We start from the raw sequence: 144,179 nt of genomic DNA, 5'->3' as shown, positions 1-144,179 counted from the left end.
TCTCCATAAGATATCCCTTGTACTACTCCATCTAAATCTTCCCAAAATTGATGCTTAATGGAATCATCTAAACCTATTTGAGGTGCATAAACACTAATAATATTAATAATATCCGTACCTAATACTAATTTAATAAGTAAAATTCTATCACCCTTCCTACGGACCTCAACTACATTATCTATAAACTGACGACTCATAACAATCCCTACGCCATTCCTATTCCTATTTATTCCTGTATACCAAATCTTATATCCCCAAGGTTCTATCGCTTTAGCTTTCTAACCTACCCATTTGGTCTCTTGAAGACATAAAATATCAATCTTTCTCCTACACATAACATCTACTAACTCTACCAACTTACCAGTTAAAGACCCTATGTTCCAAGTGGCTAACCTAATTTTATGGTCTTGGACTAACTTCTTTACCCCCACCCGTCCAACAAAGTGAGGGAACCCTTGCCTATTTGACACCACACCCGGGTGCCGGTGTGACGCGTCGCTTCTGTGCGACGACCTAGCAACCCTTGCCCATTTATCACTGCCTCCGGGCCTAGAGAGTACATCGCGTCGCTCAGTAGGGAACACCCCAACGAAATTCTCATATTGGTTCATTTTCATAGGATATGACAAAGTTTTTTATGCTGGCTGTCACAGGCCTTCCGCAACCCTCCTCCTTTATCCGGGCTTGGGACCGGCAATGTATAACTAAACAGTTATACACAGGCGGATATATATATATATATATAAAGAGAGAGAGAGTAATGAGTAGGTGCTAAATGAGTTTTTCAAGACTTTTTTGTTTTATTTTTAAATTCTGATCATACAGATATGATCTACGTACTTGATTTTATAGGGATCAACTCTTGAAGTTTTGGATTGCCGTATTTGTTTTTATAGGGATCAACTCTTGAAGTGTTCCATTCCAACACATAGGTGGGTTTTTATAAGGTTCAAAAAATCAACCGGCCAAAATCTTTGTAAAATTTTGAGGCTCCAAATATCGTTTTTCATCGAAAATACATGATCGAGGTGTGGATTCCTTGTAAATCGACCATGCCCAACACAGTTATGGGGTCAGAACTGCATAAAAAAAACACGAAAAGTGAAAAACTCATTTAGCAGGTATCAATTTCACACCTACCCATATCTCTCTCTCTCTCTCTCTCTCTCTCTCTATATATATATATATATATATATATATATCAATTGCGAACCTTAGCACATGAGATGATCCCATTGGTCATGTTGGAAACTTTTTTTGGTTCTTTCTTCTATTGTTGATATTTAATGTCTTATGACTATAATGTCAAAGTTTACTAGTTAAGCAGAGGGCTATAATGTCATCACAAAGGGAAGGAGAAGATAGGGTTGCAAAGGGGTCGGATCTGGGTTGACCAAAACTACGTCGGACTCATATCAGTGGGTTTGATTCCAGATCTGGATCCAACTTAGAACATATGGCAGGATTCTGGATCCAGACATCAACTGACCCCCTTTTTACAGTGGTTTCACAGAAAATGAGTCGAGTATATTGGGATTTCTTTGAAGTATGTAAAACGAGTTGGTTCTGACATGCTTTTGAACCTAGTTATTTAATTGATTCTGATCTGGATCTGACTAAACTTTATTGTTCTAGATCCAACCCATTTTATAAAATGTAACTTACTTTTATGAACAGTATCCACCTGAATTACATCGTCTCACTTTTACCCGGTAGGAGAAGAAATCATAATCAATGGTAGGTGTATGCTTCTTGTAAAGTTCAAGCATCAGGATTTGATGTAAAAGAAAATGTCTAGGTTTAAGATAAATTCATGTTAAGGATGTAAACATGACGGACTTGGATTCAGATTCAAAGTTAGATGAGATCAGATAATATTGCGGCCTTCGGACGGCGTACGTATCTATCGCACAAACATCTCGGTTGTGCGAAGGGAAAAAATATCCTACAAAAGTTGGGAATCAGAAATTTTGGACATGAGGAGAATTTCGACAAATTGTGAGGCATTTTCAAAATCGAAATCGAACTATTTTACAAGGTCAGTTCGATAATTTTTTGTTAGATAAAACCTAGCTTAAAATCCGACAGTTACAAATACTCAAATTTAGATTTAGTTGGATTCATTGAAAAACTCAATACCGAGCCCCAATCTAATTGTTAATCAGATCTGACCAGGGCTACCAAATCCTACTAAATGGATTTAGATTTGGGTTTGATGTCATATAAGGGAAACTGAAATATATTTATCAACCAAATATGTTTGCTAGTATGAATAGAGATTTTCATAGTTTTTTTTGTAAATCTAATCCTGCATACGCATTCGGCGTGGTCCATTTGCTAGGAATCGACTGCTGGATCATCGTAAGCAAGCGATCAAGAAATGCAATTTTTTATGCTTGAATATTTATGAAAATTTTAAACCGTTGATTTTTAACCCTTAAAAGATCCTCACCATAATTGGATAATAAATGAGTCTATTTCTATAAAACCAAGTGTCTAGATCACATCACATTCGTTGAAATATTCCAAAAAAAAAGTAAAAAAAACTAAGAAAATCTTGGTTCATACCCTTAGACATATTTGGTTGGTAAACATATTTTAGTTGCCCTGTCATATAATATCCAACCTTATGACATCCGACCTCATGTCTACATGTGGCTGTGTGAGGGAGATGTGGGCCCAGCACAGTGTGAATAACCCCTTCACAGATGGGGCCCGCCAAACTTGCTTGAGAATTGCACTCCAGAGCGGATCAAGCAAAATTGTCAACCTAAAACACCGATACAAAACGTGAAACTTGTCTTCATTGGTATTTCAGTTCAAAGTAATTGTGGTTTGCAAATCATAGGACATGTATTGCTTCCATGGTTACCAGGATACAAAATAGGAAATAGATACAGGTAGGGGTGTAACCGGGTCGGGTTGAGTTCGGATATTACCAGACCTGATTCTGAACAGGGTCTAAAAGTAAGACTCAAGCCTGACCCAATCTAATCACGGTTAGGGTAAAGCTGGAAATTGTGACCCATATGGGTTACCGTGTTTGGGTTAGGGGTGGCAAAACCTGACACGATCCGCCAACCCGCCTCTTAGGCGGGTTCGGGTTTGGCAAAAATGAACCCGTTTAATAAATGGATCGACCCGCCTAACCCGTTTATTAAACAGATCGGGTTCGTGTTAGGGGTATGCCAACCCGCCAACCCATCTGACCCGTTTAATAAACGGGTTAGGCGGGTGGGTCAACCCGCCAAACCGCCAACCTGACCCGCAAACCTGAGAACCCGTTTACCCGACCTAACCCATTTATTAAATGGGTTGGTGGGTCGTGTCGGGTTACCCGTTTATTAAACAGGCCGGGTTCGTGTTTGCCACAGCCGATCCGTTTAATAAATGGGTTGGTTCGGGTTGAGGTATGCTGACCCGCCAACCCGACACGATTGCCAGCCCTAGTTTGGGTACATACCAGGTCAGGTATAAATGGGTTGGGTCTTTAATAGACCCATTTTGACTTGTGTCGGGTTCAGGTCTGGGTATGGCTGAAAAACATATATAGACCCATACGGGGTTTCAGCTCTGGTCTTCATATGATTGGTATTTTAGACCTAATTACCAGTAAGACAAAAAAGCATGTAAATTAATTGATCAACTATTCATTTGGAAGATTATATGCAAACAAATGAGAAGCTTATTAACTATTCTAAATAATACCAAAATTTAAATATAAGGAAAATGTTTTCATACCGACCAATCATTTCAATTTGAAATAAAAAGACATTAATGATATATCATATTCAAAATATATCAAATTCAATAAGTTCTTGAGTATTATTCTTTAGAATTGGGCTTCACTTCAACCCGACAATTTCCAGCAATATGAAGTATCTACAGAAAAAATGAATTAAAGTTTTGATCACTAAAAGAAAATACATATTAATTCTAAGTTTATCAATATCTTTAAATATTTAATTGATTATATAACATAATATTTACCAATTATTCAAGTTATTTTCTCATACTATCAAATATAAAACGGGTTTGGGTACATAATTTGTTTGGGTTCCAGTACCAAGGGGGTTAGTGTTTGGGCCGGTTCAAGAATAAAACTTGTTCAGTTACATAATCGAGTAGGGTTGGGTTTTACAATATGGGAAACCATTTGGTTCGGGTATAAAAAGTGGGTTGGGTCCAAACGAGTTCAGGTCTTCATTGGCAATACTGAAGACCTGACCCGCTTTCATTATGAGTCTAGCTTGGATCCGACTCGAACCCATGAGTCTACTAAAATCAGGTCAGGTTGGGTATAATTGGTTCAGGATGTTGGGCCGGGTCCCCTATACCCGACCCAGTTATACCCCTAGATGCAGGAAACACCATGAAAACAAGGAGGAACTGGCGTAAAATTAAAACAACGGGTTGGAATTCGTTAAAACAGTTATATGCAGCTCATTCTAGGTCACACATAATGCAAGAAGACCTGGTCACACTGGCTCAGCCTGCCATACCTACAGTCGTCATGCTGATAGCGTAAAACTCCGAGGCTAGGATCTCTGCCCCTGGGGCCTATGCTACGGGTTGGCTTGTGCAGAAGGGCGACACCCATGGGAATCGAACCATGACTGCCCGTCTAGCAGCCAAGGCCCCACCCCACTACACCAACCCTGCTTGGGGCAGATGACGAGGATTTGATTTTGTAAATCCTATGGGGCTGCCAAGTGAATACTCTAGGGTCTCTATTGAGACCAGATCTGATCCCACCAGCTACACAATCGGTTGTTGGTTCAAGAAACGCATATGCATGACTTAGAATTGGTGTCACTTGATCAAGTGAACCCGTCGACCAGCCATGTACTTCATGAGTTTGCAGGTGGCCAATTCTGTGATCGTGGAAGAAATCAACATGGAGGCTATACAAATAATCAAGGAGGTGGCTGGTTCAATTCCAATAATCAGCATAATCAGCAGTATAGTCAAAACAAGAATAAAAAACCCAAGGTCGTTTGCCAAATATGTAAAAAGATAGGTCACTCTTCAAGTCTTGCTATCAATGCACCAATCTCCTTCAAGCCAAGGGTTCGACTCCTCGAGCATATCATGTTGCCCCTCAAAGTGCACCCTTTGTCGTCGTCTACTGTCGTCGGAGCACCCGTTGTCGTCGTCTCGAATCCAGGTTCCCGCCTTGGTTTTTAGCTTGTGTTACAACACATTGCCGCCTTCTCGTTTGTGCCTTGTGTTACAAAACATTTTCGGGTTCGTTTCTACCTCATGAAGATAACTATAAATCTATCGACTGGTTCAATCATTGGTGGGCAGCATAGGGGCATTTGTCGGCCATCTCTTTTTACAGTCTTCTCTTCTTCTTCGTTTTTGTTAGGTAGTATGGAAAAAAGCAATGACGCACAAACATTCCAACAAGTGCTATTAATGAGTCGTGAGTACCTTTCCATGTCATCATGCTATTGTTGAAGAACGTTTGTCATCGTGAGTATCATTAAGGCATTGTTTTGTCATTGCAAGTGGATGTTGTCTTTTCAATGGATGGAAAATTAAAGATATTTGTAAGACGCTGGGACCTGTTGACAAGAATGCTTATTTATATATGCGAGGAAGGGCCTCTACCCTATCCGGTACCGTCTATTCACTCAGTATATAGAGTGTAACGCAAATCATGGTTGTAGTAATATACTACCAATTTGTGAGATATTGTTTTGTTTGTTAATATTGATTTGTAAGTTATTATGCTGAATTTTTGTATCGATTTATAATATATTATGTGATATATATCGATTTGTAAGATATTATGTGTTTTGTAGTGTCGATTTGTAAGCTATTATGCTAAATTGTAGTATGATTTTAAAACGTGTGCATGCAAAAATACATTGTTGCATGCTTACGGTGGTGATTTGCGTATTCAAATCGCTGCTCATTTAGCGATTTCTATTGAAATCGCTTCACAATGTCGTAGATATAATTAAATCGCTGTCACTTGAATCGCTATCATCAACACAAATATACGATAACTCATTTTTTTTATTGGCATGGTAAATAACAACTCGATGCATAGTATAAGCAAATAACAAATCACAGTTTCTTTTATACTATGATTCATTCAATCATTTCTTTGACTTGCTTAACTAATCAGTATCCGTTGTTATATGCATCTTGAATAAATCATAGTAAACATATGCGCTGACTAACACAAATTGATATCTTGCTTATGACAGTGGTGAGCATATCATCTAGTTGCAAAGAAGATGATGTATCTTAATCATTGGAAAGTTATGGAGAAGTAAACATCTGTACTAATGGCGCATCTAAAGAAGTGAACATGTGCACTAATGATGCACATGATAAGAAGAGTGGAGGCATTGGATTCACTCTTGAGTTGAATGTTTCAGCAAAAGAAATGCAATTCAATAATGAGGTAGACGATCATGACAATACACTTGATAAAGGTGCAGACACTGAGAATGTATATGATAGTACACTTGACTCTGTTCCCGTAGAAGGAATGCACTTTAATAATGAGGAAGCTGTATATAAATTTTATAATGATTATGCCTTAAAACTTGGATTCAGTGTTAGAAGGTATTCTTGGTCAAAAATGCACAGGGTATTGTGGTGAGAAAGACATATGTTTGTTCTAAGGAAGGTTGGAAGAAGTCAAGTACAAATCCAACAAGGAGCAAGCCACATTTAAGATGTGGTTATCCAGCGAGAATGGTGTTAAGAAGACTTCTGAATGAGAAATATATAGTTTGTACTTTAATCAGTGATCATAACGATGAATTAACAACTTTATTTATGACTCCTATGTTAAGGTTACATCGTAAAGTAACTGAAGCATATGATGCAATTGCTAAAATAGTGCCGACATTACACCAAAAAAGATATACAATTTATGCGTGCACATAGATGGTGGTCGCAAAAATGTGTCATTCAAACCTATGGATCTAAAAAACCACTTGAGAAGGAAGAAGACATATAATATGAAGAATGGAGGAATATGTTATTTGGTTGATTACTTATAGAAGAAATCAAGCAATGACCCTGGTTTCTTTAGTGCAATGCAACTGAATGAAGATGAATATGCTGTGAATATGTTTTGGGCAGACTCAAAGTCAAGAGTAGATTATGAATGCTTCAATGATGTGCTTATTTTTTATATGATAATGAAGATTAATACTGAACAGTGGCCATTTGCGTAGTTTGTCGGAGTGAACCATCACTCACAGAGTTGCATATTAGGCGATATTATTTTGTATGACTAGACCAAGGAAACCTTTGAGTGGTTGTTCAGAGTATTTACATAGGCAATGAATGCGAAGCACCCTGAAGCTAAAACTTACAGATGATGATCACACAATTGCAGCTGCAGTGTCTCATGTATGGTCAGATGCACATCATCGTCTATGTTTGTGGCATATCTTTCAAAATATAGCAAAGAACATAAGACACATATTTAATCAAAATACAGGGTTTAATAAAAAGTTTACAAGGTGTGTACTTGAGAGCGTAGACGAGGTCACCTTTATGTCTGATTGAGAGGAAATGATTCAGATGTACGACCTTAAGGACGGCGTGTGGTTAGAAAATTTATATGCAGACAAAGAGAAGTGAGCATTGACATATAAAAGATGATCATGCATTCATTTTAGCATTTAATTCATATTAATTCATGCATGATCCAATAAAGAATCGCATTAACATCCCACATTTATCGTTAGTTTCGAGAAAATGCACAAAAGGGTAAAATTTGAAAAAAACATGAATTGCAAGTTTATTATTGCGATTTATTAATTTTTAGAAATTAGTCACTTGTTTTCTTTTTAGTAGATAGATTCTAAGTAGATTAGGTTCAAAAAATAATAAAGAGGCAAATTGGTTAGAGAGTTTAGTAAATAGTATAGAAATAATTTTTTATATAGAAGAAGTAGGGTTAGTAAGCCCTTTTCAAAATTTTAGAAAAATACGTGGGGCATTTTTGAAAATGTGTCTTCTTTAAAACCCCACGTATGGGTTTGAGAGGGTGGTCCTCCATTGCCAAGCCTCCTTCCCTCTTTTTCCCAACCCCTCTCTACCGGTTCTTCTTGCCCTCTCTTTCCCCCTCCTCTTTCTCTCAACCTCTCTTTCACCGGTGGCTCCTCTCAACGAAAGCGGCGACGGCAAAGGAGAGGTCATTCTCTCCTCAACCCAATCCAAGATTTGTGGTAAGTTCCTTCTTCTTTCTTCACTTCTTCCCTCTTCTCTTCTTTTTCTATCCTTCTTTCTCCCTTTTTATTTCATGTAGTGTAGTAGTCCTTTAATTCTACATTTAGATTGTTCTTTTAGCATTGCATCCATCGCATGTTGCATTGCATTTGTTGATTTCAATTTTTATTGCATCATTTTTCACGGCATCATCTTTATCATAGGCATTCTCCATTGCACGACATCCTGCATTTTGCATTCCATTACATTTGAAGCTGCATTACATCTTATCTGCATAAGCATCGGCATTTTTTTGTTCATTTATGCATCACATATAATCTACGCATCTTGCATCAGTTGTGAAAGATGAAATCACCTTTGCACTTGCCAGATTCCCTCTCGTAATTCAGATCATCGTCTGCTGATCTGAATTCATGATCTCAATTCAGCATATTTGCTGGTCATCCTTTTTATCTGCCGAAATCCAAATCTGTCGGAATACCCCATCGCATCTGCCAGAGTTTCCTGTTCTGCCAGAATCCCTTTTGTTTTTGCCGTGAACTCCCTTGCATTGACTGGAAGTCCTCTACAATGGCTGAAACTCTCTTGCATCTGCCGTAAAGACAGATCAGATTCACCGTGAAGGAATCCTCTGCATCGATTTTCCAGCACCTAATTTTGTTCTTCACGACAGCTTGTTCCACTGCACTTCACCGGCATAATCCTTGTTCTGGCAGCCCTTCATCACTGACTGTTGTGAATTTTATGGCACTCTATGTTGATTTTCACGGCTGAACTCTTTTTGCAATCTCACAACCATTCATGACTACAATTTTTGTGGCTGAGCCTTTTTCACAGCCTTTGATTTTCATGCCATTCCATTTCACAACATCACATTTTAGGAAATTTCATTTAGATTTTTACGTTATTTGCATTTTAGGCATTTTTAGGCATTTTGATTTTCATGTGTTGCATATTTTTCATTTTTGCATAGTTTTCATTTTTTGCATATTTGTCATTTTTAGTATAGTACTAGTTGTTTCATCTTTCTGCCTTGTGTGTTCGTGTTTTGCAAGATAGTGCAGAGTGAAGGCAAGCGAGCGAGACACGTGGTGGTGCACATCCAACATGCGACACAAGGCACGAGCATTAAAGACATGTTAGTTTTTTTTAGATTAGGAATTTGATTTAATTTTTGGGTTTGTAATAAAATCATTTTAAACCCTCTGCGTAGGGTGATATTTGATGTAATAGTTAAGTAGTTTATTTTCTTGTACTTTTATAATTTTGGCAATGAAACATAGTTAGTTGAGTGTTGAATACAAAGTATTACCCATTCCCGGAGTTCGATCCGGTCTCCACCACTCGTGCGAGCTGGTTTTATATTTGGTGTCTGGCTTCCATGCTATTTTTACATAAAAATATCATTTCTAAAATCAATTCATAAAATTGGCATCAAAATTTGGCGTCATTGTCAGGGAACGGCGAAATCTGAGTATTCACTTTATTGCCTTTGTTTGTTCTCGTATTTTAAGCTGCTAGTTTAATTCAGTTCATTAATTAGGATTGTTTAGTTTACATTCCTTTTGATTAATTAGGATTGCTTAGCTTGCTTTTCGTAATTACAGTTAGAACCATGTGTTTGCACACCGTAGAATCAGTTTACTTTTTCTGCACAACCCACCTATTAGGATACCCTTAGAGGTGACTGCGCACGATTGGTACTGTGCTCTTAGTTTGCTTTTCAGAAATTCTTTGTTGAATGCAAGTGTATGGTGTTTTATTTATTTCTGGCTTTTCATTATTGCCTTTTGTTCTACTCGCTTTGTAGTTTGTGTGGTTTGGCCGCTTAGCACGTTAGTTAAGCAGAAAACCCAAGTTTGATATATTTTTCTGTTCCCAAAACCGGATGTGTTTATCTCAACTCGTTACGTATAAGCCAGAATCAAGCGTATATTGCTGGAACGATATCTTCCTAACTGGAGATGATTTTTTTGATCTGTAAAAAGGAAAAATTTTGTTTATTTGTCTAGTATCTCTTTGTAAAAGTTTACAAATTTATATGTTGTTTTGATATCCGATTCAGGTCTAACACTGTGATATGTAGGTACCTGCGAGCAAAATTGTGTATTTCATATTTTTATTTAATTTTTATATCAAAATAATGTCAAAATTTCTATTTTTCAATTTTATTTTAATTTTAGGGTTATTAGAAGTATCCATGTCAATTTTGTTAATTTTTAAATTCATTTGAGGCTTTATTTGATTAAATCATGAAAACAGGATGTCCACGAAGTTTCGATTCAACTGAAACACGGACAAAAATTGCCAATGAGCATGATTTGTTTATACTCTGCTCATTTACCTAAACAATCTAGCTTGTAGCTCTACTTGCCGAGCTAAATTTTCCAGCTCAGCTAAGCTTCTCTGATGCAGGACCCAAGTCCATCAAGGATCCAGTTGGATCCATTTTTTATTTTTGGATTTCTTTAATCTGAATCTGATTGTTAATAGGATCTCATTTTGGCCACTAAATCTGACTAAACAGATTTGGATTTTATTGGATATCCAGCCTGAATCCTAACAGTTTAAATCCCTAGTTGCATCTTGCATATCGCCACGTAGGGCTAGTAAACGAGCCAAACTCGGGTTGTTCGGGCTTGGCTTATTTTCTAAACTAATGTTTTACAAGTGTTTTATAAAGCTTGATAATATATATAATATATATAAAATATAAGTATATTACATATAATATCTTTATAATACATATATAATATGCATATTATATATGTAATGTAACACTTGAGATTTTTCCAGGATATTAAATAAATAAATGTATATTTTTATGTCCAATATTTGTGTAAATTTTAAATTAAAATTTAATATGAATCTGAGATAATATAATAAATGAATTTTATATATTCTAAAGATAGATCCAAATTCTAATGTTTGGATCCAATGTGGGTTTAAATTAATATATTGAATTTGGACTTTTAAAATTAAGAGTTTGAGTTGACATTAGTTAATTATTAATTGGATCTAATCCAATTAGATTGAACATTAAGGTGGGACGCCCCCTAGGTGGGCCCCTCTTAGCTTGTGGGAGTTCATAAGGAATGAACTTTACACATTTAAAGACCCCAAGGGGGGTGGGATGCCCCCACCTCTCTCTTTGATTTTAGTAATTAATAAAAAAAATGTGTAAAAGTTGGTCTCCATGATATAATAGGCAACCAATGTACATGGACTCTACTAAATGAATAAGGACCCCCTTGAAAAGAGATACTCATTTGGGACTTAAATGAAAGTCCTTAAGGATTTTTGGACTCTCTCCCTCTATTCACACGATTTTGAGAGAGAGAGAGAGAGATCTCCTACTTGGTTTGGGGAAGAGGGTCCATATAAGGACCCTCTCACACACCCCTCTCATCTCTCTCTTTTCTCACTTTCGCTTCTAATTTTTTTAGAGTTTTTGTTATTTCTTTTATTCTCCTTCTTCCTTTCCATCCATATCCCCTAGGAGAAACCTTATTCACGTGTGGGAGTTCCTGCCATTGGAGCTGATGCTTGAAGAAGGTGGTGGTGAAGTCAAACAACATCGAACGATTTTTCCTATTCTAGCTGATTTTTGAGGTAGGTGCACATTGGCTTTGCATGTGTGCATAGTGCCAAGATGCATGTGCTTGCTAAATAAAATTTCATGTATTTTAATATAATATCAGCCTTAGCTTCATGCTTGGACTGATATCTTATAATTTTGAAGGTTTACGAAACTCTGAAAAGATTCATGGGAAAAACGATTTCTGTTAAATACCATAAATCATGTTGGTTTCTTGTACAAATCAAGTTTGATATTTTTAAATTGATGATGGTTGTTTATTTGATATGATCAATATATATAAATCTTGTTAAAATCATTATTTATGGTGTATAATCAATTTAATATATATAAAAAAAAATAAAACCCTGAATATTGGAAATTGGTTTTGGGGACTCAAGTTCTTTTTTTGATGGTTTTTAGGAGTTTATAATGTAATGTTTTGTGTTAAGATTTATGTATTGTATGATCTGAATATTATTCATGTTAGATGTAAAATTGTTTTGCATGGTTGAATTTAATTACATAAATAAATTCATATATGTCATACTGATTATGGTTATGGGAGCTCTTTTTGAGAAAAATGATTTATATGGTTTTATTTATGGTTTGTGTTAGATTAATTTATGATCAGTTATGTTTATTTATATTAATGTTAGATTTGATATACATTTGCCTCATTGATATTTTATTCGTAAATAAATCCTAACTTGTGGTACACAGTTCGGTGTACGAGTGTTTGTTTTGGAGAAAACAGTTCCTATGTAATTCATGATTTATTTCATATTTTAGATTGAGTTATATATAACATAAATTGATTATGTTTTATATCTAAATTGATATTGATTGAGTTATGTTAAATCAAACCGAGTAAAAATATATTTATATTATTTGTTTTATGAAGAACATAAATTAAATAAGGTATTTGTGTGAAAAGCATGTTGTCATGTTATTTCGGTCTTGACCATTTTTCAAGGACTTTATTGTATGCCCAAACAGTGAGTCTAAAATTTTTTAAACTTTAGAAGGATGTTTCAGACACATAGACGAAGTCTAAAAAAATTAGCTTTGTTTGAGGTTCAAATTGAGAAATATGACCTCAGTAAGTCAGAGCATAACTTTTGTCTTGATAGAAATTCTGTAAATGACTGATCAGTCATGTAAATTTTATTTCTCTTAATTTGTCTCATGGTTATGAGAAAAAAAATTATATGTGTTAGATTACATATTGAAGAATTTTTAATAAAAATTTGATGCACAAATTCATTATGAATTGCGAATTAAAAATCACGAAAGATGGTTTCGAAGCCTAAAAATTTTTGGAATATAGTTTGTCCAAGAACTTGACCAGGCTATGGTATATGAATTTTAATTCACAGTTGGGATAGAGTTTGGACATTATCTCTGTGGGATATTTTTTCAGACATATGACATATCGATCTAGTTATATTAAAACTTACAAAAAACTTCTCCTTCTATAAATTTGTTGGTTGATGCTTCTTTAGAGGGACTGAACCAGACAATTCTGCTTGGGGAATAGAAATCTATTTTGATAAATTATTTATTTCTTCATAGTCCAAAATCCGATTAAGGTAAGGTTTATAGTTATAGTTAGCTAATGCATTTGACATATACTGTAAAAAATTTAAATTTGTACTCACTGTACTCTGACCGTGATAGAATTTACATAGGCTGATAAATTTTATATATGCATATTCAAATTTGAACTCTTGTGATTTTTGTGTCCTAGTTTCAAAAGAAGACCCGTTGGACATGTCTTGATTCTAGATATGACCCTGATGGACACACTACTTGTGGAAGTTCAATATGTGTTTCTAATAATGTTTATAATATGCAATGTGATAATGTTATATACAACATGTGTTTATGATATGTATATGGGGTTGTATATGTATACAAGGTTATAAATATATCTAGTATTGTGTTATGCAACATGTGACTATAATATAATCATGTTATAATACTTGCATTTCAATGTCAATATATTATGTCATGTATGTGTTTGTGTATGAGACTGTGAAAACCATAAGTGTGCACATGGTTGCTCATAATTACATGTTGAGTTATTGTTTTAAATAAGAACTAGGATGCACTTGATATAATGACCTATTTCTGTGATAGTTGCATTGACCCATGGCCTAATAAAAATAACCCTATTTCTAGATTTTGAGTATGCCTTGCAAGGTTTTATTGAACCGAAAGACCCAGGTCTACTTTGTAGAGGTTAGGTGATACAAACTCTCTGGACCCATAAATTGTAAATAATGCTTTGAGTGATAATGACTTGGTTGGTTTTCAGGTCTAGGAGAGTTAGGGGGCCAAACTACCAATATTAGTCATAGGCAGTATGTCTATGTCTTATGCAGAAATTAGGATCAATCTTGTTTGACTGTAGCCACTAGGAGAGCTTCTCTCGGTCTAGGACTTCTCCTAGTGGGTTCAACTTAGTCAGTCACTCAGAAAAAATTAAAACACAACCATAATAAACACCCAAGTGATCTTGTCTATTTTGTGTGACACCCTTTGTGTACCCGATAGAGTTGATAAACAAGAGAAATAATACAATAGATGATTAAAAATATTTTTTAATTATGTAATTATATTCATAACATTTTTGTTATTGAAAGCATTCATTGGATATGGTTAATGCTTAATTGATGATATGCATGATAAAGTATTGCTTAAAATTTTAACTGTTATGATTATCATGATCTTCTTTTGAATTAATGTTATTTACATGCATACTTGGTATTGTAATGTGTTGCTTACTGAGACTTGTGAAGTCTGACCCCCTGCTTTAATATAAATACATGTAATGAATGAGCAATTGTGGAATGATTGGAGGATGGTGTGAGAGTGCCATGTGAACCAATCATTTAGATTTCGAGGATATTCTTTTGATTATTTTAATTATTTAAATTTAAAATTAGATGTATAAACCTTTGATTTTTTTATTATGAACCATTTAAATTACTTTATGGTTAAATACGATATGTTTAAGTACCTGTAACCTACTTAGAATGTTTAATCGATTTTAAATTAATGATTTTCGCTATGATTTCAAATTTATTTAAATAAAGAGTTTTATCAATTGGTTGTCTTTTCTCGAACTTTGTTCTAAAGAACTATTAAACACTAGTGCTTATGAAGGCTAACTCTTTAGAGCTTAATTCGGTTAAGGCAATGTCATTGATGATATATTGCATTTAATTACGCATATAAAAAAAGTCTTTATTTTTTGGGTTAAAATTTTGGAGTGTTACATGTAATATATATAACATATATATAATACATAATTATATAACATGCAAAATGAGCCTATACGAGTCGAGCATGATATGTTCATACTTGGCTCATTTACCTAAACAATCTGGCTTGTAGCTCGGCTTACTGAGCTTAGTTTTTGAACTTAGTTGATCTTCTCACAAGCTGAATCACATGAAACGGCGAGCTGCTGGTCTTGTTTCCTAGACCTAGCAGCATGGTTGTGCGTCAACTTATAATTTGCAAAAAATTGCCTAACTTATCGACAATTTTAAAAAACCACCTAATTTTTCAGTTGTTACATTTAGCCACCTGCTTTTTATAATTATATTTCAATGGCGTGCTTGGTCTTAGAATTAATCACCTTTTTTTATATTTACACATAGAAACTGCCCTAGGATCAAAGACCTAGCTGTCTTGGCTTTCCTGTCATACTTAAGGTCACTGTCTTGGCAGCGTAAAACTCCGTGGGCTTACTCCTTTCCCTCAAAAAGTCACCATGCTTCGGCTTGCACAAGGGGTGACACCCATGAGATTTGAACCTAAATTGCCTGCCTAGTGGCCTAGGCCCCATCCCACTGCGTCAAACCCCTTGGGGCTTAGTCACTTGACCTTTGTTTGGCAAAAAAGAAAACAGAAATGCCTCAATTATTGATTCTTTTAACAAATTGCCTTAAGGCGAGTTGTTTAATAAAAAACATGACAAAGTATAAAAATCTCGTTTTATATGTCAAGCAGATTTTGAAATAAATTCAGATAAAATAGGCAGTCAAATTTAATAAGTCAAATGTTGGCATTTTTTTGTAAATAACAGATAAGTTAGTCTGGTTTTTGTAAAACTTTCCTCTTTTTGGGTCTTGCTGAGCGTAGATAAAAGGGCGTGAATGCAAAAGAAAGGATGCGTTTGGGCTCCACCTGAAATCATGACCAAGTTCACTAACTTCGAAGTTCAAACTTCTCTCCTAGTGGTAACAAAGTTGAGGGTTCCTTATGTAGAACCTTTTTTTAGCCAATCTTTAGGAAAAATATGGTCATTAATGGCAGATTTTAAGAATTTCAGTGTCCGAGTCCTTGTCATGCTAACCAAAGATCATCTGTTTGGGGTCCATTTTTTAATTTCCATGGAAAGGAAGGCCCCTTTATTAGGGATGCGAACATTTTGGATTTGGATAGCAGCTAAATACATTGGGGAGTCAGATCTAGAACAGCCAAAATTCGCAAAACTTTCATCCTGTTTCGGACCCATTTGTGTCCCTACTTTTGATGGGAAAATGCGAAATTTTCAAAAATCTCCTGTCAACTCAGCTTTCCCATGATTTTCCTTTCACATGGTGGAAGGTGTGAAGGGATTTTCACATGAAACAAGTAATCAGGTGGTGGTAGGACATGGAGCCCCCACACATAACATGTGGTCACATTGGTGACCTAAGGTATGGTAGTTATAAGTCTTATGACCAAACGTTAACGTAAGCCTTTGACATCTGAATTGTAAAAGGGGTACCGATAAATAATATAAAAAAAGTGTTGAGTTGAAGACCAATCAAACGCCGCTAGCACATGGGTGTGTCCTGTGTCCGTAGCGTTCAGAGGTGGGCCAAGTATTAGCAGGGTGGTTGTGGGGCCCCACCAGAGGTTTTTTCTGGCTTTGTCAAGGGTTCTTCGTTATAAAAAAATATAATATAAAAAAAATTAAATTATGTAAATTCAAGTGAAGATAAAAGAAAAAACAAAAGCTAACTCTGGCGTATCACATTAAGCTAAAGCTTTGAATATGAACATGGTTGACCATAGGAAAGATTTGACTTAATTTTTGTTTCAGTGTTGGTTTATTAACTTAATTTTTTTTTTTATGAAAGGGTAGCTATCAACAATGGAAAAAGAAAATTAAGTTCACTAAATTCACATGCAGATGGGGCTGGTAAACGAACCGAATGAACGGTAGTGATCAGGTTGTTGGGGCTTGGCTCGTTTAGGGTGAGTTGCTGCTTGTGCTCCGCTCATGAACTTATTACGAGCTGGGATCATGATATATCTATATATATATATAAACTCATTTGGTGCTAAGTAGGTTTTTCGGGTTTTTTTCATTTTTATTTTTAAATTCCGACCATACAATGTGATCTATGTACTTGATTTTACAGGGATCAGCTCTTGAGGAGTTTGATTTCAACACATGGGTGGGTTTTATATAGTTCGAAAAATCAACGGTCCAAAATCTTCATCAATTTTTTAGGCTCCAAACATCATTTTTTTATAGAAAACACATGATCCAGGTGTGGATTCTTAGTAATTCGACCATGTCCAACACATTTATAGGACCGGAACCACATAAAAAGCACCAAAGAAGCCCGAAAAACCCATTTAGCACCAAATGGGTTTAGCACAAACCCATTACTCTCTCTCTCTCTCTCTCTCTCTATATATATATATATATATATATATATAATCAATTTTGAAAAGTACCCAAGAAAACAAACTTTGTATATTTTTTTATGAAAAACATGATTTTTATGCTTATTTTGTTGAAATTCAAAATTGTTGATTTTCAAGCCTTAAAAGATCATGCTTATGCATAGTAATGAGATGACCTAAAAGCTGATTCCTATAAAACCAAGCATGTAGATCACCTTCACTCAATGAACTTATAAAAGAAAAATAAAAGTTTGTTTCACAGTCTAGTTCACATATTTCAAGTTGTGTGTGTATTAGGGGTGTCAAGGCGTCGAGTTTGGTTTGGACCTAGGTGGAACCATACTTGGATCAGATTTTCAGGTATGGTATCGGGTCCAGACCTGGGTCTAATCAGGTCCACTGCAAGAGAAACCATACACTGCCCCGATAAGAACTACATGAACCAGACACGGACTATACTCAGTAAAATAATATTTTTTATCATTTTTACATTGAAAAACTGTGGGTCTTAATTGGAACTCTGGTCGGGTCTGGTATAAAATTTCACAAACTATACCCGGGTCCATGTATTAATTGGACCTTCGAATCTGGATCCGGGTCTTAATTGGGTCTTCTTATTTGTCATCATACCCGGACCCTATTGGGTTTGGTCCAGGTCGGGTATGGATAAACCCGACCCATTGACACCCCTAATGTGTATGAGAGAGAGAGAGAGAGAGAGAGAGAGAGATTACATATATGAGCTAAACCGAAGTGAACAACGCTTATTCATGCTTGGCTCATATAAGCTTTACAAGCTATCATGGCTCAGCTCTCTCTGAGCTCACTTTACGAGTTTGGACGTGTTTCGGGCGAGCCGAACTAGCAGATAAAGGAAAATACAAGAACCAACTCAAGTGTTTCCCATCAACCTTGGATTATATAGAATAAGTTTTGAATGCAAACTTGGTTGACCATAGGAAGGATGCAGGTAATTTTTGTTTCAATGTTGGTCTAACAAATATTGCGAGATTTATAAAAAATCTCGCGTTAATATCATGAGAAATTGCCTAAAAGTTTAAAACCGTAATTTCTTGTGAGATTTTCAAACCATGACAAATATCGCGATATTTATGCTTTTAACATATAGTTATCATGAGATTTTTATTTTTAAATGTGTTTTATTTATATTTTCTTATAAAAATTACTTTTTTATATTTTAAATTTATTTTTTATTGCCAAGATTTTGCCAAAAAATATGCAAGATTTATGAAAAATTTCAAAATCTCCGAGTTTTTGACTCTCGAGATTTTGCCGTTTTAAACTTTTGTCACTATGCTAATAAGAACATCTTCTTGTTGACATATTTTGGATTGGTTCACATATTGATTCACACAAATGGTGTGCATCCCCTCACCCAAATTTCCTTGTCATAGTTTTGGAGTACATGGTCCCACTTCTTCCCTTGGGCGTCAATTTAGGGATTCTCCCTTATGAGCTTGTGTCTGTTTGTGGTATAGAAAAGTGGTGGTGGGATTTGCATGATATTGATATTAAATAAGCATTATTTCATACAACTAATACATACATAAATAATATTTTTGTATTGTTAGGAGGTTGAGGGAAAAGACATTATATAAAACAAGGGCGTTAGTGATTGAGTTGGAGGTATTATATAAAAACGATGACTTTATGGATTGAGTTGGGGGCCTGATATGAAAACAAGGACTTTTTGTGTTGAATGACAATTGGAGTAGGGAATTTTTCAAAAATAGCTATTAACTTTTGGGGTAATTCAATAATGCACCTACAATTTGGAAATCTTTAAGAAGGCATCATTGTTTTGTTTATGCAGATTTCTTTTATTCCGAGAAACCACCCCAGGATCCTAAACCTATTCACGCTGGCTTTGTCTGCCATACTTACGGTTGTTGTCCTGACCACATAAAACTTTGAGGGCTGCACCTCGCCCTCGGAGAGTCACTCTCTTGCCCTCGAGGAGTTGTCACGCTTCGGTTTGTGCATGGGTGACGCTCATGGAATTTGAACCTAGACCACCCGCCTAGCGGTGTAGGCCCCATCCCACTACACCAAACCCCTTGGGGCTTATTGCTGCATATTGAAAATATTTTTTTTTTAAATGAATCTAAGTTACTACTAAACCATCTTGGGTTAGTATAAAGATATTAACCCTTTTAATCTTCAACGATTACAATATACCCTTGGCCTTATATGCCAACCTAGGTTTTGGAGGCTTATGAAGTAGGTGGGTTTTGATTTGTTATATTCCTCCCTCAATTTTTTATTTTATTTATTTTCTATTTGCCCTTAAAGTTTATTAATCCTAGTATTGTCATTGTCGCTATGCCATAATAAAGTGGTTCAACTAATAGAAAAAATAAAATGAACTTTAGAGGAAAAGAGACGAAAAAGTGACAAACAAATTTTTAAATGCCACATTCTAAAATTTGCTATAAAATTTGATGTTAAAACTATCCACGAGTTCTTTGGTCCTAGGGGGTATTTTTAAAATTTCCAAAATATATCTGTACTTTTTTTATTATGCTCAAAATTTTGGTGTCCATTTGAAAATTGTCCATTGGAGTAAGAAGTAACCAATGGACTCATGGCATAGGTCTAGCATTGTGAGGGGCTGCTAGAAGTGAAAGGGTTGGTTCACCAAATTGACTAAGCAAACTAAATTCAAGGAATGTTTGGCTATTTCTTGTGAAGGAATCCATCATGATTGTAGCCAATCAAGTTGCTAGGCTTCTTGTGCTTTGTTGTTTTTGCCTTTTTTTTAACTTTTTTTTTGTCTCTCAACCTCATATGTATACCAAAACATTATAATGTTCACAAAATCTTGTTGGTTCTCTTTGCCTTGAATGATAAAAAGAGGTTGTTGTTTTATGTATAAACAAGGTGAGGATCAGCCCCGTGGGATTCGAACTGCATGGAGAATGGATCCGATGGCAACATCATATAAAACCGAAGTCGAGCCAATGTGTCAACCAAGAAAAGGGCAACCATATACAACTAGGGGCGGACCTGACCCATACCAAACCATATAGAGTTAGGGTTTGGTGATACATAAGAAGGTCCAATTAGATTTCAGACCGGACTCGAAAGATCCGATTAATATAATATGGAGTCACGTATGGTTTGTAAAATTTCTTACCAGACCCGAACATGAATCGACTTCTGACTAAGATATGTAATTTTTCAATGTAAAAATTATAAAAAAAATACTATTTTACCAGGTATGGTTCGGGTCTGGTTTATGTAATCCTTATAGAATCTGGGTATGGTTTCTCTTTTGGTGAGTCAGATTAGACCTGGGTTCGGACCTGATACCATCATCTCAAATCATGTTATGCTAGCTAATCCTATCGTACTTATGATCGTTGTCCCAAATGGTGTAAACTAATGGCACACCCCTTACCCCCATAGAGTTACCAAGCTTCGGCTGAACAAGGGTTATCCCTTGACCTTGTTAATGCAAGGGATTGACCCCATGAGAATGAAATCTTGACCATATGTCTAGTGGCCAAAGCCCCATCCATTGGACTGAGGTTCTGTTTGGGAACTTGTGTTTGGAAGGAGTCAGGGAAAGTAGGACTATTGAAATTCAACATAAATGGATTTGGGAGGAGTTGTGGAGTCCTTTTGTTTGGAAGTATAAATAACTCTTTCAAGGATTCAGTCATGCATCTAGTTCCGAAACCCGGAGCATGGTATTTGAGCCCGGCTAGGGCTTATAAATTATACATTATGTATGCATATATATTATGTATGTATATATAATATATATGTATATATATCATGTATGCATATATATTATGTGTATATATATAAGTAAATAAATAATATATATATATATATATATAACATAAAAATATAAGATTTACTGAGGTAAAATCCTATTGTTTACTGAAAAAAATTGATGAATATACGATTTACTAAGATAAATGGGAAAAACTTTTGAACCATCAGAAATTTAAGAACTCTTTTGTGTTTACCTCCTCATTTTAAGAATTCAAATGGGTATTTTAGAGGAGTTGGAGTCTGCTGATTCCCAGCTGAAAATCTTGTCTCCCTCCAACTCATCCCAAACATCAGTCCAGTTACATCCCAATTCCTCCAATGACAGACTCCCAAACAAAGCCTAAATAAATGCATACTTTGCTCACTTTTATCCTTGTTTACTACAAACATAAGGGCATAATGACAAATATTGCAAGAAATTGCCTGAAAGTTTAAAACGGCAATTTCTCATGAGATTTATGAAAAAACATAAATACCATGATTTAAACAAGATATTTACATTTTAAACGACTATTTATCATGAAAAACTGTGTGTTTTTATTTTTAAATACATTTTATTAATATTTTTTATAAAAAATATTTTTTATATTTAAATTTTTTTTATTGTTGAGATTTTGCCAAAAAATACAAGATTTATGATTTTTTTTTTAAATTCTTGAGAGTTTTTTAAAATGGATATTTTGCTGTTTTTAACGTTTGTCACTATGAGAGAGCAACATTTTCACGGTGAAAAGGATTGGATCGCCAAGAATTTGTTTGGAGCTTAGCTTTACAACTGAGCCTAGTGAACCTAACCAAAACAGTGTGCCTGATTAATGCATGGCCCTTCTTGGTAGGTTACATAGCAAACGTTCTGCGGGGCCCACTGATTCGTGCATGAGAAATGGTCCCACACTTTTCACATCAAACTGGCTACTCAGTTGGAGCCAAATCCTGTGGGTCCTACAGCCCACATGGACCTTGCACCAATCGTCAAGGCAATGATATGTGCAGGATCATGAGCCTCAAGAACAGTCCATAAAAGAGTAATTTACAAAAGAAGCCTAACCTAACAGCTATTTATAAATAGCCTCTCAACGTTTTTATATTACATTAAACTTGCATGATATCTTAATATATTTCAAAAACCCTCTAAGATACAAAACGACACTTATTTTCTTTGTAATAAAACAACTCATTTGTGTTATCTTTTTTTTTTTTTTTAGCACGAAGAACCCTCACCAAAGCGAGAAAAACCCTGGGTGAGCCCCATGACCATCCCGCCTTATGTGGCCCACCTCTGAAAGCTACTGACATACCCGTGCCGCAGTAGGGTTTGCCTTCATCTCAGCACCCTCACAATTAGGGGTGTCAACGGGTCGGGTTTGGTTCGGACCTAGGTGAAATGAGACCTGATACCGATTTTTGGGTAAGGTATCGGTCTGAACCTGAGTCTAATCAAACCCATCATAAGAGAAACCATAAAGAACTACATGAACCAGACTTGGGTCATACCGGGTAAAATAATATTTTTACATTGAAAAATTACGGGTCTTAATTGGAACTCGGGTTGGGCCGAGTCTGATATAAAATTTTACAAACTATACTCGGGTTCATGTATTAATCGGACCTTCGGGTCTTAATTGGGTCTTCTTATTTATCACGATACTCGGACCCTATAGAGTTTGGTTCGAGTCGGGTCCGGGTAAACCCACCCCATTGACACCCCTACTCACAACCACTCTGCTGGCCAAGCTGGTGACCCCGCGGTGTTAACTCATATATACCATCTTGTGCCCTTCCGTTCAACAAATCAACACCGAGGCATTTTAGTGACTTTAACTAAACAAGTGTGACGAGAATGCAAACTAGGTTTTCAAGGGTTTAATAGCACTTTTTTTCGCAAAATCAGCTCCATACATGTGTTTGACATAGTTAATTTACTGAGAATGATACTTGTTTCATGTTTTTTTCAATGAAATTAAAGACTTCTAAGCCTTAAATGTTTCTAAAAAGTGCAGGACAATGATTTTCTGTAAAACTTAAACTACACATCAGAATCGGACGATCTAAAATCCGATCCCTATAAAATCAAGCATGAGGATCACATCTGTGTAGTCAAAATTGAGAAAAAACAAAACTGAAAAACCTAGTTTGTATATTTTGGTTTGCATATTCTTATCACCCGAATAAAAAAAAAACTCAATGCATTTAAGAGTAAAGCATCTCATTTTGAAACATGACTATAAAAGCAGACATGAAAATATAATTAGCAAACTGTTAGGTGGACTTTTGTAAACAGCTGATAAATTGGATAGCTTTTTGCAAATTGCACCCAACAAAACCTTATAACTAGAGGTGTGGTTACACACAACCACTTGACCAAATGACCAAAAGCATTTGGTTTTGGTAAGAGTAAGACCCACAATTCAATAATTGGTCACTAAACAAACCATCACCAACATAAAAATTATAGCAAGGTTGATGGGCAAAGAAAAAAAAGGTTTGCTCCTTTTGTCTCTGCATGATAATATAACTACATGGGGGAGCCTATTCCATTTGACTTTGTAGAACAGGTAAAGGACACACCAAACTCACGGGCACCCTTTAAGGGGAATGTGTCCCTCCGCCTTTCCTACATGTCTCCATTCCCCTCTCGTGATATGGCAGTGACACGATTTGCTTGCCCAACAGAATCCTCCGCCAGTTTGACAGATCTCTCCAAAGTCTTCCCACCCGCCTCCCCTGTTTCTATCTCTATCTCGGCCACTGCATGCATTCATATTAATGACATCCTTTAATATGTCTTGCACTAACGAGGAAGGTGTGCTGTTCAAGAGAAGCCTGTTGGGCCGACCAGATCACTCAACTAATGCCATTCAATTCGTTTACTGCACTACCATCCTTCAAATTCTGTACTTCTAGCAAGAGGGAGAGATGGGTGTCACTAAAATGGCGGTCTTTTTGGTTCTCTTGATGCTTGTTTCTGCATGTTGTGGCAGAAGCATTAAGCATGGTGAGAATGAGGCTGCTCTGCTTTTGGAGTTCAAGAAGGGGTTGAGAGACCCACTTGGTGTCATGGAAGGGTGGTCTAGAGATGTTGATGTCTGCAGATGGAGAGGTGTTGAGTGTGGTGGTGATGTGAGGAGAAGGGTGGTGGGATTGAACTTATCTTCTTCTGCTGTAGAAGGTGTCGTCCCACCATCAATCTCTAGGCTTCACCATTTGAGCTCCCTAGACCTCTCTTCAAACCAGCTTGGTGGAACCATACCTTCCTTCCTCTCTGAGCTCACCAATCTCACAACCCTCTTGCTGTTTTCGAACAAATTCGCAGGTTCGATTCCGAAAAAGCTCGGGAAATTGAGCAGGCTTGAGGTTCTTCGCATCGGCGACAACGACCTCTCCGGTGAGATTCCGGCGGAGCTTGGCAATTGCACCATGCTCAGATTCTTGGCCCTGGCTTCTTGTTCGCTCACTGGCTCAATCCCACCTGAACTGGGTAAGCTCAAATTCTTGCAAAGGCTTGTTCTTCAAGACAATATGCTGAATGGTTCTATACCAAAGGAACTTGGTGGTTGTGAAAACTTGGCTGTTTTTACTGCTTCTAACAATTCTCTGCATGGGGAGATCCCTAGTGAAATGGCTAGAGGTTTAAAGAGTCTGAGACTTCTTAATCTTGGTAATAATAGTCTCTCTGGAGAAATTCCTCCAGAGTTGGGAGAAATTTCCACACTGGTATACCTCAATTTGCTTGGCAACAGGCTAGAAGGAAAGATTCCTGAATCACTGGGGAATCTCAGTAATTTACAGACCCTTGATTTGTCTGGAAACAATTTAGTGGGTGCATTACCAGAGTCATTAAGTGGGTTGAAGAATTTGGTCTATTTGGTTCTGGTGGATAATCAGCTAGAGGGTTTGCTGCCTAAAAGTTTGTGTGATGGTAACACTAGTTTAGCTTATTTGAACCTTGCCAGCAATGGATTTTATGGAAGTATACCAAAAGAGATTGAAAATTGTGTCAATCTGGTTCAGCTTGATCTTAGAGACAATGTGTTTAATGGGTCTATTCCTGTTGAAATCGGGAAGCTGTCTCAGCTCACTTATCTCCTGCTGAACAACAACAGTTTAACAGGGGCCATCCCAAGTTCAATTGGAGAGCTCACTAATCTGGAGACTCTATCTCTGTATCACAATGGCTTAACTGGTTCTATTCCACTTAAAATTGGCAAGCTTCAGGAGTTGCAGATCTTTTATGCCTATGAAAACCAACTTTCAGGAATGATACCAATGGAGATCGGAAACTGTACGAATTTGGAGATGGTGGACCTGTTCGGCAACCATTTGAATGGCAGCATACCTGTCTCAATAGGAAATTTGAAGAAGCTGAACCTTCTTCATCTCAGACAGAATGATTTTCAAGGTGAAATTCCATCCAGCATAGGCAATTGCAGTAGCCTTCAGATACTCGATCTCGCAGATAACCAGCTGTCTGGAAGAATCCCAAATACAATCGGTTCCCTTGATTCCCTTAAGTTCTTATTGCTTTATAATAATTCTCTTGAAGGTTGTCTTCCAGCTGAGTTGGGGAATTGCCGGAATCTTACAAGGGTTAATCTGTCTGCCAATAAATTCAATGGCAGCATTCTTCCTCTCTGTTCTTCAAGGTATCTGCTCTCTTTTGATCTCACTAACAACAGCTTCCAGGGAAGGATACCTCCTCAATTAGGAAACTCCCAGAACCTTGAACGTCTTCGACTAGGAAACAATCTTCTCACTGGGAAAATTCCGCCGCAGCTTGGAAATATCATACAGCTCTCAATTTTGGACCTCTCTGGTAACCAACTGACCGGACCGATACCGAATTCCTTGTCTATATGCAAAAATCTTACCCGCATTGACTTCAATGGTAATCTTCTCTTTGGTGAAATCCCTTCTTGGCTTGGTACAATGACTAGTCTTGGTGATCTGAAACTCTCTTCAAACTTGCTCACCGGTTCCATACCAAACCAACTCTGCAACTGTACCAATCTTCTCACATTGTCAGTTGGCAATAACAATATTTCTGGTTCCATTCCTTCATGTGTCAGTAATCTAGTGTCTCTCAATGTACTTTCCCTTGAGTCCAACCAGCTTACTGGTCCAATCCCTCCCTCGATCAAATACTGTGAGAAACTCTTTGATTTGAGGTTGGCACATAATAGCCTTGATGGAGTCATTCCTGCTGAACTGGGTTCTCTGCAAAATTTGCAAAGCATGTTAGACCTTAGCTACAACAGATTTTCAGGTGAGGTACCTCCATCCCTTGGTGGTTTATCAAAATTGGAAGTGCTGAATCTCTCTCACAATGTTTTGGAAGGAAGAGTGCCTAAAGAGCTTGGTGACATGATGAGTTTGGGTGTCCTAAACTTGTCATACAATCATCTTCAAGGTGAGTTATATCCATCATTGGCAAGGTGGCCTCAGTCTTCTTTTTTAGAAAATACAGGCCTTTGTGGATTACCCTTAGCTCTATGTGCACCTAGTACCAGCTCATTACCCAATAGTGCAGCTAGATTATCCAAGTCTTGGGTCCTAGCCATCAGCCTGCTCTGCACTTTGATCCTGGTTCTTATTTTGGTTGTTACCATATTGATGCATCTACGGAACCGGGATCGGTGCTTAAGTCGCCGCAGGTTGTTGTCTTCTTCATATGATTACTACTACTATGACTCTTCCAGGCCTGCAAGCCGATCACAGAAGAAGGGTGTGCTAAAGCATAAATGGACCTTTGAGGAGATAATGGAAGCAACAGACAATCTGAGTGAAGATTGCATGATTGGTTCAGGCGGATCAGGGACTATTTACAAGGCTCCTATGCCGGATGGGCAGGTCTTGGCAGTGAAAAAGATTGTTACGAGCAAAGATGAAGAAGCTACATTGAAGGACAAGAGCTTCATTAGAGAATTACAGACACTGGGGAAGATAAGGCACAGACACTTGGTGAAGCTAATGGGCTTCTGCGTGCGTAATGGTGCTAATTATCTGATTTATGAGTACATGGAAAATGGAAGCTTGTGGGACTGGCTTCATTCAGACTTGAAGAAGAATAAGGAGAAGAAGATGTTATCGTGGGAAGCAAGGTTTAAGATTGCAGTTGGGCTGGCCAAGGGAGTGGAATATTTGCACCATGACTGTGTGCCCAGGATTGTACACAGGGATATAAAATCTGGCAATGTATTGCTTGATGCAGATGGTGAAGCACATTTGGGTGATTTTGGGTTAGCCAAGATGCTGGTTGATGAGCCTAGTTCAGGCATGTCATCATCTTCCTTGGTTAATGGAGACTCTACAAGCACATTATTTGCAGGGTCTTATGGCTACATTGCTCCAGGTATGCATTTTTTGCCTTCTCTTATTCATATCATAGTCATCCATCTTAATGCATTGATCATTTGAAGCATTAGCTTCAAATATTTTCTCTTATCTTGATCCTCTAAATGTGAGAGGGCGTATCTTTGAATGCCCATATCATCAAACACCAACAGACTTGCTCTGTGTTTCTGATTTGTGCAAAAAAGGGACTTAAGCAGCTGTCATTACCACTGCTAAAGGCTGTTTTCTGTATCTCTATGTGCACACCGGCCTGCGGGTCTGCCCTTAAGGGTGTATGGAGATACATTCTACTCGTCTAAATGTGTACAAGTAGTTGCAATGCTTTTGACTACATTGGCCAATTTTTACAGGAGCACATATACATTTGTATGTGCACTTTGTACTGCTTATCACTGTGAGGTTTTGTCTTTGCATGAAATATAGGTGCCCAACATAGGTGCAGCCATGTTGGTTTTATAGGCTAAAGGGTATAAAGTGTGAAGCTGTATACTTGGTGGTCATGAAATCACTGCTCATAGAGGAATACTGACCTTTGAAAGTAAGAATGTGCTATTGAATTATTGACAAAACTCACAAGGTAACCAAGTCTTGAAAGAGGCTCATCTTTCAGTGTTACCAAAAGGTGAAATGTCTAGTCTCCATAATTTTCCCAAAAGCAAAATAGTGTGTAGCTTTCACTAGATTTAGTGCCTTGCAGTAGCACAATATTGAAGTGAACCCTCGAAGAGAGAGAGAGAGATTCAAGTCGGTGTCCTTTGTCAAAGCTAGATGCGCTTCCAATGTTGAGAATTGGACCATAAGCCTCAGTTGGATTGGGTGGATGGGATCCAGAACTGGATCCATATTAAACATAACGGGATCTGAATCTGGATCCAGGTTAGCTCCTCCATAGCTGACACGTGTTGATGTACCATGTTTTAGTTGGATCCAGCACTGGAAAAACACATTTCAGATGGTTTGAAATCAAACATATGCATTTGGGTCCAATACAGACCCATGCCTTTTTAGACAATATACAAAATGAAACTGGATCCTAATCAGACTCCAATATATATAATCCTTGATTTTTTTTTGTGCTTAAACGTTGTTCCTCTTCTCTTCAAGTACTTGCAGTTTTTTTCCTCTTTCTTTCTACTTTTTTCCCTTTTGGATAGTCAAATCATGATGTAAACTCCTATTTTGGAATTCAAACCCACCATATTTGCCCCAAGGGGGGTTGGCGTAGGGGGTGGGGCCTTGTCTGCTAAACAGGCAGTCAAGGTTCCATTCTCATGGGTGTGGCCTCTCTTCGGAAGCCAACGGGTAGCATAGCTTTGGAGTTTTACATTGTCAGCACGACGACCATAGGTATGGCAGGCTGAGCCCATGCGACTAGGTCTTCGTGTCTGGTGTGGTTTCTTCGAGTTATAATTAAAAATAAAACCCCACCATATTTGTGGAAAAGTTAACTGGTCCTTTTTTTTATCTCATGGTATATCTCAAAACATAAGAATGCATTGTTTTTGTTATTTTTATTTAGAAGCTTATTATAATTTTGAAAAAGGCCTTTCTTTTTTTCGTACCTCTAGGGTTTTTAGTAAAGCCAGCGAGCGGTAAAGATTAAACTAACTACAACCAATTCTCTCTCTCTCTCTCTCTCTCTCTCTCTCTCTCTCTCTTGGACATGGACAAACATCCAACTAAAAGTACGTGTGCACCAATGAAACATTTTTTGTTGAAATCGATGTGATATATACTTTTTAAAATGCTTAATGCTTAGCCTATCTTGGAGACTAGGGATGGCAGTGGGGCTGGCCCCGCCCCGCCTCAAGATTAGAACCTCCATCCCCGGCCGGGATGGATTTTAACCTCCACCCCGCCTTCATCCCCGTTTTATGTCCTCCATCCCAGGTTCAAACAGGGATGAGACGGGGCGTGGCGGGGATGAGGTGGGGATTGTGGCGGGGAAAAGGGTACGTCCATCCCCAAACGGAGATGGATTTTAACCTTAGTCCCCACCTCCATCCCCGTTTCATACCCTTCATCCCCGGTCCAAACAGGGCGAGGTGGGGGCCGCTTTCCACCGTTCCACTGTCATCCCTATTGGAGACTCCTGCTCCACATATATGCTTAATATTTTTTTTTATTTACACGGAGAAACCACTCACAGGATCAGATGCCTAACCCTGCTGGCTCTACCTGCCGTACCTATATGCTTAATCGTAGTCTCTTTGACATGGACAAGGATAATAGCCCTACAAGCAATCAACTACAACATGTAACAAACTACCGTCCATCTCAAAGATGGACGGCATCAGTGGTATAGCATCATGGTAACAATGCTAGTTCAATTTTGTTTTCTTGTTCTAATCTTTTCATGTTTTCTGCTCTTCTAGAGTATGCATATTCAATTAAGGCAACAGAGAAGAGTGACGTATACAGCATGGGGATTGTGCTGATGGAGTTGGTGAGTGGGAGAATGCCAACTGATGCAACGTTTGGTGAAGGCATGGACATGGTCAAGTGGGTTGAGAGGTGCCTTAGCAGCGGTAGCAGCAGCAGCCCTGGGCGCGATGAGATGCTGGATCAGTCCTTGAAGTCCTTAGGCCAAGCTGATCTAGACGCTGCGTTTGAGCTGTTAGACATCGCTATTGAATGCACCCGAACCAACCCGGCCGAGCGGCCCACAGCCCGGCAAGTCTCGGACAGGTTACTGCATATAGCTAGGCGGCATAGGACCACCCCCAACTGCACCAAAAGGGTGTCTTCTACCAACTACGATTGACCCCTGCTTTTAGTTGGTTTGGTTGGGATTTTGCTTATCCTTTTGGGTTTTGTCTTTATAGTTGTATTATTCCTCTTTGAGGGGTTGTTTTTCTCTCTTTTGTTATGTGACCAATTCCATCAAAGACACATAAGAATGACGTTGGTTAGTTGCTCCTTCATGACTATGACATTTGTAGTTTTTTTTAAGTTCATTGATGCATAAAAATACACAATGCTTTTGGTTGACATTTTCCTGTATATGTTATGGTCCTTGGTGCTGACTCTCTTGGAAGGATACAAATCGTCCTTCATACCCATTTCAAAACAATCTCTCTCTCTCTCTCTCTCTCTCTCTCTCTCTCTCTCTATATATATATATATATATATATATATATATATATATAAAATGTGTGTGTGCATGAGTCCCTAGGTTAAGCAATTTTCTGACGGTAAGTATAATTTTTCTTATGGCGCTAGTAGGTTTTAAATGGCAGACAACTGCCGTAGTACAGAAGGCACAACCAGAGTATTTAGGTCTTTGATCTTAGGGGTGCTTTCTTCTTCGTGTAAATATAAAAAAAAAATGATAGTTTACGTAATTGGAACTTGATACAAGCAAAAACTAAAGGTAAATGGAGGTACTTTTTGAACCGTGCAAGTAAGATTAAATGGCTAGAGGCTCCAAAGGGGGTTGGTGGGGTGGGGCCTTGGCTGCTAGATGGGCAGTTAAGGTTCGATTCTCATGGGGTTCGCCTAGCATAGACCTCGAAGGCAGGAGTCCTTGTAACATCTATATTTTTAACTCATTGTAAAACACATGAAAATTTAAAACTTTTTTTTTGAATTATCAATATAAACTTATTGATCAAAACCTAGGGCGGGTTACAAAATGATCAATTACAATAATACAAAATTTTAAGCATATATCATTTCTCAAAAACTCCTATTGTATAAGTCTGAGCAGTCAAAGTTGGATTCTCATGGGTGTCGCCCTTCTGCGCAAACCAATGCCTAGCACAGACCTCAAAGGTAGAAGTCCTTGTAACGTCTATATTTTTAACTCATTGTAAAACACATAAAAATGTAAAACTTTTTTTTGAATTACCGATATAAACTTACTTAGCTTTTGATCAAAACCTTGAGTGGGTTACAGAATGATCAATCACAAGAATACAAAATTTTAACCATATATCATTTCTCAAAAAGTTTTATTGTATAAGTCAGAGTAATTACAAAATTCATGATAACACGAATATTTTTTTTACAGAATTTGAAATGACAATAATGCTTTTCAAAAGCTGAGTGCCCAAAAAAGAAAAAATGAATGCCTCTCAATGTTGCCTCAACTTCCTGCAATCACTTCGCTCAGGTACTCAGCACCTAAAATATTTTTAGTAGGGGTCAGAACCGCCACCAATAGGAATACCAATGACTTAACATATATACATAGAATCAAGTATGCATGTAACAATATTTTTTTAGTACACAAAAAATAAACAATAGTTAACAGTGTATAAAAATACTTTTCCAAATACAATTCCAAAATTCAGAAACCACAATTCAGAACTTGCAATCATTCACATATTTATAACATAGTCAAGCAATTTCCTTATTTAGAACATGATATCAAACACATATCTTGATCATAATCATGCATGTACTTACTATTACGAGTTGATCAGCTCCTTTATGCATGGGTGACTTTAATCTCTTTTATTTAGGTTTCTTATTTAATGATGCATATGATACTTTATTATATGAAAAATAAACTTTTGTTTTTCTTTTATAATATTATGAGGGTACACAATACTCAGATTAGAAGCCCGACCCAAGGGGTATATTAAGTCAATTTGTATATTATTATCCTCGTCTTGCTTCTCTTCTCTTATTCTCTAGTGAGGGACGATTTAGTCAAGAGGGAAATTCTAACACCTACAACCTGATATATCAGAATTTCACTCATGAGTTACTTACCTACCACCTTGTGGTTGCAGTGGTAGTCATATCTCCTATTTCCGCAGCTAGAAAAAGTAACATTTCATGCTTATACACTATCTCATTTAGCCAAAAGTACCATTTACCCCAATATTCTTTATATACATGCTAAAATATTATTTACGTATTTACTGATTCTAGATGCACATATAATTTCAACCAACCAATCATAGGGTTATTGGCCACCACTTTGGAGTACTTAACATATATCAGTTCAATTGACCATACATACAGTTATGAGCCACCATCCGAGCTTAAACATTCACTTGATTTTATATCAGCATAATCTGTTGCATATCATGATACAATTTCATACATGAATTATTTTATATCATTATCCATCACATACAAGCATTACTTCATACAATCGGCATAAGCATCATGCATCTTATATCTAAAGAGACTTGGATATATCATGCCATGCATTTTTCAATAATAAGCATTAGCATGTCATTGATTTTCATACATTGTATATTTCTAATACCATGCAAGACATATTTTTATATTATGCATTGCATATCTTAAAATCATGCTATAGCATATCATTCATTCGCATAATTTCAATATCATATAGCAACATGGATTCACATCTTTTCAATATCATGTATGCATATCAAAGCTCATAATTCATGTGAAAGCCTATAAACATACAAAAGTTCATAAAGAGGTGAAAGTTCATATCCATACGAAAGCTCATAAACACGTGAAAGTTTGTAATATAGGTTGAAAGCTCGTAATAAACTAGTAATATATGTTGAAAACTCATAATATATGTTGAAAACTTATAATACAGGTTGAAAGCTTATAATATTGAGAGCTCACAATATTGGTTGAAAGCTCACAATACAAGTTAAAAGTTCGTAATACAGGTTCAAAGCTCATAATATAAGTTGAAACCTTATAATACAGGTTGAAACCTCGTATCCATATAAAAGCTCATAAACACATGAAAGTTCTTAAACATGCTGAAGTTCATAAACATGCAAAAAGCTCATATCCAAACGAAAGCTTGTAAACATGTGCAAGCATCTTCAATAGCTCGGGAACACACAAAATCTTTTGCTATCATTAACTACGTGCAGTGGAATCCACAAGTGCAGAACAAAAATCATAAGTGCGGTGAAATCTAAGAGCTTCCCTATAAACATATTTTTTTTCATAAGCATTCATATAAAAAAAGGCAGAAATACAAACAAGTCTTATAATAATGAAACCCATGTTTGTAAAAACTTAAAAGATATTTGAAATGCTTATCCATATTCGAAACTTTTGAACATGTGCATGTTTTTATTCGCAACAATCCAATGCATGTGTTAACATGTTCTATTCATAAAAAATGCAACACAAATCAATTTTAAAATATATTTATATATATGCAATTTTCAAATCGATAAACATACAAAAATTCTTAACATGAAAAGATTATTGCACGAGCAATCTAAATCTATGTATATACACTAAGTCTCAAAAATTTTGTAAAGCATGCTGTGAAGCGAAAAATCCCAAAAATATTTTGAGAGATTTTTCTTTGTAACTTGCGGCATAGATTATGCTTTTAGTGACAATCTGAATGTGGGTGATGCCTAGCTCGAACCGATTGAGAGGGGATTCGGCTTACGTAGAGGCTAGGAGAAAACGAGTCAACAAAAAAATCAAGTCACTAAGGAAACCGAGTCACTAAGGAGACTGAATCGGGTCACAAGGGAAAACCCAACCGGTCACAAAAGGAGAATTGAGGCGGGTCACAAAGGAGGAACCAAGCCCATTCACAAAGGGAGAACCGAGCCGAGTCACTAAAGATAAACCGGGTTACTAAGGGGAAGAAACCGAGACACCGGGGAGAAAGGTGGCAACCACCAAAGTGGTGGTGGTGCAAAGAGGGAGAAGGGAAAGAGAGGAAGGATAAAGGGTTGAATGAGGCTAAGGAGGAGGGGAGAGCCTCTTTTTATATATGCTTGGGGCTTACACTTGGCAAGCCCCTTGCAATATCATGAGCTGAACCATGTGTTGCAAGAGAGTGTGGGTATGAATCTGGGTCTTGAGGTGAGACCCAGTTTTGATCTACTAAAGTGATCCAACCAAACCAAGTTCTGGTTTGGTTGAATTTCAACACTTAAATGGGATTTAGTTTTTACAAGCTAAGTCCCTATATTTTTACTAAATTTTCAAAACAATAATTTTATTTATAAAAATAATATTTTCTAAAAGTTTTGAGTTTACATAAATGTTTCTATATGGTTGACTGAGCTTGGTCAAGAAAGGTATAGATGACCATGACCCTAAGGTCGCTACGTACCCTGAAACCGTTTAAAATTACTATTTTGCCCTTGAAATTGTAAGTTGTGTTTAGTGCTTGTATGAACTCCAATTTGGACTAAATCACTTACATTCTTTTCAAAATTTTGATGTTAATGCAACTGTGCACTCGAATAACATAAATTAGATCTTAAAAGAAAGTTTACAAAGTATGGTTTTGCTATCAATGCGAATTGGGGTAGATCCAAATTCAATTTAGCTTTTTAATTTAGATCTCTAATTAAATAATAATTTAGTAGTTTCTTTAATAATCAGATTTTTCCTGAAATTTCTCAAAAATATTATTAATTAGTCAATGTTCCAATAACATTTAATAAATATCAAAATCTTACAGAGAAATAATCTGATAATAACTAATTAATTTGTTAGAACATGATAATTAATTTCATTAATTATGCCAAAATAATCCCTTTTCAATTTTACTTAAATCTCTGAAAATTTATGGGTATTATAATCCTAGCTTGAGAGTTTTACAATGCCAACACGACCATAGGTATGGCAGGCTGAGTCAGTGCGACTAGGTCTTTGCACTGGGTGCAGTTTTTTTGGGTTATAAATCCAAAAAAAAGAAAGATTAAATGGCTAGAGGGTGAAATGTGTTGGTTTTGAAAACCTTGAGCTGCACTAAGTGCTTGAACAGTTGATGGGGGTGGGTACGTAGTATCTTGGAATCTTCTTTTCCACATTTGTTCCTTTGTTTTATCATAAAAACAAAAGGAAAAATAAAGATAAGCAAATTAAAAAAAAAGACAGGACAAGATTTTATTCAAAGGGTTGTTGAGGGCAAAGGGCACGTTAATCAATCCAACAGAGGTATTACTAGTTACTGCAATATGGACGCAAACATTTATTTAAGCAGAAAAAGAAAATTTGGACTATGAGGTTCATGCTTTCATAACCTATTTACAATACTGGATAATACTTCACATTATATGCATTGTGCTACATGCAACGACCTGCATGACAGCCACCCATCTTGGCATTTCTCGAGATGAGTGTGGTGTCCATCTCGAGAAATGTTGAGATGGATGGTCATCAGCAGCACTGCTGCATAAAAAAATCAACTCTACTGGGTAACCTAATTTCAGTTATTAGTCATCATCATAAATTTACCTTTTTACCCTCCACTAATGATCTTATTCACTCCTTGTGCTTTTGCAAGTAAAATGAATGTTATGGGCAGCTTAGAAATTTTGTTCGACTAAATTGAGGTCATGTATGGATATATGACTTTTTTTTTGGCTTTACTGCAAACATGGAAAACGTAAGCGGTTAAATGTAATAAATGAAAGTTATGCTTCCTTGGTGAATAAATGAATATGTCAGGTGTCTGCTTATAAATTTCTCTAATATGAACTCCACCAATGGAAGGCTCTCGTCGACTGAAATTGATGTTGTTCTATGGCTTTATATGGCTATTTACTTGCCTTTTTACTTAAGTACCAAAATCATATTAATGTTGGTAAATCCCAAATATGTTTTTGGGACATCCACGTGATCAACTTCATTTAACATGCCTCAAAGAGGTTGTTGATTCAGCTATGACTAGGACGAGTCAACTCACTGACTCGGGTGAGTCAAGGTTTTTTATTTAATTTATCAAAAATTAATGATGAACACGTGCACGCACACACACACACACACACACACACACACACACACACATATATATATATATATATATATATATATATATATATATATATAACTTTTTTCAAAAAACATATCTATTTGAAATATGTATTCCTCATATATATCTAAATATAAATACAAATACAAATACATACATATATATATATTTATTATTGAATCTATTATATATTTAATACACTTATATATTATATAGTATATATAAAGCCAAATAATTAAATGTTTTAGTATTTCATAAGACTTATAGATATTTTTTTTTCATAAATATAAGCAAAATATTTGATTATTCCTTAAATATAAAAAATATTTAATAATCTCAATATCTTATAATATTTTGGGGTTGATGGGTTCTATTCTATTTTTTTCCTATTTAAGAGAGCTTTTTGATATTATGTTATTTTTAATATAAGTTTTTTATTTTTTATTTTTATAGTTAGAAGAACCCAACAACCTTGCCTAGTGTATCATTCCTTGGTGACCATACTCTTGTCGTGTGTAGTTAAGTGCATGGGCAGAAAAATAGTCCCATATCGATCGGGTGGAAGGCGTCACTCACCTAAATCAACACGTCAGCATTGAAGGTTATGCCTTAATTTTACCTTTTTGCCATTTAAAAGCAACTATTTTTTAATTTGAATGTTTTTTTATTCAGCTATGACTCAGCTGACTCGGCCAAGTCAATGATAAAACTCATTGACTCGATCGAATTGACTTTGGTCTAAACCAAGTTAACTTAGTTTTTTAATTCAGTTTTGTTGTCGATACGAGTCAACTCAATTGAGTCAAGTTAATTCTTCAGGTTTTCCAACTATGGATTAGAGATCTTCGAGGGTGGCAAATCGATACACAAATTACATGGGGTGGATTATAAGGGTTGGCCCAAGAGGAAGGGGGAGGGAGTCTCTTTGGGACTGTTGGGTTTCCCTCCTTATGGGACCCATCTATTTTGAAAATGGATCGTCTGATAACTGATCATTTATGGTATGATCATTGGATCGATACACATTCATTATCGCGATAGAATTTTCAAGCACGATGCTTGATCTTCTCGAGGACCACTTGAAGTATTGGCTGGACAACGATTTGTAGAAGTCCTCACAGCTGAATGACGATTCAGTTGTTCAGAGTTTGAGGATCAACGATTTGTCGATGGCGATTTGTGGTTAGTGCTTTAAATTGCATAACGATTTGCAGAAGTCGCTGGATAGCGATTTGTAGTATTCGCCGGATAGCAATTTGTTTCAGTACTCGTTGGATAGTGATTTGTAGTATTCGCTGGATAAATGATTTATGGTTTCGCTGGATAGCGATTTGTGATAAGACGATTCAGGTGCATTGTCAGTTATGCAAGACGTTTAGTCTTTCACATTAAATGTGGGCCTCATCCTCTATTTAAAGGATGGATGAGAGAGTGTAAGAGAGAGCTAGAAAGTGGAAAGAAAGTGTGAGAAACACTTTTAGGGCACTGAAAGGGTGTGTTGTGAACAAAGGCAAGAAGTGTTGTTACACTTCTTTCAGGACAACTTCGTGAGTCTGGTTCGTCAGAGCATTTGTTCTTTGTTCTTCAGTGAGGTATATTCTCTTTGTTTATTTTGTTACACCTTTGTGTGTTTGTAAGAGCTTATGTTTTTTGGCCTCTTTGTAAACTCTGTTTGAAAATAGCGGAAGGTGACGACCTATTGGTCGTCGTGGATGTACTTCAGTTTGAGAGGGAACCACGTAAATCTTTATGTGATGTTTTTGTTTTCGTTGTTGGTTTACTTTTCTTCCACTGTCATCGTTGTATTGTCTTCATCAATTCACACTTGTGGGAAAGCTAGTTTGTATTTTTTTTCAATAGGGACGTCTGAGCAAGAGAGGTTTCTATGGTAGGGCTGACTAGGAGGACAACCTACACTAACTCAGGACGAGGCCCCAACCGCAGTTCGATGGGGGCTGGATGTAGGGTTGACAGTGGATAAGCTGTCGGGCCAGCCATTCGGGGATGGCTGGTGGGTGGGATATAACGATGGCAGTGTACCGGGAGAAAATGGGGCCCCACCACACTATTTGGATCGGGGATAGAGGACATGAAACATGGATGAAGGTTAAAATCAAAATTTGTACGGGGATGGAGGAGGGGATGGACTTATGCTTTCCCCGTCCTGTCCCCGTTCCCTTTAGTAAAATAACTAAAATGCCTTTAGGAATGGCAGTGGACCAGAGAGAAACTGAGTCTCGCCCGGCCTCGCCCCGTTTGAATGGGAGATAGAGGACATGAAACAAGGATGGAGGTTAAAATCAAAACCCATGTGGGAATGAAGGCGAGGATGAAAGGCAGAATTTTGAGACGAGGTGGGGGGTGGAGACCTTGTCCCCGACCGCTGTCTCGGTCCACTGCCATCCTCAATGGGATATTATTGAGGGCTAAGTATAGCAAATGAAGGTTGTGAAGTGGGGAGTTGAAAGGGTCGGTATGGTTGTTTTTTCATGAGGTAGGCTTCAGTGGGGCAAGGGTGGCTTGTTCAGGCAGTCTGCGAGGAGGTACAATGGAGAAAAAGATCGCTAAAAGGTCACTCATGGAGGGGGGGGGGGAGGCCAGTCCACATGAGTTGAGAAGACGATGGGCAAAGGATTTGAGAGGGTGGAGGCTGATGTCTTTGGTAGCAGTTGCCAATTTGCATGGTCGACAAAGATGCAAGGCAGTTATGGGGGATGGCCTCACTCGTAAAAGAAGGCATGCATGCATGGGAGCAATCCCCTTTCTTGATCCACTCTTATGTTGATGGTCTGTTATCCATCAGATTTGCATCCACTTTGCAGTAATGATAGCGGGCTCCAAGGATCTCAGTGTGGGGTTGTTAGCAAGGATAAATGATGCCTTCAAGAGATTTGAAAAGGTTATCGTCGTCCATAATGGATCATAGCTAGCTATTTTTGCATTTTCCAAACTGCCATTGGTGCATAACAGTTTGATGATTGCACCCTGGGGACTCGTATTCAGATTATTGGTCCATTCATATTGGGGTGGAGACCAATTCCTTTGGTGAGGCTGCATCTCATACGACTTTGTTCAATCTGGTGCGGCTTTCCATATGCTTAATCTGAGTCGCTCCCCCATACTTGCTCATTCCCCTATCTTGCCTACATTCTTCCTCTCTCTCTCTCTCTCTCTCTCTCTCTCTCTCTCTCTCTCTCTCTCTCTCTCTCTCTCTCTCACACACACACACACACACACACTTCCTCTTCCTCTTCCTCTCTCATATACACTCTCTCTCCCTCACTCTCTCATCTCTTCGCATCCCCTTGAAATAGTCTTCACTTCATGGAAACCCCTATCTCTAAAGTTACTAATCAAACTTAAGTACTCTATAAAGCAGATAAAGGCATTTAAGGCATAACTCTTTAAAGGCACAATTATAACCATTTATGGTAGGGGTGCGAAAGTGACATAGGAGCGGAACCAAAGAAAACCTGGTTCACAAGGGTCCATTAGGATCCATTTTTATATTTAGATTCTGTCTAATTTGTATTTAGATATTGGGTTCAAATGATGAATCCATACTTAGATAGGTTTTTATCAAGATTGAAAGTTGGGTTTATCATGATTATAAATTTTCATCTATAAAAAGAGGAAAAATCTAAGGGTTTAAGAGATTTGAGTTTGGATATTAGAACTTGTCCTTATCCCGCTTATTTGGTTTATTTCATGCTTTTATTAATTCCTTGCAATTTACCATTACTTTTCAGTAATTTTCTTGAATTTCTTGTTATTTCTAGATCTATTTCTTGCTTTTCTAGATAATTCATAGTTGGCAAGATTTTCTCATAAATTGGGTCACCCAATTTACATCAACTGGTATCAAGTGTGTCTAGGGATGGATCTTTGGGACCTAAAGTGGCTTCAATCAAATCCATTAAAAGAGGTTTAGATCTAAATCATCTTTAATTGGATATGAGATTTTGAATGGGTTTTGAACGGATTTGAATGAAGGTTCATTTGGGGTAAGTTCTAATACCAAATTGATGTAAACTAGATGAATATAAGAGGGAGAGAAGTCGGTGATGAGACAACTCGTACTACGAGAAAATGTGGATTGACGATGGACAATATTCGAAGTTAATCCGTCGCTAAAATGTTTAGCGATGGATTAGTGTTGGATATTGTCTGTCACAATTTCCTGGTCACTAATGAGTGACAAAACTTATCTGTCGCTACTTTTGTCCCTAATTTGCGATGGATTAGTGAATGTCATATTCTGTAGCGAGTCCGTCGCTAAATAAGCACTGATTTGGTTTTGCGATGGATTATATTTCATCGTTAATTTCATTGCTAAAATAGCGACAAAATATAATCCATCGCAAAACATCAAAAATTCATCGCTGAATATTAGCGACAGATTATATCCATCACTAATTCCATCACAAAATAAATAAAAAAAAATCCTGCCTCAAGTCGAGGCGTACACGCCTTGAATTTTTTAGTCAAATGAGGGTCAAAGTTCTCATTTGACTAAAAATTAGGGTTTTATGCAGTTTTAACTAAGATTCTTGTAAAAAATTGGGTATGATCCATAAGACACCGGGTCTCAAACATAAGCCCCAAAAAAAATTTTCTTCCGGTGGGTACTGCCCCCCACGCCCCTCTGCCAGAGGTGCCCCCCCCCTAGACCCTCGCCCGCTGAACGCGCAGCGGAACCCGTGTCAGAGGGAGCCCCTAGACCCCCCTTATTGCAAGGGCAAAAACTTTCAATTAGGCTCCACAACTCATCAACCAAACAATCTGATGGTAAAAATGTATGCTTAAGAAAATAAGCAAATGCAAAAGCACGACGAAAGGAGGGCAAAGACCCCAAATCAATAATAGCAATTAATATACAGAAAAAAAGTCTTTAGTGGTCTCCTTTTCATACTTCCTCCAACATGTACTATGTCCCCCTTTTTTTTATCATTATTGTTCAAGGTCTAAAAGTGACTTGCACAAACCATCTCAGACAACATTTTTTTATTATCTCTCTCTTCTTCACTTTTTTATTTTGAAAAGCAAATGAAACTTTGTATCAAAATGAATTGGATAGATTGAATGAAGGTTATCAAGTTTTGTAATATAACCATCTTTCACACAAGATAAGAATTTTTTGATCCAGTTAGTTGACATATCATATGTTTTTCAGTCCTCTACATTCTCTTTTTAAATATTGTTTTTTATCAACCTTCTGTTGCAGAATCTGGGTCCTGACTACACTAACAGAGATGTTAGAAAGGTAAATTCAAAGCATAGCAATTCTCAGAACAAGTTCAAAAAATAAGTGTTGATCAACTGATTGTGTTGCAATGGTTTAAGCAACATGTATTGAAAGCAATGGCACAGACACTCACCCCCTTTGGAGAATGGCAGAGTATCTTGGTAAAACATGTTCTACTGAGATTGGTTCATCTGTAACACACGTAATCACAATAGATCTAGGAACTGAAAAGTCTCGTTGGGCATTGTAGCAAAAGAAGTTCAAGTTCAGTGAAAACTTTTAACTGCTCAAAGCTGGTGTCATGATAAAGTTGTAAGCTTTCAGGAGCTGACAAATCAGGTCTATCCCTTTGATCTTTGTACTTGTTTAGGTTTGCCAAATGATTTCTTATAATTTCACATAACCAACAAAACTCAGTGGTTCGCTTGTATTGCTTACAGAATTGGAAAGCCCACTGTACTGTCATCGCAAAACATGATGGGCTCTGATCCATGAGAAGCATTGAGCCTTCCCCACATCACAAGCATTGTAAACTAGGAAACAAAAGGAAAATGTGATTCAAATCAAACATGAAACTAAAACATTTGCCCAAAATACAAGCTTATTAGAGCTTTTATTACATTAGAAATAATTACACATGCATGCACAAGCACAACAGTTTTAAGTGCATAACTTTTGTGATTAATAAAGCATACAAGCAGATGAAAGTTTTCAACGTCAAAGCATTAGTAAACTCTAAATCAGCATACTAATACTTCACATGTTTGGACTGGAAGAGTGTTTTTTTTTTTGCTAAATGGTTCATTAAACTTCAAGTAGACCAAACACGTTCTTGCATCCATCAAATTGGCAAAGATGGACATTTGGGATATAACTTGAACTATAATGGAGTAGATTACTAAGGAATTCAATATTTTATAGGAACAAACAGAAAGTCAAATTTTTACCTCATTAAGAACATGACCACAAATGTGCATATCTCAATGAAAATTCTATCTTTTTTATCTAAATACGAATCACTATCATAGTAATGAAGCCACTATGTGATATGCAACAAATAAATGCAACTCCAGAAAAAGACATGCTTGTAGGGAAACATCGTTCAGGGAGCATAAAGGGAAAGTGAGTTGCTTTGGTGTGGCTCGATCGACAACAATTGTTGAACCTTTTAATTCATAAGTTTCAGCCATCAGAGTATCCACTGAATCTATAACACCCAGAACAAAAATTTAATCCTCAAGAAGCCACACAACATCCCATCATTTGTTCCAACATCACCACATGCCTAGGAACCAAAAAGAAAATAAAAAGGAAGAACCAACAAACAAAAGCTTAAAACCAACAAAACCCCACAACCCGAGTTCAGGAAAATGAATAACCAAGCATCCAAGTGAGAGAGAGAGAGAGTTTTTTTAAAACCCAAAAAATCCAACAACTCACTTCTCACTAGCAATAATCACCCCAAGAAACACCAAAAAGAACTAAAATCTTCAACACACTGAATCAACAAGTAAAAACCGATCCCCAAATCAAAAGACAAAAAGAAAAATAAACACACATAAGAGACCAACCAACATGGACAGTGAGCCTTCTCATCTGAAAGTTTGAGCCCCAAAGTAGGAACCCAAATATTCCCCGCCCCTGCCGACCCTACGACAATTCAGAAAGAGGCATGACAAAGGTCGTTGGCCTTCTGACAACGAAATAGAGGAGAGAGGGACAAGAAAGGAGAGGAGCCAGGAGGGTTACCTGAGGGATGCAAGGCATGGCCGACGATCGGGAGGAGAGAGGGATGGCACTGGGGTCATATCCGCATGCGAGTTGTTGCCTTCGGGGGGGCACCAAAAATGCAGAAGAGAGAGAGAGAGAGAGAGAGAGAGAGAGAGAGAGAGAGAGAGAGAGAGACTTTAGCGCCTTAGATGGGTCGTTTTATATTGAATAGTTGCGGAATTAGTGGCAAAAAAAATTTATCGCAAAATCCGTTGAAAATTAGCCACGAATTTTTTTTGATGCTCATCCATCACGAAGTTGCGATGAAGTTTGTGATAAAAAAATTTCGTCGCTAATTAGCGATGGATTTTGCGATGGAAATTTCCGTTGCTAATTCTGATTTTAGGGACAAATAGTTTTTCTAGCTAATCCATCACAAATTTGCGACGGAAATAATCCGTCGCAACTTTTTGTTGCTAATTAATGTTTTTCTTGTAGTGCCGGTTCACTCAAATGCTTCTTCACTCAAGATGGGTTAAGGAAGGAGTTGTGGAGGCTAGGGTTTTTATACACACCCTCCACCATCTATATTGAGGAAGCACCAGTTGGCTCATCGGCTGGTGGCCAGGAATGCTGCCGGTCTAGAGCAGTTGGCGACCACCCACTTGTTGAGTCCTGACCAGCTTGTACCCTGCTAGCGGCAGTGATGGCAGAATGGAAGAATTCAAAACAATAGGTGGAGGAAGTGTCAGTTGGCGGTCAGGCGTGTTGCCAGTCTGTGGTGGCCGACAACCACCTGCATACCGAGTCACAACCAGCTTTCTCCCCACTGACAATGGTTGGTTGAAAGGAGCTAGAAGAAGGGATGGATGAAGGTGGTGGATTGGGGTTTGAGCCCCACCCACTATCCTCCATCCATGGGGTTTTTTCGTCCAGTCGATGGGGATCTTTTCAGCACGATTTTGCCGACGAGTGGTCAGTGAGAGTAAGCATATAAGGAAAAGGAGACGATGAGGGTGATAGTAAGGAGAGGGTGTTTGGGGGGTTGATAGGGGATAAGGAAAAATGGTGGTGGTGGTACACGGGCCATTGTTGATTGATGCCATGGTGAGTCAGACTGCCACATGGTATATTCGGTTGTGGTGGCGGGTGGTGTATGTTCGCCCCCGATGATTCACTGAATTCCACATCTGTGTTCAGAGGGATGAATGAGCGACACATATTTATGCACATGGGGCTCGTATTCTCATGTATGTTGACATAACTTTGCATCGGACTCTGGTGTTGTTGCAAAGACTTAAGTACCCTTTCTTGCTATTCTTCTCATAAAGCGATGGTTTGAGAAAATGACAAAAATGCTCTTCATTCAAAAAAGAAAAAACAAACAGTTTAAAAAAAGGACAAACATGTCCTCCATCCAGAAAGTCCAGAAAGTCTTCTTCTTCTTTCTCTGTAAAACAATATAAAACCCTCTCTCTCTCTCTAGAGAAGAAATCAAGGGAGGCAAAGAGTTCTCCCTCGAGAAGGCCATGAACATCAACCCTCTCACTCTCTCTCTTCTCTCTCTACTTTTGTGCACATCCAACAGACGATCCTACATTGCTCCATCAAACACCGACTGACCTGCACACTGACTGTAGCATCGTTCAACTTGATGAGTTGTGGAGCCTGATTCATAGTTTTTGCCCTTACAGGAGGGGGGTTGGGGGCTCCTCCCAGCGTGGGTAACATCATTCAACTTGATGAGTTGTGGAGCCTGATTTAGAGTTTTTGCCCTTACAAGAGGGGGGTCCGGGGACTCCTCCCCGACGCGGATCCCGCTGCGCGGTCAACGGGTGAGGGTCCAGAGCGGGCCGCCCCTGGCGGGGCTCGGGGGGCAGTGCCCTCCGGACCAAATTTTTTTGGGGCCTTTCAACAACGATTTGTAGTATTATCGGGTTTTCCTACGACGTTTTGTAGTGTTTTTGGGTCTCCAACGAGCCCCACAACGATTTATAGTGTTATCCGGCTTTTCAACAACGATTTGTAGTGTCTTCCGCAAATCACTATAGCGATTTATAGTGTTTTTGGGTCTCCAACGAGCCCCACAACGATTTATAGTGTTATCCAGCTTTTCAACAACGATTTGTAGTGTCTTCCGTAAATCACTATAGCGATTTATAGTGTTTTGGGGGTCTCCAACGAGCCTCACAACAATTTATAGTGTTATCCCGCTTTTCAACAGCGATTTGTAGTGTCTTCCTCAAATCACTATAGCGATTTATAGTGTTATTCGGTTTTTCAACAACGATTTGTAGTATCTTCCGCAAATCACTATAGCGATTTATAGTGTTTTGGGGTCTTCAACGAGCCCCACAACGATTTATAGTGTTATCCAGCTTTTCAGCAGCGATTTGTAGTATCTTTCGCAAATCACTATAGTGATTTATAGTGTTATCCGACTTTTCAACAGCGATTTGTAGTGTCTTCCGCAAATCACTATAGCAATTTATAGTGTTTTGGGGGTCTCCAACGAGCCCCACAGCGATTTATAATGTTGTTGGATCTCACTATAGTGATTTGTAGTGTCTTATGCAAATCACTATAGCGATTGTAGTGTTGTTCAATAAGCAAATGACTGTAAATCGCTACCCGAATTAGGACCAACTTGTCAGGGTCATATCTCCCTAACCGGAGGTCATATTCCAAATCTGTAAAAAGTGGTGTCTTTGTTATTGAGTCTAGTTTATTCCTGTAAAATTTCAGTGATTTCTATTATCATTTCATTCTCCATTTTAACTAAAAACCAGACCCCTATTATTCTGTGTTATTTGAGTTGCACAACACCATTCTCGCTTGACATCCACATCTTGATTCTCGCATGCTCCTTGTTGGATTTTTCATTGATTTGTTCCAACCTTGCTTGAAACAAACATATGTCTTTCTCACCATGACACCCTATGCATTTTTTGACCACGACACCCAGGACCCATGCCGGGAGGAGCCCCCAAACCCTCCTCCTGTAAAGGCAAAAACTCTAAATCAGGCTACACAACGAATCAAGTTGAACGATGCTACCCACGCTGAGAGGAGCCCCCATACCACTCTTCTGTAAGGGTAAAAACTCGAAATCAGGATCTACAACTCATTTAGTTGAATGATGCTACCCACGCTGGGAGGAGCCCCCAAACCCTCCTCCTGTAAGGGTAAAAACTCTGAATCAGACTCCACAACTCTTCAAGTTGAATGATGCTATCCACGCTGGGAGGAGCCCCCAAACCCTCCTCCTATAAGGGCAAAAACTCTAAATCAAGTTCCACAACTCATCAAGTTGAATGATGCTAGCCACGTTGGGAGGAACCCTCAGACCCTCCTCTTGTAAGGGTAAAAACTCTGAATCAGGATCTACAACTCATTTAGTTGAATGATGCTACCCACGCTGGCAGGAGCCCTCAAACCCTCCTCCTGTAAGGGTAAAAACTCTGAATCAGGCTCCACAACAGTCAATGTGCAGGTCAGTCAGTGCTTGATGGAGCAATGTAGGATCTTCTACTGGATGTGCACAGAAGCAGAAAGAGAAGGGAGAGAGAGAGTGAGAGGGTTGATGTTCATGGCCTCCTCCAGGGGAGATTTCTTTCTTGGATAATCCTGCAGTGCAGAGACTGGGTCTTAAATAATCATCTTCGGGGCACTTAAGTCTTTACAACCACTCCTTTTCAAGAATCATCATTTTTTTTGGCACCAATGAAGGAGAGGGTACTTAAGCCTTTGCAATCACATCAAACTCCAACGCTAATTAATGCTGACAAACATGGGGATACGAGACACACATACTTACATACGTGGTGCTCTTTGGAACCCCCGAACATGAGATATAGCTAACTGCCCTGTTCAGGGGGGAACATATAACCTGCTCAGATCATGAGTAAGTATTGTGATTAACTATGAGGCCAAGTGACCTCACTTGTGGAGGATCATGATAATTTTTACCCTGATAATCGTAATCTATGATCAATCAATGCTTCTCCCTGGGTTGAATACTTGGTGAATTTTCAATTTCGGCAAAATCATTCCTCGAAGAAATCAAGACATTGATCCATCGCTTTGATATCAAATTAATGCACCTTTGATCTTGAAGACTGAAGAAAACTCACACGAAAAAAAAAGAGAGCAAAAATAATAATAAAAATTATAAAAAATGTAGAGAAAATAATAGTATTCAATCATTTATCTCATTACTCCCCCACTTAACAAATATTTAAAAAAGAAACCTAATCCTACTTTTGGATCTTAGATAAATACAATATCCAAATACAAATATCTAAAAAAAAATTAAATCTAAAATAGATCCAAATAAACATGGGTCTTTTACTGTGCTCCTGCATCATTTTTCAACTCGAAATGAAATTAAAAAAAGCGCAAGACTTTAAAGTAAGTCTTCTCCAACCCAAAGAGAATACATGAGTGGAACAAAAGAATCAAGTTCACAAGGATCCATCAAGATCCATTTTTATATTTGTATTTTGTCTAGTTTATATTTTGGATATTATGTCCAAATGATAGATTCCTATTGAATATGGAGTTAAATAGATTTAGGAAATTGTCCTAGATAGGCTTTATCAAGATTAAAAGTTGGGTTATCAAGATAAATTTTTTTTCATCTCTAAATAGAGAGAAAATCTAGGGGTTTAGGAGACTTGAGTTGGATTTCAGAAATTGTCATCTTCCAATTTATTTGGTTTATTTCCTGTAAATTTTCATTAATTTTCAGTAGTTTCTTTAAATTTCTTGCTATTTCCAGATTTGTTTCTTGTTTTCCTAGATATTTCGAAGTTGGCCTTTTTTCTCGGCTCCCCCAACTTACATCAGAATGGGTCAGACTCCGGCTGGATCTATCACATCTGAATCTAAATCAAAATACAAAAGTAGATCTGAATCCGAATCAGATATGATGAGATAAAGTTGAATCTGGATAAAAAATAGAATTATTTACATGTAAAAAATGCAACTAGCTCAGATTTTGATTTGGATCGATTTAAATCCAAAACAAAAAGTGATCAGATCGAATAGATCTGAATTTGATCTGGATTCACATTCAGATTTTACTTAAAAAAATCCAAATCCAAAAATAAGATATCAGACTCTGATGGGATATCTGTCCATATCTGATTTGTATACAACCCTAATTTAAAGTCACAATTTACAGTCATGAGTGCAATTATAATATATCCAAGTGAGAAACCCGAATTCAGAACGACTGATGCCAGAGTTTTCACCTTTGGTTAGCTTCACATGTCTGCTTTGCTGAGCTTAGCTCGTGCACTTGGCCAACTTGGTCATGCACAATATCATAGGTTTGACCTTTGAAGTTTGCTTCAAATCTTTGGGACATGACATTGACACGTGAAACACTCATACCACATACAAACAACATTTCAGTAATGTAGAAAAATAGTCCATGCCTTATGAGATTTTGCAAATTGGTCCTCAACTTTTTCACCATGAAAGCAAAATAGTCTCTGTTAGACATTAATCATGGTTATATATATTAAAAAATGACCATTATACCTTTCTGACATGTGTTCTCTCTTTTTGCAATTATTTTTAGATCAAATAATCATGATTTGTTTAGTGATAAACTTGTTTTGAATAATGTGATTATGATAAGTAATTGGGTTTTAAAATGATTAAAAAATCAACGACCCATAATATGCTAAAATTTCATAACTCAAAAAGTTAGCATGTCCAAAGCTTTTGACCCTTAACAAACAAACTTTGCTAAACACATTTGTGTGGTTAGATTGAGTTGATGCCACTAGTACTTATGATTTCTAGATCATTAGCTCGTTGCCTTGATCAGGAGCAAATATTCTTTAATAATAATTTTAGCATAAACATATTTTATATATTAAAATATACAAATACTTTTCATCAAATAATAAGGAAAAAATTCGTTTCCTCTTCTATTTTTCAAAAAAAAAAAAATACGAACTTTGAGATAAAGCTTCGCAGGTCTCATATTGCTTGGGCTGGGCTAGACCCGAACCGACGACCGACCTTTCTGAATTTGTACCAAAAGAAGACTCTCTCTTTGTCCTTCTCTCTAGAAAGCTAGCACAGGCCGTAGTTGTAGGGCTGAAGCAAGCCTTTGCCTCCCCCAGCATCAACCATGTCGAGGGCGGCAGCAGCAGCGTGCGCGAGGACCATCTTTCGTGCACCCACCACCACCACCACCGTGAGGAATGCGTGCCGCCCGGCGAAGCTCTTTTCTCCCGCCAATATCCCACAAAACCCCACCCGCTGCAGGCCTTCCTTTCGTTTCTCAAGCCCCAGCACGAACCCCTCCTCCTTCAGGTAAATCCCATCTTCCCCAACACGTTTAGTCTACTCTCCTTTCTATTTCAACACGATGGTATCTCTCAAAGCTCTTATTCTTTGGATGGTTTTGCTCAGTTCAGTCTTTCATGCGTTCTTTTTGCAGGTACCCAGTAGAGTTGAGTTCTCTGCTTTCCATGATGCCTCTTCACAGCGCCAATGCATCTGCATTGCTCACTTCCATGCTCTCATCCTCTTCTCCGAGCAGCTGGGGATGGCTTTCTGAAGGTATATTAGTGATTCGCCTCTCTGACCAATCATTTGTTTTGTATCTTTTGGATGATTCCCGTTTAAATGCTTTCAATATGGTTCGTTGAATTTAATTTGTGATTGTATCCTTTGCTGTTCGTTTTCTGTCTTTATCTTTTACTGCACTTTTGTCTTTCTCATTGTGTTTTCTCAAATTATATGGTTCTATCGCTGCTCAAAATAAATATAAAATGGAAAGCTGTTTGGTTATTAGCAATGGGCAGTGAAAATATAAGGGTGCACTTTCATGGATTCGTTTTCCATTTGCTGTTGTCCTTTTTGCCTTGTTCAGTTGCACACCATATATTGTCCCCGTGATGATGCTGTTCTTTTTTAGTCCTTAGGATTACAAAATCAGAGTGATGTAATATATTTAGGTTTTGATCATCATATATTATCGAGTGATTGCTTTAGGGATGTGGTTGTTTCATTGGAACCAAAGAAGTAACGCTCTCTAAAGTCTTGTGGAGGAAATTCGAGATGTTCTAGCACATGGCTTTGTCAACACATTTCTCTTCCTTTTCAAATTCCATTGGAAGTTGTTTGGGGTGATAAAATTAAGGGACGCAGTTGCTTTCATGATTTGAGGATTGTAGGTAGTGCACTTTGAAAGACATAGTGTTGTCCCTTTTAAGAAACATGAAGCTCCAGTATGAACTGACCTTGTATTGCTATCTGTGGAATAATCTGTAAAATATTAGTATAAAAATAATTCAGATGTCCCAGTCAATCTGCAAATGAAAGTCCATTAATCAAACATAGGTCTCTATTGGACCATATGGTTGTGGCTTTAGGTGGATATTCAGCAAGTTTATGAGACAGCAGAAGAAGGGAACATGTTAGTTACCGTGTGAAGGAGTTGCATGCTTGGTCTATTCCCAAAATTAATTTTGTGGTAATTTCTGATGGCTCAAAATATTGAGCTACAAAACAAGGAGAATTGAGATAAGGCAAGCTACTTTTAAAAGTGCTGTAAAAAAAGAGTAAGCCAATGATTTCTATGTGTAGCTGATTCTTTAAAGGTAACTACATATTTGAACATGGAGAGGTGTCATATAATGCTATTGATTGGATCACAAAGGAATTGCTTCATCGTTCATCCTTAAAAATAGATTATGACATGGTAGACAAAAGTACAGTCCTCTCTACTGTAAGTCTTGGAAAGAATACAACCTGGTGTGTGAAGAAGGGGGTGGTCATAGCAGTGCCCATCTATACTCTTGGTCACAGTAGTTGGTAAATGTTAGTGAGTTGAGAGCAGTGTCACCTATATCGGTGGTATTTTGAAAATATCACTTTAATATCGGCTATTTCAAGGTAGCTGATAATATCAGGAATATCTTGCAATATTTTCAAAATATCACCAAAAGTCAAAATTTTGTGCACAATATTTTTGGAAAAAAACTCTTTTATATTTTAAGTTTGCATTCATATTTTTTTGTTTCTTTTATATTTTTAAAACCTTTTAAAACTTGTTTCTTTATATTTTTGGAAGAAAAGTAATGCAAAACTTAGTATTTTCTTAACTTTTTTGGTTATTATTTATATTTTCTTCAATTTTGAAAACTCACATTATTTTTCCTAGAAATACAAACTTTTGAAAATCTCTCAGAGAATTTACCTTGAACGATATAGGTGACCATGGTTGAAGGCATCCATTTACTTGGTCTCAATTGCTTGAGAGAAGTTGATCGTTTATGACCAAGGTCACAAGGATTCGGCCAACTGGGTGCTGCACCCGCATCAACGCGATGCGACGCTGGTGTGCGTGTGGGTGCGGCACCCGGTGCGGTCAACGCACCCAGGGTCATTTGTGTCCATTTTTTGGACCAAAAAGAAGAAGAAGAAATGGCTGCTTGATGGAGTAGTTGTTTGCTTCTTGTAACTTGTGTTTGGTTGGTAAATACTAGCCGATACATGTTCCTCGTCATTATGGAAAAAATAAGGACGTTTAAAGGGGTTTCATGGAAAATGAAAGAAGAATTAATTCTGCATGATTTTTAGTTACTTTTATCTTGGGAAGAAACTTCTTAAAGGCTAGCAAAGACGTAACGGCCGAGGGGTGGAGATTTACCAAAGGAACAGACTGCTCAGTTCCCATTAATTTCTTGATTCCACGGGACTCCAATTTCTAGGATAAATTCATGATGAGAAATGCTATGGCTATATACCTTGGAGGTGGCCACCACCAATGGAATTTACGGCCTGTTTGGAATCTCGGTGATAGGATTGGCGTTTATGCATTTGGGATGAGAAGTGAAGCCCTTTCTCTTTTGTATTTAGGCTAAATCATGAATTTAGAAGCTGCCACTTCTTCAAATACATAAACTTAATAAACATCCATCCCAGCTACAGATTCTAAACAGGATCTTATGGCAGTCTGGTAGAATCACTTTAAAGTTCAAAGGTGGTACTCCTCAGGTGGGCAGAGGGGACCTCAAGGGTTTTACCAACTGGAGGCCAACCAATGTGCAGTAAGTGAGGGGAGGAGGGCTTGTACTATCTAACAAAAAAAAGTTCCAAGGTGGTTAATTACTCTCTCTCTCTCTATAAGTAATCAATAAATGCATTAGAAAAGTTAATTGCTTTGACCGGTAAAATATCATGTTCATTTATGTTTTATGCCGCTGTAGTGTAGGGATGAAAGTGGGGTTGGGTAGACCTGACCCAACCTGAATTGACCTAGCTCGACTCGGTCATGCCCAAGATGAACATTCATTAGTGTTAATGTTGTTAACTGTTAAAACTTAAAAATTATATATATATATATATATATATATATATATATATATATATATATATATATTGCCGCACCCTCGCACCCAAGTTTTTTGAAAGTGCCGCACCCCCGCACCCGCACCCGCACCCGCACCTGCACCTGCACCTGCACCTGCACCTGCACCCATGTGACATAGTTTATGACCCTTGTTTTCTGTTTCCCCCTTTTCTTCAGTCTGCTTTTTCTTTAGCTTTTGTGACAAATGCATCAGCAATAGCTATCAAATGGAGCTTCATCAGCTTCCTATTGTTATGGCAAACATTAGTCTCATGGGACACCTCTTGGCCTTTCATTCATGATGGTGCTTTTCTTTTTCAGCATCTGGTATGAAAGTAATAGGACATTTCATAAGTAGTAAGCATTAAAACAAAGAAGTTTCACAATATCTTTTACTAATTAGTTTCACTAATTACAATAAGCACAAAAGTTGAATAATGCATGCTCTTTAATAATAATACTTATCTTCTCTCTTGTCTTCACTAATCACAATAAATTAAGATTTTTTTTAAATTTTTTTGTTCCCATAGCTTAAGAAATAAGTGAATATGACTCTAATAAAGCCTTATTTATGTAAAAAGTTGTCACTAAAAGTAAGAAAGGATCCAAAATACATTACCTGAAAATTTTCAACAAAAAATGTGAAAAAAATATTTGTATCTTACGATGCGGCGTGTATCGTATGATACGGTATGATACAGTGTGATATGGTCTGATACATTGCATTTTCCAATTCAAGCGGGTATATCGTATCACATGGGCTAGCAATACTACAATACACCGTATCAAATCATATGATACAATACGATACTGATAACACTGGTTAGAACAATGATTATTCGAGAATTATATGACATATATGGATAATTATTTCCAACTGAAGGGCCAGATTCCAGCTGAATTTCCAATGGTGTGAACCTACTAATGCTCATTTTCCAGAAGTGGTAGAGGGCTCCTGAAGTCCTAAATTCCTAATCCTATAAGAACTTTCAAATGGTTTAGTACATTTGCATCCAAAGTATATTATGTGCGAGTTGCTTGTTGGCATGCACCATTTTTTATCACAATTTATAAATTTCACTCTATATGGAATGTTGAAAAGGGTAATTTTGGCATAAGATAAAGGGTAGAAGAGAAGCCTAGTAACAATGTATTCAGGCTCCTTTCAACCAAAAGGACAAGAAAGAATTCTGTAAATCCTATATTGTTTAAATTCCACTAGAAAGATCATGATGATTCATATCAGACTCTTGTGCTATTTGAAAGCCAACATTACCCTTCTCTATCTTACACAGTTTTAGTTGCCACTGGAAAGCTAATATAGATCCATCAGCCTGTCATGCTATGTAAGTGAAAAAATAAACAATGTATTCAGAGTTTTGTTTTATAGAAGAACTCATGACGTGCATTCTTGCACCATTGCTTTTGATAATCACAAAGTGCTCAGGCTGTCAAGTGTGTAATGGTCATCATAACTCCCTGGGATCCATCTTATAGACATATCCTTGAACTGCACCCAGACCCTGTTGCGAAAACTTCTGCCAAGGTGCTACTTTTTTTTTAACTTTTTAATGTTTAATTTCTGACTATTTTGATATATGTAGTGGATTTACTATTATAACATTATAATTATAGCTTTCATGATAGTTGTTACATATTTATTCATACTCATTTTTTTTCATAATTAAGTTTACTTAATATTGTAGTTTGACTACTTAAATGTGTTTTATTTCTCTTTGTGGTTGTATTTTAAATTTTATAGATATTTTAAATTTTGTTTTATTTTGGAATGATGTTTAGAGTTTGTTTATTCAAAACTTTTTTTCTTTTGTTTGTTATGTGATATAAATCTTTAATACTTAACCTTTTGTTTTGTTAGTTGTTAGTTTGTTACAATATTGTTTTGCATATTATAGCAGTACATGTGTATGTTTAATTGCTCATAATGCTTAAATTTGATTTTTTTTATTTCATTTTATGACTTTTTAAATTTTTATGATTTTTGGAAGTTCTCTGATTTTTTATTTTTAAAATGGTTTTTTTTTCTGTATCATACAATATGATATGATACGGTATGATACACCCGTATCGCCAGCCCTTCTGGTACGGGTACCAATACGATCATTACAACATTAGTCTACCATCTCTTTTATCCATTTTCTACTTAGTGAAGCATTCAAAATGAATTTGTGGCTGTAAATGAAGAAGATATATTGTGAAACAAAGATTATGGAATTTAATTTTCCTGGAGATTTAAAAGGTATCTCATAACTCAAGAATGAACGGGGATGAAGCCTTGAATCCTTAAATCTTTTGCTCATTTAAAAAATCTGTATGGTCTTCATCATATGTTGACACTAAGGTTTGGTTGCAATATTGTTTGTCGGGGGTATGGGGCTCTTGGACATGGAATTGTTGTAGGAAAATCTGTGCTTTTTTGTTCTTACTATTTATCTATCAATTTAGCATTTTGAAAACTAATTTATGGATTTTTTTGAAGAACAATTATTTTTTTGTTTGAAAACTTAAAATATGTCACTCTATGCACTGCCATTTTGCTTATTTGCAATGTTGCCCTTTCTGATACATTATTATTAGTATTGGTTTTGCTTCTTCTGATCCAAGTCTCGTTGCTGTTTGCTGACTTTTTCCAATCTGAATTGTCCTCAAACCTTGTCGATATTCAAGTAGATTCTAGTTTCACAACATTCCTACTAATAAATTAATACAAAAGTGGGAATGCGTCTCTGGGCCTGCTTCTTGTTCATCTCTATTAATACTCAACAGTGGCCCTCTGTCATATATGTACGATATTAATCAGTGTCTGATGGTTGCTTATATGTATGATTGGTCCTCGTTTTTTCGGTGTTTTCTTAATAATTGTCAAAGAATAAATATGAAGTTGCATAAAGTATCTCAACTGTCAAAACTAATTCCCAAGATGGATATTGTCTGAAGCCAGAAGGTTTGCATTCATGCTGCTGGACCAATGCGAAAAGTATTGGTTTCGTTAACAATAACCCTGTTTTCTATGTATGGTCTTCTTTAGAGTTACCAGAAGCTTCTTAGGTAGGTGGGAAGCTCGCTTCCCGGAAACTCGCTTCGGAAGCGCGATACTCCTTACTTCCGAAACTTCATGGGAAGCTCGCTTCCCCCACGCTTCTTCTATGCTTCTCATACACATGGTCTATCCAGACTATATACTTTTCTCATGTTTCTTTTCATCTTTTTCATGTATTTTCTCTCACACTTTCACTCACTTTCCATGTACTTTCTTTAAATTGGTATTTGGTACCCATCATTGTTAGATTTTAACAAAAATTTAACTCTTTTACAGAAAAATCATGAAATATATGAATGATCAATTTTATTTTAGTTTTTATTTGTTTCTTGTTTGATTCCATATTGCTTCATTTTTTATTCATATTTCGCTTTTAAATTGAAACTTCGCTTCCCGCTTCGTATAAATTTTAAAATGCCTCGCTTTCGCTTCCTGTATCGTTTCCCGCTTCCGCTTCCTAGTTTGGCAACCTTGGTCTTCTTTTTGTTCGCAAAATTTCTTGTCTCAAGGTTTGAATGTGCAATAATCCAAGATGTAACAAATAAAACTTGATTTACCATTTTCATCAGTTAGTGGTTGCTTGAGTTTGGAGTTAGAACGAGTCCTTGTGGAGGCCTGAATCAAGTTGTATATTTTGAACATTGTTTCTCTTTTGATATCAGCACTTAATTTTTTTAGTTTGTTATTCTGACAGCTTTAATGCGCCTTCTTTTTATGCATTGTTTCATGACCAGTATTGGAGTATAGTGGTCTTTCTGTTAGGCTGTTTAAGATTTTTGTTTCTACAATTGTTGTTCTTGATCGATGCATCTCAACATTCAGCAACGTGTTAATGTTTGGTTATTTGATGTAACAGTTATACTGTTATACTGCATTGTGTTATTACTTTTATTATACTTGCTAATTGGGCATGTGTTGATATATTTATCAGTGGGCAATGATGATGTATGATGGTCACTCAGTTGATTAGATCAAGGACATTTGCAAGTTTGATAAGCTAGAACATGTGGACTTCTACAAAGTGGATTTCATGCACTTTTAGAGACTGTGTAGTTGATATGCTAATGAATATGTTCATTTCCCTTGTTTTTTAAGATAAATTCTTGTTTTGATGTTGATATGTGAATTGGCCCAGAGAGCAAGCCAATATGTCACATACTTTCACGTGTCCATGATTCTCTGTTTTCCAAATGATACCCAATGTGTTAAACCAAGTCATGACAGCTTATTTGTGAGAAGAAAATGTGTATAAGAGTGTCTGCTTTTTTTGTTTTTTCTCCTTGGCTCTTCCAAATTGACAACCAACACTTAAGTTATTGATGAGACCCAGCTTACGATCATTGTTTCCAACCTGTTAAACAGAAAATCTAAGGCCTCCATAAGTTGGCACATTGAAATAATTTTCATTTTAGTTTTGATCAATATGATCTAGTAAATAAAGGAATATGAAAGCAACTTTTAATAATAGAAATTTAGCAAATAGAAGAAGACAGAAAAAATGGAAGTATAAATTGTATAAGAAATGGAAATGTACTGTTCTGACATTTGGCAATAGCAAAAGAGCGTAATCAAGACCTGTTGCACTTTTGCCTTAGACAGTAAGGTTCTCTTTCCTTCTTCAAACGAGAAATTGCACAATGCTTTCTAGAGTTGAGAAAAAGGCCAATTCGTTCTTAGCTCATCTTGTGGAGCACAAGTGGATGCAGTAACGACAATAAAACTGGGAAATAGAAAAAAATGCCAAAGGAATGATATGCATGTTTGGATTATGATAACGATATTATTCTCTGATTATGTTTTTATTCCATTTTCTTCAATCCATTGCAAATTGGTCAAGCTTATCTTGTGGAGCACAAGTGGATAAAGTAACGAGAATAAAACTGGGAAATAGAAAAAAATGCCAAAGGAATGCATGAATGTTCGGATTATGATAACGATATTATTCTCTGTTCATGTTTTTATTTCATTTTCTTCAATCCAATGTTGTAATTAGCTTATCAGAACCCGTATTGCATGAGCCTGAGATACAAGTGTATCGTAAGATACAGAAAAAAAACTTGAATTAAAAATAACAAAAAATCTGAAAAATTACAAAAAATAGAGAAAAATCTCCAAAAAATTCAAAAAAAAGTTATAGAATGCAATAGAAAAAAAAGAATATGAATGTATGCATTATGATTAATTAAACATAAACATACACTAGTAAAATATTGGATACGATATTGATAATACTCCTTACAAACATTTAACAGAAGTCACAAATTCACAAGCATGAATGTTTGATATCAAAGTTATATATTACATAACAAAACAAAAGAAGAAGCATCATAATCTATCATTGATATTCAAATGATGGATCTTCTTTTGAGTCATCTTCTTCTCCTCCTTCATCCACATTCATCTCTGGGCCAGCGTAATCATTGTCATCATTCACCTGAGCCTCCATCTCAGCCTCCAATCATCATCCAAGACACCGGACTTTTTTCTACCCGCTCAACCAATATATTGAAGTTGTCACTACTGATGGGATCATAGCTGCTTTGGCATCTTCTCGATTCTCTTTGTATTTGTTTGCAACATTCGCATATATATTAGAATACAAGTTGAATTAAAGTAGATCCATTAGCATATATCTTAATGTTACCTTTGCTTCAATCTCATATTGTAGGCGACAAATACAAGATCATTTAATTGAGAGTGCTCAAATCTATTCCTTTTCTTTGTGTGGATTCACTAAAAAAACTCCACTTCTATTGCATCCCTAACTCAAAATACGTTGTGCAAACCTAGATAATTCACGGGCATCTCCACCAAACCTATTCCACCATTGATCTGAACCAACAAAAAAAATATATCATGAAAGAAAATCCTTGCAACAAAAAAATACATAATTAAATATAATAACATTGAATTTCAAATGCATACCCGGTTGCAATGAGCTACACAATTGGATTGTGTTTCTTCGTTCAAAGTCCCTCTCGTTTTGATCATACTTGGTTAACTCCACATGTATTTATCTTTGAAGAATATGATCTACATTAAGTTTCTCAATGGAGTTTAGGACACCCGTTTGCAAACCACTCATTTGAAGCAAACATTTGCTTTAATTCATTTTGATAAATGACAAGGCATTGTAGAGTTAAAATTTTTGTAGCAAACCTTGTCAATGCAGGGTGTATCAACTCGGTTCCCTTGGTAAACCTCCTCATCAAGTTTAGGATAACCAAATGATTATAAATATATATTTTTTTATTTGTTTGCACATTTCAATGCACTCACAAATGCCCTTTATCTTACCAATATCTTCAAGCATGAGATCAATGTAATGCGCTACACATGGACACCAAACAAAGCATCTATATTTCTCTTGCAACATTAATTCAATAGCTATTAAGTTTGTTGCATTATCAATAATGAATTATACCGCCTTTTCAAGCTTAACATGCTCCACATCTTTGAAAATCGCAAACAACTCCTTGTAGTTTTTTTTTATTTGACATATATCAACAAATTTCAAAAACATAACACCCATAAAACAAAAAACAAAAGAATTTACTAAATTACTAGATTTCATTGTCACCTGTCGGCCCACCCATCTACCATGATGGTGCAGCTCATAGTCTTCCATGACTCTCTGAATTCACCATACCACTGCTTCACTTCAACAACTTGCTTCAAAATCTTGCCCTTCAATGCATGATAGGAGGGAATCTTGTAACCAACTCCTATATTGGCTATTGCATTAGCCATAGCCTAAAAATGATATGAGTTTGCAATGTTAAATGATGTGCAACTCTTATAAAAAAATACCCAATTGCTAGATCTGCCTGCTCAATCATTTGCTTGGAGGCCATTGGCATAACGTATATCTAGTTTGGCTCTAGGGGTCGTTATAGGTGAAAAATAGGTATCAAACCCACATTGTGGATACGTACATCTCATATCTCCTCCCCTTCTTCCCTTAATACTGCCACCATCTCCACCACGAGTTGGTGCACATACAGTACCACTGCTGCCTGTCCCCACCTCCACCCCTTTTCCCTTCTGTTGTCGTAAAATCTTCAACTTCTCCTCAGTAGGGCTAGTCACGTTGTCGGTTGCTTCTCCATATGCCTTAGATAGCACTTTTGGGTCTTCCTAGGGTTGGGACATATCGTAGCCTCCAATTTATGTCGTCTCCTACTATTTTTTCTGCCTCTTCCTTTGAGATTCCTTCAATAGCTCATTCATTTGCCATTTTATACCATCTGGCAGGTGCTTAGAATTGCATTTAACCACATTTTGCCTTGTGTTGGCTAAATAATGCTTCATCCTAGAAATGCATTCATGATTCTCCCTCTTACAATAGTTGCACCGGTTGAGCAACCTATTTCCTTCATAAACCATTAGATTGAAAACTTTGTTTTTAAAGGAAAAATTGTGTAGTTTTCGGGTGCGTTTTAAAGGAGTGCCTTTCCTGAGTACATTGGTGATTAACTCCTATGATGTGTTTGGAGGGACGATAGGTTGATGATTGATCTAATGACAACATCACTCCTAGAAGAGGACCTAAAAGCTCTTCCACTACTGGATCTTGATATTGAACTTTGCCCACATTGTGTAGAACAGTTTCTCCACCAATATCATTTGGAAGAGATTAGTCGGTGTCCAAGCCTAGGATTTTCTCATTGGTTAGGTAAAGTTAGAGGCTTTTTCTCGAGAGAAAGTAGAGTTAGAGGCTCTATTAGGAGCTTTTTCCCTCCTAGGACTGCCTATGAGGTGCAGCTCGACATTCGTATTGCCATGACTCCTCAACATTTAGTCGAGCAAGCAGATGCCTTGGTTGGGAGATGGTTCTATGATGCTTGCATTCTTTTCAATGCGACAAATTTCTCATAACCAATAACAAGCCTAAATATAAAATGCCTTCATATTATGCTTTGAGAGAAAAAAATTTAGATGCTAATATGAAAAAAGTGAAGGTATATTGTGATGAGACGAGACAATCATGGAGAGAAACTGAGTATAACATCATGATAGATGGGTAAACAAATAGAAAGTCAAGAACCTTGATAAATTTTCTTGTCTATTGCCTCAAAAGAACTATGTTTTTGAAGTCAATCGATCTGTCTGATACGCCCAAGACAACAAATGTATTACTCAGGTTGTGAAAGAGGTTCAATCTCAAAATATTGTGTAATTTATTTACTGATAATGCATCAAATTATAGGGCAACATTGACAAAAAAACTTTGGGTCATTCTTTTGGACTCCGTGTGCTGCCCATTGTATAGACCTCATGCTGGAGGACATGAACAACATTTGTAAGACAAAGTAGACAGTTGAATGCTGCCAAGAAATTAACCTAATAATAAAATACAATGGTGGTGTTGAGTTGACTCGTAGTGTAGTTATTAGATTTGCTACTAATTTTTTGACAGTGCAAAGTCTAGTAAAGCTAAGAGTTTTCATCAGATGAGTGAAATCAAATGCATATCTCCATGCACACCCCCCCCCAGAGAAATTGTAGATATTGTATTCAGAATTGAATTCAGGATTCATGCGTAAAGTTGTTAAGAATAACTATACCTTTGGTGAAGGTGCTTCAATTAGTTGACAGTGAAGACAAACCAACTATGAGTTATATCTATGAGGGCATGTATAAGACAAAAGAGGCCATTAGAGATAATTTGAAGGGGAAGAAAAAATTGTACATATCTATATGAAACATTATTGATCATAGGTGGACTGGGTAACTTCATCAACCTCTTCATGCTGCAACATATTATTTAAATCCTGCATTTAGATACTCCCTTATGATTAAAATGGATAGAGAAGTTAACAAGAGGCTTTTGGATTTCATTGAAAGATTAAACCTTGATTACAACATTTAAGATCAAATTCATAAGAAAATGAAAACTTATGATAATGCATTGTATGATATGAGGAAACTTACAACCTATGTCACACGGACTCGGCTAGGGAGGTGTCGCACCCGAGTCGACACGTCCCAACACGGGTGCGGACACGGGTGCAACTTCGGACTCGGCCCAGACTCGGTCAACGCCGAGTCAGACTCGGTCAACGAGTCGAGGCCGAGTCCATCCACATTTTGGACTCGGTCAACTTTGACCGAGTCCAAAACTGTCCATTTTTAGGACAAAGATATAAAAAATTCATTTTTTTATATCTTTTTTTTAAAATATATAATTAGTCTGTGCAATGCAGTTGCACAGTCACAGACTGTGACTGTGACTGTGCAACTGCAACTGCACAGTCACTGCATACAGTCTGTGTGACTGTGCGCACAGTCTGCACAGTCACATTGCACAGACTGTATTGCACAATCTGTGCAACTGTTAACGTATAAAGTTTAAACATTTGAATGTCAAAACTGAACAGATCACAAAGATGTGAATGTTATAGTAAAGGGGTCATTTCAAAAATTGGACCAGTACAGATTATGGACCATTTTTCACAAGTCATAGTTTAAAGTTTTTTTTCCTTTAACCATGGCCCATAGATGTGTTTACCTTAATTTTAATTGTTTACTAGAATTATTGTTATATATATATATATATATATATATATATATATATATATATATATATATATATATATATATATATATATATATATATATAGCCGAGTCCCCGTGTCCAAAATTTTTGAAATTGCGCCGCACCCGTGTCGCACCTACACCCGTACCCGCACCCATGTGACATAGCTTACAACATTGCAAAACCATACCACGATGCGTTCAGGTAATTATTTTGTCTATTTTATTTTTAATTTCATATTGTTATTTAGTTATGATGTTTTATATGATTTTATTTGTTATTGTCTTATTGACTTTTTTTTTTTCAGACATGTGGTGGGCCAGATTTGAAAGTGATGTTCCAAATTTGAGAGTTTTTGTCATTCACATTTTTAGCCAAACATGTGGTTCAAGTGGATGCAAGAAAAACTAGAGTGTTTTTTGAGCAAATCCATACCAAAAAAAGAAATAGATTGAAGCACAAAAGGATCAGTGACCTCGTTATGTTTGCTACAACTTGCGACTGAGACAAAGGTATATAAAAATATAAAGTTTATTTTAAAAAAAATTATCATTCAAAACTCAATTAATTTTAATTTTTTCATGTCTTCTTTTTAGGCAAATAAAAAAGTTAATCATCAAGAAGGCACAAAGAGCAATTTGATCCCATCAGTTTGAAACATTTTGATGAATTGGAAGCTTGAGTTGAAGAAAAAGCAATGACTTTTTTTTTAATGAAGATGACATTTAGTGAATTAACGTGGAATGAGCGCAAGAGGTAGATGATGAAGATCTCACGTATCTTGGACATGATGTGGATGTCGAAGGAGGAGAAAAAGAAGAAGAAGATATTAACGATGAAGATGATTATGATTATTGATGTTTTATTAAAAAAACTTGGTTATTTAACACTTAATTGTTCATAAACTTGGTTATTTTGTTTTTATTTATGTAATATGAAAGTACGAGTCTTGTGGCATGTTTTTAATTACAAGATATTTTATATTTTGCATTATTCTTGTGAGATATGCATGCAATATCATATATGATTCTATATTAGTTGATGTTTGATGATGCCTTATGTGACTCATAGAGACATAAATGCTTTATATGTGATTTAATGGTTGTATTTTGTGCAATTCATCATTGTTTCACGTGATATGATTTTTTTAGATTTTTTGCTCAAATTTTCTGTTTTTTCTTGATTTTTTTTAAAAAAATTAGATTTTTTATTAAAAATTTATGATACGTTTACGATATCATACGGTGTTACTATGGGCTCGATCGATACGGGTAACGATACAATACTTACAACCGTTCTTGAACCCATCAAGAGAAAATAGATTGGATTTTGGACCCTATCATAGAGCCATATATACTCGCTATGTTCATGCACAATAAATAAAAAGTATAGCTAAAACCTCACTTCTAACTAAGCGAGAAGTCTTGTCCATCTCAGTGGGAGCGTGCTCTTATGAAATATATGCTTGTTTACCCCTTATACCCTCTAGGGCCACAAATAGATCTTAATGGGCACTAGACTTATTCGGATTCATAGAATCCAACATCTAAAAAATAAAAAATAAAATAAATATTTTTAATATGGTTCTAAAAATCACAGGAATGAAACCAATATTACAAAATGAATTTGCTGAGATGGATTAAGCAAAAATCTCAAAAAATTAAATTATATGAAATGACCAAAATACCCTCAACCCCAAATAGACCCAAAATGGACGATTTTGTCATGGGGTTGCGGGTCTTGCAATTCAGATTGGGTTTTTTGCTCCTCGCTAATATCCGAATGCTCTGCATCATCCTCTCTTGGGTCAAAAGGCTTCATCCTCAGAGCCTTGTTCTTCTCAAGCGAAGTTCCATAATCCCTACAAAAATTCAAAATAAAATCAACGAAGAATCTGTCCCCAAGATAAAGAGATGAACTATGCAATGCAAGCAAAATTGGATATTTGCGAGTATAAGCATGCTTGCAACTTATAATGCCAAGAAATATAGAACAATAATGCTCATGCATGTTCAGAAAAACAAGGTTGTCAAGTTGGGAGATTACTTGATTTCCCCAATTTGAATTTTCACAAAAAGCATATTTAACATGTGCTTGAAGCTCAACAAAAGCTGGAATTTGCAAAAAATTATCTATCATATAATATTTAACAAAATTTTCTTGAAATAATGCATAAATAGTTTCAATTTTTTTTTGATCAACACATAAAAAATTTCTATTCAACATCTCACTTAAAAGATAAAATTTCTTGCTAAACTCACCACATGTTACCAAAAATGATGCAGTTTCTTTTTCAGAACTAGCAAGTAAATATATTACAGAAATCAACAATTTAAATAAACTACATGTATTTTTCCTAGTTTCAATTGCATTACTCGTTGTATTGCCTAAATCATCTAAGTTCTGATGCAACCCATACTGCATGTTCACTTTATTTTCAATTCTAACGAAATCCTGATTATCACAAAAATTATTTTTGGGGCTTTTATGCTCATAGTACCTAATGTGTTCAACTCGCATTTTGGACTATGATAAATCTCTAACGGCTCAACATGGGAATTTTCAGTTCTTAAATGCTTAATAACACACACCTCGATCGAATTTTCAATATTAAGATTGGACTTTTCAATTTTCACATCTTCCTCGAAGATGAGTTCACTAATGACATATCTAAGGTCATTGTTGACAACTATGAAATCCCCACATTCTGACTAGACTTCTTCGATAAAATTTTTCGAACATCAGATTGTCACAGATGAGTTTGTCCTCTCATAAAGATAGACAATCTTCATGATCCTCAACAAACATAGGGTTGTCAAAAACGACATGAGTAGGTTCGTCACAATATTCTATTTGAGAAAGTGAAGAAATTTGAGACAACTCTTCGAACACTTCATCTTCATCGAAGATAGGTTTGCCAACGATCTCACGCATAGGAACATCTTCAAATTCAGGTGAGGGTTTCTCTTCATCTTCCTTATCGATCTTATCGAATATTGGATCACCAAAGAATTCACGAGAATGTTTCTTTAGGGGTTCCTTTGCGAAAATATCAAATGTAAGATCAACCTCTTCACACTGGGGCTCTTCCTCGAGATCCGAACCAAGTTCTAGATCCTCGCTCTCCCCTATGACTTCTTCGATTTTCTCAACGAATTGAGGTTCTAAATCATAATAAAAGATTGGGTTTTCTTTAACCTCGCAAATCGCATACGAGGCAACTTCAAACCTAACCCTAGAATTTGCCAATTACACTCTAAAAGAGTTGGCCAATAGGAGGGCTCCAACTTAGATGGATTGGACCTCCAAAATTCAAGACAAAATTGGATCCAATATCTGGATCCATGGCTAAAATAAAATAGAAAACTACCCTTTTAGCTCTTATACCCTCTAGTGCCACAAATAGATCCTAATGAGTACTAGACCTATCAGGATCCATAGAATGACGACACCTAAAAAATAAAGCAAAAAAATACAAATATTTTTAACATGGTTCCAAAAATCACAGGAATGGAACTAATATTACAAAATGAATTTGCTGAGATGGATGAAACAAAAATCTCAGAAAATTAAATGACATAAAATGACCAAAATACCCCTCAAACTCCAAATGTACCCAAAATGGGCAATTTTGACATGGGGTCGTAGGTCTTGCAATCCTGATCGGGTCTTCTGCTCCTCACTAATATTTGGATGCTCTGCATCAGATCACCTCCTTCCTTTGAGAGTTAGGAAGTGACTCAATAAAATCTTTGGATATATCTACCAATGCCCTCTTCAGAATAGGCAAAGGGTTGTAGTGGTCAAGCGGTTTGGTGGCCTTGTACTTGTTGCTTTGGCACTCCGGGCACCTCCTAGATACTCCCTTACATCATGCTTCATTCCTCGCCAATAAAACCGTGCCTTGACTCCGTAGATATGTCTTTGACATACCCATATCTCCAGCCATAGGAGACTCATGTAACTCTCAACATTCCCGGAATCAAATCTAAATCCTTGGGCACCCAAATTCGTCCCTTGTGAAGAATGCGGTCTCCATGCACCGAGTGGTGTGGGTGCTGGCTTGGGCCCTTCTCACCTCTTTTATTTCATTATTTGATTTTTGTTTCATACATGCCTTGTCACTTACATCCAAAGAAATAGAAAAAATGGAAAGAAACTGCCCATCCAGGCTCATGGCACCACGAAAGGGCATTGACAACCACATTCTCCTTTTCTTTCTTGTGTCTAAGCTTGAAATCATATCCAAGTAGTTTGGCCAACCACTTTTGTTGCACGAGGGTCAATATCCCTTGCTTCCACATGTACTTGAGACTCCTATGGTTCGTCTTAACCACAAAGTGGCGCCCCAAGAGGTACGGGCTCCATTTCTCAATGGCATGCAAGATAGCCATCATTTCCTTGTCATACATGGACAAGCCTTTCTTCATGTTCGGGATGACTTTGCTCATGAAGGCAATTGGGTGGCCCTCTTGACTGAGTGTAACCCTTATTCCAGCATCACATGCATTCGTCTCGACTTCAAACTCCTTGGAGAAGTCAGGCAAAGCAAGGACAAACACCTCATGCATGGCTCGCTTGAGCTCTTCGAAAGCTCTCTCGGCTTTGGGGGTCCAAGCGAAGAATCCCTTCTTCAACATAGACATAAGAAGGGCAACAATACATCCATGTGACTTCACAAACCGCCTATAATACCCCATGATCCTTAAGAACCCCCTTAGGGACTGAATAGACTGGGGCTTGGGCCACCCCAACATGACTCCCACTTGATCGGGATTAGTAGAGACACTTTCCTTGTTTACAATGTGACCCAAATACGCCACATGCTCTTGCTTGAAATTACATTGACTGTTTGGCATACAATTTGTAGTCCATTATTATCCCAAACACATATAAGACATGTCCCACGTGGTCCTCTAAACTCTTGTACACCAAGATGTCATCAAAGAAAACAAACACAAATTTATGTAAGACCGGCCGAAAGAGGCCGTTCTTGAGCCTTTGGAACGTAGATGGTGCATTCGTTAAGCCGAATGACATGACAAGAAACTCAAAATAGCCATTATGTGTTTGGAAGGCCGTCTTCTCCACATCGTGCTATGCCATCCGAATTTGGTTGTACCTGATGTAATGAAAAGAGGCGGAAGCACCAATAGGGCAAAAAGTCACTCCTTAAGAGTGACTACAAGAGCCAAGAACACAAACACCAAATGTGCACACACAAAACTCACAAATATAGAAAATGACTTAAAGTCATAAGTTGGATTTATTGAAAAAAGGAAGAGAAGGGTGTAAAAACCCATACATTTAAGAGGAGAACACCTCCTCTATTTATAGAGGAGGAGAGCACAAGAAGGGACCACAAGGGGGCTCCCTTGTAGTCGTTGGGAGCCCCCAACGGTAAGAAATCTGACCGTTGGGGCCCCAACGACTACAAGAGTGGGGCCCCTTGTGGTTCAAACAAAAAGCAAAAAAGAAAAAGAAAAAAAGGAAAAAAAAAGGAAAAAGAAAATACAAAAATATAAAAAGTACATTTGGCAGTTTTACAAGAATACCCCTATCGGGTATTTCACTAAAAGCAATATGTATATATATACATATATGTATATATATACTTATATATATACGAATGTATATATATATATATATATATATATATATATATATATTTTAACACGCCCCCTCAAACTTTACGGGGAGAAGACCGAAAGTTTGCTAAGGAGAAACATAAATCGTGGAGTTGGAAGCGCTTTGGTGAAGAAGTCAGCTAGCTGATATTCTGAAGTAACATATGGTAATGAGATAGTCCCTCTGAGATATTCGTCTCGAACATAATGGCAATCCATCTCGATATGCTTTGTCCGCTCATGAAAGGTGTGATTGCTGGCAATGTATATCGCACTTTTGTTATCACAGCAGAGCTTGGTAGGAGTGAAAATGAGGACGCCCATGTCAGCAAGGAGACTTCTGAGCCATACGATTTCCATAGTTGTCATCGCCATAGCCCGATACTCAGCTTCAGTAGATGATAAGGAGACCTTCTGCTGCTTCTTGCATCTCCACGAGATGAGAGATTCACCTAAAAAAATACAAAGACCCGTAATTGAGATACGATCATTGGGATTTCCTCCCCAGTCAGCATCAGTAAAAGCAGTCAATTCAAGAGATGAGGAAGAGGATAAGAAGAGTCCCTTTGAGATGGTATTTTTGATATATCGCACAATTCTCATTACGGCCGCCATATGAACCGTGGTAGGTGCGTGCTGGAACTGGCTCGCTGCATAAACCGCATGAGCTATGTCAGGACGGGTGATGGATAGATAGGTGAGGGATCCAATTAATTGACGGTAGGGAGTCGGATCTTCAAGAAGAACACCATCTTCAAGTCTAAGTTTCGCATTGATAACTTCGGGAGTCTCAACTTTCTTTTCATCAGATATTCCTGATTTGGTACAAATTTCAGCAGCTAACTTCATTTGAGATAAGATGTATCCACGTTCGGAATAAGCCACTTCAATTCCTAAAAAATATCGCAAATAACCAAGGTCAGACATATCAAAGGTATCTTTTAGCATAAACTTAACATCATTTACTCCCTTTTTGTCATTCCCAGTGATGATCATATCATCAACATACAACAGAAGCATGATAATGGAGTCACCTGTCCTTTTAACAAAAAGAGCAGTGTCAGTATAGCAAGAAGAAAAACCTAAATTGATTAACACATTACTAAACCTGTCATACCAAGCTTTAGGAGCTTGTTTAAGTCCATATAAAGCCTTTTTTAATTTCAAAATTTTTCCATTTAAATTCATACCTGGAGGTGGTTTCATATAAACTTCTTCATTTAAATTGCCATTCAAGAAGGCATTTTTAACATCAAGTTGAAAGATGGGCCATTTTTTGACAGAAGCTATAGCAATAAGGGCTCGAACACTAGTCATTCGAGCAACCGGGGCAAAAGTTTCATCATAGTCTACCCCATATTCTTGGGCATAACCTTTGGCTACCAACCTAGCCTTATATCTTTCCAATGAACCATCACTCTTAGTTTTTACTTTAAACACCCATCTACATCCAATGGGTTTCTTGCCATTGGGAGGATCAATGATTTTCCAAGTTTGTGCCTTTTTAAGGGCATTAAGTTCAAGCTCCATAGCTTCATTCCAATGATCATATTGTTTAGCATCATTGTAATGAGATGGTTCATGAAAGGAGTGAAGAGCAAGAAGACATGCTCGATAATTAGGAGAAAAAGAGTCATAAGAAACAAATCTATTTGGAATCTTAGGAATGCGATTTGATCTTCTTTGAGAGGTTTCTTCTATCGACTCATTTTGAGAAAATCTTTCAAGGGCACATGGAGGATTTCTTTCATTCCTTCTAGAGTAGACTTGTATTTGTCTTGAAGCATTTTCTTCTAAGTTTTGATCATTATTTGGATATTCAACAAGATCTTCATTAAGAGGTTCATTAAGATCGATATGATCATCTATGATGTTTTCTTGAGGTAACAAGTCAAATAAAAAGGAATAGTCAATATTTTCATTTGGTTGATGCGAAAAACCATTTTCTTCTTCGAGGAATGTGACATCTTTTGAGATATAAAGTTTATTATTAAGTATGTCAAAACATCGATATCCTTTTTGTTTTTCGCCATATCCCAAAAAAATACATTCAATAGCCCTAGGATAAAGTTTATCATTTTTGCGAGTTAAAACAATGCATTTACATCCAAAATTTTTTAATCTTTTATAATCGGGAGACATATTGTAAAGTTTTTCAAATGAAGAAAGATTTTTCAAAGAGGATGAAGGGATTCTATTGATGAGATATGTTGAAGTTAGAACCGCTTCGGCCCAAAAGGATTTTGGGATATTTTTTGAAATCAATAATGTTCTTGTAGTTTCTATTATGTGCCTATGCTTTCTTTCCGCAAGACCATTTTGTTGCGGAGTGTTGGGACAAGAACGTTGATGACAAATTCCATTTTCTTTTAAGTAATTTTGAAAATCATTAGACATATATTCACCTCCCGAATCAGACCTAAGAATAGATAAATTTCCCAAAAATTGTTTTTTAACCATTGCATGAAATTCTTTAAAGAACGAGAAGACTTCAGATTTGCGACTTAAGAAGAATATCCACATAAATCTAGTGAAGTCATCAATAAAGACCACATAATACGAAAAACCTCCTTTAGATAAAATTGGGGAAGGTCCCCACACATCGGAATGAACAAGTTCAAATGGCCGAGTGGCAAAATAACTTCTTTGAGGAAACAGAGTAGCTTTAGATTTCCCAAAAATGCAATCTTTACAAGTCATGTGATTGTCTTTACAAGTATTGTTCAAAAAAGGGAAAAGAGACATTTTTACAAAATTTGGATGACCAAGTCTCTCATGCCAAATTCTAATACTTTTGTCTTTAACAAGATTGCAAGATGACTTAGATGGAAGCGTCAAAAAGTCCATAAAATAGAGATCACCCCTTCTATGGCCTTGCCCAATCAACTTCCCTGACTGGAGATTCTGCACGATGCAATCTTTAGGTGAGAAAGAGACTTGGCATCCATGGTCGGTGATTTGGGAAACGGAAAAAAAATTTAAATTAATTTTTGGAACAACTCTTACTTTAGGAACAAAAAAGTTTTGAGAATTTTTGAAGTCAAGTGTTCCAATACTTTCAATTTTTAATGACGTTCCATCGGCCGTTGAAACATAGGAGGACATGGGTTCGGAAATAACATTGGAAATGGAGGTTTTATGAGATGTCATATGGAAAGAAGCACCAGAGTCTAGTATCCACATACCTGGAGGTGATGAAGAGTAGGCGATGGCGGCTCCGGATGTTGAAGGAGAAGACTTGAGAAGGTGTTGGAGAACTTCGGAGATATGATTAAGAGTTTCTTTGATATCTTCTTCTTTGGTACTTTCTTCCTTCTTTGGAGAATTTTCTCCAACCGCGGCAACCTTTCCTTTAAGCTTTGGACAAACCGGTCTAATGTGCCCCGGTTCATTACAATAGTGGCATATGATTCCCTTTCTAGGCCCATTGATATTTTTGTTAAAGTGGGGAGGTCTATATGCTTTATTTGATTCGGGCCTATTAACGGCCAAAACCTCATCATTCCTAATGCTCAAGCCAAGTCGAGTTTCTTCTTGACATACCTCGGCAAGAGCATCTTCAATAGGTAGGGCTTTGCTTCTATGGAGAAGAGATGCCCTCACTTGTTCAAATTCCGGGCGAAGTCCATGAAGGAATTGAAAAAAGTGCTCATTTTCAATTTGTTCCCTTCTTAGTTCAATGTCTTGTGGAGCAACCCATTTGGGCTCAAGAAGGGCAAGCTCATCCCAAAGAGGGGTTAGAGAGCTAAAATAGTCCCGAACACTCATATCCATTTGTTTGGTGGAACAAATTTTTTCTTAACAAAAGAATTGCCGAGCAAGATCCTTTTGGGTATACATACCCTTAAGGAAAAACCAAGCCTCATTGGCTCTTCTAAACTTGGCAATATTGGCACAATTTTTAAGATCTACATTGTTCATAAACCATGCCAAAATTTTGGCATGGTTACTTTCCCAATCCTCGATTTTGGATTGATGTTCATTAATGGCTTTGATGCGCTCATCGCCATCTAAAGCCTTTTCAACTTCATTTTCAATTTTGGTAAGAACAAAAGAGGGTTTGGGAGTAGTCCCCATAACAAAACCCCAAAGTTTCTTACCTCTTAGATGATTTTCCATAGCGGAGGCCCACATGAGATAGTTGGACCCATTTAGCTTGAAAGAGAGCTCCACTTTAGAGTCACGTTCCATCGGCACCAAATATACTTCATTTCTTCAAAACTTAGAGAGGCACACTTTCCAAGATGACAAAAGAAAAGCCCAATCACCAACCGAGCTCTGATACCATGTAATGAAAAGAGGCGGAAGCACCAATAGGGCAAAAAGTCACTCCTTAAGAGTGACTACAAGAGCCAAGAACACAAACACCAAACCAAATGTGCACACACAAAACTCACAAATATAGAAAATGACTTAAAGTCATAAGTTGGATTTATTGAAAAAAGGAAGAGAAGGGTGTAAAAACCCATACATTTAAGAGGAGAACACCTCCTCTATTTATAGAGGAGGAGAGCACAAGAAGGGACCACAAGGGGGCTCCCTTGTAGTCGTTGGGATCCCCCAACGACTACAAGAGTGGGCCCCCTTGTGGTTCAAACAAAAAGCAAAAAAGAAAAAGAAAAAAAGGAAAAAAAAGGAAAAAGAAAAAGAAAATACAAAAATATAAAAAGTACATTTGGCAGTTTTACAAGAATACCCCTATCGGGTATTTCACTAAAAGCAATATGTATATATATACATATATGTATATATATACTTATATATATACGAATGTGTATATATATATATATATATATATATATATATATATTTTAACACCTGACACATGGATCCACTTTGTTAAAGATGGTGGATCTATGTAGCTCGTCAAACAACTCATCGATAATCAGTATGGGATGCTTGTTCTTAACCATAATCTAGTTGAGCGTTTGGTAGTCCACACAAAAGCACCATGTCTCATCCTTCTTCCTTACGCGAATCATGGGCGAGAAGGGTTGGAACTAGGGTGAATGATGTTGCTCCGTAACATCTCCCCAACAAGCTTCTCGATTTTCGCCTTTTGCTTGTGCGTGTAGCGGTATGGTCTCACACTCAGAGGATCACTTTCGGGCGCCAACACCACGTGATGGTTCTGTGAACGACATGGTGGCAGCCTCTTCGACTCTCCAAAAACATCAGCAAAGCCGTCCAACACCTTTTGGAGTTCGGGTAACACCAACTCCTCTTCCTTGCCATGTTCGGGTAGGGAAACCGATTGCATCACTAACCAAGCCGCCTCACTCAACCCCTTGAACAACTTGATGGCTCTCTTAGCTAGAACCTCTTCCATGGTAGGAGGCTTACGAGCCCTTAATGTGACCATGGTGTCACCCTTGCGAAAAATCATATGCATTTGGCCAAAATCCCAAGTCATCATGCCTAAAGAACGAAGCCAACACATACCAAGAACAACATCCACTCCTCGCATCAGGAGCACATAGAGGTCAACCTCAAAATCGGCTCCTTGGAGCCTCAACATAGCAATGTTGTAAGTATCGTATGATACGATACAATACGTATTGTTACTATGAGAAATAACGATACAAGATACGAGTGTGTATCATATCTGTATCATACTGTATCGTACTATATAGGGTGTATTGTATGATACACCTTCGGTGCACTTTCAAATCATAATTTTTTTTGGGTTTTAAAGAACTCTTGAGGGTCGACTCCCTTATTTGTGTGGAGATCATTAGAGGAGTATCCATGCACTGTAGGAGTCGTGAGGGTGATTCATACACAAGGAAGGGCTTTTGCGGTTTGCTCTAGTAAGAGTGTATTTTCACAATTTTTTTACTCAAGAAAGTGGATTAAGGTAAAAAAATCTACTATGACTAAAATTACAAAACTACTTTCCAAAAAAAAATTGCCTCAGGGGATGGTGCCCCCTGCAACCCTCCGCCAACTTACTGAGAAGTTGAATCCGCTAAAATTAGGGATTTATATCAAGGTAGAAATCAAACTTCACACTCTAACAAAGATGACATCAAATGATCCGACATGACAATGGGACACTCAAGGAATGAGTGGAAACTGATTGAAAATCGAGTGCAACTATTGCCATAATATTTTTGTTTATGTAATATAAAAGTATGAGTCTTGTGACATGTTTTTAATTGCAAGATATTTAATATTTTGCATTGTTCTTATGAGATAGTTGATCTTTGATGATGTCTTATGTAGCTTATAGAAACATAAATGCTTCATATGTGATTTTATGGTTGTATTTTGTGTAATTCATCATTGTTTCATGTGTTATGATTTTTTTTAGAATTTTTGTTAATTTTTTCTGATTTTCATGATTTTTCAAAATTTTTATATTAAAAAATTATGATTTTTTACCATATGATATGATACGTGTCTTATTTTGGGCCTGACCGATACGATACATACAACCTCATGATGGTCCTAAGAACGACATGGTGGCAACCTCTCCAACTCTCCAACTCTCCAACACGCTCATCCTTATTGAAGTTATGAGTCGAGCCCGTATCTATAAGTATATTGATGTGATGTTCGTTCATAATGCCATTAAGCCTCATGGAATATAGGGTTGTCACACTAGACAAGGCATGGTAGGAGATCCCCAAGATCAGGTCATCAAGCCCCCCGAATTCAATCTCCTCATTGCTCTCATCTCATCGTTTCCCTCATCTTCCTTCTCGTCTACAACCATGAACATGTTCATAGTTTTACATTTGTGCTCTGGCTCCCACTTCTCATCACAAGTGAAGCATCAACTCTTTCTCCTCTTTTCTTTGATCGTAGCACAACTTAAATGCTCCATCCTTGAAGCCGTTGAGCCTGCTTGATTTGGGAGTTCGCTTGTAAGGAAGAGCGCCTCTACCACGAGTGTTGGGAGGCCTACTTGGCTTTTGCAAAGCCGTGAGTTGCTTATTCCTCTCTCAATGCTTCGAGAAAGGATGATGCAATCATTCAACGTACGAGGGTTGTAGAACAACAACTCCACTTGTATCTCCTCCTTAAGTGCACCCACATACACACCCATAAGTGCGTGCTTTGACCAACCATGCACCATACTACTAAGATCTTCGAATTTCGCTTAGAATTCTTGCACGGACCCTCACTGCCTCAATTGCTTCAATTTAACATCAAAATTGTCATGAGGGGTTGGACCAAACTTCCTTACAACCAAGTCCACAAATTCATCCCATGTGGGCCTCCCGTGCGCTTGCATTTGCCAGCGCAACCAACAAGAGGCTTCACCTTTGACTTTCATGACCACCCACCCAATCCATACGATAATTCTCCAACACCGATTGACCCATAAAGAAATTCTAGGCCTTGAACAACCAATCATGCACATTTGGACCACTAAGTTTGGGAAAATCATACCTTTGCATACGGGTTTGGTCAAGCCCTCCCAACATGTGTGCAGTCCGGGGTGAAGTAGTCTTTTGCTCGAATTCGCCGAACGTCGGGCGGCCAGGCAATTCATGCCATCCGAAGGGTGTCTCGATGTGTCGTAGAGGTATGTTTGCATACCCAAAACAAGTGGAGATATCTGGTCGGCCATGGGAGGCCCTTGTTGCACCCGGAGGAGTCATCTCAAGAATCAAACAACTTGTTGTTTGGGCCTCTGGCATGGCCCCGTGTGATCGTATTGTGGCCTCTTTTCTTGCTGCACATGCCACCTCTCAAGTGTCTCGGTACGGATCTCATTGCAATCTAGCCACTGCTCCAAGGACACGCACATATCCTCCATGGATAAGTGCATTTCGCCCATCATGCACACCAATGTTTCAAAATCGGGGGAGATATTACTTTGGCCGGCTAAGGGGGTGTTGAGCACCTCTTGCTAGTGCTCCATTGGCTCTGATACTATGTCACACAGACTCGGCTAGGGGGTCGACGCACCCGCGTTGACACGCCCCAACACGGGTGCAGCTTCTGACACGGTCAACCAAGTGTCGGACTCGGTCAATGCATCGGGGCCGAGTCTGTCCACATTTTGGACTCGGTCAACTTTGACTGAGTCTATTTTTGTCCATTTTAGGGCAAAAAACTAAAATAAATCATTTATATATATATATATTTTTAAAAAATATATATAGCGAGTCTTATTATTGTTATATATATATATAGCCGTGTCCTCTAATGGGCACAACTTTGACCAAGTCTTATTATTGTTATATATATATATATATATATATATATATATATATATATATATATATATATATATATATTTTAAATATATATAGCTGTGTCCCTGTGTCAAAAATTTTTGAAATTGCTCCGCACCCGTGTCACACCCGTACCCGTACCCGCACCTATGTGACATGGCTCTGATACCAAACTGGTAGGGCCCACGCTTTCTATGTCGAAATTGGATACGTATTTGTGCGAACAAGTCACTTGGGGCTTCATTTGGCGTTTGCGGCGGGACATCCATCGCATGTACGGGTCTTGAAGCCTTAAGAGGCAGTGGATGTCCAGCTGCAAATGCCAAATGAAGCCTCGGGTGACCCATTCGCGCAAATACGTATCTGATTTCAACATAGAAAATGTGGGCCCTACCATTCTCATTTCTTCCCTTCCACTCTTGGCAACAATTTTCTGTCCCAAATCTTGCGTACAGCCAGATATCTCTGTTTGCTATCAAGTCTTAATTAATATTATTCCTCTTACATTCCCTCTTTGAGCTTTTGCGTATAAAGTGAGTTCTCCAGTGATGCTAATGGGTTTGGTCAACTACACAAGGGACTAGCCTTAATTTGATCTAGTTGTGAATCTTGTGATCTGTGGGCTTGCCAAATAGACTCAAGGAGTTAAGCTAAGCTAGCTAGCCTTTGCCTAGGGTTAGGTCCTGTTTGAGCTTATCTTTGCTTGTTGACAGCCCTAACAACATGGTTGGCTTAACCCAATTTCTAGGATTTTTTAAATTAGCAAAGGGATGTGTTGGGAAACATTTTGGTTTATGTATCTTTTAGCTGTTTTTTAAATTCCGATGTATGGTCCATGAGTATGCTATTAGTGTCATCGTTTATATTTTCATGGTCATAGTATAACATGTGGCCATTGGGCTATAGGAAACTCATCCATAATCATGTCCAAAGACTTCTTAAATTTAGTTCTATCATAAGGTTTTGGTTACTTATCACCCATTTGTATGATGCAATGTTTCAGCTCCTGATATTCTCTGAAACAATGCATAAACATTTGGATTTCCGGAAATATTTTTGAACAATGTTTGTTACACCTAGTGATCCCAATTTAGGTCAGCTCAAGACCATCTGATTGGTACATGTATACTCCATATTCTGATGCCTTTCCTTCCATTTGATCAACTATTTTTAACTGGGTGTCTTTTTAACATTAGAGCAGAAGTAATTCATGGCTGCTTTTGCTACATGCGAACTTCTTCTGGAATGCAATGATCATTTTTTTGGTGCATAGGTGTTGAATTCTGAGAGCGACAACTCTAACACAAGGATTCAAAGTCCTCCCTAACATTTTTTTAATTGCAATTGGATAGTCAGTAATAGAAACTTGGATCAACAAGGGTGGTCATATCTGACAAACCACCTACCCTTTAACTTTTCTTTGCTAAAGATGTAAAGTCAATTGGTATAATTTGTCTGTTTGAAAACTTATACTTAAGCGGCATTGTGAAATCATGGCTATTACTTACTATTCTTTTCGGTTGATACTTTGTATATGATAGGACGTGGTGTGCTTGTAAGTTGTGAACCTCATGTGAGTCATATGTCATCACAACCATATGGATGATAATACATTGTAAAAGTAGATGCGCAGCACAAAACTGTGATGTTCAATTTGAGATAGAAACTGAGCAGGATTCTTTTATTATGTTTAATTTGAAAGAGAAATTTGGGTGAAAAACAATCACTTAGTGTTGGCTTTGTTTTCTGAAAAGCAAATTGCTGCAGGATAACATTATGCATCTGCCTACCCTTAACTGTGGGTGTTTTTAGTGTAGTTGCTGCTGACTCCCAATTCTAGATGTAAACCTTCATAGCTGGTGCTTAGCTTCTGCTGAGTGGTTTTGACATCATATCAAATATTGAGAAAGATGTAGTGTTTTCAATGGTTTGGATTTGAAGTAATCCAACTTGATTCCAGTTTGACAAGATCTGGACCTAGGGCACAACCAACTGCTATCTATCAGATTATATGGTGGTGCCTTTAGAATCCAAGTCCTAGTCTTTACTAAATACATATCCATCTACTGAGAATATATTCTCTCTTTCTTTGATATAAGAGAAGAGTGGATTCCATTGAAGAGATAATGGTTTCCAAGATGTCCAGATTTTCTTGAGAAAAACATGATTTTTAAATCCTCACAAACTCCCTTGACAGGAAATTCCTGAGTACAATATTTGCAATGTGGATTCTACTCATACCGAACTTAACCTGGTCTGTATACTTTGAATGTGGGTGATTATTCAACATATATGACAAGGTGAAGGATCTGGAATCCAAAATGAGATCCATACCATGAATTGCTTTGTGTTTACATATGGGGAAATGAGGGTTTATCCATTGGCATTGAACTTGTATCATTCTTGGACTAGACCAGGTTCCTGACCCTCCTTTACATGATCAAATTATCTTCAGAATGGGCACTGTATACCAGGGCTGGGACCTACCTAGGCTTATAGTCCTGTACTCCTGTTTAATATCTAATCAGTGAAGAATGGGAAAAAGAAAAGTAAAGATCTTTTGAGTTAGTTTGTGTCCGACAGTTTTATCTGATCTACTTTCATCTCGTTCATATTGGAGTGCTGGGCCAAAAGTCATCAGATTCAGCCTGTTTTTGCCAAAATTGGCTGTTTCGGTCGTGTCGAATTCTTGTGACCATCTATGTATTGTTTTGATCATTTCTGAACTCTTGTCCACATATTGGGTCATTTTGCAATATGTTGTGTTAAATTTTTCTTAGTGTTTTAAGATTGCAATTTTAGGTTTATGGGCGGATAATCATTTATGACTTCTAGGGGTTTCATTTCCATGTTATCCCATTGTTAAGCTTCATGCAACAACAGCCATGGTAGTTGCAAAAATACAGGCAATCTAATTCAATATAGCCTTGAAGACCAGTGGTGATTTTAGTTCTTGATGGTGCTTGCAGTATGTCTGTGTTCTCTATTGTTCTGTCTCACTGATCCACTTCAGTTTTGTGAAAACTCCTAGTGGAAGAGCAATGGTTGATTGATCATTTAATTTGTTTAATTGCTAGTTTTTTAGATTGTTTAATGCCATAATTATCACTAAATGGATACTGTTGTTTGTCACTTTTGTCAGTCAGCATAGATGATGTGTGATGAAGTTTCAGGGGATTAGATCAAAGTTTCGTGCAACCTTTATAGTGCAGAAACTTGGAAGAGCCGAGGAAGTCACTTTGTGCATGATAAGGCGATCTTAATATTAGGTAGCTATTAGAGATGCTAAACAAAGGGTTTTGTCTCTGAAGATTAGTTATTGAACTTGATCTCATTGTGAAAATAGGATTTGATGTTTGTTCTCGTGTTCAAGTTTGTCAGCACAAGTTGTCATTGGGTCATCATTTGACATTTGATTTATAAGAAGCTACTGGAAAATTATCAAAGTTGTTGTTGACAGAATATTCATAACTACATGTCATGGTTTTTTCTGTTAATAAAAAGCTGTAGTGTTGGAGGCTTTTAGTTTGTGATGTCTTTACTCTTTTCCTGCCTGACCCTCCATAAAAATACATCATTGGCACAGATGTTGTGGTATTTCAAATTCGATGGTATCATGACATTATCACTATATTTCTGGGGATTTTTTTTTATTATTATTATGTTAATATGGTTTTTGCTTATTTCTTTTTTATATTTTGAAGCATTTCCACATTTTCTTTGCACTTTTTATAAAAGAATATATTACTACAACCTATTTTCTTTGATTTTTTGTATTTTAACATGTCAATATTTTTCCAAAATTTATTGTAAATCCTATAATATCTGAAGAAATTGCCTCACTGAAATATTGTGGAGACCTATAGTTATGATTATCACATGCACACACACGCACAAGCTCATGCTGCATGCACACACACAAGCTCTGTGTATGTTGAGATATTAGACCAAAAAGGGTTTAAGTTATGATGACTTCATAACTTTTGGAAGCATGTGAATGCTTTAATGCTTAAGAACATTAACCAACCTGTTTGCAATTCTATATGTTTTGCTGTGGTGATGCTCTTTTCTTAATATTTACTGCATGCTATGTCACATAAGTAATGGGTGCCCGTATAGGGTATGATACAATAATTTATAAAAGGATGGGTACGGGAATACTATATATATGTATACTTATTTGCTGACAAACATAATTTCTAATTGTAGTAAGCTATGTCAGATGGATACAGATGCGGGTGTGGGACACTATGTGGATACACTTAGTACGATACGATAAATTTCAAAAATTCGGAATGGGGACACGACCATACATATACATAGATGTATGTATGTGTCTGAGTGTGTGTATAAAACAACAATTTAAAATCACTATAATTGGAAGCATCAAATAATGAAACTAAGTTGAAATTGAAATTTTATGTAATTGATGACAGATTTTTAAAGAAAAATAACTCAAGTGAATATGAAATAAGTAAATAAGGTCATACAAGAAAATAGATAAAGTTAATGACACAATGTTGATTGTGCATGAAACTGGTTTGACTATGTTGATGAAGTGTTGTATCGTGTTCGTGAAGTGTCCGAGTGTCGTTTCGTGTTGGTATGGCATACACATGCTAAGTGAAGTATTCGTGTGACAGATAGTAAGTAATAAGAATTTATAGTAAGAATTGGAAGTTTCTGAGGATTTTTCTCCAGGTTCATCTTTTTTTTTATCATATCTCTACTAATGATTACTAATAAGATCAATGACCCTTTAGCAACAGAGCAGAATAAAGAAAAGATCAAAATAGTGTCTCTTTTTTTAGGAGAAATCAAAATTAGGGAAATCCATAGAAGCTCCCTTGTTACATGTTAAATGCTCTGACCTAACTAAGATATAGAAATAAATATGCAACACTTCTATATCTCTCGAGAATCACACATTTTTAATATGAAGCCCTATCAGATCAAAGTTTAACGGATCTCACTGGTCCTCATCATCATCAAGTCATATCCCAGTTACATGGGAAATGCTTTAAGAGTCATGCTTCTCCATTCCTTCATACCTAGGTAAATAATTTATAATTCTTGATGATATTTGATCCATTTGATGTTATGTATTTCTTTTCTTTTTGTCATTTCCTTTGCAATTCACTCCAGTTGCTTTAATGTCTACTACCAGCTTGTTCTTTTAATCTACCAGGATACAAAAAATCGAAATAGTGTTTTCTCCTTTGGAGAAATCAAAATTAGGGAAATTCAAAGAAGCCCCCTTGTTACATGTTAAATGCTCTGACCTAACTAAGATATGGAAATAAATATGCAACACTTCTATATCTCTTGAGATTCATACATTTTTAATATGAATTCCTGCCAGATCAAAGTATAACGAATCTCACTGGTCCTCATTGTTAAAATGTAAAACATATATATATGTATATATATAATATTTATATTATTATTATATATATATTTCTGTAATTTTATTTTATTTTTCTGTATTTTTTTCTGTATTTATTTTTGTATTTTTTAGTGTCTAGTTCTAATAGAACTAGACTAACCTTATCTAGTTAAGTTCCACTTGGAACTTAACTAGAAAGGTAACCGTTGGAATGGTCCAACGATTACATTTTTAACCGTTGGACCATTCCAACGGCTACAAGGAGAGCTCCTTAAGAGCTCTCCTCTTCCCTTTTCAAACTTGTATATACAGGGGTGCAACCCCTCTTGTAAAATTAATCCAATGCTTCTTAAGCATTGTGTTTTTCCCCTTCAATAAAGAATATATTTTATTCCCTTTTTGTTTCCTTTTATACCCTTTTCTAAGGGTTATGCTTAAGTGTCTTTTTAAGACATTCTTTCTTACGGATCTTAGTTCGTGTTTGGAAGATCCTCATTTCATTTCATGGTATCAGAGCAAGGTTCATCCTATGTCGTGCGAATTTCTTGCCTTGTTTTACGTGCCAAGCTTAAAAAGGAGTTTTATCACCTTGATTAGGTTCTTTAAAGCCCCTTTTGATGGAAGGAGAAAAGAGGAAGGCTCGTTGCATCAAAATCTTGTGTTTGCTTTCTTTTACTCTCACTTCCTCTTTATTTCTTTTCTTTCTCCTTTTATCACCTTTGTAAAAGATGGATGATCAAGATAAAATCACCATCATACCCATGAAGCTAAACGACACAAATTATGTAATGTGGGCTTCAATAATGAAGCACAACATATGGGGAAAAGGATTATGGAGCATAGTAGATGGTTCCGATTCGGAACCTAAACTTGTCCTCACCAAAATGGAAGGTGATAAAGAAGTTCTCTTAACCGAAGAGGAGAAAAGCAAAGCCTTAACCAACTTTGAAAAAAGTTGGAAGGAATGGCGAATAACGCATGCTAAAATTATGTCATGGCTAATTAGTAGTGTTGACATAAAGAAATGCTCTAGTCTCGCCAAGTTTGAGCATGCCAATAAGGCATGGGAATATCTCAAGAATATGTATTCTCTAAAAAATATTGCACATGTGTGCAATCTTCAAGAAAGAGGGAGATCAATGATCCAAGGTGATAAAACTATACGTGCATACTATAATGAACTATCAGAACTTTGCGGTGAATTGGCTATTTTAGAGCCAAAATGGCATTGTCCTTAGGACATTGAGCTCCGACAAAAGCAACTTGACATGAAACACTTTTATCAATTTGTAAACGGTCTAAGACCGGAATTTGAGTCGACTAAGTCGGCCCTTCTTCATCGGGGAAAAGTTTCCTCTATTGTCGATACTATAGAGGAATTAACTATGGAAGAAAACAGAATCAAGAAGAATACTCCTAAGATTGAAGATGATTCTGTTCTAGCTGTATCTAGACTGGGGAATCATGTACGATCTTATAGACCTTCTCATTTTAACCGACAAAGTGGTGACTATGACAAGAAAAAAGGTTATTTGCCATCATTGTCATGAACCTGGACATTACAGGCCACAATGTCCCAAGCTTAAGGAGCTGAGAGAAAAGAGTTGCGATTGCTGGATCGGAGCCGAAAGATCAGGATGCACCAATTTCCATGGCTCAACTAATGGAGATTCTCCAACCTCCTCATTAAAGGAGCCTCCTCTTCATCTAAAGCTTCAACTGATGCAACTGCCTCATCTTTTTCCGATCCAGGTAACTTTCCTTGGCTCCTTGACTCTAGTGCTTCTTTCCATATGACCCCAAATAATCAAAGTGTATACGAATGTGTTAAAAATAAAACAAGTGTGTCAAAAGTTTTTATAACTGATGGAACTTTTCTTGAAATAGAAGGAATATGAAATTTTGAAAAAAAACATAAAACTAAGAAATTTTCTATCCCAGAAGTTAGATATATTCTCAAATTAAATTTAAATCTTTTATCTGTATCTCAAATATTTGATTATGGATGTAATATTTCCTTTTCTTATCATGGTTGCTGGATTTAGGATCGCCAGTCAGGAAAGCTGATTGGGGAAGGCTATAGAGAAGGACTCTATTACATGGATTTTTTGGAAATGCCGAAGAATGCCTTTTGCTATAACATAAGAAAATTGAGTTGGAGCTGTGGCATAAAAGACTTGGTCATCCACATATAGCCAAAATCCAACATTTTCTAAATCTAGGGAAATTTTGTAACTTTGAATCATTTGTTTGTAAAGATTGTATTCTTGGCAAAACGAAAAGATTACCATTTCAGAACAAAACTTTTATCTCTTCAAGAACACTTGAATTAGTACACTTAGATGTTTGAGGTCCTGCACCAGTAATTTCTAGAGGACTTGCTTATTACGTTATTTTTGTCGATGATTTTTCCTGACATACGTGGATTTACTTTCTTAAACATAAGTCTGAAGTATTTTTATACTTTCAAACATTTTATAATATGGTTAAAAACAAGTTTCAAAATGATATTACTATTTTTTGCACAGATTCAGGGGGAGAATTGTTATCCATAGATTTTAAAATTTATCTTAATTTACATGGCATCACACATCAAAGGTCTTGTCCATACACACCTCAACAAAATAGGATGACAGAACGTAAACATCGTCATATTATAGAAACCACTAAGACTTTATTAATAGCAAATCAAGTCCCAAAAGATTTTTGAGCAGAAACTGTCTTAACTGTCACCTATCTGATTAATAAGATGTCATCCTCTTCTTTGCAAAATATAACTCCCATTGAAAAACTTATGAACGTTTTTCTAGATTACTCTAGACTGAGAATATTTGGATGCAAGTGTTTCATTTTTGCAAACAAAAATGATAAACTTTCTTCTCGTGTGATTCCCTGTGTCTTTTTAGGATATGCTGAAAATAAAAAAGGTTATAGGTGTTTTGATCTCAAAAATAATAGATTATATGTGTCTAGAAATGTTTCCTTTCTCGAAAAGGAGAACTTCTTTGATTTTGAAAAACCAAAGGAAGTCACTGACTACTCTTTTTTGTTAGATCTGACATCAAAATCTGATGAATATGATCTTGACTATAACTTTGATAATGATCAAGGAATTATTGATTTTGATCATAATGTTGGCAATGAAGAAGTTCATAGAGACACTAGTATACAGTATTCCAAACGATGAGAGCCTAATCTTCCGTGTGCACATGAAAGATATTCTGACATTCCAACTAGACGATCATCCCGAGTCTCGAGGCCTCCAAGAAAGTTTGTGCCATACGAGTCTTTCTGACCTACGTATAGGGCAGTCATTGCATTAATTCACTCATACGAAGAACCATCTGCATATCTTCAAGCAAAAAATGATGTCAAATGGGAAGAAGTCATGAAAGCTGAATTAGATGCACTCGAAAAGGCTTTGTGGCTCGTGTGACAACAGTCAGAACCTTAATGACCTTAGCTTCCATCAAGAAATGATCCATCTTCTAAATGAATGTCAAAAATGCATATCTAAATGGAAAGCTAGTTGAAGAAGTATATATAGAACCCCCTCTAGGTCTCAGTATTCCTAAGGGTAAAGTCCTTCGCTTAGAAAAAACCCTTTATGGACTTAAACAAACACCAAAAGCTTAGTATGATAGGTTTAGTCGGGTTATGATTGATATTGGTTTTCAATTTTATTTAACCGACATTGCTTTGTTTATTAAGAATTCTGATGCAGGAATCATTGTGCCTCTTCTCTATGTGGATGATATGATCATCACCCGAAGCGATAAACAGGGAGTTGAAACGATTAAAACACTTCTTAAATTTCACTTTGAAATGACTGATTTAGGTTTATGGAGATATTTTTTAGGCATTGAAGTTGCCTATTCTCCTAGAGGATATTTATTGTCTCAAACTAAATTTGCTTTTGACATTGTTTACAAGTCCGGTATTACTGATGATAAGAAAGTAGACACTTCAGAAGTTGTCAATGTTAAAATGAAGATTGATGATGGAGAACTTTTTGCAGATCCTACTCCTTATAGACAACTTGTCAGGGCACTTTCCTATCTATCCATTATCAGACCAGACATAGCACATGTTGTTCACATAGCAAGCCAGTTTCAATACGCTCCTATCACTGTTCATATGAGAGCAGTCATGCGTATTATCAGATACATCCAGTCCTCTCTTTCACGGGGACTTTTCTTGTCTTCCTCCTCGATTTAATTGCATATACTGATGCTGATTAGGGAGGTGATCCCAATAAAAAACACTCAACCACTGGTTTTTGTGTCTTCTTAGGTGAATCATTAATCTCGTGGAGGTGCAAAAAGCAGCAGAAGGTCTCTCTATCATCCACTGAAGCTGAATACAGAGCCATGACAACCACGACCATGAAAGTAGTTTGGCTCTGACGTCTGCTTGTTGGCATGGGAGCTGAAGCAACGAAAGCTTCACAAATGTATTGTGACAATAAAAGTGTGATCTACATTTCAAGTAACAAAATATTCCACGAACGCACCAAACATATCGAAATTGATTTTCACTACGTCAGAGATAAATATCTACATGGGAAAATTGATCTGCCATATGTTACTTCAGAATATCAGTTAGCAGATTTCTTTACAAAGCCTCTCGCTGCTTCTCGTTTTCACTTCCTCTTAGACAAACTTTCGCTCATTGTATCGTAAGTTTGAGGGAGAGTGTTAAAATGTAAAACATATATATATAATAATAATATTTATATTATTATTATTATATATATATATATTTTTCTGTATTTATTTTTGTATTTTTTAGTGTCTAGTTCTAATAGAACTAGACTAACCTTATCTAGTTAAGTTCCACTTGGAACTTAACTAGAAAGGTAACCGTTGGAATGGTCCAACGATTACATTTTTAACCGTTGGACCATTCCAACGGCTACAAGGAGAGCTCCTTAAGAGCTCTCCTCTTCTTCCCTTTTCAAACTTGTATATAAGGGGTGCAACCCCTCTTGTAAAATTAATCCAATGCTTCTTAAGCATTGTGTTTTTCCCCTTCAATAAAGAATATATTTTATTCCCTTTTTGTTTCCTTTTATACCCTTTTCTAAGGGTTATGCTTAAGTGTCTTTTTAAGACATTCTTTCTTACGGATCTTAGTTCGTGTTTGGAAGATCCTCATTTCATTTCACTCACGTTGTACACGAGTTCAATCATTATCATCAAGTCTTATTCCAATTACATAGGAAAGGCTTTATGAGTTATGTTTTTCCATTTCCTGCATACCTAGGTAAATAGTTTATAAATCTTTATGATATATGATCCATGTGATGTTATGTGTACCTCTGTTCCATTTGTCATTTCCTTTGCAATTAGCTCCAACTGCTTTAATGTCTACTACCGGCTTGTTCTTTTAATCATTGAAGAGTTTGTCATAGGCTTACTTTTTTCCATAAGCCAATGTGGCGCGACTATCCTTCCTTACCACCGCAAGTCTACTTATCGCTCTGTCACGGGCATAGAATGCTTGTAAACCCCCGACACGTCAAGCTGCCCAAGCTGGCCAACCTAACGGCCAAAGGCCGCGTACCAACACGTTTCCATTTGTTGAATCATTTTCATTGGCCCTACACACCATCCTGTGCGTAGTTGCCTAACAGAAGCTGATCAAGCGCTTTTCCAGATGCGCATTCCATGTAGTCCATGACGCTTGGTGTATAGCCGTCTCATACCAACTATCACTTTTGAAAGAGGCATAAACTTTGCCTTAGCCTTGTGTGTCATGGAGCGTATTGCGTCTCCATGCGCACAACATAGCAAAACTTCGCTACTAAAGGAACAAGACTTTGCGGCCCCCAGTCCGAAGACTAGTTGATGATTGAACACCATAGCGAAGAGCACCACCCAGACTCATTCGCCGACGCCTAGGCATTCACTTGCCTAGCTCCGAGCCACCATACTCGGTTGGAATCACCTAAGGTGATTTCTGGGGGAATTAACCCTAACCCACACGCGGTTAGAAATCCACTTGTACCTGCATAGAGAGAGAGAGAGAGAAGGGGTCTGCAGTTGTCACGATTTATGTATATTGAAATCGTGACCTAAAACAATTCATTTATAACTTTACACATGTATGGATCCGGGTCTGGTGTATCCAGACCCGATTAAAAGGAAAAGACGTATAACGTATACTGTACACAATCTTTACAATCTTTAGATGGATCGGGTCGGATCCTTTTGCACCTTTTTCACCCCCCCTCAAGTTGATCATGGTTTTGGACCATGAACAACTTACCTTTAAGCATCCAAAAATGATCCTTTGTTAACCCTTTGGTAAATATGTTTGCAACTTGTCTTTCAGTACTGATGAATTTAGGCTCAATCTCTTTTTCTTCAACCTTCTGTCTCACAAAGTGTTGGTCAATCTCAATGTGCTTAGCACGACTGTGATGTACTGGATTGAATGACATGTTGATAGCACTTTGGTCGTCACATAGCAAGGTAGTGTGGGAGATCTTTTCTCCTACTTTAGTTAGTAGATGCCTGATCCATGTGACTTCGGCAGTAGCAGTAGCCATTGATCTATACTCAGCCTCAGTGCTTGATCTAGCGATAGCCTTTTGTTTTCCACTGCTCCAAGAGACTAAATTTCTTCCAATGAAGACACAATATCCTGATGTAGATCTTCGTTCGTCAGGATCTCCTGCCCAGTCTGCATCACAATATACAGTAAGTTCGTGCTCATCTTTGCCATATGACTGTGGTGAATATATCAATCCATCCCCAATAGTCCCTTTCAGATATCTAAGAATCTTCTTGATCGCTTCCATATGTCCAGTACGTGGCGCATGCATAAATTGAGACACTTGATTGACTGAATAAACGATGTCAGGTCTAGTGAATGTGAGATACTGTAACATTCCTATTATGCTTCGATACCTGGTGGGGTCATCACACCAATCTTCATCATCAGCGTTAAGTTTTTGATGAAGCACACTCGGAGTTCCTAGAGGTTTGCAGTCTTTCATGCCTGCCTTGCTGAGAACGTCTACGGTGTACTTATGCTCAGTGAGTGTCAAGCCATGAGCCTGGTTATCAACTTCTACACCAAGAAAATAACGTAGAACTCCAAGATCTTTCATTTTGAACCTCTGACCTAGTAAGTCTTTTACTTCTTGAATGTGGGCTGCAGAGTTTCCTGTGATGATAATATCATCGTCATAAATTAATAATAGAGTGGTCACAGACTGACTTTTAAAAATAAATAATGAGTGGTTCAGCATGGAACGTGAAAATCCATGTTTCTGAATTTCTAGCGAGATGCTTCTTCAGACCATAGATAGCTCTGTTTAACCTGCACACATGGGTTTTACAATTTTGTTCTTGATATCCAGGGGGTTGCTCCATGTATACTTCCTCCTTCAAATCTCCATGCAAGAATGCATTTTTCACATCAAGCTGACTCAACTTCCATCCATCTTCAACAGCCAGAGAAATAATAATTCGAATTGTTCCCATTCTTACAACCGGACTAAAGGTCTCATCATAGTCTTGCTCTGCTTCTTGAGTGAATCCTTTTGCCACAAGCCTTGCCTTATATCGTTCAATGGTTCCATCTGGCTTGTACTTTATTTTGTAGACCCATTTACATCCGACAACATTTTTGTCAGGTGGTCTGGGAACAACTTTTCAGGTTCCACATTCATGCAAGGCTTGCATTTCATCATTCATGGCTACCCATTTGGTAGAAGTGGTTGCCTGATAGTACATAATGGGTTCATCTTCCTTATTGAGGGCAGTTAAAAAGAATTGAAGATCCAAGGAGAAATTGTTATAGCTAACCCACCTGTCAATAGGATGTCGTATGCGGTTTGATTTTTTGACCTCAAGAGTATGAGGAGTTGGATTGGCGATTGAGACATGATCTGAATGGCTTGATGCTGTCGGTCTCTGTCTAGAATAAACAATGCCTTTGTATCTGCTCGGTACTTCCTCTGCATTCTGTGATCCCGACGTCCCAGTGTTCTCAAACATTTTTTCTTCTTGTTACACGCAATCTGAGGAACATACTTCATTGGAGTCAGCAAAAAGTTCTGAACTCAACCAAGGATAGTAAACTTCAGTTGGTATGTTCGTTGCGTCAGCTTCGTGATCAAAATTTTGCTCATCAAAGACAACATTTCTTGAGGTTCTGATGCGTTTGTTGGTGGGATCATAACACTTGTATCCTTTGTAGTCATCTGCATATCCCACAAACCTACATTTCTGGGTCTTGTCCTGAAACTTGTTTCTCAGGAACTGATCAATATGCACATAGCAAACACATCAAAAAACACGCAGATTATGATAACTAGGATGAGCTCCAAAAAGACAGTGATAAGGAGACTTATTTTCTAGAACAACCATAGGCAGTCTATTTATCACATGTACGGCAGAATGGAAAGCTTCTGTCCATAGGTTGATGGAAAGATTACTGTCATGAAGCATACTCATGGCACTTTCAACGATATGCCTATGTTTTCGTTCAACAATCCCATTTTGTTGAGGGGTGTGAGGGCAGGACACCCTTCTTCCTATTCCGTTATTTCGGAGAAAAGAAATAAAATCACGGTATGAGAATTCCCCACCTTCATCACATTAGAAAAATTGAATGGACTCAGAAAATTGAATTTTGACCAAGGAAAGAAAATTTTGAAACAAAGAGAAGACTTTCGACTTATTTTTTATGAAATATATCCAAGTGTATCGAGAATAGTTATCAACAAAGATTAGATAGTATCTGCTCTCAGATCCAGAGGCAATCGGGGCGGATCCTTATACATCAGAAGAAATTATTTCAAAAGGTTTTGAAGCTCTCTTATTAATGGAATGGAAAGGCAATACATGACTCTTGCATGAAAGACAACTGAAACACTTATGACTGCTCTCATCCCCATTGAGACTTTCTTTTGGAATGAGATTATTAGAGACAAGTTTTTCAATAAAATGACTCCCACAATGTCCTAATCGACTATGCCATAAGAATGACTTATTACATTCAGAAATACTAAAAACATTAGCATAAGAGGATGAACATGACTCTAATGAAGGCTTCGAATTCAGATGAACAGGGCGGACAACATGACATGGAGCTTCTTCAAAGACATACATATTGCTTCATCTCTTTCCTTCAGCGAATGTTTCTCTCGTGCGTAGGTCCTTGACCTGCACAGAGGAGGGGGTGAATTCAACTGAAGCATTATTATCATCAATAAGTTTGGAAATAGAGACAATATTTTTCTTGATGTCAGGAGCATGAATAACGTCAAAAAGAGTAAGAGTGAAATATGACATGGGAATGACAAATTTTTCAACATGAGAAACAGGATGGTGGGATCCATCTCTAGTGACAATCTTACTTTTTCCAAAATAAGGAATAGGGTTAGAAATTTTACCTACATCGCCTGTCACATGAGTCGCTGCCCCTGAGTCGACAAACCAAGTGCCTTCGCCACTCTGCTTCAATTTCAACTCTGACAAAGCAGATATCAGCAGATCTTTAATCTCTCCACTGTCTCTGGTATTTGTGAATCTTCTTTTGGTTTCTGTCTGTGGACCCTTTCCTTTATTCTCTGGATTATGCCAACAATTCACCTTGATATGCCCCTTTTTGTTACAATGGAAGCAAGTAGGAATGGATCTTGGTCCCTGCGCATGAGCTAACATGTTTGGAGTGGGAAGCAGATCACGACCTCCGTGTCCACTTCGCCCTTGTCCTCGTTTCTGTCCTCTACTATAAGTCACTCCTGTGATCAAAACTTCTTGAGTATTTGGATGATTATGAGTTTCTTCAGAGAATCCTTTCAGAGTCATTTCATACTAGATCAATTTGGCTCGTAGCTCATCGAAGGTAGGAAGAACAGGAAGGCACAATAGTGAAGTGACTATCATATTGTAGTCGGATCCCAATCCACTCAGAGTTTGTTGCACCATATCATTATCACTAACGGCACACCCTATAACTGCAAGTTGGTCTGTGATGATCTTTATCTTATTCAAATATTCCATGATGGTCATAGAATCTTTTATTAGCAACTGAAATTCCCTTTTCAGAAAAACCATCCTTGCTTGATAAACCTGCGAATACGTCTGAACCAGTCGTTCCCAGAGTTGTGTTGTACAATTGTCGGGAATGGCAACAAGGACCTCTTGAGACAGGGTTGAGGTGATGTATCTTTCCTTTCCCAATTGAGAAATTCTATATTTTGACATACACGACCGAACTCCCCTCTTGATCATCTTTTTCTTCTCTCGGAACAAATTCTAGTGGGACTGGGGTGGTTCCATCCAGGTGACCTAAGAGACCTTAGCTCCTTATAAAAGGAATGATTTGTCTCTTCCAAATCAAGAAGTTTGAGGTATTCAACTTTTTAGAAACGAGTTGGTTGAGAAAACTTGAAGAAATATTTGATTAAGAGGAATAAGGATCCATAGAGAGTGAAATTCAGCAAGAGTGTTCACGAAGTGCAAGAGTTTTCACGAAATGCTCAGCCCTTTTTTTTTGTGGCTGTCAGATTCAGAGAATAGAGAGATTGAACCTTTTTCTATGCACTCCAGAAAACTTATATTGGCGTAAAAAAAAACTTTCCCACGTTAAATATATTTTCAAACAAGTAGCAAAAAGAGAAACAGGAAGAAAACTACACAACAAATATATATTCGAATATGTAGAAATAGATGCGTGGAGGGGATTGGACAAAGGGATATCGAACAGACGATAGCAATAAAGGGGGTCAAGTGGGCAATATCAAACAAAAAACTGAAATGGGACACGCGATTGGTCTGACGTTTCACGTGAATCGATTTCAGCGATTCACGTGAAATACAACCACTCGTTTTTCACTGTCTGGGTTCATGTGAACATGATTCACGTGAATCTCAGATCCAAGAGAGAAACAAGCTCACGTGAGATGTGGGTACACAGGAAAAATTCAGAAAAGAAGGGAAGAACGAGAGAAGAAAGAAAATGAAGAAGAGTAAAAAAGGGGAGGAACAAAAAACCTCAAAACTCCGATTGTCGCACCTGTCGGAAACCTTTTTTTTGCCCTTAGACAGATCTTAGCTTTGATACCATGTTAGAAATCCACTTGTACCTGCATTGAGAGAGAGAGAGAGAGAGACGAAAAGAAGAAAGCAAGAAGGGGTCTGCGGCTGTCACGATTTCTGTATATTGAAATCGTGACCTAAAACAATTCATTTATAACTTTACTTTACACAAGTATGGATCCGGGTCTAGTGTATCCAGACCCGATTAAAAGGAAAAGACGTATAACGTATACTGTACACAATCTTTACAATCTTTACATGGATCGGGTCGGATCCTTTTGCACCTTTTTCACACGCATTCTGGTGCATCCAACCGCTACGCGTGGGAAACATCTTGCAAGCCGAGAGGTTCTTAACCAAATCTTAAAGGCAATATCCTCTGATCCGCTGGCACTGCTTAACCGAATAATGCTCCACGTCTGTGCCTCCACACAATGATGCACTAACGACGATACAGATGCCTATCACATGTCATGCTACCACCGCACGTCACCGATCAAGCGAACGCATACTGCATGCTCCTACACTCTGCATTTTTCACTCAGTAGAGCTCCGCACTGTACATGCCCATTCTGAAAGATTGGCATGAGACATTCTCCCCCACCCAAAACCATTGTCGTTCTCGACAATGCTGGTGCAGGTAAGAACACAGTCGTCAATGATATGCCAGTTTCCCTTTGTACTTATCTTTGGTTTACTCTTTTTCTTCAGCCTACTAAACTTGTTCTGGATTACATCCACTGTCTTCACAACCTTTAACACGGCAAGTTTCATACCTTTAACGCATCACGATCACTTAGACAACGGTTTTTTGCTCTATCAACATTGAGCATTCTTTGCTCGTGAGACCCAGTGCAATCTCAAACACAAGCGGGTCATCCTCGCCCGCACAACAAACTTATTGTCTTGATGCTCATGGTTGGGGTGCCTTCCAACCTTAGCAAGGGCAAGTCCAAGCCCTTCGTGGTCCTCATAGAGAAAGACGACCACCAATGCGTCTCGTAGGCATATCAACTCCCTTAAGCAATAACTTGCGGTTTTCCACTGGTCCAAACTACTCCTCAAGTGGGGGACGCCTTCTTGTGTATCACCCCAATGCGGTCCTCTAAAGTGTCTTCCTGGGCACTCGTCTTCACAAAGACGCTTTGCCCCAATGCTGCACTCCCCTCCCAAAGTCAGCACGTTATGCTCTCTCTCAGACTCAGCAAAACGTTCCCGCAGGAACTAACAAGCCACGAACAACAACTTTTCTACACGCGCAATCCATTGAAGATCTGCCAACTCAAGGGACCAAAGCAACGAGCCTTCTGCTCAACGTGGACACTCCGCTAATGCACGATCTTGGGAGATAATCTAGAAGTTTAATTGAGTCTGCCGTACCCAAAGGTGCAAATCCATCCAGCCGAATCCAACGTGCATTCTCTGCATGCACAAGGCAAACATCATGCTCTACCTGTGATTCTAATGCACAACTGGTAAGAATTTTTGGCTTATCTATGTTCCCTTAGCCAACTGAACAACAATCTTACACTTCTGCTTATCATCGACAAGATGTCCCATATCATCCTGCCAATATCTTGCTTTTATGCTCAACCAACCATATTTCAGCTGTGCAAAATTACGTAACCAAGATAAACCATAGTTGTCCTCTTCAGTGTTGCACACAATGAAGAACAAGGTCTCCGTGAATCTTTCTGCTTTGATGCCAATTTGTCACGGGCTTACTTTTTTCAATAAGCCAATGCGGCGCGGTCCTTCCTTACCGCCGCAAGCCTACTTATCGCTCTGTCACGGGCATAGAATGCTTTGTAAACCCGCAACGCGTCAAGCTGCCCAAGCTGACCAGCCTAACGGCCAAAGGCCACCTGCCAACACGTTTCCATGTGCTGAATCATTTTCATTGGCCCTACGCACCACCCTATGCGTAGTTGCCTAGCGGAAGCTGATCAAGCGCATTTCTAGATGCACATTCCATGTAGTCCATGCCGCTTGGTGAATAACCGTCTTATACCAGCTATCACTTTTGAAAGAGGCATAAACTTTGCCTTAGCCTTGTGTGTCATGGAGCGTATTGCGGCTCCATGCGTACAACATAACATAAACCTCACCACTGAAGGAACAAGACCTTGCGGCCCCCAGTCCGAAGACCAGTTGATGATTGAACACCATAGCGAAGAGCACCACCCAGACTCATTCGCCGGCGCCTAGGCATTCACTCGCCTAGTTCCGAGTCATCATACTCGGTTGGAATCACCTAAGTTGATTTCTGGGCGTATTAGCCCTAACCCACACACACCCTCGTGCATCCAACCACTATCGTGAGAAACATCTTGCAAGCCGAGAGGTCCTTAACCAAATCTTCAAAGGCAAAGGCAACATCCTTTGATCCGCTGACACTAACCAAATAACGCTCCATGTCTATGCCGCCACACAGTGATGCACTGACGATGATACTGATGATTATCGCATGTCATGCTACAACCGCACGTCACCGATCAAGCGAACGCATACCGCGCGTTCCTACACTCGATGCATTTTCCACTCAGTAGAGCTCCACACTGCACATGCCCATTCCGAAAGATCGGCCCGTGACAGTTTGAATGCATCTTCTAAATATTTGAGAACTACCTGCACTATGTCCTCCACTCTCTGCAAACTAATCTCTTATAAGATGAAAAATGTAAGCAGTCCCTCCTATTTGAAAAAGTTTTTGCAGTCAGGCAACGTAAAATATATGATATATGATTCTACACCAAATTGTGCACATGCTGAAATCCAAATCCTTCCCAGGTACAAGATTGAATACAATTCCTACCTACACTTAATATATTGGCTTCCCCACATTTCTGTGAATGTCAGTCAAATGCTTGAAACTTGTCTGGGAGAGGTGGTAATAATGCCGTGCAATTTAGATTCTTAAAAGTTAAAAACTTGTGATGACGTTTCTCAATATTGTAATGCCAGTCAATGGCTAATCTTGTCTTGGGAGAAGTGATCATCATAATAAGCTCAAAGTGTGAGAAATGTAAAGATTTCAATTAGAGGTGAAGCCCCTAGAGATTTTCTAGTTCCGTTCTATTTCTCTCTCTTTTTTTTAAATCACCTTTTAATTTTACTTCTTTTGGGTTGTGATGAATCTTACTGAAGCAGTTTCTTACTCTTGTAAAGAAAGAGGTCCTACTCATGACACTTCAGAAACCTATTATATTGTCCTACTTTGCATGTAAACCACTTCTCTTCATATGAAGGCGTGCTGGCTTATGATGGCTGCCAGGGATTAGCTCTTCTCCTTCAGTTTCTGTGTTTTCTTTTGGATATCATTCTGTCATACAGTAGGCATTCCTTCTGATTATCCATTTAAAATATCTATAATCTTCAATATTCATGTTTGGTGGCTATCTTCTCATATCTTTTCATTTTCAAACAATTAAAGGCAATGCTACATATTTGTGCTGGTAGCTAGGCAGTTTTATTTAGATGCATGTTTTGACTTTACTTTTGCACTTCAAGCTATAACAAATCATGTGAAAATTCTTTTGAATTGGCATGAGTCAAAGCCTTGAAGTCCAGAACAATTTAACTCCATTTTGATTAATTGAAATAATAGTAATTTAAACAAATCTTTCTTTGTTTCTTCAATGCTTATTGTTCTGTTCACATGTTAATATAAGCACAGTGCAGTGATTCTATTTTCTTGATGGAGATGACTTCTATTCTGTAAATTATTGTGTGGTTCATGCACAGATGCATATACTATGGTTCTTGTTTTGTAGATGGGTAGGTTTCTGTTCACGGGGGCCGTTAAGTTCTTGTATTTGCCATTTTGGATAGATTCTTGAGGACTTCAGAAGTGGACTTCTTGGAGCGTGCATTGTTCTACATACAAACTCAAAGCGGCATTGTTTCTCAGGACTGGAGTAGCTGAAATAGAATGTTTTAAACACTTTTTTTAGACAACTAAGGATGTCATGATATTGGTATATATTTATTTGTAGTGATGTTTTTGTTTGTTAATACTTGATAAATAAGAACTTTTCGTGCTAATGGTTGATGACCATGTTACTTCTTCCTGCTCCTTTGTCTTCATCGACTCATCTTGATATAACCACATGATCTTAGCATATCAATGTTCAATCCATGTTCTGAATAATTTTCAAGTGACTTCTTAATTGGCTTCATTATTTTGCTTAATCCTGAAGGTTTCACTCTCATGCAGTATTGGGCTGTTATCTATGCTTTGTTTACTGGAAGGAACAGTCCTCATTCTTAAGGTCACAGTCCTCTGCAGGCTTGTACTAGCTTGTTCTTGGTGCATGTCTCCTGGTGTGGGTATTATCCAATTGTTGTCATAACAAAAGAGATTTAACTATAAATATGGCCCAGCTACAAACATGCTGCATGAATCCAGCTAGTCAATCAAGTTACCTTCAGGTCCGCATGCAAACTGGTTGCTTAAAAAATCTGATATATCACCACCGAGGTGGTATCCCATGTGGTAAGTGGGGTTCTATGCCAAGCTGAAGGCCCAGGTTCGAATCCCTCTGCCACATGGGGCTTAAGAGATCTGGTGGGGGTCTGCCTAACCCCAGATTGCCTTTCAAAAAAGAAAAATCTGATATAGCAGTTTGGTTGCTTCAAAGATTTGACATATCTAAACCCACAACCCCGAAACATTATCCCATTTGTTTGGAAACATGAGATTAACATTTCATATTTGTTTCGAAACATGAGATTTACATTTCATATTTGTTAGGAAAAACCGTTTCCTATTAACATTTCATGTAATGTTCGGAAAATATACTTCCTATTTGAGTCTATAAGAAAATCTTATGAAAGAAAAGGAATGTCAGCAGGAAAAAGAGAGAAAAGTGAGAACATATTCTTGGGGAAAGATTATATTAAGAAATTTTGCAGGTAAGCATATCTCCCTTGGACTCGTTCCTGGTAAAGTTTCTTGTGTGAAAGCAGTATGTCTTCCCTTGAAGTTAATGTTTCCTTAGATGTCCTTGATGAGGAGCCATATTGGACAAATGATCTTTGATGGTGCACTCCTTTCATTGTTATCCGTGTCTCCTTCCCTTGTTGATTCTAAGAAAATATTAGGCACTTAATTTTTCAAGATATCAACATTTCTTTCTATTTTTTTGTGATTAAATATATCTTTCTAATTTCCTCTTTCACCTTCTCATTCTCACCCTTATTTTTATGACTTATCTCTTTTTTTTGCTTCTGCATTGCTTCCTTTCTGTTCTGGAAGGCAATGTCATGACTCCGGTGCCTGCAATTTTCTCAGCAAGGGAAAAATACTGGCATACAAAAAAAAGTGAAAATATAGAAAAATATGTACAAATATAGAGTAAAATATAAAAAACAAAAAGTTTGGTATATATGACATTAACATCACAGGAAAGTCATGATTTTTTAGAATAGCAATATTTTGAAAATATCATGATTTATTCTGGAAATATCACTGACTTATGTAGCTAACAATTGCAATTCAGGCACCAAAGACCAAAAATTAAAAAACCGAGTAGGTTTTTCTAGAAATTCAACTACATGCATGCAAAAATAATATTTAATTAAAAGGGAGAAAACCTGTCAAATGGGTCATCGATATATTAGTCATCTTACTAACGCCATTATTAAGTAATGATCAAGAAGATGTTTTCTAGCAAACTGTTGGGTGCTTGAATGTCAAATTTTATGTGCAGTGGCACCATACTGGAACCTTCACTTTGAGACCAGTCTGTCACCTGAACTATACAATGTGAATACAACTTACAAGTGAGTCTTGTTGAACTTTTTCAAGTGGCGTATGTCAGATAAAGTTGGATAATCTAAGAAATTATTCTACACCTCTCTCTCTCTCTCTCTCTCTCTCTCTCTCTCTATATATATATATATATATATATATATATATATATATATATATATATATATATATATATATATATATATATATACATATTAGTAATGATGGGGGTGCTCCGGGAGTACCTACTCCCACCTAATAAAAGCTTTAGATTTTCAAATTTCTTTATTTATTTGTTAATCAGACCCTATCTATGGTTTTGGATCATGTGATTATAGCATACATGTAGGTCCTTTAAGACCTTTAAAAATCAATGGCTTACAATGTATCAACATTTTATGACGTAAAAAATCCTAGTTTTATGTCTAAAAAACATTGATCCAAAGCATGATTTCTATCAAATAAACTTCGTTGGGAGCACCGTAGCATTACTATATATATTAGAAGTATAAATAAATAAAAATAATCCTTGGAACAGCCTGATTCCATGTCAATCTGATACGTTAGTGAGCCGATTCTAAGAAAAATGGTCTTTGTGCATGGTGGAGAAGGAGCTGCATGGTAATTAAACACTACAGTTAGCTAGAAATCACAGGCATGGGTTGTGTCGATCCAATCGGATCTAATAAATGGATTCATCATGGTCCAAAACTCCAAATGCTATGCCCAAATGTTATCTCAATGTAGAATATGCTTGCGGTAACAATATGGTAGAAGAATGGTAGAACCACAAACAAGGCCTTCTCTTTCTGCCGGTCGATCTTCAACTCTATGTGGTACGGGCTCGAAAGTTTGGTTCAACGCTGACCTAAGAATTGCAAAGTAACGATTTCAATTTGGGATCGGTTGAGATAGTTTTTATTAGAGTTGATAAAAGAAAAAGGGTCTTCCACCTTTTTATTAGAATTGATAAAAAAAAAGGTGCTTCCACCACAACAAGCGCCTGTAGCTCAGTGGATAGAGCGTCTGTTTCCTAAGCAGAAAGTCGTAGGTTCGATCCCTACCTGGCGCGCTCTCTGCTTTCATTCATGCATATTTTTTGTTTTCCACAAACAAAAGCATCTCTTCGAATTTCCTGTTGCCGACACGTGTTGTGGCATCATTTGCGAGAAATGTTTGTTTCACTAATCCATTTCCACTGAATACACCTTCCATATTTATTTTATATTCCAAATATGTACCTAGTTTTCATTTCCATTTCTGCTCATCCGTTAAAGCCTGGTTGATGTAAATTAAAGATAATACTTTTTTTTGAACTACCATTTTACTCTCTCTCTCTCTACTTTCTTCTGAACTACCATTTTACTCTCACAGTGAGCTGAAAGGAAAACATGAATTGTCATACAATGAACAACTACAAATGTTAAAGTGGCATATATCTAAGGCAGAATATGTAGAAAAAGTTGAGCAGTTTGTAGGCACAATCTTGTCTCTCACCCTAAAGGCATCTAAGGTGGGGGAGGCAGACCCATTGGCTGACGTTGTTGCTAACCTCAATACCTGGATAAATAAAGATGGAGAAGTGGCCACCGGTAGTAGCAACAGTGAGAGGGCGGAGAAGGTACCTGACAAAGGGGTTGAGGTTAATGTGGACCCTTCTTAGGAAGTAGATTATGAGGGTCATATGGCTGGATCGGATGCAAACACTGAGTTCGATGCTGCTATCCATGCAGAGAAAAAAGCGCAAGCTTCAATGAAGATATCACAATAGGGAAGAAGCTCTGGTGCTCGTAGACATGTATTTCTACCATCCATAAATGTAATTTAAATTAAAATTGAAATTGCTATTAAATATACATTCAATAATTGAAATTGACTTTGATTAGTTTATCACATATTTGTGAAACATGCAGAAATTTATTGAAATTAAATGATTTTATTGATTAATTTGGGATATATATATATATATATATATATATATATATATATATATATATATATATATATATATATATATATATATATATATATATATATATTGCTACTACCCATAAATGTAATTGAATTTAAAACTACTACTATACATATATACATTCAATCATCGATTATTTTAATATTGCTATTATTCATTGAAATTGACTTTGATTATTTTATCATGTATTTGTGAAACATGCAGAAATTCATTGAAATTAATTGATTTCATTGATTAAATTGGGATATATATATATGTGTGTGTGTGTGTGTGTGTATATATATATATATATATATATATATATATATATATATATATATATATATATATATATATATTGCTATTATCCATGAATGCAATTGTTAAAATTAAAATTGCTACTATATATATATATATTTAATCATTGATTAGTTTAATGTTATTACTATTTATTAAAATTGACTTTGATTAGTATGTCATGTATTTGTAAAATATATATAAATTCATGCAAATTGATTGATTTCAGTAAACTCAATTTAGATTGCAGGATTCTCAGTCAATTGATTCAGAAGAGCCAACATCTTGTATGCATCGGTTCTACTAGAACCAAGCATACCAATGGTTTTAATACTAACGGAGGAAGCAAAGGAATTGTTGGATCGAATGCATTTTTGCAAATTCTTGGAGATCACACTATGAAACATCAATCACCCTTCTTAGAGGCCATTGTGCAGTTTTAAAATATGGTAAGCAACACATTTCAATTCAGAGATCTTGGGATGACCATCACGTTGGAGGACGTGACACAAATCACCAGACTGAAGTGTCAAAGGGAGTCAGTTATTGGACATCGATAGAGAAATTTCAAGCAATTGTGTAATATTTATTTGCAAGCAGATGATGATGCATTGTGAGGTGATAAGATTAAGTTTTCATGGCTTAGGAGCTACTATGACCCCAATAAGGTGAGTAGGAAGAAGACGAAACTACTATGTATTAAGGGAAGGGTCGTAGTAGGGTGGACAAGATGGTGAGAGCACTTGCTATATTTCTTTAGCTCATGCTTATTCATCGCTACTGGTAAAAAGTTGATTCATGCATCATACATTAAATTGTTGAAAGACCTGGATAACGTCGATCAATACACATGGGGAGAAGTCACATTTGCATACCTGTATGCAAGTTTGAGTACCACGATGACCAAAAGAAAAAACTTTGTCAAAATGTTGGTGTTATTGGAGGTATTTATTCTTTTATTGTACTTAAAATTTTTATTTACAGTTATTCATTTACTTATATATTGTGTTTTGATACATATTATGTATTAATCTTTGTTAATCATTGTTATGCAGGTTTGGATATGGGAGTACATATCCATTGAAAGTCCTTAGATGCATGATGTTGCCCATGAATTTCTACGTGCCACAATATGGAGTCAGCCATATAATGAAGAACGCCGTGATCGAAGATTGGTGGGTCCTTGCATGTCACGTGTTGAACGTGATGCATCGCTTTGCAGGCAAACTAGAGAAAACGTAAGTATTATTGTTAATTTTTTGTATAGTTTTTTAATAAATGCATGCATGTTGGCCTAGCCATAAAAGAAATATAAGTAAACTAGTACTCCTGTGAATGCGCATTGGAGGAGGAAGAGAATGTCAATGTAATTATGAGGGTGAAGGACAACGCGAGAAATAATATTTGGTTGCACAACATGAATGAAGTCAAGTGTCAAATGGCCAGCCAAATTGTTCGGCAGTTTTGGTTTGTTTATCAAACAACCAATCGGTTAGCAAATTTTTATCACATGCCACGATGGATTACCCCACGGTATTCCTATTCGAACTTCAAGACTAGTGCGAGGGTGGCAAAGACATCAGCTTATCGTCCATGGCACATGCTACCAATGATGATTTTGTAGTTGCCTAGTAGGTTGCATGTTCTTCAACGACAAAGAGAGTCTGCATGCTTGAGAGAAGTACAAAAAGACAGTAAGTGAATCGGAGGAAGAGTTGACTCTTGCACTTGAAAAAATCTGCATGCTGAAGAATATGATACATACTCAAGAGGATATGATACATATTCAAGTTGACCTTCTAGAGGACACAATTAAGGTCATTGAGAAGCTATGGTCGCAGCAACCACAACATCCTCAACTCTAGAAATTCAATTGATTATTTTTTGTTTTTTTTGTATGTATTCGACGATCAACATTGTAACTCATTGATTTATATATAATGTCATTTGAATGTTTTTTATGATTAAAATTTTATATAAAGTCATTTGAATGTCTCTATGAATGATTTTTTGTATAAAGTCATTAAATGATTTGAATGTTTAAATTAAAAATACTATTGAATATTTAAATAATTTGAATGTTTAAATTGAAAGCATTGTTCAATGATTTGTATATAACATAATTGTTTATAAGTTTATATCTTTATATATTTTCAAATAATTTGAATGTTTAAATGATTCAAATGTTTATTTGCTTACATTGACTGTTATTTGGGTTATTATATACAAAACTCCATTTAAAAAATAGAAACCACTAAAATCACAAATACTTCATAAATTTGCTTAAACATATGTTCACTTAAATTGAAACCACTAAAATTGCATATATCATACTTTTTCACATAGAATTCACTATTTTGCTTAAATATATTTGCAAAAAATTGACTATTTCGCATAATCGCTGAAACAACTAAAATCGTAAATACCCAATTCATTTGTGAAACAAAAGAATTTTTGCAAACTAGAAGGATTGTCACAAATATATTTATGCAAAATCGTGAATTATATGCGGAAATACAATTTTAGTTTTCAAGTGAAGTTTTGCAATTATATTTATGTGAAACATTGACGTATATGCGAAAGCGTAAGATATTTGCAATTTTGGTGGTTTCAGTTTCACCGAAAATTACAAATAAATTTATGTGAGTTTGTGAGTTCTGCATAAAAAAAAGTATGATTTTGGATTTAAGTGGGAGTTGGACCTAACCATAGACAGTACAATTTTATCGCAATAAGGCCTCAATTCGTAGTTGCGAATGGTAAAAGGGTACGATCATTTTCTATTTATTTTATCCAACCCAAGTGTCTTATCCTTCTCATTCTTTTATTTGAAGACTATTGGCTGGTTGGGCTTTGGACGGAGGGTGCAAACTCTCAATTGTCACCGGTTGCCAAGAGCTATCCTTTGTACAAGTTTTTGCTTATGATATGATGGTTTATGGTTGATATTTCTTACATATTTTATGTTTGATGGTTGATAGTTGATACTTCTAGATAGATCACTTGAGATTCAAAATAAAATTTATGTTTTTTATGTAAAATTTAATTGTATAATTAGTTTGTTTTTATTTGTTTTTTATTTGTTTTTTTGAGAATTATTTGATTTTTTATATTTTCTCAAGATTTTGCTGATAATAACTTGAGAAAAAAAAATAAAAATCTAAAGAAAAATTTACAGCTGAGAAATTGCCCTTAAATTTTTTTTTTCACTATGCTCATTGGATTTGAATGGATCAAGGAGGACGCACGGACGTGCAGTTGGGTTCCAAAGGAACGTAATGATGTTCCCTTTTCTCCAGCTTAATTAGGGAACGTTTCTTGGCTTCTTGATATGCAATTTGCTTTGCCTTGTATTTTGGTGGGGGTTTGCCTAACCTTAGATTTCTAAAAAAAACAAAAAACAAAAAACAAAATGTTACACTTCTTATCCATGAAAATTTAAAATTTTTGAATTTTATTGCATTTGTACACAAAATTCCAATTTAAAAATAAATAACCATTTTTCAGTGGAAAAGCTAAAAACTCTAATTTCTGGCAATATTGACGTTTTTGTTTTTTCATGGTTCAACACCTTGGTCGAGCTGACATTGGCGATCTTATCAAAGACATGAAGCTTCAAGCTGGTCCTAGAGGTACAAATCTTGCAGCATTCCATGGAGAGAGAGAGAGAGGTACTCCAATGTACCCCCAAGTAGGGCTGGTAAAAGAGCCGAGCTTGGGCTAGCTGTTTGGGGTCGGCTCGTTAAGGGTACACCCCAGCTCGAGCTCGGCACGACATGAGCCAACCCAAGCCTGAGCTCATTATGAGCGGAGCTTGGCAAGCCGATCATGGGCTGACTCATTTTCTTTAAAAAACATTTTAAAGTATTTTTAAGTTTGATAATATCTATAAAATACATATAATAAATTTATAAAACACAATATATATATTATATATTATATGAAATATATGTATAAAATATATATAGTATAAGTATATAATATGTAAAAACGAGTCTATAGAGCCCTGCTTGCTATGTTAGTGCTCGGCTCGTTTACCTAAATGAGCTGACTCGTAACTCGGCTTGCCGAGTTCAATTTCTGAGCCGAGCCGAACTGAGCAGCGGGCTGCTCGTTTCGTTTCCCAGCCCTACCCCAACCCCCCAAGTCCCCAAGTGTACCAAACTTAAAGCATCACATCTCAATTTATCCCTATGGATGTGGGTAAGTATAAGATGTTTACCACGAACAATACCTTGAATTGTTAATTTTTAAAAGAAAACCATGATGAAGTTGTGGCACATTATATGCCATTGATTTTTAGGACCATTGAAAATCCCGTCGTATACATCGTGATGATATGTTCCCAATCTGTTTTTTCTTTTATCAATGAAATTATGTAGATAATATCTTTGTGCTTATCTGACCATCCAATCATTTTGTGGAAAATGATTGTACTGTCCTTGTAAAATGGTGTGCTTCCCCAAATGCCTACCAATTTGCGAAAATCCCCTGTATAGCCAAAATCTTCAATTCTTGCCTTTTTTAGGATATTTTTGTCAAATCTATTGAGTTTGTGCGATATATAGGTACGATATAGGAAGTTCACAACCTTTCAATAAAAAAGAGATTTGCACAATCATTTTGCAGACCTCATGAATTTTACATAAACAAATTTGTGCACTCGACTAACTTTCATCCCAACAAACGAGATTTGTAACCCCAATGTGAACCTTCTCTAATTGAAAGGTTCTAGCTTGGCAGGTTCACTCTATGCATTTGTGGTAGTCCCAAAAGTGCATGCATCCTGCAAACCTCCTTTAATTAAAAACTCATGAACCTCCACAAACATACTACAACCTTAGCGAATATATCTTGACCCAAGTAGCTTAGGTGTTTTCAATCTGGATATCCCTATTAGATAAATGGGTTTGCCCATACATATGAGTGTAAGTGAGAATTGAGGTTAAGATAAGGATAGTTCCGGCATATGTAAATAAAAGGGCAAAGGAGGCAATTTAGAGTATATGCAGGAGTGGAAAAGACACTTTTCTTGGCTTTCAGGGAAAAAATGAAAATGAAAAATAAGTAGCACCCTTCCAGGGGCAAAATGGAAAGAACATGAAAGAAAATTTCCCTTTGATAGGATGTCCAGCGTGGGGTTATAAAATGATGTTCCAATTCCTTGTTTTATGCTTTAGTTTCTAATTAAGTCCTGTAATTAGTAGTTACTTCTATTTTTTATGTGATTAGTAAAGATTTTCTTGTTTTCTTTTTTTAGGATTGGGCTTCTTCTTAGGAAGAAGAATAGGCTCTTTAGGACTCTTGTTTAAGGTGAACACCATTCACGTTTCTCTCTCTCATGCATCTCTTTCTCTTTCTCATGCATATCCCTCTCCACTCCATTGCCGCCCCATGCAAATTGGGCCTTCGATTCGAGTGTGCAACCCTTATATCGGGTTTTTATCATGGTCACCTGTTGCAAATGTCTCTGTTGTTCGCACTCTTATTCGACCTCCGCAAAACTAATTTCTCCTCACGTACATCCACAAATATGTGTTGACGTTCGCAAATACATGTTGTGAATGTTGTCACCCATTTGTAAACATCCTCGTGATGTTCGCAAGATAATTAGCAAACATCCTTATGACCTTATTTGCGGACATCCCAAACATTCGTACATTCGACATGGGATTTACACATTTTTTTATGACTTTACTGTGAATTCCTTATCCTTACGTGAATCTCTATATGAGCATTAAATATGACATTTTATTTTTTTTTATTACAGTGGTTCACATTTGAAGGTTATTTTCGCATAAACTAAGGTTTTTGTGGTCTTCAACTTGTTTTTTTCCAACGTATTTTTCTTGGCAAATTTTTTTGGTGACTATTTTATGTGAATCTTCGATGCTATTGCTTGCTCTCTGCCGTGCGATGGCACTTCATCGGTAATTTTTTTAGCTTCCAGGACATCGTCGACAATGAGATATTCTAGTAAACATATCTTTAACAGCTGAATTACTTATTTTTTAAAATATTAGCATGAATTGAAAAAATTGCATGATTCTAAAATTTTCTTTACATAATCAATAGCTTATCCCGTCTTTTTATTTGCTTAGTTCATTTTCATGTGAGTTTTTTGTTTCTCGCTGTGTTTCTTTAATGTAGTTTGCTTCCATTTTCATGTGGGTTGTTTATTTGTGGTCATGAGCTTTACACTAAAAAAATCTGTATTTTGTGCATTATTTACCCTTGATCATTAAATTTGTTGAACATAATTCTTTCTAGAAGGGAATGAGGGAGAGGGGGAGACAGAGTGTGTCACTAGAATATGAGAACTATAATATAAGAACTAGAAATATGATAATTTCCAACATCTTTTTTGCAAATCTAACCATGTAGATGTGTTTGGCATGGTGAATTTGCTACGAATAAGTGTTGGATAGTGTATTGTAGATGAAAAATGTGATTTTTGAATGCTTGAATATTTAAGAAGATTATGAGCTGTTGATTTTAAAGCCTTAAAAGTCGCACTTATGCATCGTAATCTGATGATTCAAGATTTGGTCCTTGTAAAACAAAGCATGTAGATCACATCCGTACCATTAGATTCAAGAGAAAATAACAAAAAAATCCATGAAAAGAATGGTTCACACGGTGGTTCTCATATTTCCAGTTCTGATATTCTAGTGACTATATATATATATATATATATATATATATATATATATATATATATATATATATATATATATATATATATATATATATATATATATATAATATAATATAATATGAGGAAATTTGTTGTGGTTCCACTTGTGTGAATGTAACCATCAAATGTTAAACCTAAACTTGTAGATGTGTTTAACATGGTTTATTTATTATGTGCAAATGTGTTTTAAATGGCTTATTTATTACAGGAATATGCTTGTTCAGTATACCATAAGATTCAGTTCTCCAGATGGTGAAACATTTCTGGCCCAGAATGCATGGAGACTAGGGTGGCTGAAAATGGCCAAAACATGGCGTTTGAGTTCCTGATACCAGCTATGTGTTGCATGATGCGAGTGAGGAGAAGAAAGACAAGACCCTTTAATTCCAAGTTCTTTCCAAAATTATATTGCAGAGAAACTATTGTCCTTGAAACAAACCGTTTTCATAGGTTTAAAGGTATTGTATTGGGATAATGTTTATTACTAGATGCAGGCAGGCAGTTTAGGTTCAAATCCCATGGGTGTCACCCCCTAGGTAAGCCAAAGCTTGGCGACTCGCTGGGGTCGAGGGCTAAGCCCTCACAGTTTCATGCTGACAGGACAGCGGCCATAAGTATGGCAGACTGAACCAAAACCGCTAAGTCTCTGTGCCTGGGCAGTTTCTCCAAGTAAAATATCAAAAACAATTGTTTACTACAAACCTTTGTAGTTACAAAGGCCTCCTTTAGATCTCCATAGTGTAGGTTGTTTTGATCTAATTAAACATCATAAATGGATTCAGTATATCCAAAATAGTAGAGATCGGTTTCTATTGCATATTGTAAGCTGGTAATATCTTGAGGCGTTATAAAAACAGGCCTATTTGTCCTAACCGATCGAAGAGCCGATCCCCACTAAGAAAAACATGTAGATCACATCTTTACAGCTCGTTCCATGAACAATAACCAGAATAAAAAAGAGGCATTTGTACCTACAAAAGTTTAGGAAATGTGTCCCCTTGTATGTTCTTGTAAAGACTACTGGGTGAATCAAAGAACCTATGCATTTCAAATTTCAGCATTCTATTAATTTCACAGCAGAAGAGATTCATGCGACACTAGAGAAAAACAGGTGCCACGAACATCAGCATCAGGATCTCTTTGGCAAGGGAAGGTCTCACAATAAATTAAGAAAATTATTCAGAAAAATCTTTAGAAATATATCAGCATTTATAATTTTTTAAACATAGAAATATATAATATACACACACATAAATTTTTTGAAAATTTAAGGTGTGAATATTGTTTATCAGAACAAAATCATGATTTTTTTACAATAAATCATATTTTGAAAACACCCCTTTCTTGGAATTTATTTTGAAAATATCATGATTTAAATAAAAAATTGTTTAAAAAAATCCTGGAAAATTATCACCGCTTATAATTTTATAATATAGAAAAAGATCAATTATAAAAAATTTATAAGGTTAATACTGTGATAAGACATCGATACAATCATGAAACTTTCAAAATAGGTAATATTTCAAAAATATCACTGGGATTTTATATGCTTTTGAAAATGCCACAATAAAATCACAATAATTTCAAAACACCCACAGTTGTGACTGAGGGAAAACCATCCCCTTTTCAAGTGGAAAATAAAATAATTTAACTTGTTCCCTTGCAATTGCATTGAAATTAGAATTGCACGAGAAAAAGCACAAGCAACAGGGAGAATATATCTACTGCAAAACCCTGCAACAAGAAATAATATTGTCTTTTTTTTAAATGAATTTAAGCCAACATTATCTTTGATTCACCCATTGAAAACAAAACAGCACAAAATTAAAGTGAATCTACTAGCACGCTCATGAATACAACTCCTTAGTTTGTACTTTTGGCTAAAATCTACGCTTCTTCTTGTTCTTTTTGCGTATGTCTTTCTTCAGCTTTGCTATCTTCTTCATTTTCTTTTTCACACCACCTGTAGGCTTGAGCGCCAACTCAGCACCACCATCGGCTGGTTTGCTTTCAGTCATATCCACATCTGTAGAAAAACAACAGAATATCACTTGAATAAAACTGCCACTGAATGTGATTGAAAGGAATTATACAACTATCTGCTAATATGATGACGAACAATCCGGCTATTCTGTTCATTATAACCAGTTTCAATAGCTCCCATACATCCTAAGAACCATGCGAGTTTATCTTGCTACACCCTTTATGTTACTTAAAAGATGAAGGAGAAGCTTGAGGCTATTTCGCCGATTTAAGATCTTTTGTTTTTTTTGGTATTTGCTTCAAACAATTTGGTCAAACTGCTCGGCCAAGATTTTAAGAAGCTACCATGTCAGTGCAGATAATTGAGCTGTAAGAGTAAAACAGAAAAAATATGGACATTTCACATGGCAGCACCGCTGGCAGCATACCTGCGGCATGTTACACATAAATTGATCTTACATAGATTGCAGCACATTTACAAACATGTTAACGTTTAATGACGAAATTGATTGCAAACAGCAGCACAAGTGGCCATCTATTCTAGTCACTAAAGAATCATGCTCTGAAGAAGATCAAACATTGGATAACTGAGAGGCCGGCTATCTATAGAGATCTATGTCACATGGGTGCGGGTGCGGCACAGGTGCGGCGCAATTTCAAAAATTTTGGACACGGGGACTCAGCTATATATATATATATATAATTCTAGTAAACAATTAAAATTAAGGTAAACACATCTATGGGCCATGGTTAAAGGAAAAAAAACTTTAAACTAGACCTTGTGAAATGGTCCATAATCTGTACTGGTCCAATTTTTTAAATGACCCCTTTACTATAGCATTCACATCTGTTCAGTTTTGACATTCAATTATTCAAATGTTTAAACTGTATACGTTAATAGTTGCACAGACTGTGCAATGCAGTCTGTGACTGTATAGACTGTGCACAGTCACACGTGTGCAGTGACTGGGCAGTTGCAATTGCACAGTCTGTGACTATGCAACTGCATTGCACAGTCTGGTTATATATTAAAAAAAAAAGATATATAAAAAATGATTTTTTTTGTTTTTTGTCTTAAAAATGGACATTTTTGGACTCGATCAAAGTTGACCGAGTCCAAAATGTGGACGGACTCGGCCTCGACTCGTTGACCGAGTCCGACTCGGCGTTGACCGAGTCCGGGCCGAGTCCGAAGCCGCACCCGTGTCGGGGCGTGTCGAATCGGGTGCGGCACCTCCCTAGCCGAGTATGTGTGACATAGATAGAGATGATGACCTCGTATAGAAGCAAATAATGAGTCTTCTGTTGACTTTCTTATTGCAAGGCTGTCACAAGTACCCAAAGTTGGTAACTCGACTGCCATAATTTGGATTCCTCTGCCGTCTGTTCTTTGTTAGACAAACAATTGCCAACTCTTTGAGGTCCAGTTTGGCTATTTGTTTTTTTGAGAGATCCGTCAAGAATTAATTTATCTTTCCTAATAAATATGTTGGAATTGGAGGGATCTCGAACTCGTTAAGTATGAGGAAGCAGGACAAGGAGATATACATCAAAACGACAGCCAGAACTCCAGCCGCTCTCTCCAAATAAGAGTCACCAGGCCCTCTGACTTTAGACAACAAAAGACAGCCATGAACACTAGGTCTAGAAGGCACCGTATGTATCAAGCAGAGAACCTGTTGGTTTCCCACAAAGCGTGCTCCTTCCAACACTGATTGCATCCAGTGAATCCAAGGTTTACTATTGGAGGACACAGAGATGGTTCTCTCCCCTGCTGGAAGAAAACATAAAACTTTCTAGGTTTCAGGAAAGAGAAATTGAGGCTCCAAACTGTTAAATTGTAATACCTAATCATTGTAATCCTATATATATTTTATATATATATATATATATAGGAAGACACATGCACATATATATTTCATATATATGTACATGTATCTACCTACGTATATGTATAAAATATATATATTGATTTCTTGTAATAGTCGTAGGGGTATTTTAGTCATTTTGCGCATATTCATTTTATTGAATATGTTGTAATTATTTTCCTTTTATTACTTTTATTTTTTATCTTTTTCTTTTTAGTTTTAGGTTTTCGTGTACCTTGGGGGCTCACTTTCTAGTCGTTGGGCCCCATTGGAGGGACTCCAACTTCTAGTGCATTTGTGAGATTGATTCTTTAGTGGTTCTCTCCTTGTGTATTTTAATGGCTTTGGGTGAAAGCCCAAGTCTTCAATAAAGATTATATTCTTTCTTTTAGTGCATTTGCGAGATTGATTGGTTTGTGCCTTTGTACACAAGTGTTCTTATTGCGCATGTGTGCACTTGTTCTTCATCAAGAATATTGAGTCTTGATTATAGTATCTTGTCGAAGATACATTCACATGGTATCAAAGCAAGGTTGAAGAAAGATCATATGGATTTTCACATTTTATCGGTGCCTTAAAAAACCTGCCCTCAATTTTTTGACGCTTGGCATAGATTCTCTTATTCATCCAATATTTTAAAAGATTCTTCCACCAAGAAAGATCTAAAAATCTCTTGAGGTACGTATTTTTTTCCACATTTTTCCCCTCCAATGGGTGAAATACTCCAATTTCTCTCTCGGCTTTAAACTTAATGGCTCCAACTCACGTTTGGGCCGGAAATATGGAAGCACATATTAAAGGAAAAGGGCTTTGAGGCTATGTCCAAGACTCGATTCTCGAACCAAAGCCTAAGATCACCTTGATGGAGAGAAGAGAAATAAAAATTCTTGAAAGAGAAGAAAGAGCCAAGTCTCTTGAAGATTATTGTAAAAAACATGAAGAATGGGAGATGAGGAACTTCAAAATCCTCTCATGGATTTTCTTGCCCATGGAGACAAGAATCAATGCCAACATTATAAAATTCAAAAAAGCTTCTCAAGCGTGGGAATACCTTGAAAAAATGTACACTTTAAGGGATTTGTCCTACAAATACTATCTTCAAAAAAGGGCCTTGACCCTACAACAAAATGAAATGATTATTACAGAGTATTTCACGGAGTTGTCTTCCATTTGGGATGAGCTTGCCATGATTGAACCCAAATGGAGCGAAGAGGCTATTGAGCTTAGGTACAAGCAATTAGAAAAATATCGTTTTTTCAATTTTTTGAATGGGCTTAGGCTCAAATTTGAACAAATACGATCATCTCTCCTATCCGCCTTCACTTCCCCCTCTCTTGAAGATGTAATTACTAAACTAAGTGGGGAAGAGACACGTATGGGTATAAGTAAGAATAACCCAAGTGTTCTAGCAACACCTTCCAATAATGAAGAAAATGAAGGTGTTAATGACATTTCAAGACCGGAGAGCAATTTAAAGACCTACAAGCCTTCTCATTTCAAGAATCAAAACCAAAGTTCAAGCAGTTAATGAGGAAATAGGGATTATAGCAAGCTCTTGTGCCACTTTTGTAAGGAACCGGGGCACATCAAGCCTATATGTCCAAAATGAAAGAAGTTACTAACCATGACTACCACATCCCAACCTCAAAAGGAAGAGTGTTCATCATCTTTAAATAGAGCTCTCTCATTGCAACAAATTGTGGATGCTCTTCAACCTCTTATCAAAAGGGTTATTTCTGGAGCCGTCATGTCAACCTCTTCTCCTCCTGGTAAGACATCGCGGCTTTTAGATTCTGGTGTTTCATTTCACATGACCCCAAGTATGAGTTCTTTTTCTGATTACTCAAATAATTGCTCCCTATCATTTGTTTCAACTGCGGATGGAACATCTCTTGAAGTAGAAGGAATTGAAAATTTTGAAAAACAAGATTTTTTTATTACAAGAATTAGATTTATACCTAAATTAAACTTAAATTTACTTTCAGTTTCTCAACTCTCGAATCATGAGTGTGATATAAAATTTTTATCTAACACATGTTGGATACAGGATCGCCGGTCCGGGAGGTTGATTGGGGAAGGCTCTAGGAAGGGCGATCTTTACTACATCGATTCTCTTCAAATTCCAAAGAACCTATTTTGTAATGTTGTCCAACAAAAAGATATTAATGTGTGGCACAAGAGACTTGGACATCCAAATACTGTAAAAATTTCTCATTTACCTTTTGTTAAAAGTCTATGTAAAAGTGATTTCAATTGTAACGATTGTATACTTGGGAAAATGAAAAAATTACCTTTTGGTCAACGATCTATGTTTACAACAAGAACTTTTGAAATTGTTCATTCGGATGTACGGGGACCGGCACCTATTTTGTCAAAAGGAGGTTTTTCATATTATGTCATTTTTGTTGCCAACTACACGAGATATTGTTGGATTTATTTTCTTAAACACAAATATGAAGTTTTTTCGACTTTTAAAACATATCATATGTTGATTAAAAAACAATTCAATGGGGATCTAAAAAATTTTAGAACGAACTCTTGTGGAGAATACCTTTCAAGTGAATTAAAAAATTATCTTGAAAGTCATGGTAATCTTCACCAAAGATCTTGTTTGAAAACCCCTCAACAAAATAGATTAGCCGAAAGAAAGCATAGACACATAATAGAGACAACTCGAACTCTACTTATTTCTCAAAACATTATAAAAGGTTTTTGGGTAGAAGTTGCTTTAGCGTCTGTCTATCTAATAAATCGTCTACCTTCGAAAAACTTGAACAATATCTCGCCTTTTGAAATGTTGTATACCAAAGAACCCAACTATAGTCGGTTCAGAATTTTCGATTGCAAATGCTTTGTTCTTACTAACAAGAACGACAAGCTTTCACCGAAAGCCATTGCCTGCGCCTTTCTTGGATATTCTGAAACCCAAAAAGGGTTTTGTTGTTATGATATTAAGAATGATAAATTATATGTTTCCAGAAATGTGAGTTTTCTAAAAAATGTTAATGGTTTTGAAGTGAACCTTTTAAAGAAAACATGGATTATTCCTTCTTATTTAAATTATTAGCTCATGATGATCATAGTGATGATGAACGCACTCCTAATGAGGCCAATGATAAAGAAGATGAAGAAGATATTCCCTTCCATCCTCCTATCTCCCAACATAGTGATGAAGGGGCATCGAGAGACCCTATAACATATACCCATAGAGACAGAAATAGTTTTAGGAGTGCGATTAAAAAATACAGTGAACCTAGTGGTTCCAATTCAACAAATGATGAAAATCTACGAATAACTAAGAGGAATAGAAAGATGCCTTCTAGGTTCATCTCATATGATTCCTTTACTCCTAAACATAGAGCATGTCTTAGCATCATTCATTCGTATGTAGTACCCAGGAACTTCGAAGAAGCAAAAAAGAATGATGAGTGGCTAAAAGCAATGGAATGTGAGCTTGCAGCTCTCAACAGGGCAAAAACTTGAGAATTTCAAGTTCTTCCTAAGGTAAGAAAGCAATAGGGTACAGATGGGTATTTAAGGTAAAGACTAAGAGCGATGGATCTCTTGAAAGATATAAAGCTCGGTTAGTTGCAAAGGGATATAGTCAAGAATACGGGATTGACTATGAAGAAACGTTGGACTCTGTGACCCGAATGGCCACTGTCTGATGCCTCATCACTGTTGCCTCAATTAACAAATAGAGCATCTATCAGATAGATGTTAAAAATGCCTTCCTAAATGGCGATTTAAATGAGGAGGTATATATAGATGTTCCACCAGGAATGAAGGCTCCCAAAGAGAAAGTGTTTCGCCTTCGAAAAACACTTTATGATTTAAAATAAGCTCCTAAGGCTTGGTATGATAGGTTTAACTCCGTAATGTTAGAAAATGGGTTTTCATCCTGTTTCATTGACACTGCTTTGTTCGTTAGAAAAACCAATGCAGGGATTATCATTCTGCTTTTGAATGTAGATGATATGCTAATAACAACAAGTGATACTAAAGGGGTTAAAAGTATAAAATCAATTTTAAAAGATAGATTTGAAATGCCTCATTTGGGATTTCTAACTTATTTTTTGGGTACTAAAGTGACATACTCTCATAGAGGGTATTTTTTGTCTCAAACTAAGCTTGCCTCTGAGATTATTGACAGGTCAGGTATTACGGATGACAAGGTTTGTGAAACTCTTGCTATAGTAGGAGCCAAAACGAATATTAATGATGGCATCCATTTTTCAAATCCCACCTCCTACAGGCAGCTTGTGGGATTATTGATGTATCTGAGTATAACTAGACTAGATATCTCTCATACAGTTCATACTGCAAGTCAGTTCCAACATGCTCATAAGATACATAAAGGGTACACTAAATAAAAGAGTATTCTTATCTTCTTCTTTTGAATTAAAATTAATTGCTTATACTGACTCTGACTGGAGAGGTGATCCAAATAATCGTTACTCCACCACTGGTTTTTGTGTGTTTTTAGGAGACTTGATGATCTCATAAAGATGTAAAAAGCAACAAAAGTGTATTTATCTTCTACTGAAGCTGAATATCGAGTCATGGCAACTAGTACCATGGAAATTGTATGGATTCATCAGTTATTAGAAGACATGGGGATCAATGTAGAAGGGTCCACCAAGTTATACTGTGACAACAAGAGTGTAATTTATATTGACAAAAATCATACTTTTCATGAGCGGACTAAACACATTGAGATGGACTGTCACTATGTCCGAGAAGCATATCTGAAAGGAGTCATAGATCTTCCATATGTAACTTCAAAATATCAGTTGGCAGATTTCTTAACCAAAGCGTTGTGTTCTTCGCGATTCAACTTCCTTCTTGGCAAACTTTCGGTCATCATGCCCTAAGTTTGAGGGGGGTGTTAAATTGTAATACCTAATCATTGTAATCCTATATATATTTTATATATATAGGAAGACACATGCACATATATATTTCATATATATGTACATGTATCTACCTACGTATATATATAAAATATATATATATTGATTTCTTGTAATAGTCATAGGGGTATTGTAGTCATTTTGTGCATATTCATTTTATTAAATATGTTGTAATTATTTTTATTTTTTATCTTTTTCTTTTTAATTTTAGGTTTTTGTGTACCTTGGGGGCCCACTTTCTAGTCGTTGGGCCCCTCCAACGGGGGGCTCCAACGACTAGAAGTGGAGCCCCTCCAAGGCCTCCACTTCTCTATAAAAAGGGGTTCGCCCCTTGTGTATTTTAATGGCTTTGGGTCAAAGCCCAAGTGTTCAATAAAGATTATATTCTTTCTTTTAGTGCATTTGTGAGATTGATTGGTTTGTGCCTTTGTGCACAAGTGTTCTTACTTCTTAGTGTTCTTATTGTGCATGTGTGCACTTGTTCTTCATCAAGAATATTGAGTCTTGATTATAGTATCTTGTTGAAGATACTTTCACACAAACATGATACTCCAGCTGTAATAAAAGTGTCATCGCTTGCTCTCAATACAAAAGCAATGCGATCTTGAAGTGGTTAGCAGCAAGACACAAATTGAATATCAATGCAGCCAACACGTGGAGGGGGCCAAGGATTCAATATTATGTTGAAGGGGGCCAACATCAAATAAGGATTTCTTAATCTGGCCTCCAAGGATAATGCAGAAAGTAATCAAAGCATGAGTTCCAGATCTCACGCTTAACACACTTGATAGAATAACTCCAACCGTCTCCAACAATTCTATTGAGAATGGCTCATGTGTCCAATGACTATGTGAAAGGTTACTCCCCAACAAGCTTGAATAAAAGAATATTTGAATTTCCTACCCCTCCACCATTGAAACTTTTCCCGTAATGAACAAGGGGAACGATTAATAGAGAACCGTTTTGTTACCTCCCTCCAGACACTAGTCATCACAATACAGTCCACGAATATACATTGGCCCAACTCCTCTGTATGTCTACAAAGCACACAACGATTAGCTAAGGGAATACCCGTAAGTTGTAGGCAGTCTAGAGTTGGGAGATTGATACAATGTCCAGCAGTGCCTCGGATGAGCTTTAGAATCCCAAATCATAAAATGCCAAGATTCTATAGTATGATGGAATCGGAGGGAATCCCAGACACTAACGAATCCCAAATTCTATAGTACGAGAAGAATTTGGAGCCCACACAACACGATCCGCTACTGATTGAAGGTGGATAGGCTGAGGAACCCAACAAGATAAGATGGAAGACAAAGAGAACTGGAACAAGGCAGGATCCTCAACGACCATGTCAGCAACAGATTTCAAAAGCACAGAACCCACAGCATCCAATTCAGAGGCATTAACTCAACCAGAAATAGATGAATCAAGCCACCGATCAGACCAAAATTTCATATGATGCCCATTTCCCAACTGCCACCAAATATCAGCCTTAATAGCACGCCAGCCTCAAATAAGCCCTCTCCAAGCCCAAGATCCACAATGTACTGGACCAAATGACCAAAGGCTCTTAAAATGGTTGGAATACATGAATCTGGTCCATAACGAATTACACTCAAGAATAATCACCTAAAGGAATGCCAGATTGGCACTATTCACATCCACTAATTTACGAAGGCCCATACCCCCCACAATGTGAGGTCAGAACAAATCTGTCAATGACATCAGATGCATATTGTTGTGACAACCGTGGCACATGCGTGCCGTGGCATAGCTAGGTCTTTTGTTTTTCCTTTTAGTCCTGTTTTAGCCTGTCTGAAAACCCTGTGTGGCTCAAGCTTAGTTTTCATAGGCACTAGGCAGAGCCTAGACGGTGAGCCTTTAAAAAGGCCTAGGCAGTACCCGAAATAAAAAATTAAAAAAACTATAAAAAACATAATAAAAAACATGTATACTAAAGCAATTATATTACATAACCTTAACTTGCTCAAACAAATTAAGAATAAATTAACAATTGAATAAACAAACAATACAACTAACAATGTGAAGAACAATACACAAAAAATAAAATCATGTATACAAAACAATTAACAACAACAATAGACATAATACAAGCAATAAACAAATAATATATTCTTCTTCTTCTTCTTAACAATAGATATAATACAAGCAATAGACAAATAATGTCGTCTTTTTCTTCTCAACAATAGACATAATACAATCAATGGAAAAATAACATGTCTTCTCTTTCATCTTATTCTCCTCCTCTTTAAAGAAGAAAACAAATAATGTCTTCAAAAAAAAAATTAAAAAAAAAAAGCCTAGGCTCTCAAAAAAGCCTAGGAGATTGCAGCCTAGGCGGCACCTAAGCAGTAATATAGGGCCCCAGCACCCAAACCTGGTCACCCAGGCGGTGGGGCTGCCCCTAAGTCACCTAGGCCGCCTAGGCGGTGCCTAAGGGCTAAGGGCCCTTCTGGCCTTGTAATTAACATAGGAGGAGACATGGTACTGTAATGAAATGGTGGTCTTCAACAAATGCACAAATAACTCACAAACAAGTGTCTATTGGAGACACTACAAGCATGACCCTTGAAAGGGTATAAAAGGAAGAACACTTGAAAAATAAATAATACTTTATTCATGAACAAAATGCTTAAGAAGCATGGTGATTTACATTGAAGGGGTTCACCCCTATATATACAAAAAAGTGGGAGAGAGAGGAGAGCTCATTTTGAGCTCTCCAAAAGAGACGTTGCATTCCAACGTCTCTTAATATAGCTGTTGGACTACAGTCCAACAACATTTATTATTATATCTGTTGGACTATAGTCCAACAACATTTATTATAGCTGTTGGACTACAGTCCAACAGCTATTTGCATAGTCAAGTTCCAACAGGAACTTGACTGGATCAAATATCTAGTTTCTATTGAACTAGATGCTAAAAAAGAAAATAAAGAAAAATAATAAAAGAAAATAATAAAAGAAAATATAATAATATTAAATAATATATATATATATATTACAATTTACATTTTAACACTCCCCCTCAAACTTACGGTACAATGAGCGAAAGTTTGTCTAAGATGAAGTGAAATCTGGGAGCAGCGAGAGGCTTGGTGAAGAAGTCTGCTAATTGATATTCTGATGTAACATATGGCAGATCAATGGTTTCATGTAAGTATTCATCTCTGACATAGTGACAGTCCATCTCAATGTGTTTAGTGCGCTCATGGAATGTCCGGTTGCTTGCAATGTAGATCGCACTTTTGTTGTCACAACACATCTTTGAAGCTTGCGTTGCTTTAGCTCCCATATCCGCTAGCAATCGTCTGAGCCAAACAACCTCCATAGTGGTGGTTGCCATGGCTCTGTATTCAGCTTCGGTGGAGGAAAGAGAGACTTTTTGTTGCTTCTTGCACCTCCACGAAATTAAGGTTTCACCTAGGAACACACAAAAACCAGTAGTTGAGTGTCTATTATTGGGATCACCTCCCCAGTCAGCATCAGTATATGCAATTAAATTTAATGAAGATGAAGCAGACAACAAGAGTCCTCGTGAAAGAGAGGATTTTAAGTATCTAATAATACGCAAAATCGCTCCCATGTGCACGGAGGTGGGAGCATGCTGAAACTGACTGACTGTATGAACAGCATGAGTTATATCTGGCCTAGTAATGAAAAGATAAGAAAGAGCTCCAACAAGTTGTCTATAAGGAGTAGGATCATCAAGAAGTTCTCCATCATCAATTTTCATTTTAACATTGACAACTTCTGGAGTGTCTACTTTCTTATCATCTGTAATTCCAGACCTGGAAACGATATCAAGAGCAAATTTAGATTGAGATATCAAATACCCCCGAGGGGAATAAGCAACTTCAATGCCTAAAAAATATCTTAATAAACCTAAGTCAGTCATTTCAAAGTGAGTTTTAAGAAGAGATTTGATATTTGCAACTCCCTGTTTGTCGCCTTCGGTGATGATCATATCGTCCACATAGAGAAGAAGAATAATGATGTTTGCATCAGATTTCTTAACAAACAAAGCAGTGTCAGTTAAACAAGGTTGAAAACCAATATCAAGCATAACATGACTAAATCGGTCATACCAGGCTTTTGGAGCCTGTTTAAGACCATAAAGAGCTTTTTCTAGACGAAGAGCTTTACCCTAAAGGATACTAATACCAGGTGGGGCTTCCATGCATACTTCTTCAACGAGATTCCCATTCAGGAAAGCATTTTTGACATCTAATTGAAAGATAGGCCATGTTCTAATGGAGGCCAAGGCTATTAAAGTTCTAACAGTGGTCATACGGGCCACAGGAGCAAATGTTTCTTCATAATCGATGCCATACTCTTGGGCATATCCTTTTGCTACTAAACGGACCTTATATCTTTCCAGGGTCCCATCACTTTTGGTTTTGACTTTGTATACCCACCTACAACCTATAGGTTTCTTACCCGGAGGAATATCTTGTATCGTCCAAGTATTGGCCTTTTCTAGTGCATCCAATTCTATTTTCATGGCTTCTATCCATTCTATATGATTTTTTGCTTAAGAATAGGATGATGGTTCAACATATGATTGTATTAATGTAATGGCGGCCCTATACGTGGGTGAAAAAGATTCATAAGACACAAATTTTTCCGGAGGTTTAGAGATTCTAGACGTTCTTTTAGGTGAGACTTCAGAGTATTTTTGTAATGCACATGGAAGATTTTGCTCTCTACGTCTTGAATATTGTAGACTAACATCCCTATGGATTTGCTCTTCATTATCATCATTTTCAACAACAATAGGACTTTGATCATTGTCAAGGTCACATCCAACATCACATTCATTGGATTTTGAAGTTGGATCAATTAAAAACGAGTATTCAGTGACATCCTTGGATTTTTCAAATTCAAAGAAGCTTTCTTTTTCCAAAAAAGATACATTTCTTGACACATATAATTTGTCATTTTGAAAATCGAAACACCTGTAGCCTTTTTTATTATCAGAATATCCTAAAAAGGCACATGGGATTGCACGAGGAGAGAGTTTGTCATTTCTGTTGGTGAAAACAAAACATTTGCATCCAAAGACTCTTAATCTAGAATAATCTGGAGTTAAATTAACAAGTTTTTCTATTGGAGTTGTATTCTTTAATGAGGAAGATGGCATCCTATTAATGAGGTAGGTGGTAGTTAGGACCGCTTCAGCCCAAAAACTTTTTGGAACTTGTTTTGCAATTAGCAATGTCCTAGTAGTTTCCATAATGTGTCGATGTTTGCGTTCGGCTAGGCCATTATGTTGTGGAGTGTGTGGACATGATCTTTGATGTGTAATACCATGTAGATTGAGATAGTCTTTGAATTCGTTGGACATAAATTCTCCCCCTGAATCAGTGCGAAAAACAAAAATATCATTTTGAAACTTATTTTTAACCATTTTATGAAATATTTGAAAGTTAGCAAAGACATCAGATTTATGTTTAAGAAAATAAATCTAAGTATGTCTAGAAAAGTCATCAACAAAAATGACATAATATGTATAACCACCTTTGGAAATAACTGGTGCGGGGCCCCAAACATCCGAATGTATTAACTCAAGTGGTCGTGAGGAAACAAAAGTTCTACTAAGAAATGGTAACCTTTTCATTTTGCCAAGAATGCAGTCTTTACAAGAAAAATTTTCAGAATTACAAAATTTTTCCAAGCTTGGAAAATATTGAATTTTAGACATATGAGGATGGCCAAGCTTTTTGTGCCATAAATCCAATTCTAATTTCTGAATATTATAACAAAATGCATTCTTGGGTAATTCCAAAAAGTCCATGTAATAAAGTCTTCCTTCTCTATGGCCTTCCCCAATCAGCTTCCCTGACTGGCGATCCTGTACCCAACAACCATGAGAAAAGAAGGAGATATTACATCCATAATCAGATATTTGTGAGACAGATAAGAGATTCAAATTAAGTTTAGGGATATATCTAACTTCTGGGATAAAAAATCTTTTGGATTTTTGAAGATTTTCAAAACATCATATTCCTTTTACTTCGAGAGATGTGCCATCGGCTGTAAAAACCTTTGACACACTTAAGTTATTTTTAAGACATTCAGATAGACTATTAACATTTGGGGTCATATGAAAAGAAGCACCAGAATCTAAAAGCCAAGGAAAGTTACCTGGACTGAAGAAAGATGCAACTGCCGCTCCAGTTGAGGCTTCGGTTGAGGAGGATACCCCTTTGAGAAGAGGTTGAAAGATTTCCATCAGTTGAGCCATAGACAAAGGTGCATCTTGATCTTTTGACTCAGATTCAACAGATGCAACTCTTTTTTCTTCTCTTCTTTTTAACATTGGACATTGAGGCCTATAGTGCCCCGGTTCATGACAACGATGACAAATAACTTTTCTTTTATTAAAGTCGCCATTTTGCCTTCCAAAATGAGGCGGCTTGTAAGTACGAGTATGATTCCCCGGTCTAGATACAGCTAAAACGGAGTCATCATCAACTTTTGGAGTACTTTTTCTAAGTCTATTTTCCTCCATAGTGAGCTCTTCTATAGTATCAACAATAGAAGGAATTTTTCCACGATGTAAAAGGGCCGATTTGGTGGATTCAAACTCCGGCCTTAGACCATTCACAAATTGATAGAAATGTTCCATATCGAGTTGCTTTTGGCAAAGCTCGATGTCTTCGGCACAATGCCATTTGGGCTCAAGAAGAGTCAACTCTTCCCAAAGTTCGGACAACTCATTATAATATTCTCGAATAGTTTTATCTTTTTGAGTCATTGTCCGAACTTTATCTTGTAAATTGCATACATGTGCAATATCTTTAAGGGAATACATGTTTTTGAGGTATTCCCAAGCCTTATCGGCATGCTCAAACTTAGCTAGACTAGAGCATTTTTTAATGTCTATGCTATTGATGAGCCATGACATAATTTTTGCATGCCCTATCCTCCATTCTTTCCATTTCTTTTCATAAGTGGCTAACGGCTTACTCTTCTCTTCTTCCGTTAGAGGAGCCTCTTTATCACCCTCTTTCTTGGTAAGAGATAGTTTAGGTTCCAAATCGGAACCATCCACTATACCCCATAAACCTTTTCCCCAAATGTGGTGCTTCATAATCGAAGCCCACATTACATAGTTAGTATCATTTAGCTTCATAGGAATGATGGTGATCTTATCATTGTCATCCATCCTTTACAAGGGTAAGAGAGGAATAAATAGGAGGAGAGAGAGAGAAAAATAAAAAGAAAAGAAAAATAGTAGACAAAGGAATAAGAGAGGATACAAAACCAAAATTTTTTGTAGCACAAGTTCGCCTTTCTTCAAACAAATCTTCTTGAGCCAAGAACAAGGTGATGAAACACCTTTTGTAAATGTGGCACAGAAATCGAGGCAAAAGCACTTCAAGATCTAAGGATTTCGTAGCTCTGATATCATGTAATGAAATGGTGGTCTTCAACAAATGCACAAATAACTCACAAACAAGTGTCTATTGGAGACACTACAAGCATGACCCTTGAAAGGGTATAAAAGGAAGAACACTTGAAAAATAAATAATACTTTATTCATGAACAAAATGCTTAAGAAGCATGGTGATTTACATTGAAGGGGTTCACCCCTATATATACAAAAAAGTGGGAGAGAGAGTTTTGAGCTCTCCAAAAGAGACGTTGGATTCCAAGGTCTCTTAATATAGCTGTTGGACTACAGTCCAACAACATTTATTATTATAGCTGTTGGACTATAGTCCAACAGCATTTATTATAGCTGTTGGACTACAGTCCAACAGCTATTTGCACAGTCAAGTTCCAACAGGAACTTGACTGGATCAAATATCTAGTTTCTATTGAACTAGATGCTAAAAAAGAAAATAAAGAAAAATAGAAAAAGAAAATAATACTGCCGGTCCCAAGCCCGGAACTCCGCCTGTGTAGTTATACACTGCCGGTCCCAAGCCCGGATAAAGGAGGAGGGTTGCGGTAGGCCTGTGACAGCCAGCATAAAAACTTTGTCATATCCTATGAAAATGAACCAATATGAGAATTTCGTTGGGGCGTTCCCTACTGAGCGACGCGCTGTACTCTCTAGGCCCGGAGGCAGTGATAAATGTGCAAGGGTTGCTAGGTCGTCGCCCAGAAGCGACGCGTCACACCGGCGCCCGGGTGTGGTGTCAAATAGGCAAGGGTTCCCTCACTTTGTTGGATGGGTGGGGGTAAAGAAGTTAGTCCAAGACCATAAAATTAGGTTAGCCACTTGGAACATAGGGTCTTTAACTGGTAAGTTGGTAGAGTTAGTAGATGTTATGTGTAGGAGAAAGATTGATATTTTATGTCTTCAAGAGACCAAATGGGTAGGTGAGAAAGCTAAAGTGATAGAACCTTGGGGATATAAGATTTGGTATACAGGAATAAATAGGAATAGGAATGGAGTAGGGATTGTTATGAGTCGTCAGTTTATAGATAATGTAGTTGAGGTCCGTAGGAAGGGTGATAGAATTTTACTTATTAAATTAGTATTAGGTACGGATATTATTAATATTATTAGTGTTTATGCACCTCAAGTAGGTTTAGATGATTCCATTAAGCATCAATTTTGGGACGATTTAGATGGAGTAGTACAAGAGACATCTTATGGAGAAAAGCTTTTCATCGGCGGTGACCTTAATGGACATGTAGGCATTAGTAGGGATGGATTTGAGAATATCCATGGAGGCTATGGTATAGGAGAAAGAAATGAAAGTGGAGAAAGGATTTTAGATTTTTGTTTGTCCTATGATATGATCTTAGCAAACACTTGGTTTAGGAAGAGGGAGTCTCACCTAGTAACATTTAAAAGTGGGGTTAATACGAGTCAAATAGATTTTTTCCTACTTAGAAAGAGAGATAGGGGTTGTTGCATCGATTGTAAGGTTATACCAGGAGAAAGTGTAGCTACACAACATAGAGTCTTAATTTTAGATCTTAGAATTAGACAATGCCGCAAAAGGGATAGACATAGGATAGATCCTAGAATTAAGTGGTGGGCACTGAAAGGAGCTAAACAAGGAATGTTTGTAGAGCAGGTAGTTAAGGAAGTTGATTGGTGTCTCAAGGAGGATTCAGAATCAATGTGGAATAAGATAGCGGGTGGTATGAGAAAAGTAGCTAAGGAGGTATTGGGTGAGTCTAAAGGCGGTGCACCACTAGGTAAGGATACATCATGGTGGAACGAGGATGTCAAATCAGCTATTAAGGTTAAAAGAGAGTGTTATAGAAATCTAAGTAAGAGTCGTGATAATGAGAATTTGGAGAAGTATATGATAGCAAAGAAGGAAGCTAAAAAAGTTGTTCGAAACGCGAGGGCTAAGGTATATAAGGAGGTTTATGACAAGTTGGATACCAAAGAAGGCGAGAAGGATATTTATAGGCTTGCAAAGATGAGAGATAGGAAATCGAAGGATTTGGGTATGGTTAGATGTATCAAAGATGAAACGCAAAGGGTTTTAGTCAAAGATGAGGAGATTAAGGAAAGATGGAAAGATTATTTTGATAAGCTATTTAATGATAGTCATGCTCAAGATCTTGGAGACTTCTCCATTCCTTTTCATGAGATAAATCGTGACTTCATGCGCAAGATTCAAAAGAAAGAAATTGCAGAGGCTTTGAAGAAAATGAAATCAAGAAGGGCAGTTGGCCCAGATGGTATACCTATCGAGGCTTGGAAATGCTTGGGAGAGAAAGGTTTAGAATGGTTGACAAATCTTTTTAACTTGATTTGGCGAACAAATAAGATGCCTAATGAGTGGAGGAAGAGTACTTTGGTGCCTTTATATAAGAATAAGGGTGATATACAAGATTGCACAAACTATCGTGGTATAAAACTCATGAGTCATACTATGAAACTTTGGGAGAGGGTGATTGAGTCTAGGTTGAGGAAGGTTGTCATGATATCGGAGAATCAATTTGGTTTTATGCCTGGAAGATCAACTATGGAAGCTATACATCTTCTTAGACAACTTATTGAAAGATATAGAGAGAGGAACAAAGATTTGCATATGGTTTTTATTGATTTAGAGAAGGCATACGATAGAGTACCTAGGGACGTTCTCTGGTGGACAATGATGAAGAAAGGTGTTTCTCTCAAGTACATTAGTATAATTAAAGATATGTATGAAGGAGTAGTAACCAATGTCCGCACTTGTGGAGGGGTGACAACCAATTTTCCGATAACGGTTGGGTTACATCAAGGATCTGCTTTAAGCCCTTTCCTATTTGCGATAGTGATGGATGAGCTTACGAGATCAATCCAAGAAAATGTACCGTGGTGTATGTTGTTTGCTGATGATATTGTTTTGATTGATGAGTCTAGAACTGGGGTTAATGCTAAGTTAGAATTATGGAGACAGACATTGGAAGCTAGAGGTTTTAAGTTGAGTAAGAGTAAGACTGAATATATGGAATGTCGGTTTAGTAAGCAACGAAGTAGTGATGGGAGTGTAGTGAAGCTTGGTGAGCAAGATATACCGGTGAATGATTATTTCAAATATTTGGGATCCATCATTCAAAAGTATGGAGAAATTGATGGAGATGTAAATCATAGGATAAAGGTTGGGTGGATGAAATGGAAAAGTGCTACTGGAGTGCTGTGCGATCGTAGAATGCCATTGCGGTTGAAGGGAAAGTTTTATAGGACGACTATTAGACCCGCTTTACTATATGGTACGGAATGTTGGGCTGCCAAGAGACATCATATTCAAAAAATGAGTGTAGCTGAGATGCGGATGCTTAGATGGATGTGTGGAAATACAATAAAAGATAAGATTCGGAACGAAGAGATACGTAAGAAGGTAGGTGTTGCACCAATTGAAAATAAGATGCGAGAGAATCGTTTACGGTGGTTTGGACATATTCGGCGAAGGCCTAATGATGCTCCAGTTAGAAGGTTGGAGAAATGGGAAAATATATTAGTTAAAAGAGGTCGGGGTAGGCCTAGGAAGACTTGGATGGAGATGATAGGAAAGGATATGAATGCGTTGAACCTCACCGAGGACATGGCGTTGGATAGAAATGATTGGAGGAAAAGGATTCATGTGGAAGACCCAAAATGAATTTCTTTTTTGGTTCATATCGCTGACCCCAATTGTTTTGGGATGAAGGCGTAGTTGTTGTTGTTGTTGTTGTAGAAAAAGAAAATAATAAAAGAAAATATAATAATATTAAATAATATATATATATATTACAGTTTACATTTTAACAGGTACCAGGAGCCCCATGCCAAAGTGTGTCAAGCTCCCAACCATGGCTAGGGGAACCTCCCTTGAAAATTTATGGTTCTCCATATGTTTTTGGGTTCCTCCTATCCATTGGGGGGTAGTGCCTAAACTACCTATAGAGGGAAACTCATTGGTAAGTATAGCTCCCCTTGAAGCCACACTCTCCAAGATTGTATCATCCTCACATTGCCCCACAGTGAGCCAACGTGCCATACTCTGTAAGTGTCATCTGGATAACTTATGAATAGAAGTTGTTTCTTGGACAATGTGCCTTCGTCCCTTTCGATTGCATTGCTTGTTGGTGCCACATGGCATCATCCCATGTGTCAATCTCTACCAACCAACGTGTTTCATATCTTCATTGCGCCCATGCCACCTGAGAGTGACATCTCTGGTGAAGAACAAGTTACAACACAGTGGTGTCGATCTTAACTTTGTCATCGCGAATTTGAGCAACCTTGATATAATGCAAGATTTCCTAGATGAAGTTCTCAAGTTCCTTGGCACTCCTAGTACCCGCATACTTTTGGGGCTCGAGAAGCTTTCTTTTGCTCAGAGTTACAAGTTACACTAGTACCAAAATCAATACTAGTGAAATTAAGTTATCACTAAAACGTGTCTAGAAATTTGCTCAGAGTTACAAGTTGCAACGTGTGGATGTACACAAAAATATAAAAAAGTAACACCACCTAAGGACAAAAATTCAGATCCCACTTCCATGCAAACAGGAAAAATCTTAAATTGGCAGCCAGAAAATTTTTAAAAATGATAAACTTTACGCACAACACATGAAATGGTTAACAAGTATGAAATACCCACAAGACCTAATTATCACATACAGAAATGATGCACAAAAGGGTTAATAAACTAACATATCCCCTGAAGTAATGCAACAGAATCATCAAAACAGAAACCTTCAGATGCAAAAGACAGACAACTACCAATAAACCAAATACACATGAAACAATTCTTATTGGGTGTAAAGAAACAAAAATCATTATGAATAGAAGAGAAGAAACCCGTTAAAGGGCAAAGAGAGAAGTGGTGGGTGGTGTGTACCCATGTTGGTGGGGGCTGAGGTGATGGCGTTGGGGGCAGGAGATGGGGTTGGAAGCTGCAGTTTTGGAGCGGCCAAGGCTGCCTCCTGAGCGGCTAGCTTGGCGACCTCCTTATTGTCATAGAAAGGCTTTGCGATCTCCCTTCTCAGCGTCCTCAACCTCTTCTTCTTCTTCGACCGCAGCGACTTCGCCATCAGGAATCAAATCCAAGTACCCTACCGAAAAAAGAAACAGCCTACCCAATGCTTCTATTGATCGTTTGATGGCTCTCCCTTACTGCTTGCAGTTCTTTTGGTTCTTTTGTTGAGCAACCTTGAGGGGTTAGAGTTTTAATGATTGGGGTTTATGGTCTCTAGCGTCCTTTATTCCTCCTGTTTCTACCATTGACTGTACTCTCTAGGAATATAGACGGTTCGGATTCAGATATGATTCGGCCAATACCATATTGGATGTTGGTTCAAAGGATTCATTCTCCGATCCAGATTCAGATTCGAATAGTAAAAATCTCGCTTTTTACATATAAACGGATTCGGATATCTGTCAAAGTCATACATTTTACAGGATTCGACAAAAAATTGCAACTATATCAGCATTTGATTATAATCAGATGTGGTTTTTGGGTTACCAAATGCAACTAAGGCTATGTTTGAGAGCAGAAATTAAGAGGGAGACGAGAGTGGAAATGGGAGCGGAGTTCACAACATCTTCAGAAGATGTTTTTGAACTCCATCAAAAACAATGAGGCGCTTTTTGGGATGAGGGAATTGCAAGGAGTATGAAAAAATACAAAAAATGGACTTTAAGGAAAAGGGAAATGAATTTTAAAAGAGTTGTGGATTTTCTCTATTGTTTTCAAATCCTCGATTTTTCATCATGTTTGATTGTAGATTAATGTAGGGGCCCGACTTGACCCATATGTATATATATATATTATATATATAATATAATAAGCCTGAATTGACAACATGCACTGGGTATGCATGCAGTTGTGTGTGAGTAGAAGCAAATATGTGTGCACGAAAGTGTCTGTGCAGTGGCATGTATCTCCTATGCCCGTGCAGAAAGTGACCTTGTGCAGCCGACAAGCACGAGGTCTACTGGAACAGGCTGCGGCATGCACACAACGAGGAGCCAAAGGGCCAACGCTATGTGTGATGGGATGCCATTTTGGATCTTGAGTTTTGCAGCTCAAACTTGCTCTTTCCAGCTAGGAACTTGAACACCACTACTAGGCCAACCTTCCAAAGATCACTCAAAGCTTGAGTTAGGCTTAATTGTGCTCAATATACAAATGGGGCAAGGTCTTCGAGTACAACAATGGCCAACAACACCAAATAAATAGATACAACACCAAATTGCACTAGGTTTGACTAGCTTAGAACTAGATTATAGGGTTTGCTTCTTTAAGCCAGAGCTCAGGCTCTACAGATAATTTACATGCACAAGTTGGACCAAAAGATCATCGAGCCAAGCTTTCGAACTCTAAAAACACACTTTTGAAGTAGCCCAAATATCTTGTTCCCTTTAGTGCACAACATCATGTTCTGCATCTGACTCACATTTCAAAGGTGTGTAGACCCTGATCTACGTACTTCTCACGTGCACAAATGGGATCATATAAAGCTCTATCAACGTATAATAGAACACACAATGGAGATCCAAATGTGCATGATTTGAAAACAGGTGTGTGGCTCCAAAGTGGTTGGATTTATCCTTTCATAGCCTGAGCTCGTGGTTTATCCTCATTATCCTAAAGTTCAATAACCCAAGTCCTATTATTTTCATTATAATCTTTGAAAAATGGTTGGCCTCTTGGAAATATTAAATATGAATAAATTTAATTTCAACTTTGGAGTGAAGAGATTAAAGTGCATCAGAATGGAAAGTTTCAAGCTTTTATGCGTTTAAGCTCTTATTTTTTGGGCCCAAATGGTTAAAGTCTTGCTTATTTGAAAGTTTATAGTCTCAATAAGATTATATTGACAATTATTGAAGTATGAGTTTATGCATGCGCTTCTATGATTAATCGCTTTGAAATTTAAAGGTCAAACAAAAGATTTATTCTAGTGGAAAAAAGTGAGCATGTATATTTTATGACAACTTCAAATAAGGGCAAAAAAAATTAAAAAGTAAAATAAAATCAACATTGGCAAAGAATCAAAATTACTGCTGAATAATGCAAGTTGCACACACTCACTTCTAAACTTACTCTTCTCACGTCTGCAACACATTTCATGGCAAGTATTTAGCTAGATGGAAAAAAATTATTTTCAGCATTTGTTTTAATTTTTTTTAGCAATAGGCAATTTCATCTTTTGAAAAAATGGAGCATCATTTTTAGACTTAGGTCATCATCACATTGCAATTCATAAATTTCATCAAAGCACTTAGCATTATGTCATGTACCCTTGTCATTCACAAATATCATCTCTATCTTATCATTTGTTTGTTATGAAATTCTCTAACATCATGGACTGAACCTAGCTCAGCCAACCCACTTAGACCATTTGGCCAAGCTGACTAGCCAACTAGCCTAGTCTAAGCTTACATTGAACCTAGTCTAGGACCCAAATCCTCAAAGTCTCGCATACCTTTGGAGTTTGCAGTGCTCGTGCTCTCACATTCATCAATTATAGGAGGGGCTACTCATAACTTGAGGTGAGATTTGGTGTTTTTTGTTCATATCTGATTATTTTTTATAAATTTAAATTTCGCTAACATTAGCATATCTATTGTATTTTGTGTCTTTTTTGAGTTTTGGTGGTTCCCACCACCAATCTCGCATTTTTTAAGATCACATTCAAGGTACGTCTTTTCGTAATGTCGTCGCCTCAACAATAACGATCAGACATCCTTGATCTTACTGATCCTTGTTCAACGTAGGAGGAAAGGTACGAGATATTGAAGAACAAATCCCTACACTCTTCATAAATTCAGATCCGAATTTTAGATTTATTTTCTAAAAAAATATTTTCATGAAAACCTCTGGTTTTAGCTTTTAAAAAAATATGATCCACACACTCCCATGCTCATAAGCCACTAAGCTTGAAGGATGATACCCATAGAGGGCCTCAAAGGGTTACATGCCTATGCTTGAATAATAACTTGAGTTAAAGGCAAATTCAGCCCATGAGAGGTAGTGAGACTATTGGGATGGTCTCTCTTTTGTAAAACACCTTAGAAAAGTCTCATATATTTGATTCACGACTTTTGTTTGTCTATCACTTTGAGGATGGTTGGAGGTACGAAAGTTGAGCTTGGTCCGATTAAGTTGGAAGTAGCTCTCCTATAATTGACTAAGGTAGGATCTTGGTCAATAAATATGCTCTTAAACATCCCATGAAGCTTTGCGACATGCTCAATAAATTGTTTTGACCGTGTAATCATCAGAGTGACTCATGAAGAAGTCATATTATTTTGTTAGCCGATCCACCATGACGAATACCACTTTCTTTTTTTCGGAGGAGGGTAAGGACTCTATGAATCTATGAAGTCCATTGAGATATCTTGTCTTCACTTTGAATGAGCTAGGGTTGGAACAACTTGAGAGGCTTGATGCCTTTATACCTATTAGCTTGGCATGTGGGGCATTTACTCACATACTCCATTATATTCTTCTTCATGCCCTTTCAATAGAGGATGGCTTTTGTCGTTGGTATGTCTTAGACACACCTCTATGGCTGACACTTAAAGTGTCATGACACTTATGCAAGAGATTTTGTATGAGCTCACATCCATCCACTAGGGAGGTACACCCTTTTCTTATAATAAAGACCACCACCGTTGATTTAGAAGTTTGGGTGGCTATTAGGGTCCTCTAGGATCTCTCTCATTCTCTATTGTGTTTCACTATCTTAATTTTGTATGTTACATACCCTTTCTTTCATGTTATAAGAGATGGTAGCGAGTGTATACAATACATATGATTCATCTTCAAATTTCCTTGAAAGTGCATTGACGACCGAGTTTTCAAGTTTCTTCTTGTATTATATCTCAAAGTTATATCCCAAACTCTTAGCAATCCATTTTTGTGGGTTAGCTGTGGTGATTATGTATCCCATCAAGAATTTCAAGCTTTTGGGGTTGGTACACAATGAATTTTTGCCGAAAGAGGTAACGGTGCAACTTGTCTATGGCTATGACTATAGCCAACATTTTCTTGTCATAAGTTAATAAGGTTTTGCTTCGATTTAGCAAGGCTTTGTTCATGAATGCAATTTGATGTTCATTTTGAAAGAGTTCAATAGAAGAGCGCACCCAAATACTGCTCCTCCTACACCAACTAAAAGCAGAAAGAGCTAAAAGAGAAAGTCAATGGGCAAGAAAAAAACATAAAAAAACAATATCATAGGATGAAAAAAGTGATCTGCATACTTTGGAATGGCCCGATGAGTCAATTGCCTCCCTAAGGACTGACTGAGAATGCTCGTCCCTCGGATGACGAGCTGCCCACCAACTCAACCTAAGGCGACCAGTAGGTGGAGGAAGGGCCATCTTGGTAACAAAAATCCTGGTATATCTCTACAACCAAGAAGTACAGTGTAACGCTCCCCCCATCGTGGGGGGGTTACGGAAGGAGATGGGGACGACGCCCCTTCCTCTCCCACAAAACAGATCGTGGGAAAGGAAGCAGGCTGCCCCCAGTTAATGCAGAAGGAGGGAGGGGGTAACCGACGGGGGGGCTCTTCTCATTTCCCTATTCGATCACCAGAGGAGCAGAGAGGGAGCGTGAAGGGAGAATCAGGAGGAGGTGTTGTAGCCGTCGCCGGTCATCGTCAGGTAAGCCTCTCCCTCTCGTTGGTTGTCTAAATGCGGGGGTCGCCCGCAACCTCACAATTGCCGGTGAGTTACAACAAAACAGGGACAGAGAGAACCCTGTCCCTGCCTTGCAATCGAAGAAGGAGAACGATAGAGGAGTTTCCCCTTTGTTGTTGCCTCTCATCGGTGACAGAAATGGAGAGGGGAAGATCGGCTGTCGCAAGGAGGCAGTATGTCCGATCGCCGCCCTCATCACCACATGCACCGGCCCATCTGCAGAAGCTACAACAGTTCGGCAACAACGGTGTTGCCAGAATTATTGCAGAAATTATATAAGGCAGAATCGGTCTGCATTTTCTGCAAACTCAGTCGGCCATATTGTTCGGTTTGAGCATGACTCGATCGAGCCAGATCAACACAAACCGATCCAGGGTCTAAGTACTCTGACAGACTGACTTGGTCTTAACGAACTGAGTCGGGTCTATATACCGTGACAGATCATCTCAGTCTATTTGAATCAAGTCGGGTCCAGATTAGTAAGTAGACGGAGTCAGGTTTATAATGGGCGATCGATTCGGTCCAAACCAAAGGTAGACCCAATATGGGTCAGACCGACTAAGTCTAGACTGAGACAAATCGGATGTGTGTGCGATTGATTCATCGAGTATGATGGAAAAATCGAAGTAGCGAAGACTCGATTTTTCCATCACAAATTGGATTCAGGTTTAGATCTCAGTTTGGACCCAAAACTCAAATGGATTCGATTAGACGACTAGGTTTAAATCCAGACAAACCGTTTTCAAGCAGGTTTGGATCAAGAATATCGAATCCATGATCCAAATCATAGTTGAGTTGAGGACCTGAGTGGTCAAATTTTATTATGTGTGTGGATCTTAAAGTAACATGAAGTAAAGATGACATAGAGGTCATTGAAAGAGCAAAAAGACCATTTTGCCCTTGATATGCTTACAAAGCATACAAGGCATAACTAAGTACCCAAAGTCAGATCCATGGATTCTACTAATTGGGTAGAGTCTATTAGTAGGGGATGTGTGAACAAAATCTGAAAGAATGGAGTCAGAGTGTTTGACAATTAAGTTTAAGGGTGTTTTGGTAATTTTGATGATACGAGGTATTAGTTGTTTTCAGATCAAGGGTTGCAATTGGAATTTAAGCGTTTCAGGTAAGTGAACATTTGCAAATTCCTCCTTAGTTGATTAAAACACATGCTAATTAGTTTAGGCATCTTTATATATGATTCCATGTGCTTCAAGTATGCCAGTTTTGTTTATTGTAAAGAGACACTGTTTTGCATGCCTAGAAATCTATAAAGTTCAAGTGTGATGCTTAAACCTGATCATGCATAGTTTCTGAGTTATGAAATAAAAATGGCATGACATGATTGCGTGTATGAGATTGATGTGTTATGTGAAAATTGAGGGTAGAGTTCCAGAGTCTCAGGTTAGGTATTACCTTGGGAAATGTCACGCTTATGCCTTGGGGGGGCATTGTAAGTGTTGTGAATTAATCTGTGGTGGGTTGCCATCCTTAAGAGTTCAGACATGTAAACATGTGTTAAAAGTAATTAGTGGATATACATTGAGGATTATATAACGCACTAAATTCAAGATGTGAATGTTGAGTAAAAGTTGTCTATAGGATGACCACCCAGTGTGTGATGGGAACTCTACTAGGAGGCATGGTCTAGGGTAATGTTGAGGTGTGTACCTCGTGAGTAACCTAAGAATATCTCAGACGTTTCTAGGTGACCCTTAGGGGTTAAAACATTGCCCACTAGGCACATGTAGGACGTAGCATGAACCACAAAACCTTGGGGGCAGGTACAGCTCCTTGAGACACCTTGGGGGAAAGTATAGCTCCTTGAGACACCTTGGGGGCAGATATAGCCACCCTGGCTCTTCGGATAGCTACCGTTTGAGTCCCTTCGCTCCCGGCTTGCAACCGGTGAGTTGCTGCAACGCCTGTGTCCATAGTCTGGGCCGGTTTGGACTACATTGTTTATGAGTGGTTCATAGATCTTGCCAACATTGTAGACTCTGAGTTGTCTACATGGGTTGCTACGTCCGAGGAGGCTATGTTCAGAATAGCCTATTAGAGTAGAAGAGGTGTTTGAAAATGAAAATAAAGATGCGGTAAAGAGGGTAAACTCATAACTAATATTTATGCATAAGTAGCAAACTAAACTAAGACTAGGAGCTTAGAGCTCACTACAGTTGCAACGGTCATGTCTATTTGTAAATAAAATTTTACTGGGTTGTAGACTCACCTCCTTCTTTTGGTTGCAACTGTACGTTCAGGGCCTGCTGTCATCACTCAGAGGACTTAGTACGACTCAACCACATCAGAAGTATGGTTTTCCTTTACTTTTTATTCTGCTTTTGTCTTTGGATGGTTATGATATTGTAAATGGATGTAAAGTATTAAATAGAAGAAAAAAAATAAAATTTCTGTCACGTTTTTGAGCTATTTTTGAGATTATTGAGTAATTTCCCTCTGGGAACTAACGTCCATGAACCCAGGCTCGAGAGGCCCCAGATTGGGTTGTTACAAATGGTATTAGAGCCAGATTTCAATAAGAAAATTTGGATTGTAAAAAAAGAATTTTGTTTGAATTTGAAATAAGTTGAAGGTCCTAAAAGAACGATAATTACAACCATCCAAAAAAATATGTGTCAAAAGAGTCATAGGAAGGTTTTGAACGTATGAGTGCCTCTTGTTAGCAGAAATAGATACTAACAACGATAATGGCAACGAGAGCGACCGTAGAGGCAGTAGGAGCTCTGGGAGGTAGAGGCATCCTGAGGTGATTCAGACGGATCAGATGGTTGTCGTCCTTTCGCTCTTCGTGACGGCCATGCTGGACGCCACTAGGGCAATGGGGAGTATGACACCTCCCGTTCTTTCTCTAGCCCCAGTTTCAGTCATAATCAACAACTGGGAGTACAATGATCGAGAGGAAGAGGTAGCACCGCCCCAACCATCTGTTGGAGAATCGCCAAGGTCACGAGGACGTCCTCCATACAGGCACGTCCGGAGAGGTTCACTGGCAAATCAAGGTGGTAGGAGAGCTGCAACATGTTGCTCGGGCTGCGGCATGCCTCGTTTTGACCAATATAAGGCAATACCGAGCAACACTACCAGTAGTGGGAGAAGTCAGGAGCAACCTAGTGCATCCGGTCATGAGGGTGTTCAAGGGCCTATGGCGCAACAAGATAGGGACACTAATGTCATAGAGAATGAACAAATAAGAGAATCAGTGCAACCTCTTCGAGGAATGGTTTTACTGAGGAGAGGCAAATGACATATGAATAGGCACACATACTTACGTGCTCTTAACAATATGGCAGTGTCAGCACCAGTTAGGGTTCCTTCAGACTCCGAGGAAGAAGAAGAACCTACTTACACCCCTCGTACCCCGACACCTTAGTGTTTGTTTTTGTTAAATTATGTAATAAAGACCTATGGTTGCCTAGTGATAGCAGTAAGTAACGGGTTGTATTACGGAAGAACCCGTGAAAAGTTGTAAAAACATTGTTTTTATTAATAAATAGTAAGTTCTTACGACAAATGTGCAAACCTGTGGGGAAGCAAACGTAAACTTTAGTAATCACTTTATTCATATTGCGGTATGAGGACTCGTTAGGGAACATCGTACCAGTCAAGAGGTTCTCAAGTAAGCAAGAGACAAGCAGACCCTTCTCAAGCAAGGCATGTGAGTGAGGGCTCTGCAAGGAGAAGTGTTGCAAGCCCGATTGGTCATGTGTCTCCACACGCATCAGACAGTCTACCTCCAAGGAGCATGGGAGCAGAGGGTGAAGGTGCTTCACCAGTTTTACCTCGACACGAACGCGCTACAGTTGGTAGTGGTGTGCCTCCCGGCTATACCACAGAAAGAATTTTGTATGAGCTATTACAAAATTCACTACATCAAAGTCAAAACCAAGTAGCGTCAGGAAGCAATTATTGGGCTGAGAAATTCAAAAATATGAGAGTGCCCACGTTCGATGGAACTCCTGGAAGAGTAGCAGCAGAGAAATGGATGATGCAAGCGGAGAAAGCACTGGATGCGATACAGTGCTCAGAAGACCAAAAAGCATGGGTCGCGACATCAAATTTAATTGAAGATGCTGAGTACTGGTGGCGATCCATCAGAGATGTCTTGGGAAGTGGAGAGTTTGTTTCCTGGAGCACCTTTAGAAACAATTTCTACAGAGAATTTTTTCCCAGGATCGAGAGGATGGAGAAAGAAGAAGAATTTAGAAAGCTCAAATAGGGAAGTATGAGTGTAACAGCCTACACCGCAAAGTTCAATTCATCATCCAGATTTGCAAAGGCTTTAGTATCTACTGAGAAGCAAAAATGCAGGCTATATGAGCGCGGATTAAAGCCTGAAATTCTGAGGATGGTGGGACCTCTGCAAATTCGGAGGTTCGACAGGTTGGTGAAGATGGCATCTCGGTATGAGTTTTGGGATGGTCGAACAACAAAACTGGAGATACAAGAGAAACCTAAGCAAGTACAACAAGGACAAACTAGTTCGTCGTCCCGAAGGTTTTTCAAGAAGAGGCAAGGCAACGACAGATCTTCGAAGCCACATGAGGGAAGTATTGCAAAAAACAATAATAAGCAGCCGGGGAAAAAGCCTGAACAACCAGAAGCTAAGAAACCTCGATACCGAGGAGCGCCTTCTAAGGACAACAATTGTAGGACTTGCGGCTTCAAGCATGAAGGTCGTTGCGATGAAAAAAATATTAAATGCTACAATTGCGGTCAAATGAGACACATTACAAGGAAATGTCCCTAGCCAGTACAGGGAGAAGGGGCAAAACCGAGGGAGAAACCAGTTGCTCCAGGACGAGTTTATGCAGCGACTCTGCAAGAAGCTTTGACTAGCCCTGACGTGGTGGAAGGTACACTCCAAATTTCTGGTGTTAGTGCACATGTTCTATTTGATTCAGGTGCTACATATAGTTTCATCACCCCTATTTTTGTTGCACTATTACCGGTTTCACCGGTACCTCTAAAAATAAAGTATCAAGTAGAGACACCAATAGGAAAGTCAGTGTATATAGATGAAGTCATCCAAGGATGTATGGTACAAGTCGAAGAACGTCTATTATCGGTAGACCTTCTAATACTGGACTTTAAGGGAGTGGACGTTATCTTGGGCATGGATTGGTTATCTAACCATCATGCAATGATTAATTATCGAGGAAAAAATGTCAGTTTTCAACACCTTGAAATCTCAACTATCACCTTTCAAGGCGTTAGAAAACTTGCAAAACCGACAATCATCTCATGTCTTCAAGCCAACCGGTATCTACAGAAGGGCTGGATTGGATACTTGGCTTATATGAAGACTGCAGATGACGATAAACTTTCAGTCACAAAGGTAGAGATTGTACGAGAATTCGTGGATGTTTTTTCGGAAGAACTTCCAGGACTTCCACCGGATAGGGAAGTCAAATTCCAGATAGATCTAGCTCCAGGTACAATGCCCATTTTTATTCCTCTATATAGGATGGGACCTGTCGAACTCAAAGAACTCAAGCATCAATTGCAGGAACTATTGGATATCGGATTTATCCGACCATCGGTATCACCTTGGGGCGCACCGATCTTGTTCATAAAAAAGAAAGATGGGTCATTGTGTATGTGAATTGACTACAAGAAATTAAATGCGGTGACAATAAAGAACAAGTATCATCTGCCAAGGATAGATGATCTATTTGATCAACTTCAAGGTGCAACCTGTTTTTCTAAGTTGGATCTACGTTTTGGATATTATCAACTAAAGATTCGAGACAAATCTTCTTTTAAGGAGGGTGGAATTGTAACACTCCCCCCCATCGTGGGGGGGTTACGGAAGGAGATGGGGACGACACCCCTTCCTCTCCCAAGAAGCAGATCATGGGAGAGGAAGCAGGCTGCCCCCAGTTAATGCAGAAGGAGGGAGGGGGTAACCGACCAACCCCCATGGCTATAAAAGCCATGGGGGGGGGGGGGGGGGAGGGCTCTTCTCATTTCCCTATTCGATCACCAGAGGAGCAAAGAGGGAGCGTGAAGGGAGAATCGGGAGGAGGTGTTGCAGCCGTCGCCGGTCGCCGTCAGGTAAGCCTCTCCCTCTCATTGGTTGTCTAAATGCAGGGGTCGCCGGCAACCTCACAGTTGTCTGTGAGTTGCAACAAAACAGGGACAGGAAGAACCCTGTCCCTGCCTTGCAATCGAAGAAGGAGAACGATAGAGGGGTTTCCCCTCTGTTGTTGCCTCTTGTTGGTGACAGAAATGGGGAGGGGAGGATCGACTGTCGCAAGGAGGCAGTATGTCCGATTGTCGCCCTCATCACCACATGCACCGGCCCATCTGCAGAAGCTGCAACAGTTCGGCAACAATGGTGTTGCCAGAACTATTGCAGAATTTATACAGAGCAGAATCGATCTGCATTTTCTGCAGACTGAGTCGGCCATATTGCTCGATTTGAGCATGACCGGATCGAGCCAGATCAACGCAAACCGATCCAGGGTCTGAGTACTCTGACAGACCAACTCAGTCTTAACGAACCGAGTCGGGTCTATATACCGTGACAGATCGTCTCAGTCTATTCGGATCAAGCGGGTCATGATTAGTAAGCAAACGGAGTCGGGTTTGTAATGGGGGATCGATTCAGTCCAAACCAAAGGTGGACCCAATATGGGTCAGACCGACTAAGTCTAGACCGAGACAAATCGGATGCGTGTGCGATTTATTCATCGAGTACGGTGGAAAAATCGAAGTAACGAAGACTCGATTTTTCCATCACAAATTGGATTCAGGTTTAGATCTCAGTTTGGACCCAAAACTCAAATGCATTCGATTAGATGACCTTGTTTAGATCCAGACAAACCCTTTTCAAGAAGGTTTGGATCAAGAATACCGAATCCATGATCCAAATCATGGTTGAGTTGCAGACCTGAGTAGTCAAATTTTATTATGTGTGTGGATCTTAAAGTAACATGAAGTAAAGATGACATAGAGGTCATTGAAAGAGCAAAAAGACCATTTTGCCCTTGAAACACTTACAAAGCATACAAGGCATAACTAAGTACCCCGAAGTCAGATCCATGTGATTCTTGAATCCATGGATTCTACTGCTTGGGTAGATTCTATTAGTAGGGGATGTGTGAACAAACTCTAAAAGAATTGAGTCAGAGTGTTTGACAATTAAGTTTAAGGGTGTTTTGGTAATTTTGATGATACGAGGTATTCGTTGTTTTCAGATCAAGGGTTGCAATTGGAATTTAAGCGTTTCAGGTAAGTGAACATTTGCAAATTCCTCCTTAGTTGATTAAAACACATGCTAATTAGTTTAGACATCTTTATATATCATTCCATGTGCTTCAAGTATGCCAGTTTTGTTTATTGTAAAGAGACACTATTTTGCATGCCTAGGAATCTATAAAGTTCAAGTGTGATGCTTAAACCTGATCATGCATAGTTTCTAAGTTATGAAATAAAAGTGGCATGACATGATTGTGTGTATGAGATTGATGTGTTATGTGAAAATTGAGGGTAGAGTTCCAGAGTCTCAGGGTAGGTATTACTTTGGGAAATGTCACGCTTATGCCTTGGGAGGGGCATTGTAAGTTTCGTGAATTAATCTGTGGTGGGTTTCCATCCTTAACAGTTCAGACATGTAAACCTGTGTTAAAAGTAATTAGTGGATATACATTAAGGATTGTATAACGCACTAAATTCAAGATGTGAATGTTGAGTAAAAGTTGTCTATAGGATGACCACCCGGTGTGTGATGAGAACTCTACTAGGAGGCATGGTCTAGGGTAATGTTGAGGTGTGTACCTCGTGAGTAACCTAAGAATATCTCAAACGATTATAGGTGACCCTTAGGGGTTAAAACATTGCCCACTAGACACATGTAGGACGTAGCATGAACCACAAAACCTTGGGGGCAGATATAGCTCCTTAAGACACCTTGGAGGAAGGTATAGCTCCTTGAGACACCTTGGGGGCAGGTATAGCCACCCTGGCTCTTCGGATAGCTACCGTTTGAGTCCCTTCGCTCCCGGCTTGCAACCGGTGAGCTGCTGCAACACCTGTGTCTGTAGTCTGGGCCGGTTTGGACTACATTGTTTGTGAGTGGTTCATAGGTCTGAGCAACATTGTAGACTCTGAGTTGTCTACATGGGTTGCTACGCCCGAGGAAACTATGTCCGGAATAGCCGATTAGAGTAGAAGAGGTGTTTGAAAATGAAAATAAAGATGCGGTAAAAGGGGTAAAACTCATAACTAATATTTGTGCATAAGTTGCAAACTAAACTAAGACTAGGAGCTTAGAGCTCACTACAGTTGCAACGGTCGTGTTTATTTGTAAATAAAATCTTACTGGGTTGTAGACTCACCCCCCTTCTTTTGGTTGCAACTGTAGGTTCAGGGCCTGCTGCCATCACTCACAGGACTTAGTACGACTCTGCCACATCAGAAGTATGATTTTCCTTTACATTTTATTCTGCTTTTGTCTTTGGATGATTATGATATTGTAAATGAATGTAAAGTATTAAATAGAAGAAAAAAAATAAAATTTTTGGCACGTTTTTGAGTTATTTTTGAGATTATTGAGTAATTTCCCTCTGATAACTAACGTCCACGAACACGGGCTCGAGAGACCTCGGATTGGGTTGTGACATACAGAGAAAATACGGCATAGTCAGGAATATGAATCAGTATGAGGTAGCAAAAAAAGAAAAGTTTCAGGAAAAAAATAATAATTCTATACCTCAAGAAGGAGGGTGCAACCCATCAAAGCATCGGCAAACTAACTAAAATAGTGGTACGAGTAAGCCAGCACCCACAACACCAATCATATCGACTCGGCTCAGCTACAAATTCCACTTACCGAAGTACATGGCTCCCGTCGCTTGAAGGAAAGAGTATATTTATTATACCTATTTTCTTTTTCACTCCTTTCACCCCTGTCATCTTCTCTTCAACACTCTGAAATAGAGCTGAAGGGCTCACTCTGACAACTGCTTCTTGGGGATGAAAAAGTGGATTCCATAATCGTTATGGACTTGGCAAATCTTTAAAGTCTTTTGGGAGTAGTCACTAAAATCCACTAGGGATTCCTCCTTCAGGTCATCAAAATCTGAAATAGAGCATACTCATGTTGTTTGGGATGCAGTTTTAACCCTTATAAATGAACTGAAAAGGTCGTCAAAAGATCACCGGTGTGACTATCGGAAGTGTCACTTGTGTAGCGTTTGGTAATTACCACCTCTTTATTGTGGCAGCTGAAATGAGGAATTGAAACCGGCAAAGGTCATTCCAATTCTTATTTTTCTCTTTTTTTTTCCTGGTTTCCAAACAATTCTAGAAGTGGGGAATCTACACTTACCATTTTCGGTGACCTCGGTCACTGGCCAACTAGAACTCAAATGGAATCGAATTCGGTTGGATATCAGATAAAGTCCGATTTATTAACATACGAACGACAAGAAAAAAAAGTTGACATCCTGATCTAGAAATGGGTTTCATGAACAGGCTCTATGACAAAGTTGTTGCCACCTTGATGTGACAAGAGGTGTGTTTTGAGGCCCATTTTATATGGACCAAGGGTGAAAACAAACGGATCAGATTAGGTCGGATCTTTGATCCAAATTTGTTACTTTCAGATATGGATTTTAAAATTATATAAAAAAAATAAAATATGAATAATTGTTTTTTTTCGGCTTAAAGGCTCAGTCTTTGCGCCAATGCGATGAGTAATTGAGAATGTGGGTTCTCTCGTCGCTCTGTACTCGGCTCTCGTGTCATCCTGCACGCCCCATCCCTCACCCTCTCCTCCCCACCACCACCAACAAGCGTTACTTCTATGCTTTCTTCCCTTCAATCCCTCCACCCATTGGCAGAGCACTGCGCCTCTCAAGCAATGCAACCAAGAATAAGAAAGGAGCCAAAATGCCAACTCAGTTCACTGATGATGAATTGGGTGACAATGATGATGATGGTTTTGGCGATTTTGATGAAGAAGGAGAAGGAGAAGTTGATGAAGATAGTGAGCTCTTGCCTTTTGACAAGATGAGGAAGTGGCTGAAGAACAGCCCTCACGGCTTCGGCAAAGGGAAGACATACGATACGAACCTGGAAGACCGCCTCCTTCAGGAGATTGAGCAGAGTCGGAGAGCCCAAAAGGCTAACATCAACAACCTGAAGCTCAACCAGTCGACATCCGCTTCGGCCAAGCAACCCTTGAAGCAGCAGCAGCAAAAAGGTGGCCCTTCCTTACTGATTTCTTATAATTTGTTGTATATTTTGTGATAATGGTCGGTACCCACAACGGATTTGGTTAAATTTTGGCTTGGAATCTACGCGTTGGGCTTGTGCCTTTGCGTTTCTTTACTGATTTCTTCTAATTTGTTGTATGTTTCGCCATAATTGTATGTACCCACTATGGCTTTGGTTGAGTTTTTGCATAAAAATCAGTGCTTGGAGTTTGTGTCCATACCATCTCTAGCGTACATCTTAAAACCGTATTCCATTCGTAAACGATACTTTTTTTTCGGGTTGAACTATTTGAAATGAAGGTGCCTATTTTTTGTTGGTGGTGATTAGTTAAAGATGCAAGTCTAGCCATGTAAAGATCTAGTTGATAGTTCAATGGGCATTTAGTTGTTTTTAGTTGTTAACTTTACCTCACGATTCTGTTGTGTCGGACGATAAGTAATCTTGTTGTATATAATTCTCATGATTACCTATTGTTTGAAATCGAATTAATAGTGAATTATGTGGAAAATATCCTTATTGCTTCCCTCGAGTGAGTTATATACGGATCAAGGGTGAAATATATAATCTATTAGCCCCGTTGTTCCTTTTTAAGTCTTGGTTCACAAGGAGCTATACCTACACTTGCTTATAATTGTATTATAACTCAAATCTTGAAACCATGATCCTTTAAAGCTGGTAAGTAGTCTGATAATGCCTGAGCAAGCTTTCATTTTTCTTAAGGTTGGGACCAACCTGGGATGACATTTACCTTTCACGAAAAATTAGTGATTTGCAGCTTTTTATGAGACAACGTGCAAATTACAACACTCCCAGTGTGGATGCTATTGAGAA

General features: G+C 37.5%; 4 protein-coding genes and 1 non-coding gene across 11 annotated transcripts in view; 4 read left to right on the top strand and 1 right to left on the bottom strand.

The window, feature by feature from the left end:
* The first annotated feature begins 24,217 nt into the window (after window positions 1–24,217).
* On the top strand, window positions 24,218–30,464 carry LOC149822723 (uncharacterized). The gene is made up of 2 exons (XM_089980355.1): window positions 24,218–27,635; window positions 30,013–30,464. The coding sequence occupies exons 1-2, from the start codon at window positions 24,218–24,220 to the stop codon at window positions 30,399–30,401; spliced, it is 3,807 nt and encodes a 1,268-aa protein (XP_089836481.1). The 3' UTR covers window positions 30,402–30,464.
* An 18,892-nt stretch (window positions 30,465–49,356) lies between these two features.
* Window positions 49,357–96,588, top strand: LOC149822722 (uncharacterized). Of its 4 annotated transcripts, none has more exons than XM_089980011.1 (3): window positions 49,357–49,611; window positions 49,739–49,860; window positions 96,350–96,588. In XM_089980011.1, the coding sequence occupies exons 1-3, from the start codon at window positions 49,427–49,429 to the stop codon at window positions 96,355–96,357; spliced, it is 315 nt and encodes a 104-aa protein (XP_089836137.1). In that variant the 5' UTR covers window positions 49,357–49,426; the 3' UTR covers window positions 96,358–96,588. The 4 variants fall into 4 exon arrangements, with proteins under 4 accessions (XP_089836137.1, XP_089836138.1, XP_089836135.1 ...); XM_089980012.1 differs by having other exon boundaries at window positions 49,369–49,611; window positions 96,292–96,588; XM_089980009.1 differs by lacking the exon at window positions 96,350–96,588 and adding an exon at window positions 79,215–79,595 and having other exon boundaries at window positions 49,369–49,611.
* Window positions 96,589–99,269: 2,681 nt separating this feature from the next.
* TRNAR-CCU (transfer RNA arginine (anticodon CCU)) lies at window positions 99,270–99,342 on the top strand. The gene has a single exon. It is a non-coding gene; the product is annotated as a tRNA-Arg (tRNA).
* Window positions 99,343–108,950: 9,608 nt separating this feature from the next.
* LOC149822720 (uncharacterized) lies at window positions 108,951–128,599 on the bottom strand. The gene is made up of 2 exons (XM_089980008.1): window positions 128,293–128,599; window positions 108,951–109,241 (listed from the first exon to the last, which is right to left on the bottom strand). The coding sequence occupies exons 1-2, from the start codon at window positions 128,483–128,485 to the stop codon at window positions 109,096–109,098; spliced, it is 339 nt and encodes a 112-aa protein (XP_089836134.1). The 5' UTR covers window positions 128,486–128,599; the 3' UTR covers window positions 108,951–109,095.
* A 14,223-nt stretch (window positions 128,600–142,822) lies between these two features.
* Window positions 142,823–144,179, top strand: part of LOC149822719 (uncharacterized) — a 19,865-nt gene continuing 18,508 nt past the window's right edge. For 3 of the 4 annotated variants that reach the window (XR_016425727.1, XR_016425726.1, XM_089980006.1), the window contains exon 1: window positions 142,830–143,334. Coding sequence is in view for 1 of the 4 variants with exons in the window: in XM_089980006.1 (XP_089836132.1) it covers window positions 142,836–143,334 (499 nt within the window). In the remaining 3 variants the exon portion in view is untranslated. Of the gene's footprint in view, window positions 143,335–144,179 lie in introns of all 4 variants that reach the window. The other variant, XR_016425725.1, reaches the window with a different exon arrangement.

This window comes from Nuphar pumila, chromosome 11, assembly GCF_984573655.1.
Source record: "Nuphar pumila chromosome 11, dmNupPumi1.hap1.1, whole genome shotgun sequence".
Lineage (NCBI taxonomy): Eukaryota > Viridiplantae > Streptophyta > Magnoliopsida > Nymphaeales > Nymphaeaceae > Nuphar > Nuphar pumila.
Note: the sequence above shows the minus strand (reverse complement) of the source record. Positions and strands in the feature narration are given on the sequence as shown.

Excerpts from the sequence above, each read along its gene's own strand:
- LOC149822723 (XM_089980355.1), top strand. The coding sequence starts at position 24,218 with ATGGCGGTCTTTTTGGTTCTCTTGATGCTTGTTTCTGCATGTTGTGGC. Across the intron at positions 27,636-30,012 it reads TTATGGCTACATTGCTCCAG|AGTATGCATATTCAATTAAG; the intron begins GTATGCATTTTT and ends CTGCTCTTCTAG.
- LOC149822722 (XM_089980009.1), top strand. The coding sequence starts at position 49,427 with ATGTCGAGGGCGGCAGCAGCAGCGTGCGCGAGGACCATCTTTCGTGCA. Across the intron at positions 49,612-49,738 it reads ACGAACCCCTCCTCCTTCAG|GTACCCAGTAGAGTTGAGTT; the intron begins GTAAATCCCATC and ends TTCTTTTTGCAG. Across the intron at positions 49,861-79,214 it reads CTGGGGATGGCTTTCTGAAG|TCAGCATAGATGATGTGTGA; the intron begins GTATATTAGTGA and ends CACTTTTGTCAG.
- LOC149822720 (XM_089980008.1), bottom strand. The coding sequence starts at position 128,485 with ATGGCGAAGTCGCTGCGGTCGAAGAAGAAGAAGAGGTTGAGGACGCTG. Across the intron at positions 109,242-128,292 it reads CTCAGCCCCCACCAACATGG|ATGTGGATATGACTGAAAGC; the intron begins GTACACACCACC and ends GTTTTTCTACAG.